Genomic DNA, 128,344 nt, shown 5'->3' on the forward strand with positions numbered 1-128,344 from the left:
GTGAAGGAATGGTACTTGAATTCAATGTTATGATCTGGATTACCTTGTTCTCTTTTTCTTCATCTTAATTGATATGGTGGTTAAAAGCCTGAGAATATTGATTGAGAAGTCTCACTTGTAGTTAAAAGCCACATAATTACAGGATTTGATCATTTCTGCTAACGACTATTCCAATGCAAGTGAGAAGTTTAGAATGTCATGATTTATTGCTCTTGGTGATGGTATTGCTTTTGGCTCTCAACAAGTAAAGGTTGCATTAGAGAAATCTGTCTGGTTACTTGTTTATATGATAGATAATTGAGAAAGGACCCTTGAGAGATTATATGGGACGCCCATTAATGACAGCAACAGATGATTCGAACCCCTGGTGGTCTGTTTTCAAGCAAGCCATTGCAGCAGCTGGAGGAAAACTTGCAAAGCCTGAAATATTGCGTTCAACTACTGATGCACGGTTCATGAGACAGTTGGGGATTCCCACTTTTGGATTCTCTCCAATGACAAATACCCCTGTTTTATCCCATGATCATAACGAGGTTTGTAAAGTTTGCAAATAAATTATTCTCTCATTTGTAGTTTCATACCATGCTTGGTACTTACATCCGTAATCATGTATTGCAGTTCTTGAAGGACACCATATTCTTGAAAGGAATTGAGGTTTATGAACATATAATTCATGCGTTGAGTTCGTTTGAGGAAGCTAATTCAATATAGATGTTCTCAGTTTGGACATGATTGGAGGACCAATGTATGGTATGCTGATTTTGATGCGGCGGGGTTGTCACGACCGGTAAGATATGCCATGTGCTTGCATCATTTTGCTATGTGTAGTGTAATCTTTCTTTGGTCATTTCTCTTAGTCTTATATAATGATCATCATTCACTTTGTTAATAAGAGCGCTTATCTATAAGATGAGCAACAGAGTTCGTTGTATACGGACCTATTAAAACCCATTGTACAGACTCTGATTGATAGTTGACCTACTATTCCATCATTTAAACCCGAATGTGATCTGAAATTGAGTTGTGAGAAGGTACTTCTGTGATAGCATTAGAATGTTGACTGTGGATGTGACATGCATCTGGTAACTGGCATTCAATACTGTTCATCAAAGAAGTTTCATCGATGATATATATGAAGGTCTTTTTTGTTATGCATCGTGGTAGCTCTTTTTTCCTTTTCTTTTTAATTCTTAAAATTTGGAAGGTTTTGGTACCCTTAATGTTTGCCAATGTGAATGTGTACAAGAAAACAGCTGATTCTTTCAGAATATTTCAGTCTAACGTATGCCCTGTTTTCATCTCATGCATTTGCTAACGTGATTTGAGTACCTAAATAAGGTGGAGTCAGAGGGAGGCAAATATGGGTGCAGATAAATGCAGTTTGGCACTCAAGGCTTGGACGCCCCACCTCCTGCCATTTCCCATATTTTGTATGTATCAGGATATAAGGGTGGGCTGGTGGCGATTCCTCCTCCCATTGCAAAAAAAGGAGGAGAAAAGAAAGTAGAGAAAAGAAAAGAAAAGACAAGAGGAAAGGGTGCTGCTAAATTCGCTACAAAATTTGTTGTTTCCACTACTTTCTAGAATGACTAGTACATTTTTCATGCCAGCTTTAATAAAGAGAGTAGCATATTAAGCTGCAATGAATTGGATACATTATCCTTTTACAAAATCAAGTAGTTGGAAAAACAAATTTGCTATTAAATTGAGCAGGAGGTCACTTTCTTTTCCAACCCGAACTTCCCACTTTGATAACTCATGGAAAAAAGAGGGAAATCAGTCACTGCATTTTAGCGGGAGATAACTTAGGAGGAGAATCATAGCATGTTGATTGTTGAAATAGCAAACCAAGTAACTGATAAATTGACGACAAGGGAACTGTATCTCTTTTACAATGCAATTCTGTAGAGTTTTCACCTCTTTCCTGTCCAGTGGGAAATCGTTAAAGAACAAGGGCAATCATCAGATTATATTAGGCGAACATGGAATTGTTTGCAATCTAGTCACGGGAATGGAGTCGAATCCGAGACCTGCCTCTAAAACTCTAAAATATAAATTACACCACGCAGCTAGCTTGATACTGTCATTAAGTTAACTTGGGAGCTAGAGGTTCGACGTTTCCACGATTTATGATTTGTTAGTCGGGATCGGGACTTGCATTGCATTTCCATGAGCCGAGCATGCAAAATTTGAAACCCAAGTGCCTTTACGCCCATGGATATCATCTATTTTTAATCTAAGAGTGTGCGACTCTGGATACATGAAAGAGTATTTGGAACAAAATTCCAACCTAACAACTGTAGAGCTAATTCGTACCTGGAAGAAATACGGTCTTGTTGAAATCTTAGCTTATCATGGCCAAAATCTATAAAATGCGGCCACTTTATGCCAAAACATTTTTAGTCCTCCAGAATCGTCCAAACATATAATGCAACATCCATTGAATATATATATAATTATAATAGTACTGTTGCACTATATATCTACATGTACGCGTCTCTCTTAAAGAGCTGGGTCAACAAGTTCACTCTACTCCCAAGATATATAATATATATTTGGCTAACAAAAATACTAGTACAACCATATATAAAGCATTACGTGAGCCATTACTAAGGGATATGGTGGTTGCCATTGATACCCTCACGAAACCTTTTCCTCGAAGCTTCACTTACCTACGAAAAAAAAACTATGGATTTGATTCTTTTCTTCTGAAACCTAACCCACATGGATCTTGCCTCTTCATCCTCCAGCTTTCTCCAATCTTTGAACAACCTTCATTGCACTTTCGCCCATACCCCTAATATCCCATTTCTTGCATGTTTCCTATATTTACTGGGAAGTGACAGTGGTCTAATATTGCCATCTGGATTTTGGCCTCTTCTGTGTTGGCCCTACTTCCTGCTGGCTCGATTCGCCACTTTTTATTACCGGACTACATCATTACATAAATATGCGAAGGTACGGAAAGTTATGGGTACGGTGCCAGTTAAGCAATCAACCCTACTTTCTATAAGATATATAATTGCAAGTGCATGTAATATGATGGATATTTGATACGATTGAAGAAGAAGCGTGTGTCTTCATTCATCATCCATTTGTAGTTTAGTCATCGGGTAGGGACTCGAGGCGGAATGCAAGTATAGATAGAGCTGCGTAAGAGAACAATGCATAAAATCTATATAGATTTTGTTACTGCCTTGATATACAAGGATCGTCATTTGCTTCATTTTCTTGGTGTGCTAGCAATCAAAGCTGAACTAGAGCTTGAGATGCACAGCCAAGGTAAATCGTGCTTGTAAAAAACTCTCGAGGTACTAGAGATAGTAAAGGTTACCGGCTCGGACAACACCCCGCGCATATATGTGAATTTCACTTCAATTTTTTCACCCCGCGCATATATGTGATTGTAAAAAACTCTCTTACCCAATTGTTAATCCTGAACCCCGTTAGCATATATGTGTGAATTTAACTTTAATTTTTTGTTTAAGCTTGTACACTTCAACAATTGAATTTTTTGATAGTAGATTGATTGATTTCTATATTTGTGTTGAAATTATTTGCTATGTCAATCCCCCATTTGTATTGACTAATAATTATATTAAATTTTTTTAAAAAAGACACAAATGCATTTGGATTGCTACAACAATCCACAACGCAAGAGTTAATGTTCCTTATACATGTAAGAATATATCAAACCTAGGTGTAGATATTTATGTTATGGTACTAAATTTTATTTTAATATGTTTTAGTCCCTAAACGTTGAGAAATGAAGAGAAAATCGCCCAAAAACAAAAGAGAGAGAATCTTCAATCAACCGCATCTCAACAACAAAAAATGACAATCTGTGTTGATGAGTTGGTCTTGAAGATTGGTATTTAATAAAGGTGGTTTGAATATCTAATCATGCCCAAACAATAGATTGGTTTTTAAGATTTTTTAGATTTTGGTTTTATTTTTTATTAAAAGACTGATTGAAGTATGTTTTGAGATTGTAAATGAAATTTTTTTATATTAAAGTAGATTGATGCCCTGATATTTGGTTTGTACTTGATTTTACGAATGCTTATTCTTCTTATCGTATTATTAAGTAAGAAATAGTTAAAAAAACAAAGTTTTTAAACTCAATGAAGTTCACAACCTGAATAACGGATTTGACAGGTTGAACCGCAGAGCCCGAATTGATCTAATATGTCACCATCTCAACATTAAAAAAAAGGATCATCTTGATATATTTTTTAAAGTCAAATTATGCTTTTTATTAGTTATTTGAGTCGACTTGAAACCTATTAAGTCAATTGGATCACATCAAAATAATTTTGCAAGGTTTAATTTCAAACCTAAACCATACAAGACGTCGAATCGGGTCAGGTCAGGAGATTATAAAATAGACGCAATGCATCGGTTTCAATAATAATATCAAATAATTTCTTATTATCTAAATTTTTTTTTTTACTTTCAAGATTTTTTTAATTCAAGCTGCGGCATAGCTAGCGAGCTAGGCCTACTTGTATCTCCTGTAAAATTCCATTGCCGGCTACTTAGTAACACTATATATACTACAAGTCACCAGGCTCTCATTTTGGTCAAATTTCTCTAGCTTTGACAACTATCCTTTTCCAAGTCCGAATGTGGTTAAGTAAAAATCAATAAACTACCGTAAGTAATTCCTCGATCTAAAGACTTTTCATATAGAAGTTTGTAGTTTTCACTGTTCAACCAGCTCATGCGACACTGTCTACCAAGTTTATGGCGCTGCCCAAAACATAAAGAAAAGCCGCCTTTGATGACATGCACATGGTTGGTGAACTAGCTCGTTTGAACCACAACCTCTAAAGTGGTATAAAAAGGTCAACCAAATTGAGCCATTGCCCATGATACTAAAGAAATTTCCTGCTGAACTTCCTTCAAACAAACAAAGTCCTTGTCATATTCCTTGATTTCTGACAAATTGAAAATAAACAAAAGAGGCGGAGTGTGGCCGGAACATGTTAATTATGTGTCATATTAAATATAGAGATGCCTTGTTTTTGTGATTTTTTGGCTTTATTTTAATGCGAGCTAAAAGGTTAATGCAGGAGATGTCGAGTACGGATTGACGACACTATTCTTTTCACACATGAATTATCATTGAAGAACTCGATTCTTCTTGTAGATTTAATAATATCCTATATAGAACGCGTATGAATGAATTTTGAGTAAATTTAGTACTGAAATACTCTGATTACTGTTTATCGAGAAGTTAAGAACAAGAAAGGATCTTTCTTATCAAATTATATTTACTTTACACCGGTCCCTTTAATATTTCGTCTCATTATTTCGCCAGATGACTTCCTACGACCTGTCCTGTCTTCGTAGAGATGCACTAGATTTCAAAATCCCGTAATAATTATGGTTGCATTTTGGTTATTTATATTAGGAAATATCGAAGGGAGTTGGAATACGCAAAAAGGAATGACTACATATATAAATCAGCTTAAAATGGATCGGTGGAATGAGGATAGAGATTTTAAGAGAATAATATAACATTATTTATCAAACTTCATTTAATAATCTAAATTTATAAGTTGAAATAATTCCTTAACACTATATTAAAAACATTGATTGTTAATTAATTAAATTTGCGACGATCAGGTTCGTTCTTACCTTTGCAATTGGAAGTCTAGCTACAAAGCCTTTTTAAATGGCATTCTCTGTAAAGATATCTTCATGGAAACACCATGCTGGGTTTATTGATGAGTGATATTTGAATCATATATGCAAACTCCACAGGTCTCTTTACCGTCTCGAGAAATCTCCTCATGCATGCATGGTTCTCTTGCCTCCATAAATTCTTTGTTGGTTTTGGTTTTGAGGGGTACAGAAAAGACAATGTCCGGATCTTTCTCCTTGTGGATGTTGATGACATGCTCATTATTAAGAGTAATATATCTTTTATGCATACAATCATCTCTGGTTTGAACTCACGATTCTCAATTAGGACTATTGTTTATTTCCTGATTCCTAAAACCTTTAACTATCATTTACTCGGTTCAATCAAAAGAGTAGCTACGGTTTTCACTATTGGAAAATTGGAAAAAAAAAACCTAATGAAAGATTCACAAAAAATATTACATTATTGTTTATTGAAAGAAAATTTTTGTCACTAATTTTTGATATAAATGGTGACGAGATAAAAAAAATTATGTCGGTAATTTCTGTTAATATTATTAACATGTCAAATTACAATAAAAATTTCACTGATAATCTTAAAATAATTTAAAACCCGACAATCCTATCTTCTCCCACATTAATTTCTTGTTCTTCTTCACTTTACAATCATACCAGCCCTCTCTCTCCATCAAGTAAGCAATTCCAGCAACCCTCCTCACAAATCTGGCTACCCAACCCGCACCTATCTTTTTCCAATAGCACCATTTTCCCTCCCTAGATTCATTTATTGTCAAGTTTCACTCCACCGAGTAAGCAAGCTCATCCATTTTTATTGTAACTTATATATGTTTTAAGTTAATTTATTGAAATTTATTTGTAGCATTTGTAACTTGCTTGTATATTTAAGTATTTTACTTATTTTATAATGATAATTTTGTTGTATTAATGTATGATTTGTATTTTTTGGTTTGTTTCGGATTTGTTAGAAATGAATTTAATTTGTCACTTGATGAAATTGAGTGTGTTTTTGTAACTTAAGTATGTTAGAATTGAAGAAATGATGGATAATCTAATGATTATTGATTATTTTTTGTAAATTTTATGGTTAAGATGAAAATTTAAGGGAAATTAATTTTGTGTGGAATTGATAATAATTAAAAGATATTAATTCAGGTTGAATAATTTTGACTTGAAAAAATAATGGATGATTAGTTGAATTCTAATTGTTTTATTTCAATTATACATTGAAGTGATAGTTATGGTTGTAATAGCATAGGTGATAGTGATGATAATTGTTATGGTAATGATGATATTGATAGTAGTTATGATATAAGAACTAGTGATAATGGTGGTGAGGTGCGACAATAATTAATGGTGGCGGTAATAAGATGGTGGTTATTATTTTAATTGCGAAGGTGTATGAAAGTTATGGTGAGAAGATAATAAAATGATGATTATATTAATAAAAAGATAATGATATATAAGAGTGGTTGTGTGGTCTAAAGTGGTGTGGTGATGATGGTTGTTTTTGTGATATAGATATTGATGGCTTGATGCTATTATTGATGCTAAGTGAAATATGTAAAGAAAGTACTGCATATTTATAAATGAAAAAAAATATAAATAATTATACATGTAATGAAAATATCATAAATTCAAATATGGTTTGGAAATTAATATAATATTAAATATGAAACCTTGTAAATAATTTCTATCCAAACCAATGAAATTCTAATTTTTTTTAATTTGTATAGCTTCAAATTAATTTTTTTTATATTGAGAAATTCAAATGGATTAAGAGTTATTGTATATTTTTTTTTATGAAAATTCTGTTTTTGGTGTTACACAAATACAAAAATGTTTTTAATATTTTTAGGATAAAAAAGTTTTTTTTTAATAGTATTTTGGTAATTGCCCCAAAAAATTGCCATGTATTTAGAGCCTGGAATGGCTTATCGCATCAAGTTGTGTTTGAAAGTTACATATTTTGCATGCATGGTGCATATAATTTGGAGAGGGAGAGGTCGATGACCAAAACCACCTTATCGGCTTATTCAATGCATAGTTATCTTATTCGATTCGGGGTAGAATTGACCTGGAATTGACCTAGCTAAGGAGTTGGATTTTTAGTTACATAGGTTGACTCGGGTTAACCCGAGTCAACCTAGAAAAATTTAAAAAAATTAAAGTTTTAAAATTTTATATGAAAAAATTAATAAACAATTCATGTAAATATAAACTATACATGTTATAAATAATGAAGTTTAAAAATTTATTTTAAAAAGTTATTTATTTCACATTGAAAAAATATTATATTAGTATGTTATCCTTTTAGGTTGAAGTATTTAAACCAAAAGGATTTTTTATCATACATTGAAAAAACATAACTTTTTTCTTGTGAACATATAATATATATACTAAAGGGTTTCAAATCCCACATTGAAAAAATAATTTTTTTCTTATGAATATAGAGTATATATACTAAAGGTTTTCAAATTTCATATTGAAAAAATAAAATATTCTTCTAATATTTATATAGTGAACTTTGAAAAGAGTTAATAATCAACTAAAAAATAAAAAAAAAGATATCTAGTTAGGAGAAAAAAAACTTTTGAAAAAAAAAGTCTCAACCAGGTTTTGTCGGGTCAACTGAATTTTACCGAATTTTTACTCATCCTAGTATTTTACCTTATTCGAACTAGTCTAACCACTAAATCAACTGAATCTTGGGTCAACCCACCGGGTCGATCCGGGTTTAATATTTATGATTCAAAGTGTGAAACTAACTTCAAATACTATGGCCTAGCATGGAAAAAGGGTAATTTGTCCCCAAAAAGGGCGTGCCCCGTGTATGTGTGCTGGCATTACCCTTTCCCTTAGAGAAAAAAAATTGATTTTGATTTTTCTGTGCCATATAAAATTGTATAAAATTATTTTCAGTTCAATGTGACAAGTTTATTTTAAAATGAAAGTTAATCTTAAATAATGTCTAAGATAATTTGAATACATCAATTTAATTGTATTTCCAAAAAAAAATTTATCGAATGGAAGTTAATCTTATCCAATCTAATTTGAAGGATATCGTTTATTATAGAAAAAAAAACTCATTGAATTTATTTAAAAAAATAAAACATATTAACTTGTATGCTTATAAAGTCAAGTGTTGCAGTCGTAAGCATGACCTAGGCGATAGCCATCAGGTAGTTTTGGAAGCACTTTTTTTTTTGTTTTTTGAGATAAGAGGGCAATTTGCAGGACGCGGTTTCAGAGCTTGCATTGCATGACAGAGGAGCGACAGCTGGGACTGATGTCTGAGACTCTGAGCCCTGAGGTACGATTGCTTTTTTAAATAATTTTTATTTTGAAATATATTAAAATAATAATTTTTTATTTTTAAATTTTATCTTTATACACACATTAAAATAATGTAAAAATATAAAAATTTTAATTTTAATAAAAAATCAAAATTTTCAAAAATATTTTTACACGCAAAAACACCGTTGCTTTGGTCAATGACTTCCCATTCGAAGTATCACAGTTGGACTGCGCGTGTTAATTAGCAGTATCATTTTCTGTTTATACCACAGCGAACCGCAAAAGCTGGAAGCATCAGTTGAAGATCCTGGAAGTTGCCTCTGAGACAGAATCCTATGTTTTGATATCACTGATCTATTTATACATACATGCATATATATTTTTCTTTTTAATGACCCGGCACCTGAATATCGATACAGAATGCTATGAGACAAGTACATATTTGCCCTTGAGTTTTTTTCTCTTTGATTTGTTGCAATCTTTTATTCTGATTCTTTTGGGGGTCAACTGGGCTAGGATCGCACGTAGGGGTGACTTGCCATGGAAGCCAGGAAAGAACTCGAGATCAAGGTTCAAGGGCTTTTACAAACTTTCCATGCTGGTTTCTGATTGGTGCATGTGGGTTGTAGGCTGCTCGATGCCTGGATTGATCGATGCCTTTTCTTCTCAAAGTTACCCTGTGGTTGTCGTTGGAAAAACTAGTCAATGCTGATCAAAATATAAAAAAATGTCATTTGCAAGTGAAAGGAGGTTACGTCTAGCCAAAAAAGTCGTGAAACAGTGATGATTTTCTGAAGAATTGCTTGTTAACTATTTTAGTCATAGGATAGCACGCCACCCTGCTAAAAGTAATTAGCCTAAGACCGTATATAATTAATCTTTGGATAGTGTTTAAGGCCATATCGGTTTAAACAAGTAAGCAATTTGGCTTCATAAGTAATTTGACCAATTCCATAACTATATATCTAGCTGTAATATTGATCTCTTCTCAAGATAAAATAAATAGATATATATATATATATATATGAAGTAATTAAATTCTTCTCTCTCTCTCTCTCTCTCTCTCTCTCTCTCTCTATATATATATATATATATATATATATATATATATATTAAAAAGACATCTGCCAATAATTAAATTTAGTCTTGCTAGCTATTTTCTGTGGGCACTCGATCGACATTTCTCTTCATTAATGTTTACTTTGTTTTTTTTACGCGTATACTCCATGATCTGGAGTGATTTTGACCACTGCTGGACAGACAAGTCATTTTCCGAGAAATCAATTTTCCATTTTTATAAGCTTGAAAATATCTGTCACCCATTTTGTATTCATGTATGGACATACTGTTCCTTCACTAGAGGGGTCTGCTATGCTTAGAAACTCGAACCTTCACGCCTACACCATCTATATATATAGACACTTTTGTCTCCACACTTTCATAGGAACAACAAGAAGAATAAAGATTACAACAAGTTGCCCAAAGAGTAAAACAGAAGACTCCTTCAAAATCTTTTTGTTCACCGAAGCATTCGTTCACCATCCTTCAACAAATTAACAGATCCATCCCAGCTTTTTATTGGTTCAGAGCCTTTGATCTTTTACGGCTGAAAAAACTATATTACTCTCCATCCAACAATGGTGAAGAACGAGCACAAGATCCAGTCAGAGACTTCAACGCCAATGCCAACATCTTCATCAGCATGCAAGAAGAAGAAATACAAGGGAGTTAGAATGAGAAGTTGGGGCTCATGGGTTTCTGAGATAAGGGCACCAAATCAAAAAACAAGAATATGGTTAGGCTCTTATTCAACTCCTGAAGCTGCTGCTAGAGCCTATGATGCTGCACTTTTATGTCTTAAGGGCTCTTCAGCCAATCTCAACTTTCCTATTACTTCCTCGCATTACATTCCTGACGCTGTGATGTCCCCCAAGTCCATTCAGAGAGTGGCTGCAGCTGCTGCTAATAGCTCTGAAGACAATCCCACCACCCCTCAAGTATCCTCACTTCCTCTTCCTTCCTCCTCCTCCTCGTCATCATCATCAATCCTATCATCCCCGTCAATGGTTTCCTCACCGTCCGATCAGCCAGATGATTATATGTCACTAATGGAATCGTTTGAGACCGACAATGAACCAATTCCAATGCTAGATTCTTGGTACAATTTTGATGGATTACAATCACCAAAGTATATTGATCAAATGTTCAATGGGGTCTCATTCAATCCACCGATGATCGATGATTTCTACGAAGGCGATATTCGTCTATGGAGCTTTTCTGAGTAGCCTAGTCCAAGATCAAGCCAACCATTATCATTCTTTTGTCCATTCATGATATTTAATTCATGTTCTTCTGTTGTTGCCTGAAGACATTACTGACAGTGACCTCAAGTTCATATATTAGTGTCTTGAGTTAGGAGAAAGAGACTCACATGGGGAAGTTAACATTTTTTTGAACCATCTCATGTGGATCTCTCTATATATTGAATCCATGTAATATTAATTATTCAAAGTGTGTTGTTAATTACATGCAATAATTGTTAATTTACTTTCATTTTACTGGTGGAATAAAAGGGGGGAGAATTTATTATTATTGATTTTTTGCATCCGAGTCTTATTATTGATTTTCCAATTAATCTCAATGAGATGCTATTACTAACAAAGAAATTACAGTTTCCTGCGCCTTCGGACAAAGTGAAACTCGAAAAGCCCTTTGGTGATGATGGAACTGTCAGAAGTGCCTATCTCAATGGGAACAATTAATGTACACGGGCGGGGTATGGAAACTTGAAACCATCTGCAAGAGTTCTTATTTTTGACTCGGTTGCCTTAAATGGTGATATTGTGAACTCTTACAGATTCAATACCAACATGTAAATCCAATAAAGATTTAGCTGTTGGTGTCATAATGTGCCATGTTCCTTTGTACCTGCAAATCACGTTAAACAATGGATCAATATTCTATGGCATCAGTTGTTATTTTATCTACCCAGAAAAATATCAAATTAAAGAACGGAGGAAGATCGAAGGAGGAAATAATACAATTCATTTTGATATATTGCTATTAGAAATACATTTTTTTTTAATATATTATTTTGATATATTTTCAATTAAAAAATACATTTAAAAAATAATAATATTAATCACACATTTAATGTATATACCATCAGAAAAATAGAAAAAAGCAAGATAACATGGAGGAGAATATATTCTGTCACGGTTTACCAATAGGAAATGAGATGGACATATTCTGTTAGCAATTTCTGATGGAAATGATGATAATTTTTTTGAAAAAAGTTAAATCCATTCACATTTCTAACATTTCAAATTACTAATAAAATTATCAATAAAAAATTTATTAATAATTTTTAAATAAATTAAAACCCGACTATCCTCTCTTTTTCTATATTTACTCTTCTTTTTTTATTGCAATTCAAACCTTAAACTAATATACTTCCCACCCACTTCAAAATTTCTAACGACCCCCCTGAAAAATTTGGCCACCCAACCCATTGCCAGCCCATGCAACCTCACTTTGTTGGTTCATTCTCATTCTCTATATTGCAATAATCTCAAGACTTCATTTTTATTTTATTTTTGATGACTCTTTTTCGGTAATCTGTGTAGGCTTTACTGAATCATCTAATTGTTGATTCTCCGAACTTCAAGCTTGTGATACAGCTTATAGTTTAAATTATGTTTTTTGATCTGGGCTTGTTGATTTGTTTTTATTTTTTGTGCGGGTTTGAGTTTGGTTTTCGGCATCTAGGTTTCCTTTAGTGTAAAGGGAATTTCAATTTTTGATATTTTTTATTAAATAATATGGGTATTTGAAAAAAACAAACTTTTATTTTGTGGGAAAGTGTTTAGGATTTTGGGTTTTGATGGGTTTTTGGATTTAGGGTGTTAGATTTTTATTTTATTTTATCATAGAAGTTTTGATTTTTATGTAAAGCTAAAAAAAATGCTTTCTCTCACTAAATTTCCATTTTTTTTTTTTACTCATAGTGTCATGTCTCGAACCCAAAACACAAAAAAAAACTACTTTTGCGTGACCACACTCCATACTTTATAAGAATGCAAGAGATCTTAAAATAATATTTTATTAAAAAAATATCTTGAATCATAACTTAACTAAACCCAATATAAATCATTTTATATTAAATAACCCAGCTTCAAAATAAAATCAAATATACTACAAGTCTAAAATTATAAACTGATAGATATTAAAGTCTAAGCATCAATTATAAATTTCTGAAGATCTGAATAAATAAATAAATAGAGAATGAGAGTCACGTTCTTATTCTTATTAAATAACCGTTTATCTCCGTAGTTATACAAGCATATAAAAACTTATTAATTAATACATATAACTTAAAATCAATTCATTTATTATATTAAAATATTAGTATCTTTAAAGATTCAAAAGTTCAAAAGCATTAATTAATTCAAACCAATTATTTGAACACAAATAAAAATTGTTTACTCGTAATTAAAGCTAAATTTAGAGTCAATGGACTACGTTCACTCTAATCACAGTAATGATGAGTCATATTTTACTCTATAATATGTTTCAAATTCTAAATAAATATATTTATAAGTATCAATGTATAACTCCCAAAGATTGAGTCCAAAACGTAAAGTTACTCTAACCATATTAACAATGGATCATATTTTTCTCTATAACTAGGCTTTAAATTCTAAATAAACATGTCTATAAATGTTAATTCATAACCCCCAAAAAATCGAGTCCAAAGCATAATTAATCAACTTCATATTCATATTCATATTCAATCAACAAAAGGGTTCACAAAAATAAAACATAGTCAAAACACTTTTACAATAATAAACATATTTCCACAAAAAAATTAACATTATTTACAAATTATTTATCATGTTTGATCCACCTAATTTACAAAACAATAAATTCTTTAATTAGGAAAACTCATTCAACACATAAATATATATTTTCTAACTCGAAATAACTAACTAAATAGATGAATAATTACTTATCTAATATGTAAATCCAGTACTAGCCTTAGAGATAACCAAGAACTCCTAATAACCTAACAATAACAATGACCATAAATTATATGCTTACTAATCTCTAATGTAATAGATAAGCTTGTTTCTAATTTCCATTTTAATCAAAGTTTAAATATATCACTAGCTTAAATGACCCTAAAATGCTCTTTAAAAATCACCCAACAGTAGAACCATGTTATTACAACCCCTTGTCTTACTTATAAAATATTTATTTTTTTAATAATTATGTAAAACATATGGAAAATACTATAGTCTAAAAATAATAACTTTATAAAATATGATTAGAAAAGGATGAGAATATTTTTATTTCAGGTAAAACAACATTATAAGAATTTAAAGCAAAGGTGTTGAAAATTATCAACTTAACTATTTTTAGAAAATAGTTTATTAAGTAAATAAATTAGTTCGCATGGCAATCATGTTCTTTATGAAACACTTTCCATGTATTCAAATTCTACATAAAAAACTAATTAATTTTAGTATATAGAAACATTTAAAACCGAAATATAAAAGTTATTCACTTTTCAAAATAAATTTTAGTTATTAACTACTAAATTTCAATAATTAAAAATAGCTTTTCATAAATTCATGAAAATTCTTAAAAAAGATATTAAAACACACTAAAAATCATTGGTAACATATTAAACAAAAACAACAAATTTTAAAATTTTTAAATATTGAAGGTGAATCACACTCTTTAATTAACATAGTGGGTTTCAAGATTTTTATGTTCTTATAAACCCATAAATTATAGATTCAAGTGACATGCATTCAACTATCATAACTTTTATTCCACAACTCAAACAAATATAACTTATCAAATCGAAGAACCCATGACATACTATAACTAAGTACCGGATTCTCTAACCATAAAACTCATCAAAAGGCTGGATTCCAATGGTTTAATGTTATCGACTCATTATCTTTTTTTTCAATTCTTTAATTTCATTATTATTTCATATTAATCTACCAAAAACATATAAAATCACTTCAAATGGCTTTATAGATGAATTTAAGACTCCATTAGTATAACATTCACTCTTTTAAAGTAATTAAAAATCAAATATCATAAAAACTTTAATTTCTAAACTTTTTTCAATAACCCTAATAAGTAATGTTTGAAAAAACTCAATTAAAAGGCAAAGATAGAGAACACACACCTTAAATTGATAGAAAAAAAAAATATATTTCAAGGTATTGTACATAGGATTCCTGTGTAGCTTGTATTTTACAGCAGATACCTATTATTCTTGTTTTAGTTCATGGTGAGAAGTACTCTTAGGCCTTAGCTTGATTTGAGACGAACATTTCACCAAAGGAGGGTTTTATTTCACTAGCTAATCGGGTAATTTACAGGAGTTCCCCTTTTCTTTTAATTAATTTTTTTTTAGTATTTTCCAGCAAAAGCAGTATTGCATTTTTCCTTTATTTTATTTCGGTCATGATGGGCTTCGCATGGTTCCTTGTGAATTCCTTTATCACAGAGAAGTTCTGCTGATAGAATAGGAAAGGATTTATATATTTTTTTATTGTTCTGATATTTTACGTTGAATATCAAATGAGAAAAACTTGAGCAAAATCCAACCAAAGATTAGTTGTTCTGGTTGCAATAATATCTTCTGGCTACGGTTTCATGTTCTTAATTAATTGTTTGCATGAAGTAGTTTCTGTTTGGTCTAGTACTTAGAATTCCAATGAGAGCACATCGTTGCAGGGCTGATTTGAACAAAAAATTGCTTAGCTTTGTATTATGGAGGTAAATTGAGAGAATTGTATTCCCTTTTAACGTATCAAATTAAAGCATCAAGTGGTGGTTTCCAGTCCATCGCTCAATGCCGATATGCCCATACAGGCATGCATGCATGCATGCATGACTGCAGAATCCGAGCTGCAATTAATTAGGCTTGAGTGCTTATTTAGATCAGTATCCGTTAAAAAACAAGCATTTATCTACTCCATTATTCTCTCTTTTTCAAGCATTTCAAATTAAAAAAAAAAAAAACCGAAAGCTGGAGCTCGATCCCGAGATTGTTCCAGGAAACTGAAGGTGTACGGCTTTTAATAAAATAATATTGTTTTAAAAGTTTGCAAAAAAAAAAAAAAAAACTTTGTTAAGTAACAAGTTAAAGATAAATAAAAAATAGTGATGGAAGTAGTGATAATTTTAAAAATAATAATATTAGTGATAATAATAATTATGATAAAGATATTTATAATACTATGAACCGTGATAAGGTAATAATAATATTTTATTATAATAATGATTATAATTGTGATAGTAACAGTATAATAATAATGATAATAATTAAAATAATAATAGTAATAATAATAATGGTATTAGTAATTAATAACAACAACAATAACAAAATAATAACAATAATGAAAATAATAATAATAGTAGTAGTGATGGTGGTGATAAAAATAATTATGGTAATGATAGTAATAATAGAAATAATTGTGGTAATAATAGTAGTAATAATCAAGAATCAAGATGACCTTGGAATTATGTGTTTTAGTATATTAATTATTTTTCTCTTCAATTTAACCACCAAACAAAAAAAAATTATATTTTCTTATAATTGTTTTTGTCCATTTTCCTCTTGAACAAGTGTTATTCCCTTTTATGTAATTAGTCCTTTAATTTTAATTTTTCATGTATTTTTTTTAATTGATCCTTATTATTTGAATTTCTTATTTTTTCTTATTCCTTTAAAAAAAAATTTACTGGTTCTTGATTTCACCTTTCAATCTAGATTTATGGTGTATTAATTTTTTCAATTTTTTCCTCATTCATTCATTTTTTTTCTTTTTGCTTGATTTATTTTTCTTTTTCAATTAAAGCTCTAATTAAAAAAAATAGTTGTGCTCTAATTTATTCATTTTAATCTTGATTTCACCCTCATTATTTTAATTATTTTAGATATTTTTTAGTAGTTATTTTTTCCCATTATATTTTTTCATGCTTATTGACCGGATCCAATTTTTTTATCATTTTTTATCCAATTCCATGCTCCCATTGTTTTTTCCCCCAAGGTATCGAGATAGGTTTTTTCTTAATTATTATTATTATTATTATTATTATTATTTTATCATCTAATTAAAATAAAAACAACTCATAAATCTTGGTTTTGTAACTCATATCATTAATTTCTCTTATACATTTAAAACTCATTTGTAACACCGGACATTGTTTTTCGTGAAAAAAAACACAAACTGTTTACATCACTTTAATATCATTTTTTTGCAAAAAATAAAATAAAGTATATAGACATGCCTGATGACGTGTTCTATTTTGCAACGGGTTAGGGCATGAAATCCCATCCTTAATTGTTTCTTCTGCAGTTTTAACGTTGTATTTGGTCTCTTCAAGGTGAGTTTGCATTGGGCCACGTTACTGACTTTGGATGCGTTCGTTCATCGTTCATCGCTCATCGCTGAGCTTTGAATATCGAATTGTTTGGCCATTTGGCGTGCCATGACTGGGCCTCTAACAGAATACGGTCCCACAGAAGCAGTATTGTTGTTGTCTAATTTGAGCACATGAACGAAACCACAACATGACAACTCCTTTGTTGCAAAACGACAACACATCATGTGATCCGCCAAAGCACCTGTCGATCGGATAAGTCACCGTATCCCCTGTTTATTGTCATTTACTGCCCACAGTTTGTTTCATACTAGAGGGTGATTGTCACGCATTATGCAATTCTGTTTTTGTTTTGAGTATCATATCATCTTGAATTTTGGAATAATATATGCAAATAATTTATTACATTTATCATCTAATGATCAAAATTCAGCTATTTTGACAAATAATCCAACATCGAGGTGCATTATTATGGAGCGTGGATGTTCTGCTACCCGCTGGCATATGTTGACGTTCTTCCTTGAATCTAAAATTGATAACTTTATAGAAGAATTCAATATAAGTCTTTGGTTTTGGTTTTATCCCAATCATTTTGTACCCCGTGATAATACATAAACACGTCAACATCTTTACAAAGCATACTTTTGTGTGGGGTTTTTCATAATATATTCCATGGGGATGACTGAGCCAATTACAATTGAGATAGTAAGGTATCATCCGAGTTTCATTTTTACATATTTATCATGATGTTTAAAATGTTTTTTTATGTATTTTGAATAAAAAAATAGATTGAGAATGAGTTTCTTGATAAAATAATAATAATAATAATAAAACCCACCTTTTTTTTTACAATCTCTAGTTACCGAATTATGCAAACAAACAAAGACGACGTGCCGTCAATTTATTTTTAATAAAAAAAATAAGGTGATCTCTTTGAGAAATAAAAAAATAAAAAAATAGAGACATGCTAGAAGCGTGGGCTAGGTTGGAAGGCGGTTTTTTTTATATCTTTTTTACTTTGTTATTTCATATTTGAGTAAAAAAATAAAATAAAAAAATCATTGAATCCAATTGAGTCTATGAGCCGAGTTGTGGGTTTGACGGATTAATCCACAACATCCAAGCTATGATTTTTTTTTATGCATTGTTTGCCCCTCAATTTAAAAAAATATAATTTCACAATTTCTTATCGATGATCTATTTTTTTATTTAACCCAAAATTAAAAAATATATACAATTTTACACCTTGTTGTCGATGATTTCTTTTTTTATCTTGGTCCCACGTGCCTATCATGTTTTTTTTTTCTAAGAAAAGTATTTCATACAAAAAAATTTCATGTACTTTATTGTATTATAATTAAATGAAAATTAATCACGGGATAAAAAAATTATTGAATCTGATGATGTGCAAGACTTGCTTTGGGAGTTTGCTTGTTTTTTTAATTAAGTGCTAATTTTTATCAATTTTATTCTTCAACATTAAGTTAATTCAGGATTGAATTTTTCAATTTTCTTTTCAAGAATATTCCTAAGAGTTTCACAAGTCAATCTAAGTTGACCCAAGTAGATTCAATGTATTTTCATCTTAATATTAGATAAAAATATCATTCAATATATAATTGATTTTAAATTTATTGTTAAATTATATTATTTTTTTTGTTAGAAAACACATTAACAATATCTATATTTTTTTATATTTAAAATTTTTTATTCTCTATCCTGTGATATAACGTGGGACAATAGGCTAGTTTAGTTCTAAATAATGTCAATAGTAACATTATTTAAAAAAAAAAAAAAGGAAAGAGAAGAAGATAACAACAAAAATACAAAAAGTTTACGAGCATTGGGTGTACGAGACTTACATGATGAACTCATCTCCCATGGATCCAATGTGTTACCCTTTGTAAGAAGCAGGCTCTAATCTATGTAGTGTAGCCCAGATCTCCTATGTTCAGGCTCTCAACTAGCCCAGTCGAAAACCAAGAAACTAGCTCTATCCAGCACTAATACCCTATTAAGTGGGCCACTAGTGGGTGTGATCTTGATTTAGGGCTAAACCCATAAACCAAAAGATGGACTCCAAGTTAGATTTGGACTTATCATGCTAACCCAGTGGAAACCTCATCTCCGTGAATCATAAAGTCAGACAGAGTATTTCCTTCTCTCGACTTACTATTCACGGACAATGGGCTTTACGAAGGACCAGTTGCTTGCTCGCTTGAAGGTTTGCCGTTTCCCTCTCCCTAGCTCTTCATTAATGTCAAAAACTTAATCTGGGTTATCTTTGTTTTGTCTCATTTTCCAATTTCTTGATCGCTTATTAGATTAACTAGTGATGAGTAGTATTGGATAATTTGGATTTAGCTTTCAGTAATTTTTTTTCGTGATTTTATGGTTGCACGATAAGAATTCTGTGAATTCGGAAAGGGTGATGATGCCTTATCAGAAACTTAGCAATTATTAAATTGCAAGATCACTACATTTGAATTGGGATTTAGCAATTTTATTGACTTTTAATTAAATTTCTAAAAGTGAGTTGTTTTATAACTTGAATTTGCACGCATTACTCGGTGATAGCTTATTTTAATGTTCCTGTTGTCATTTTTTCACCAATCGGGTGCTGGGTTCTTGTTAGGAGCTTCAAATTGATTTTTCGCAGTATGAACATCCTACTGTTTCGACTGTTGAAGCACAGGTAATTTTTTTTTTTCAGAAATAATATTTTATATTATGCTTGTCTACTGATGCAATAATATTTTGTTTTCGACCAGGAAAAATATGTCGGAGATAAGGGAGGTGGCCTCTGTAAAATTTTGTTCTTGAAGGTAAACTATACAGCATGTTTTTGAGTTGTTCATTTGATAATTGTTACAGTAGTACATCTCCGCTGTCTTTTGCATCTTTTCTCATCCATACCCCGGAAATTGTACATCCTTATACATGCAGACTAGAAAAGTCGGTATTATATTGTTTCCGCTTTGGTGGATACGAAAGTAGATATGAAAGGTAAGTTACCTTTCCTTTTCCGTTTAACCTCATGAATTCATAAAGCCTAAATGGGATCAAAGATAGCTTTGATATTCTATTTTTGTTCATTTCCTGGATATTGATGGGAGTTACTTATGCCTTTCAACTGTGCAGTGTTATCTCGGAGGCTTGGTTTGGGAAAAGGAGGTACAAGAATGGCTCCTGAAGAAGCACTGGGTGAGATACTTCAGGTATATGCCTGGACTGTGCTTGAGTCCCTCCCTTATCTTGTTTTTCCATTGTTATTTCCTTGTTACTGGCAGTTTTTTTTTTCTATCCTTGCTTGCACTTGTATTTGTAGCCTTGACTTCTTACAGCCTGGAATAGGATGCTAGACAAAATTCTGGAAATGTGAACGAGATTATGTTTCCTCTTTTAACTCTCCTTGGATCTGAGAGAAATTAAATTGTTTGTAGGAATAAACTAGACTCCTTAAGTTTGGCTATTCTTATCTGGTGTAATGTTCCCACTGCGGATACATATGAAGGCAATCACATCCATGATTGTGTTGCAGTGGTAATAATCTTATTAGATCAGGGTTAAATAAATGCCAGGTCTTATTCTATGAGCTAGTGATTCATTACATGCATGGCAATCTAACATTTCAACATGTTTATTTTGTCTGATTAAATCTGTTTGTGATCTAAAAGTTCAATGGTAATTCACTCTCTGATCTTGTGTTTTTTATTTTTCAAGTTTCCTTTGGGCTGTGTTACTCCATTTGCGTTTCCAAATGAGTCAGCACAGTGAGCATTAAATTTTATCTCTTTTGGCATTTATTTTTATCTTTTCTTCTCTCAAGTCTTTATTTGAACAAATTCGTGCTTGCATTTTTGCTACCTTGCAAAAATAATGTTTTTGTGAAATGTTTCAATTCACATTGACTCTGATATCTTATTGTTACTTATGATGCATATCATATGTAATTCTTCTCATTGCAATCATCTAAATTGCTACACAATCAGCACTATTATAAAACTGAAGTTAAGTCTTCCATTTAAATGTTCATCATCAGCCACACCTTATGAAAGCATTTCTTAATTGAAGATTATCAAGCAACCTGCTCGATGAGAGGGAAATATTATAGAATCTAGCTACAGGAGATTGGTGGGATGCATAAGGTGAAGGAATTGATGAAATATAGTGTTTTCTCAGATGCTGGATTATTTGTGGAAGAGATTCTAAATAAGACATCAGCTCTATTACTTTCAGAAGTAAGTGTAGTACAGTATGCTTCTTCAGTCCTAACCTAGTCATATTTCTGAGTAAGACTAGTGGAATTTTTCTACGCTGATCACAGAGGAAGCTGTCAAGAAGAATGGTAATCTAGGAACTGTGGTTGCTGACAATATTAGAAAGCAGCTTCATTCAGATTTGCAAAGCATTTCTGTGAGTATTGTCATTCCCACTATTTCACAAAAAAAGAAAAGAAAGGAAAGGAAAGGAAAAGAAACCTTGTAAGATCTTTGACTCATTCATTCATTTTTACCATCAAAGATAAGCTACCTCTACCATCAAAAGGCATTGCCTGCAAGATCTTTGACTCTTAAGCATGATCTCTTGCCTAAAAGATGGAACATGTGGCTGTGGATGCATATTTTCTACAACACCTATATTCATGAGAGGGCTATTTTATTTTATTTTAATTATTTTGCAGATGATGTTTAAGAACACAGCCTATACACAAGTGTTTCATGCTGGTTCTCAACGTGGTTTATAGCTTTCTCTTTGTATCCTTTTGCAACTAACAGGAACGAATGCCAGAGAAAATATGTACTGATCTTTGTTTGTCAAATAGGGACTTTGAGCATGTTGACAATGACAGAATACCTTGAGAAAATACCTCTTCATAAATTTCTTAGGTTACACAGTTCTAAATGTTTTCATGGAATTAATCGTGTGATTTGCATTTATACAGCTTATCACGGATATTTCAATGAAAAAGAGACAATTTATAATGCAAATGCATTTGACAACCACTTATGAAGCTGTGAATGAATTGGATTTTTGTCTGTTGTGCATGGGATCTGCCATTCTCAAGGACTCAACCTGAGTGCTTTACCATTAATCCAGAACTGCTTCTTTAGCGAAGAAAATAAATGAATAAATAAATAGCTTTGGTGGTTCCCTTATGTTCTTTGCAAATAAATAAAACATCACGCCTATACAACAAAGTGCATGCCAAATAATTTATTCTTCAATTTCTTTTCATTTTGCTCTTGAAATAATATATTTCGTCAACCAAACCAGAGACAACTGCGAAGCTTTTAGGCCATGTCTCATTGAAGTACAACAGTAGTCGCATAAAACGATATTTTATCCGCAGTATTAGCTTTGCCCTGCAACACAAAGTCATACCACCTGATTAGCAGATGTAGTATGCATGCACTAAATAGTAATACAGAATGATGCTCTGCGTATGAACTGTGCAGAACAATGGTGGTTCTAATAGGATATCTAGTTTCTTTCGGATAAAATGGAATTGATTGACAAGCTGTCAATGCTAAGCCAGAAAATGGCATACCTGTAACCTATCAGCTGTCCTGCACAATTTCTTCTCGAGTGTCCTTCCTTAATTGGTCCATACAATTACATTCCTAACAAACATATAACCATAACAAAGTCGATATAAATAGCTTTAGCAAGACCATCAACGTTTTATTGCTAAAGAATATTGCAAGAACACCATCGTGAATCAACTGCTGGAAAAAAAAAATATAAGAGAAGAATTCAGTATATAACAGGCAAATCACAACCAGTTTCTGATATATTTAACATCCATCAAATCTTGCTATTCAGAAATTCATCCTTGCTGCTAAATAGTATGATTTTCCGTCTTTTTGTCGCATGGAAATGTTTTCAGTTTCCAGACTTGTAAAATAAAACATGAGAGTTGAATTTCACTATCCCGAGCAGCTATCAAAGAGATAAATTAAGAAGTACCACGTACACCAAGGAATAATTTTGCACATCCAAATAAACGTGAAACCATTTACTCAAATATTAAATACATGATCTTGCTAAATATATATATAGGTTGAGAAATCAATTCTCACCTCCTTGAGAGGTACCGGCAACCTCTCCGTGAGGACTAATCCTCCCATACCTAGCGCGAAATGGCCATAAAGATGACAACTGCCTCCTCCACCTCGAGCACCTTCCCCTCCTACCCCCTCCATCCTCACACTCATCTTCATCTTGAGCACTACTTTCACTATTAACCGGCAACTCCTTTCGACAAACTGGACAGGAGTTGTGTAACCTTAACCATGGCACGATACATTCACTGTGGTATATGTGCTTACAAGGCAACTCCCTTGCCTCCCCTCCAACTTTAAACTCTTCCATGCAAACCGGACAATGAGAGTCATTCACCAAATGACTTGCCTCGATTTTTACAGTTGGTATGGTATCAATGGCGATTTCTGGAGCTGGTGGTGGCCCTTGGCGGTCATTTTGTGTCAATTGCTCAATCAACTCGTTTAGGCCTGACCCCACAAAAAAGTCCCTGGGATCAACCAGGGGACGAACTGGGTTTTCAGATTGCGAAAGGGGTTCAATTGGTTCACCAAGAGGATTCCTTGGCCTGTATTGGATCCATGTTCTTGGCCTGGATTGGATCCCAGGTTCGTGTTCCAAAATACCTCTCCCATCAAGACTCCAATCCCGAGACCTCCGTGGGCGGATTTCAGGGTCCAATGAATCCCAATTATCTCTCCCATCAAGCTCTAGCGACAGATTTCTACGCCTTCGAGGACGAATTTCAGTATCAAAAAAGTCAGGTCGATTCCGTCTACGAAACCAGGACCGACGAGGAGGTTCAGGTTCAGGTTCATCGAGACTATAATTGAATCTTCTGATTGGTGGGTCAAGCATGAGAGATAGTGCTTCAAGTAAGCGAGCTTCTGGTGAAGGATCAAAAGCAGTGAAATCAACAACCAGTATTGGTCTATTAATTCCAATCTCACAAAGGAACTGCCCTGAACAACGAGGGCAGATGATTTCTGATGGGTCCGTGGTGGCAATCCTGACCATTTGATGGCACTGGTAGCACCAGTATGGCTGGAAGTTTCCTGTGGTGCCATTGGTTCTTGTTCTGGGTGGGCTCAAAGACATAATTCTTTAGATAGAGAATCCAAACGGTTTTTGGTTTTGGTTGTTGTCGAGTTTGTATTTCTTTTCAAAATGACAATGCATTCGGTGAGATTTTTATTCAAAAGAGAGCATTTATAAGCAAATGTAGAAGTGACAAGGAAAGGATGGCTTTTTGGGGTTGCATAAAGCAATTCCTTCTTACTTGCAGTCTTTTCATTCCAAATCTCCACTGTTTCTTCTGCACAGAGGAAAGTATGAGTGAGGTTTGGTACAAGAAGAGAGCTCTGTTTCCTCCTGTTAATGGCAGGTTAAAAGGTTCCTGGCGGTTTTTCCAAAAATAAGAAAAGAGAAAATGGAGGGAAAGGTTAATGGCTAACTTTCCCAGGAAGGGAGGTTAGCATCTTTCTATTTATACAAAAAAAAAAAAAAAAAAAGAGGCCTCTGAGACTGATTTCATCGATTTTTCTATTATGTGTAGATCATGTAAATAATATACAACTATGCGCTCTAGATTTTTTAAAAATAAATAAAAAATAAAATAAGAACTATTAGAAAAAAATAAAAAAATACTAACAAATCTGAAAACAAAATATTCGATTGAGGAATGGATAAGCCTTTAGAAAAAACGGGATATTTTATTTGCTTTTCTCTTTTTTAATTTGTAAAATAATTCGTTTCTTTTTTATTTTGATTTGTCCCTACTTTTAAATGTAATATTTTGTTTTCAAATTTGTATTTCTTTTCTAATAGTTCTTATGTTTTTTATAATTTTTTATTATTATTTTCAGATTTTATTTTATTTTTCAAGAATTTCAACCTGTCCAAATTTATTGAAAAAACTAGTGAAATATTGACGACGGGATCATATTATGAAAATTTCTGGAGTAAAAGGATACAATCAATTCAAAAATGAATGCAGGGACAAAATATGCTACGATCAATCCTATGTTTTGTTGGTTGTTTCTTACTAATATTCTTCTTGCCAACTAAGATCACCTTTTATTTAGTTATTTAGTTGGATACACAAACACACATATAATTGTATATGTAACATTGTTTTGTAACACGTGATACACACACACACACACACACACACACACACACACACACATATATATATATATATATATATATATATATATGGGTGTCCGGATTAATTTGCGAGTACCTCGACTAATCCCACGAGTCCTGAAGTTAACGACCATATAAGCCTCCAGTGGCCATCATATTAGTAACCACAGGGTTCAAACTTGAGACCATAGTTGAATCAAACTTCTTGATCACAAACTTTTACCAATAGCACCAAATTCTTATTTAATTAGGAAATTATAATGGATATGTTAATTCAATTGGAGATTTGATGTTTATATATATATATATATATATATATATATATATATATAAAAAAAAAAAACTAAAACAATTAAAAAAATATAAAATCAGGATTTTGTTTGATATAAAGAAAATTAAGAAAATCCCCACTAGTATTAATCAAGAAAAATAATTCTAAAGTTTAAGTCTTTTTATACCCTTATTAAATTGTGAAATCAAATAGGATTTAATTTTTTGTTAGACTTTGAGTAAGAATTTATTTTCCTATGATTAATTTATTAAAAATCTTAATTTGAACAAAATTTCTAAATGACTTGCTATTTTGTATGATTTATTTATACAAGGGACACTGTCAACAACTCTTGATTTAAATGGTAAAGAGACGTGCAGCATTTTCTCTTCGATTACTTCTCTGATCCTACTCCTCTTGCTTTTTTTTTTTTTTAATTTAATGTGGGTGTTCGGGCCAGCTTGCGCACACCTCGACTAATTCCACGGACCCTGAAGTTAACGACCATGTAAGTTTCCAGTGGCTATCGTATGAGCAACCACAGGGCTCGAACCTGAGACCACAGAGGAAGCAAACTTCTTGATCCCAAGCTTTTATTGCTGGGTCACCATCTAAATGGTTATCTTGCTTTTTTTTTTTTTTTTTTTTAATATCCCTGACTTTGTATCATACCCGTCCATTCAATGTTAATCATTGCATGCCAATTTGATATTGCTTGCTCCGGTTTTCTTTTTATATCCACGGTAGAAGACACCCTTTTAGCGTTGTTTTAAATTAATAAAAAGGAAAGAAATGGAGTTTTGTGAAAAAAACAAGGGTGATCCAAGGTAATATCAATATTTAGATCCTTATGGGCCGACATTTCTTGTGGCCCGACATTTGGATCCTTATCAGATCTCAATGGGCCTTTTATTTAGGGGTGTTGTCATGTTAGGCCACATGGACACCCTGGATCCAATTTAATTGGGAGTATTTTGGATTTGTTGGCCCATCATGGCTTCTACAGACCCATATTGATAACCTTAATTTAACAGAATAATAAGCCATATGATGCACATGAATCCATATGAGAGATTGGATGGATGCAAGCTTTGTTTAGAGCTTGAATATCCCAGTAAGTTTTATGGCTCATCATGATTTTGAACCTATATCTCTCATTAGCTAACAGATGTTTGGCAAAGCTCTGCTTCTATTTTTATATGTTTTTTTTTAATATTTTTTATTTGAAAAAAAATATTAAATTGATATTTTTTTAGTTTTTAATAATGATTTTAATGTTAAAAATAAATAAAATCATTTTAATATATTTTCAAACAAAAAATTATTTTAAAAATCACTCTCCACAATAATTTCAAACACTCCTAAATAGCTTTGAGACATGAGACAGAATAAAGGATATAAATGTTTTATCATCAAAAAGTCAATGGTTAATAGTAGTGGTCAGGTGGACATAAGTAGATCGGACTTTTTTAAATTACCACTGTACAAGGCTTTCAAGGGTTACTTTCGCCATTCAAATCACGTTGGGTTTTATGATAACATATGGTTATTGCTTCGGATAGAAAAAATAAAGATAGATAAATGAGACAAGATAATATATATATATATATATATATATATATATGTTTGATAATAATATATAAAGTAAAGTGATTATTTTTATATTATATTTGATTATGGCAGGGAAGACATAATAAAATATAAAAAAATTTATTTTACATTTAATATATATTATTGTCAAACTTATATATTTTTAAAAAATAATTAGATATTTTTTAATTTTTACTTTAATTTATATTAAATGTTGAAATTAACAATATTATAATAACCTTAATTGTAAAACTATAACTGATTGGACTAGTTCGAGCTTAAGAAAAAATAGATGAAGAATTGACTTAACTTGACCTGGTCAAAAACCCAGGTCCATCCAAAATAAAACACTGGTAAAAAACCCATTAACTTAAACAAAAAACTAGTTAAGACAGGGTTGCTTTGATTTTTTTTAAAAAAATATTGGGTCAACCAGGTTGACCCTCTCGACACGTGACCTGAGGCTTGCTCTAGTCAATCTATAAGTCGAGTCTTAAATTATGATAATAATTATTTTTATTTTATATTAACCCGAGTTAACCCTTCTAACACGTGACCCAAGCTTTACCCCAAGTCGGTTTTTTAAACTATGACAACAATTATTTTTGTTCTTATGTTAACTCGGGTCAACGATTAACCCCACTTATAACTTGGTCTTGCTCGGGGTTAACCCTCAAAATTGAGTTTTAAAATTATAATAATAATCACTTTTATTTTTATGTTGACTTGAGTTAACCTGACCCATAACCCGGTCTTTGCCTCGAATTAACTATCGAGTTGAATTTTAAAACTATAATAATAATTATTTTTATCTTTCCATATTTTAGTTATATAATTTTAGAATTGATAGTTTTTTACAAGATATTTTAGAAATAAAAAATAATAAATATTATCTCTGAAGAGACATATTTCTTCTATATTATTTATTTTAAAAATACATAAATTTACTCCAAAATTATTTTTATATCTCTCTCGTAACTAAATACATTTATATCTTTCCTATCTTCATATTTTATATCTCATCACATCAAGTCATTAACCTTACAAATTGCAGAGAAGTGTTGCCAGTCAAGTTGAATACCTGTGAGTTAGTTTGGTGGGCAATTAGAAGAAGGGAAAAAACAATCTAATATGTGTCATATTCACAAGACAATCTTGTGAAAATAAGTATACTAACATTCGTGATTATTTAGTTATTAAAATTATAATATTATATAAAAAAAATATATCAACTAAAAAATTTAAATGGTTAATTGAAGTCTTATGAAATATTTTATATTTTGTTTTTCGGTTTTATTCTAGCAAGGTTCTAATTATGCGTGGAAACCAGCAAATAATGTTATTATCACAAATATTTCCTTTTTTTGTGTGCAATTGTTGTTGTTTTTTATTATGTTATTAATTGGTTTGTTATATATACACTCAAAGCTGAATTGCATGATTTTGCCAATGAGCTAGCCTTGTTAACATTGGTGCTTTGACGTTTCCTTTTTCAGGAGAATTCTTGGGTAATTAGAGCCCTATTTATATTTTTTAATAAAAGGCAAATTTGAAGAAATACTCTGTATTTCTTCAATTAATTAATTAGCTGTTCTATTTTTAGAATATATATTATCTGTATTTATATTAAAAAAAAACCGCGGTTACACTGAATTGAATCGTTTCCGACTCTGTGTTTCTTTAAGGCTTTCGAAGTAGATATATTTATAATAAAATGGAGAATATGCTATTATTTATTTTGAATTAATAATTAGATAGCGTAATAACTTCAGAGCTAGCAAATATTCACGGTTCGAAGTAAGATTTTTAAGATGTAAAAGCTTAACATTTTTTTTATTCAGTGGACTGGGGTGAAGGAGCCTTGGGAGGGGAAATCAAAGTCAACCAAGAAATCATTGTAAGAAAAGAAAAGGTCAATAAAGAAATTGGAATAGGTGACCAAACCCTAGCCGGTTACCAAAACAAGAAAGGAATGGTTGAAGGGGAAGAGGAGCTCATTTTCTGAACCATCGTAGCTTTAAATAGCATCAACCATTTTTATATATCAGTCAATCTGGACTTTCGTAGAATAATACACCATCTCGGTTGCCGCGGCATTTAAATGCTCGGCAACTGTTCGAGGGAAAGGAAGGATGCTTGAAAGTCAAATCGAGGCCTTTTGAAATAGACCGCCTGCGAGAGTTCAAAATGTTGCTAAATGCTCGACCCGTGCGTTTCAAGCAAGTCTTCACGAGGACTTATGAAGTGGCCTCTAAGTTCATGACCGTTTTCCTAATTTGTTACGTGTTTATAGACTTTATTTTTTCTGCTCAAGGAAAAAAAACATAAGTTTACCAGTTCTCTAGAAAGAGAAATTGTTAGGTGTGTCGCACCCCAACATTACACCTAAATGCTATCTTTCCTTGAGAAAAAACTTTTTTTTTAGAGGGGAGAAATATTTAAAATTTATGAAAAAAAAGTTGTTTATAAAAACCCCGGCCGGTCTTAAAAGTTTTAAAATAAAAAAAATAGTTATGTTAAGTTAAATATATTATCACTTTAAAATATTTCATTTAAGATAGGTTACATTGTTATTAAGATAAGAGACTATCTATACTAAATGAAATATATTATTTCTTTTACTTCTCTTTTCCAATATGTTTTCTCTCTACCCACGTTGGCTATTGTTTCTTTTTTTTTTTTTGTTCGACTTTCTCTTCAATTCACTTATTTATTTATAGCCTATAAATTTTGTTATTTTCTTTTATATCGCTTGGCCTCGAGTAATTTCATTTCATTTTGATCTCTGTTTTTTTTTTTTTTTTGCATTTTAGCTCTTTGTCCTTTTTGCTTTCCATTTGATTTTTGGTTCTCTTTTTTTTTATGGTTTTTTAAGAAACAATGTTAACATCAATTGAATAAAAAAAAAAGATCAGGAATTATGAAATTGACACAAATATATCAAAAACATATTTCTTTATAATATAGTTGAAAATTACAAAATTTATGTATGAATAGCTTAAATGCATTGAAAAACACTTTTTTTCCTTTTATTTTAAAAAGATAGTCAAATTTTGGGTTATGACAATGTGTATTTAATCTATCACCTCATTTATAAATTAAAACAGTAACTATATAACATATTAATGAATTTATATATATCATTCTAAGATGAAATACTTCAATTATCAATTAAAATATAACAGTATTAAAAAAATGTTATACCATGTATATAAGTAATGAAATAACAAAGAAAAAAAAGCAATTTCTGTCCATTTCCGCATTGACTCAGGTTCATTAAAAGCACTTTGCTATGTCATATTCAACTGAAGTATCCGGATCCACACAGGGGAAAAAAAACGATAACACATAGAAATATATTATATTTAACATGAAAACTTTTTGATTTTGCAGTTGTGTCTCGAAACTCAAATTTGGTGCTTAACTAAAATATTAAGCTTAATTTATAAAGAGAAAGAAAGAAACAAAAAGCTCACATAAAAAATGAGTAAATAAAATTAAAATATGGTTAAGACAATATTTATATGGTTGGTTTGTTTTTGCGCTTTAAAAATATTTTTGAAAATATTTAAAAATTTATTTATTTTATTTTAAATTAATATTTTTTTGATATTTTTAAATTATTTTAATGTGTTGATCTTAAAAATAATTTTTTAAAAATAAAAAATATTATTTATATATATTTTCAAACAAAAAATATTTTAAAAAATAACAACTACTGTATTTTCAAACACGCATCATCTTTTTAGAATTTGAATTAGCTTTTTTGAAAGGTAGGAATACTCTTTTAGAATTTGAATTAGCTTTTTGAAAGCTAGGACCAACGTTTGACGGGCCACTTCATTATTGAGAAAGACCACGCACATATATACATTGTTTTGATTGAATTGCAAGCAAAGATTGATAGAAAGTTTGGATTTGATTACACTTTTGCTATAGATATTGATATGTTCAGACATTGATCATTGCTTGTTAGCAGTCATGATATATGAGCAATTGTATCCTGCAGCAATAATAGCATGCATATGACCCAAATTGCCCAGATCATCCTCTGAGCGAAAGGGAATAATTAGGTTTTCAACTGGATTTACTTTAAATAAAGAAATAAACATAAAAAAATCCAAATGAAGATTGTTAGAGAATAATATAAATCATATCTTGGAACCTCACCTAACAGTTTAAGCTATTAGGTTGAGATGGTTCTTTGACATGGTATCAAAGCCTTAATGACTAAGCGGTCACGAGTTCGAATCTCATCATCCTGTTTATTAAGCATAAGGTAAAGTGAGTCTGTGCAAATTTTAAGCTCAAAGGGTCATCCCTATTTATTAAGCACAAGGTAAAGTGAGTCTGTCCAAATTTTAAGCTCAAAGGGCTTTCACTTGAGGGGGTGTATTAGAGAATAATATAAATCATATTTTGAAACCTTACCTTGAAACCTCACCTAACAGTTTAAGTCATTTGACAAAGATATTTTCATTACTTCTCATTAGTCATGGATTTGATATTCTTTTTTATTTATCTATTTTCTTACAATGGGCCTATAAAAACAGCCAATAAAATATGATTATTTACTCTGTACATTATAGAATTTTTCCTAGAAAACAAGAATGAAATGACGAGTATAGTTACAAGTTATGAAACAAATATTTTAAGCATTATCACCCCGAGCTTCGTACCAAGAAGGATTTCGATACCCTCAAAGCAAATATACTCGAGTTTACCGTAATCGATTGGCATCAAGCACATGAAAACAAGAACATGAGATAATAAACTTAATTAAAAAAAAAATGCAGGATGCGGAAAGCTTTTTTCAAAAGCTAAAATGGGTTAGTCTCGGCTCTTGAATTCTTTGTCACGGGGAGGGGACTGTCGATGGTACTTCTAGGTACGCAAGATCTTTACTGGGATTTTTCTGTTTGTCTTGTGTTGAAAGATTGTCTTTAAGAAAATATTTGAAGGTTAGAAATTTCAACATGCAGCTTAGTGTTCAACAAGCATTTAATGGGGGAATCCTCCAAGAAATTGACCAGATCAGTGGTTCAAATGATGGAGCAAAGACCAGAGCACCTATATTCAATTCATAATCTACCCAAATGGTCCGAGATTCAACGGTCCCACGGTAATCAAATACTAGCGGCAATTTTTAAACTTTTAAATTGCAAAAGCATGATTATTTTTGCATTTTATTTTATTTTTTTGAAAAATTTTAACTTTTTTTACTTTGAAATTAATTTGTTTTATATATTTTCATATTATTTTAATACATTTTCAAATAAAAAACATTTTAAAAAACAATTATTATCAAACTTTCCAGCCACCCACGTAACCTACCGATGATGCTACCCAAAATGAAAATTATTCTGGTAGGGACATGGTATATGTAAGACATTGCACAATGCAACAGGAATACTGTCTCTGTCTCTGTCTCTCTCAGCTGGGTGACTGTTAAAGAAACTAGAGTAGCATCCTGATAGGGGATGGAGGAGGCAAACTTCATTTCTTGCCACCTTATTACGCAAACCCACTAGGATCAGTCAAAACAGAGGAAGCAGAAACAGCAACACTCCTCACATAACCCCAGAAATAAATATAAGCAAACGCACTACTTTTGTGATGGCCTTTCTTTTATGAAATGCATGTGGAGTGGTTGGGTGTTCATTGCCATTGACGGGGGAGTTTGAATCTGAAGTAAGAACTGGCAGCTGGTGGCCAAAGTTGTAAAAATAAGATCCAAGAAAAAAAAAAAAAGAATCTGTATAGATTTGAAATTCAAACAAAAAGAAAAGGTTCTTTCTTAATTGCCTTTAAAAATTACATGGAACAGAGGTTGTGGATCCATCATGCATGAAAAGCAACCGTTTTCTTCTTCTTCTTCTTTTTTATGCCACGACAAAGAACCCCCCACATCATGTTCTTTTTACAATATTTTAAAAGTACGACAAAAAATAAATTATCCTAGCTACATGAACCAGGAAGGCACATGGCTTCTACGTACTAATCTATTGAAATACTAGATATTTGAACCGTGATCTGTAACAGGTAATATTTTTTTAAGGTAAAAAAATTTAAGTGAAAATTAAAAATATAAATGAAAAAATTAAAAGCCAAATGTAGATTAAAATATTTAATCTTGTAAGATGAGATATTTACCCGGATGTGTTTGTTAATTTTTTTTTAATAAAATAATATTTTATTCAAGCAGACGATAATAGAAATAAAAATACAAATTAAATTAAACAATAATAGAAAAATTTAAAGAAAAAACCATCCAAAAAAAGAATTAATTTAAAAAAAAATAGAAAAAAAGAGAGAGCAAAGATTAGATGCTATTTGTTCTAGCCCTATTTTGTCAAGCATGTGCGATTAAGCCTTTATTTTTTTTATTGCAACTAGGGTGGACGACATGTCGTCTGCCTTCAATTTTCTTGAAAAAAAAATTTAGACAATGCGTCATCTGATTTGATCAAATTTCAATCACTATGATGGCTAGAAAATCTTGGCTTAAGTTTTTTGATCCAAAAACCAGTTTTTCAACTTTTTTTTTTACCCCAAACACCTTTGGAACCGTTATAAAAACCAGAAAATCATCCCAAAAACCAAAATTAACTCGAAACCAAAAATCAACCTGAGCTCAGATCTTTTTCTTCTTCCATGAACTTTAAAGATATGAAAACCTGATATGAACTCTTCTCATCAAATGAAACTATTTGACATAAACCTCGATTGTTTTGGTAGTATAAATTGGTGTCAACGATATTTTTTTTTCCTACCACCGGAATCCAATAATCTCTCTCTCCTCTTCCAATCAGGGATTAAAACATAACAAAAATGAATTTTTGTATCAAAATTGAGGCACCGAAATCATATAATTTGCATTATTTTGATAGTTAAGATGATCAAAATGTATTTTTTCCGAAACTTCTAGAACACCATTAATGTTTGACATTGTTTTTCATTTTGGTTTCTATTTTTTCAATCTTATTATTGATTAAGAAATTAAAAGCAATAAATTTTTTATGAACAAAATAAATTATAAATAAATAAATAAAATTATTTATAGTGATTTGTCTGTGCATAAACAGTGCTCACATTTATAATAAATATCCCAGGCGTTATAATATGCACCATCTTGAGGCCTAATTAGTTTTGGGTCCAATCTTATCGCAAGCACTCATTATTTGTCATATATTGTTGAGACAGCATAATTGGTGTACTTGAATTTCCACTGAGCATTCAAGTAGAGCAAGTTATTTTCTGGGCACATATTGGTAGCTGTTAACTAAAGTAGGCAAGGTGTCGTGGTGCTTAGATCTTTTCACATCTCCTCATGTTACTCGAGCTGTGATCCTCTGTTATGGGCACAGAGAGAACGGATCAGTTTAAACATGATAGCATAATTAAAAAAGAGAACCCGCCCCTGAGTCTCTGCTGAATAGTGTGCTGCCGTCGATTATTTTTTAAAATAGTATTTTTATTTAGAGATATATTAAAATAAATCTGTTTTAAGATTTTATTTATATTAATACATTAAAATTATTTGAAAATATTAAAAAATATTAATATAATTATTTTTTAAGTCAAAAACGTTTTAAAAAAATAATAAAAAACAGAATCACTCTCGATCACGCCTTGTATCAAAACAGGCGGTTGTCTAAATTTCTTGGTGTGGTAAGACTATTAGATCAAGAGCAAAATGCAAGAAATGATATGAATGAATATTAAGGGAGATTTCTTAGCAACAGGAGTGCTGGATTTTAGGGTTAAATTAAAAATATATGTGATAAAAATGGTTTAAAATAATATTTTTAGAGAAGATTATAGTATAAATAGATTTATAAGTTGGTTAAAATTCTAATTTTTTGTCAAATCAAGATTTTAATATAAATCAAAAGGTGATCCTAAACAACATATTTATAAATAAAAAAATAAAAAATAATTTAAATCAATTTGTAAAATTACCATTATGATGTAATTGTTGTTGTTGTTTATGGTATGTAAGATCACCCCGTCAAGCAAGCAATCTCAAACAACTTGTAGATAGCGAAGGCAAGGGGAAAAAATACAGAGCCTCTTGAAAAGTGATCATAATTCCATTGATATACATGGAGTATGTACAAGTTACGGCGTGACAAAAGAAGGCTCAAACACTCTTCTCAACCTCCAATGAGCTTTTGTTCATCAGGGTGACATCTTCCAAGCGCTTAAAATTAGTAAATTTACATTTTCCACAAAAGCTTAAGGTCAAACATTAGTATCGCAAAATTTGCCATCCATCCGATTTTGAACAGCTTTGACAGCAGCAACTCTAGCTGCCGTTGCGGCCCTGTTTGCGGCATGAACTGCCCTGTTCACTAGTTCATCCACCCGGCGCAAGTGAATGGCATTTTCTGCTGTTCTTCTGGCAGACTGCAAGTTAAAGCAATCAACAAGCAAAAGTGTGTGAGAAGATTGAAACCTTGCTCATGACCTATATCATCAACAAGGAAGTTCAGAGGTCCAAATAAAATACCTGTACAGCTCGAAGGACTGGATCAGTTATAGGGGGGAGAGAGGTCCTGAGGTTACCAACATCCCATTCCCCACATCTAGTGTCGCCACCACGGAAGGTATACATGCCATAGCCTTGCTTCCGCCCTTCATGCCATGATCCCTCGTAGCAGTGGCCATTGGCAAAGTGATAAACACCAAAGCCGTGCATTTTGTCTCCAAAGTATTCTCCAGCATATCTATCTCCGTTTCTGCAACACAATCGATTCCTTCATCAATATTGAGCTCCTAGTGTGTATACCAATAAAAATAAATAAAACCATAATTTGCTTTGAAGAGTAGAATTTAAGAAACACACAATCACAACAAAAAAAGGAACAGGAAATCATAACAAATCCATGGAAAATGAAAACCTGTGAATCAGAAACAGCCAATTCAATTAAAATTTAATCCGTAGATATAGCTGATTACAAACCATAATCGGCCTGCACTCTGCTGTTCGTCAGATACAAGTCAAAATAGCCATAAATGGAATACTTGATATATCATAAATTTACTCCACACTCCAATTTCCACTGTTTCATTAAATCACGAACAGTTCTAAAATAGGAACCCCGCAACAATTCAACATCACATGCTTGAAAACAAACCACAAGAGAAAAGTCAAATACACGGCCACAAATTTAGGAAATAGAAAAACAGAAGTATAGTTCAATTCAAGAATTCACCTGAAAATTTACCAAATTTCCCATCTTTCAACCATAATTTTAAATCCAAGATACTTCTACTAAATTAATCATTGACAGCAAAAAACAGTAAGATCAGAAACCCAGCTTCACACTGAAAAATTGAAGCGGGGCTCAGAAAGATAGTAAATTAGATGGTAAACCCTACAAAACACCAATTTAAAAAAAAAACCCAACTTCAAGAACCAAAAGGCTTTTTAAAACAGTAACTCGAAGAAACAAAAACCTAAAACAAAATCCAGAAAGTATAAGCAAATAAATCAGAGGTCAAGAAATAAATCACCTGAAATGGTAAACACCAAGGCCATGTTTAACAGCACACTTGAATTCACCAACATAGCAACTCCCATCACCACAAGTCTGCACTCCAACACCATGACTCTGCCCATTGAACCATTCACCAGCATAAGAGTCCCCTGTATAAAACCTATAGACTCCATAACCATGCCTTAAACCCTGTCTATATTGCCCTCTATATCTACTCCCTCTAGCCCAACTCTCTATTCCATACCCATCATATCTTCCATCAACCCAATCACCTTCATATCTCCCATTCACAAAGAAATTATAAACCCCACTCCCATTACACTTCCCTTTATGAAACTCTCCTTCATAAAAATCCCCATTGCTATAAAATTCCACTCCTTCTCTTATAATCCTCTTCTCTAACTTCTTATCTTTATTGTTGTTGTTAACATTGGGGTCTCCAATAAACCATTGAACTTGCTTTGATTTGGTTCTTGAAGTACAAAGATTGAATCTTTTTGTGTTCACTTCCCATAATTGCTTGAAAACTATCATATTCTGGTTGATTAAGTTCTTGTTCTTGCTTGCAAAGAACAGCGTTACGGCAATGAAAATCAAAGCCAATAAAAGATTCTCTGATGTGGATACTTCTTCTCTTCTCAAGTAGAAGAAGAAAAAGAAGGAAAGAGAGAAAAAGGTGAAAAAAATGAGCGAAACCATAGTGAAAACTGCAGTGAACCGGGTCGAACCAGTTCTTCTTGGGGTTGAACCACACCGGTTCGGCTTTATTTTTTTCTGTTCTTCTAAATCATCTTCTAGTTTTTGCTGTTGTTGCTGCTGGGCTTTGATAACGTCCTCTTCGGCTACAGAAGTTAAGCTGTGAATGGATGATCGGATAGTGGGAGATGAACGGAGTGAAGACTGAGTTCTTGTAAGCTTCGTTTGGCTGCCTTTTTGAGCGTCCATTTCCTTGCTTGTTGGGATGGGTCCCTAGGAGGAGATCCAATCCAACCCACTAACCCCCACCGTCTGATGATTTTCTTACTGGGCCCTCCTGTACCGCGATATTCTTATTAATGTTGTGATTTTTGCCGCCGGCGACATATCTCAGACGGCGCACGATAAGCAGTGTCAGAGCGCGCACGTTAGCTAACACAAGCAGAGAAAATGAAACTTTGAAAAGCAAGGGCTCTTGGTTCTAACTTTTTAGAGAGGAAGAGAGAGAGCGTGTTATGATTTGGACCGGTATTTATGGTGTAATGGGGAGAAGGAGGGGATTATAATATGACCGGGATCTAACGGTTAATTATGGAGTTGAATTTTAGCCGTTTGATTTAATCAAAAGGACATCCGGCGTTGAGGGGGAGATATGATGTGGTCGTCGGATCTAGATTCGGCTCCTTTTTTTGGTTTGCTGTGGCAGGTCGGCACGTGTCATCACATGTTTTGAAAGGACATTCATCTTTTTCCATGTTTTGCAGTTTCAATGTTAAGTTGCTCCCTTGGTCTTATCACTGCTGATATGGCGATAATGTGGGTAACGGTGAGGATTTAGTTTGGACAGGGATCATGTCTTACAGCTTTCTAGGATTTATCCTTACCGTTGATGTGGCAATCTATCATGGAAGTCCATGGTCTGTTCGTGTTCTCATTTTTTTAGCTTTTGATGGGTTTTTCCTTGGTGTTATTAAACCTTGCGCATGGCAGGTCGATTTCGAACTGAATCGATCACAATTCTTAGCTTAAATCGGATTTGTTTTAGAAAAATAGAGCGGTTTAATTCAAATGTGATAGATTATTTAACAGCTTGCATTTATTTGATTTTTTTAAAATAATATTTTTTAATTATTTTTATAAAAAATAAAACAATATCATTTTAATTTAATCTTTAATCAAGTTTGTACGGGCTCGGAGTGTATTGAATTTTTTTTTAAAATATTTATTATTTAAAAATATATTAAAATAATAATATTTTTTTATTTTTTAAAATTTATATTTAATATCAACATATCATACAAAAATATTAAAAAATAATTAAAAATAAAAAAATAAAATTTTACAAAAACATGAACCACAGTGTCAAACTGAGTTAGGATTGATATGCGCCGTTGATATGTTAATCAGGTGAATCAAGATGGCGGTCTTGATTGATTTGGAGGCTGGGGCCATCTTGATGAGATGTCACGTGCGGAAGGTAATGCGTTTCTTTGCAGTAATAATCACACAGGGGCGGTGGAGGCAAGGATTGATGAGCAGACAGGCATTCGGAACAAGACATTGATTTATGAATTAATCATTTTGATTTAATTATTATTAAACCCCAATTTCGGTGCCTTTTTGTAGGAAAAACTATTTATGCACATTGGTTCTTTACTCTGTTCACCTTGATTTTTGCAAGGGTAATGTCATTAGAATACAAAGAAAACGAGGGAGTAGGCAGGTAAGACTATATATCTATGCAATGGAAAAGGCTAGTGGGGGAGGCAATTTTCGAGAGAAAAAAGCGGCCGTGGCCTTGGAAATTTCCATCGCCCGTACTCTCCTTTACATGGTGTGAGAAAATGTTCTTATTGCTATATTTATTTTTCATCAACGTCGCTTTATTAGTTTCTGAAGCAACTCCACTTTATTCTTTTCTGGGGGATTTAGGGGGTAATAATTCTTTGTTTGGGCACCTTTTGGTGAAGTCTTCGAGAGAGGTCATTGGGCGGTGTGAAAGGGTTGAATCGCTGAAGTTCCTAGTCATAGCTAACGTATCGTTTGAGCTTAAAAATCAGTCCTACGCGTCTGGCTTCATGGAGCCATTCAAGGAGGAATTGTGCAACCTAGAGCTCTCGCAGGAGTGCCATCTTTCTGCCATGGTGTTGCTGGTGGTCTGTGCTAAGCCTGCCAGCAGAAAAATCTTGGAGCCATAGTTTATTATTTCTCAAAAATACGCAACACAGCACACACCCAAAGTTACAGGGAAGAAAACTCTCAAATCTTGCAATATTAAGTCAAGGATGACCTACAAAACAACTTGCATAATCATAAACTATGAAGGGATCATAATCTTGCAATATTAATATGTATTGCATACTCCAGACAAGCAAAGAGCTAATTAAACAAGAAAGATTAATAATCACCAATAAATCAAAAATAATAAAAAAAAAACATAATCATAAATCTATATTCCTAAACGTAAATAACATGGGCCTGGTTTGAAGGTTGAATAATAAAAAAACCTGAGTATCATAATTCTTAAAAATGGCAATACATATTAATTTAGATATCAATTAAAAGAAAAAAAAATATTACAACTAATAAATGCATAACAAAAGAGGTGAGAAAAAAGAGAGTTAATTAATGACTCGATTTGTCCTTCCATAGCAATGTATTCTTTTTCAATTTATTATTATATCTATAATTGAGCTAAATATACCATCGCAAGCAAATTACTTTGAATATTGATTTTAGAGGGTTGGTCCGGATATTTTACATGAAGGATAAATTTGAAGCTTATCATGTATTTACGTATTAAATTAGTTTAAGGATAGATTAGAGAAATATCATGAATCTTATCATGCATGGTGGCAACATAAGAACGTGATGCCGGTGTCCTATTTGTTAAACAAATCCAAAGTGTCCAAATAAAATAATAAAATAAAAACAATTAAATTGGCAACAAACAACAAAATTAAATATTGTTCTTCGTGACATGACAGCACTACAATCAAGAAAATCTTTCAAAGTTACAGGGAAGGCGGTGTTTAATTGCGGTTAGATATTCGTGTTTTTTAATCTGAAATTTATTAAAATAATTTATATTTTTTTATTTTTAAAATTTATTTTTAATATTAGTATATTAAAATAATTCCTAAATTTTTTAAAAAATCAAATTTAATTAAAAAAAAACTTAAAACTCATCAAAGACATCTACATGCGCTCACATCAAGAGGTCTAAATGGTTTAAATTACTTAATAGGAATACCCTTCCTGTTACATGATAATAATAATAATTATTATAATAATAATTAAATTTGAATAAGATTCAGTGTATATATATATATATATATATATATCAAGTATACAATTACTAGACCAAGCCTAAATATGTTTATCATGCTACTTTTAAATCTTGTAAGACAGTTAGTGGAAAAGAAGAAGAAAATAATGCATAAAAAGCGATCTATTTCTTTGTTTTATTTTCCATCGCGGGCATAAGGATTACAATGGTATCCACTTTTATGCAAATCTATTTCTATATATCACGATAGAAACAGGTATGGGGGAATTTTATTTTTTTATAAAATTAAAGGTAAAGTTGATTATTTTCGGTTCGGTTCGGTTTTTATTAAAAAAAAAATAAGTAAACTAATTTTTTTAAAAAGAAAAACCGAAACCGGTTCAAACTGATCAGTTTCGGTTAGGTTCGGTTTTTTAGGATAAAAACCGGTTCAAACCGATTTGGCTCGGTTTTTTTTCCAGTTTGAGTTCGGTTTGGTTTTGTTGGTTTCAGGTTTATAAAATTTAAACCGAACCGGTCAGTTTTTTAAAAATTTTAATTGGTTTAATCGATTTTTTTTTACAGTTTGATTTTTTTAGTTATTTTTTTTTTAGTTTAATCAATTTTTTTATTTTTTTTTCACCCCTACTAAAGACAGATAAAAATACTCTATCTATTCAAATACGGAGACGGAAGGCATCCTTCATTGCATGGGCTTATATATTTATACTACAACAATAATAATAGTTTGTGTTGTTTTTCTAATATTTTGTTAATTAACTTTATTTGATACATATAAAATATTTTATTTTTTTATTTAATTTATGTATTTTATTTAATAAAAATAATCCTACAAAAAATCATGTTAGAAGTCCACCTCGGACAAGGAAAATTGCTATGAACCCCATTTTCATCCCGAAGAAATTTCATTTAGACTTCGACTAATGATTGTCATGGGACAACTTCTTTTTTTTTTTTCAGTGTGAAAAGAGATGTTAAGATAATACAGGTGTTTTTTTAAAAAAAATCCTTAAGATATGAGTTATTAACTTGATCAAGTTTAATAAGTTTGATCAGTATAATAACACAAATAAAAAATATAATGAAAATAAAAAAATTAATAACGACAAACGTTTTTGCTAAACTAGGATAACTCCGCAAAAATAAATTGAATAAAACTATGAAGTTCAATTACCAAACAACTTAATATTGAAGGACAAGGTGATTAGGATTATTTTTAAAATTAGTGAAAAATCAAATAAAAAATAAATAAAAAAATAACTAAACCCAATCTAAAATCAAATAAATAATGAAGGATAAAACTAAAAAATCACGAGCTTAAAAAAACAAGTGAATCTCTTAAACCTAGGTTAATTATCCAAACTCGCAATTCGTTAAATCTTAGATATGAGCTCAATAAAGAAATTCAATTCACAACCAACTTTATATTGAAAGATTGAATAGGAAAAAAAATAAATTTAAAATTTTATCAAAGTTAAAAAATAGTAATCAAAAGAATAAGGATTAAATCTGACAAAACAAATTCAATTTTAAAAACTATAACAAATAAAATAAATAACAATCAAAAGAATTAAGACCAAAACTAACACATGAAAAAATAAAAAATGATGAAATTGAAAAAAAAATTCAAATTCAATGAATAATTTCATACAAAACAAATAAAAACTAAAAGAATAAAGATCAAATTTAAAAGAGAAAACAATTAAAGGGTTACCATGAAATCTTGAAGGGCCAGGTGTGAAATTTGAAGTGGAGAGAAGAAAAAAAAAGTCACAAGCACAAAATCCAAGACCTAATGACCACACATGCCATTATAAAATGGAGGGACTGTCTAGACGATTAAGGACTTTGAACTTTTTTGATTTTTTTTTGCTTCAAATTAATTTTTTTGTATTTTTGAAATGTTTTGATGTGCTGATGTCAAAATTAAATTTAAAAAAATAAAAAAATTATTTTAATATTTTTTTGAGCGAAAAACATTTTGAAAAACAACTTTTATTAAACTCCTAAATGGATCCTAAAATGATATCGCATAAGCCAGCATATGGTCACCAGACAACCCTTCACACACCGCCAAAAAAAAAACATGAGGGGCATTCACAAGAAGACACGTGCAATATTTGACAATTTTTTTTATTAAACTTAATATTTGTTAAATTACCAAGCAGCAATTCAACATTACAAATATATCATAATGAAAAGATAAAAATGTCCTTTAACATTATCCTTTCTTTTTTTTAATTATAAGGGTAAATATGTCTTTATACCATGCTAAAAATATAAAAAAATATAAAAACTCCTCTTTGCAGGTTTAATACTTTTATGTTTTTAAGAATATTTGACTATGCAAAAACAATTGAAAAGACAAAAAAACATTCAGACAAAAATTATATATATTTTTGCTTTTAAGAGTGATAAAATTATTTTATGGTGCTAAAAATAAGTATATTAACCAATTGAAAAGACAATGAACAATGTTTCCTTTGAAAAAACTACCTCACCCTTCATCAGTTAGGCCATTATATTTTGTAAACAAGGACAAAAACATAAATACATTGTTACAATCCACATGCTTTGTTTCTTATGCCACAGTTTATACCTGACATCCTTTAGGTTTTTATATATATATATATATATATATATATATATATATATATATATATAAAATTCACCACTGAACACGACATACGCTAATAACGTTCTTGTGATATAGAATGCCTAATCAATGCTCGCTAACCCATTTCCTGTTTTCTTTTCTTTTCTTTTCGTTATGTATATGAAATCTCGGATTAGAAATTAAGAGCTCACTGAATATTCCATTGGTAACGTCTTCAAGGTACATTTATAATAATAATATTATCAAGCTTCCTTCTATAGGTACACTGAACATCGCTAGTTTCTGCGCTGTATCTTTGTTGGAGACAAGTAAAATTAGTTGTCAAAAATTGCAGGCACGACAATAGAAAAGATTCACATGGAGAGCGTTATAAAATCTGCTCGTCATTATGAATCTAAGTGAACGATCGATGCTTTTCGCCTTTTACATGAAGAGGTTATTTTATGTATATCAACCAGACAACTTTCCATGGTAGTTCACAGTCTAAAAAGCAGCCATACACGAGTGGAATATTTACCAGCCATTTCGTATTTCTTGGACTCTTGTAAACATTAGTGTTTGAATGGTATGTTTTTGGATTCTTCCCACAAAAGCTTGCCTACTCGAAACTGGACACTGTTCGTTCACCCATTGCTATCACCCCATCAGTGTTTTGATTTACTAACGTAATGTTTTCCCACTAGGTTCTAAGAATCGAAATGTTCTTGGGCTCTCTAAGTTACATGCGCACATGCTTTTGCCTTCTTCTTTTTTCTCTAGGCGGTAATTGCTTTGCTCTTAGCCTTTCTTTTTCTTTATCGTGTTATATCATTTGATCTTCTAGCTTGTGGCTGTATACCCTCTGTTAGAATATTGTTTGGTAAAGCCTGCAATGAGAGTGATATTTAATGTTCAGTATTCTGAAATGACACCAAAAATTCAATTCACAAGACTCTCAAGTCTCGATTTTTTCTGTAAGAAACAGTGCTTCCAGCAGTGTTACCTTAGCTTCAATTTACTATGGAAAATATGTTCCAGAGTCTAGGCACACCATCAATGATTCTGTTATGTAGCAAGTGAAGCACCCCAAGTAGCCACTGATCCAAACATCACTTGATGAACTGGACATTATCCTAACATGATTGAGAAGTTTAAGCTTCTAGAAGAAAAGAAATAATAGGATTTGGAGATGCATGTACCTGCAGATTTCATCAGACTTCAGTTCTTGTTTATAACAATGCTAATTAATCATGGGATGGATTTCATAAGTAGATTTTTTCCCATCTGAAATGCTGCACTGAAATCCACTATCTGGTAGCCCTCAGCAGTGTTTTTTGATTGCTCAATCACCATGCATAGATGCCATCTTTATCCAGCTTGATTCTAAATTCTTGCATCTAATTAGATGCATGAGGATTTGAACTAACCACTGATTTTGCTGCTCTAGCAAAGCAGCCATACCCCTTCTTCAGTCGAAATGATCTAAGCAGAGCACTAAATAAGCAGTCATGTCACAAACTTCACCAGTCTAGCCAAGCACATTTTAGGTTTTCCTAAGCTTTCAGTGGCGGGAAAAAAAAACATCTCTGTCTGAAGTATCACATGTCGAGATGCCTAGATCCGATTTTGCAAAAAAAATGTATTGCATAGAACAAATAAGTATCGCTACAAACGAGCAACAGACAATCAAGACAAAATGTATGCAGAATGAGTATATCAGTTTAAATAATAGGATCAAGAAAAACTCTTAAAATCTTGGTACAGCATATAGTAACCTAGAATGAAAAGGTAAACTAAACAAAACCGCTAGACAGCTTCAGCTCCAGCGGGGTGTGCTTGGTCAACTTCTTCCTTCTCCCCTGAAATCTCCTCTAAACATCTTCCTTTTGGCCCAGGAACCAAAAATGTTAACAGAAAGCCAAACACATTAATCACGCCGAGCACTATTAGTGCATTTTTCATCCCAATACCAGTTGGATACCCTGGATCAACCATGGACTTGCCCTGATTTTATGCTGCATACCAGAACCCAAAAGCCCCTATCATTGCGCCAGCCTTCCCAGCAACTGCTGATATTCCATGGCAAGTTGACCTGTATCTTTCAGGGAAAATCTCCGCTGGTTCTATAAATGTAGTGCTATTAGGCTCAAAATTTGCAAAAAAAAGGCGAGTCCATAAATGACTATGAAACCAATGTTGTTTTCTTTTAAAGTCCTGTGGTGACAAGGAATGGCCAGCACAAACATGAAAAGATTCATGAAGAAAAACCCAATCAGCTGAATTGTGAAACGACCAATATAATCAGTACGGACTGTGAAACAAAAATATCTGTTAAAAATAAAAAAAAATATATTATTTTAATGTATTTAGAGAGGCAAGTAATTTGCCCTAAAACGCCAAGCCTTTCAGCGTTGTGTGCCTAAGGTTACAAGAATTCCGTTTTCATAGGAAATCAATCATTTATCCAAAGTTCTCTAAAACCGCATACTGATACAAATTACACAAACATTAAACACAAGAATAAGAACCAATAATAAAATTGATAAATATCAAAAGATTCTGGGAGAAGATGCCTTCTATTATTCTAATAACCCTGACCTCCAACATGAATATGGATCATTGAAATATCAAAAGTTCAGAATACTATTCCCACACGAATGGGTTCATTTTCTCTTCAGCTTCTCCTTCATCCTATCAACTGCAGCCCTCAAAGTTCCTTCATCTTTGCAGAAGGTGAATCTCACCAAATTCTTTCCATCTTCCGGGTTCAAGTAAAATACACTTGTTGGAATTGCCACAACCCCGACTTCCTTGATCAGATACTCACAAAATGCAATATCATTTTCCAGGCCGAAAGGGGTGTGATCAACAACAACAAAGTAAGTACCACTTGATGGAAATACTTTGAAACCAACAGCCTTCAACCCCTCAACCAATATTTCCTTCTTTGCCATATAATCCCTCTTTAGCTCAACAAAGTAGGATTCTGGGGCTCTGAGAGCAACTGCAGCTGCCCACTGCATAGGAGTGGAGGTGGCGAAAGTAAGGAAAGAGTGTGCCTGTCGCACTCCCCATGTCAAGTGAGGAGGTGCTATTGCCCAGCCAATCTTCCAGCCTGTCAAGGAGAATGTCTTCCCTAAGGAATTCAAAGTCACAGTCCGTTCATACATTCCTGGAAGAGAGGCCATTGATATATGATCCAATTCAAAAGCCAATTTATCATAAACTTCATCAGTGAAAACCAGCACATCATTCTCAATGCAAAGCGATGCAATAGTACTAAGCTCCTCCCTAGAAAACATCTTTCCAGTTGGGTTATGTGGAGTGTTGATGAGAACTGCACGAGTATCCTGTGTGATTGCTGATTTAAGCTCATCTATGGGAACAGCAAAATCTGGTGGGTGCAATGTGATACATTTTATTTTTGCACCGGCCATTGATAATGTGGCTTCATATGAATCATAGAAAGGAGCAAAGAGGATTACTTCATCGCCAGGATTTATCAAGCCTAGCATAGTTGCAGCTATAGCTTCGGTGCACCCAGATGTAACAGTAATTTCTTTCTCAGGGTCAACCACAAGCCCGGTATCTTTCTTGAATCGCTCAGCAATGGCAGAGCTGAAATCTGGAACCCCATATCCACGAGCATATTGATTCTTCCCATCTTTAATAGCTTGGATGGCTGCTTCTTTGACAAACTCAGGACCATCAAAATTGGGAAAGCCTTGGCCCAGATTTATCGCTCCATGTTTGATGGCAAGTGAACTCATCTGTGTGAATATTGTGGTTTTGAACTTCTCCAGACGCTTTGCAACCTGCTAAGGAGGCCAAAATATTAGAAGGAAAACAGGGACTCCAAAAACAAAGATTCCATTTCCAAGGCATGTCATTGATTAATTTGATATGGAACTATTCATCAAGACATGACAGAACGAAAGTATTGCTTCATATAGTGGATTGACTTAAGCTGAAGGAATCCATCGTGCTTGACCAAATATTCATGGGGTTCGAGAAAAATCAAGCAGTACATTTCATGCCATGTATTACCACTATACAAGTTGTGATCGAGTTTTCAAGGAAGCCCGGTGAACAACCAGAGTGTTTTCATTAGTTTACCACAATACTAACTCTATTTCAGCTCCGACCAAAACAATTAACTCCAGCATATCACATTCAGGCTTACATTATAAACAACAAAACCAGAGACTCAAGACTTCTCACCAACTTTGCTTTGGGAATCAAGAGCACGACAAATCTAATTGTCAAAGCTTTCCAACAATAGCAACCCACTAATTGCCCTAGCTAAAAAGTTCTCTTTTTTTATGCTCCTCAAACATTAACCATTACCCAGGCAAATCATTTGATTGGAAAATGAAGCTAAAAAAAATTAACAAAATAATCTTCACAGAGATACAAAATTGGACAATGGATCGACAGATCACAAAATGGTTTTGGTCCTGGTTCTGAGGAATTAAGCAAAACCACAACGAAAATAGAGTTGATCACAAAAAAAAAAAGGAACAAAACCCATACGAAGAATATGCTATGCGCGCATGAATTAGCTAAGAAAATATTAATAAAAAAAGAGGAATCGGATTACTTGTAACGGCTGTTGGGTCTTCTGGGTTGACTCGTTTTGAGTGGAAACTGCATCTTTGAGGGAAGGTGAGGAGGCCATGAGAGAAGGGTAAGAAGAGATTCCTCTCCTTGTAGAGCTAATAGCGGCAATACTTTTGTCAGGTAGAAGCAATTGCTTTGAAAATGAAAAGGTGAAGAATGTTGAGGGTTTAAAGCTCAGTGGCGTGAGCACCTCACAAGGCGTCCAGATACATTGACTCCGCATCACTACACAACATCAAAAACTCCAGTACCGTCAAAGGGGCTGCTACCTCTGACCAAGGATTTTTTGGGCAAGGTACTGTTATACCAAAAAACCACTAAGATGCAGTATTTATTTATAAATAAAAGGTGGCTTAACCCATGCCATTACTGCCGCTTTGAAACGGCATAGTGCAGTATTTCGTCAAGAGACATGTCAAATCCCATCCATGCTTACTAAATACAAAATAATATTGTTTGACATTGTAATATTCAGTTCGAAATACTGCTGAATTACGCATGCATTTTCATGTCGATCGCAATGTTTTTCATAATAACTAATTAAATCGATATTTTAATGATAACCTATATCATTCACGTATGACTGCACAGTCCTTACTTCTTTCCCAGATAGATGAAAATTATGCTTGGTTTTAAATTTTGGCAAGGATGTGATTACTTGAGAATGTGTTCTAACAATGTTTTGAAAAATCTTGAAATTTGTTTTTTAAGTTTTTTTTGGATTGATTTGATAGGTTGATATTAAAAATAAATCTTAAAAATAAAAAAATATTATTTTAATATATTTTAAAATAAAAAACTTTAAAAAATCATTTTATAAATCATTTTTTTTATTTTTTAAATTTACAGCTTTGTGAAAGAAAAAACATCCGGGTTTACCTGAGCATGGAAGTCCAGGAACTCAGGAGGATTGCCTAAAGTTGTCAGGCCTCTGGAATCTGGGTGTGGCCCAATTAGGAATTATGTGGGCCTCAATGAAAAGGCCAGCTTAGTTTCAGACTAGCGAGCCATCTTTGAAACATTTTGGGTCCAGTCTTTCTAAATTAGTAAATTATACTCCTGCTACTTCACTACTTAACGCCTAACGTAGGGTTGTCTTCTATTCTCACCTTTCCAGTTTGCAACTGATTAACTGCAAATTAATCTCCCTGTTTGGTCGTGCTCCTACAGAAAATAAGGAACAGATTCCACGGTTCATGAAAAAATGATTCCCTGTCTTGAAATCTTTAAAGGTATGGTTGAAGATTTTTTATTAAAAAAAATATTAATTTTTTTAGTATTTTTTTATTATTTTGATGCGATGATATCAAAAATCTAAAAAAATATTAATTTATTTCCAAACAAAAATTTATTTAAAAAAAGCATCTCATCGCAAGCATCTCTTACTAGTAGCTCATTTAGAATATTAAGGATTGAATTAAATTGTTTAAAGACTTAAAATTGAATTCAATTATCATCATGTTTGGATTAAACAAATGAGATAAAGAAATGGAATTCAATTCGTTAAAAAGTCGACGATTACAAATCCCACCACCTCAAGAGCTGGGAATTGCTACAGTAATATGAACTTTATCACCCCATTAAACCATAGGATAAAAATAAAGTGAAATCCATCATGATTCCTACTACAATAACTGGGTATTGATTGCTGGAGCACTTTCATGCTTTTTTTTTTTTTTTTTTTAAATGCAACTTTAGCATCAGCTTCTGAATTCTTACGGGGCTATTGCCTGGCGTGTGGGCATTTTTCATTCTGCCCCTCCTTATCTTTTCTTTTCTTGAGAGGGCTTTTCTTGCACCGCCACTTTGCTCTGTTGCCCTTTGCTCTGTTGCCAGCCTCTGCTACCTCCATTACCACCACAATGTCGTCACGGCTAACAATAGGAGCAGATCCTGGATAATTTGAATCCGGATATGGAATTTAGGGTTTTTGGTTTGTGAATTTGATTCTTTTTATTTAGTTAAAAAAAGATAATTTATTACTGATCAGTTGGGGCTTTGGATTTCTGATCTCAGGTTTGGGGTTTTTTATTATTGGTTTTTGAATTTGGGAAATTAAATATTGAAAATGCTTTAGTATTTTAAACTGTTTATCGTGTACTTTGGCAATTTCGAGTCGTGATTTCTGATGTGGATTCATCATGCTTGTTATACCTAATCCGGATTTAACTTGAAAATTAGCTTGAATTTTTTTATCAAAATAATATCATTTTATTAACTTTTAAAAAATTCTTTTACATTGATTTTTTAAATTTTATTTTTTAGTTCAAATTAAAATCTAGTTTAAATTACAAGATGCTCGAACCAATTCACCAAATCAATTGGTTTTAATAATAGTAAAAATAATGGTGTGAATTTTTCATCAGGTGGAAAAGAAAGAAGATAATGTTTGTAAATGATTTAGAGCTTATATGATATTTTAGTAATTGTTTTTTTTTAAAGTATTTTTTTTTAATATATTGAAATGATATTTTTTAAAAAAAATTAACATTAATATATTAAAATATTTTAAACACATTAAGAAAATATTAATTTGAAACAAAAAAAATTATTTTTTTAAAAAAATAAAACAAGTCTAAACATGTGGAAGTCTTTAGGGGTGTTCCATAAAAAAAACAAGCAATTTAGTTTGCAAATTGAGTGAACAAATTGTTAGTGAGGATCCAGAAAAGATGAAGAGTTAGGTCTGGAGGATACATTGAAGATCACATTTTTTGAGCTGGCATGAAGCGTTTGGTATTGCGTCACAGATATTGTTTGTTAAAAAAATTAATTTTTTATTTATATTTTTTATTTTTTTTAAAAAATATCTTAATATATTTTTCAATAAAATACACTTTAAAAATTAATCAATATCACAGTACCACACTACACTAATCTGGAGGGTCGTTGTGATTTTTCAATTTTCAAAGGTACGTGGAGCGGAAAAAAATCATGAGTGATGATCTTGCGTTCAGTTCTCTTTATAATATCAAGCAAGCATCCCAACAGAATGAAAATTGGATACCTCTTCCTCACCTCACATGCTTCGCCCAATTGCTCTCTTTCAATATTTTGAAAAGCATCAACTTGATGCAAATTGGATATATAAACAAGAGCATTGCCTTCATTAATTAAATTTTGATGAGCAACAACGTTCATAGGTTGTTTGTGAATTGTGGGTGGCACATTCCAACGGATCTTTCAAGGTTATTTTTGTATTTTAAAAATATTTTTAAAAATAAATTTTTTTAATTAATTTTTTTTCAGTGTTTTCATATTACTTTAATATACTGATATCAAAAATAATTTTACAAAAACATATTATATTCATGTATTTCTAAAAAAAATTACTTTAAAAATTAACTATTACCATAATTTCAAGCAAGTTAAAAAATAAAATAAAAATACTATGCCAACCACCAACATCCCCTCAGTCCAGGACATAACTGGGGAACACTGTAAGAATGTGGAATTAAAGATTAAAGATGCTCCTGTGTGTCAGCCGGGGAACTCCATTTTGCTGTGTTGTTTTTTTATTATTATTCAGGAGCATGTATGTGTTATTCTAGTTTTGATTTTATATTAGTCTTTATTTTTAATATATTAATCCTCTACTTTTAAAATTGTTTTTGTTTAATTCTCTTCATTAAAGACAATGCCAAATCTTTCCATAATCTGTACCACATGGTTGATACATGTATTAATCATAAACACACATGTCAACTTGTGCTAGGTCACGTGGTATAACAATTTGAAGGATTTTATTCCCGTCTTCACGGAAATATGATTGCATAGAGAAAATCTTTAGAAAATAACAATTTGAAGGATTTTATTCCCGTCGTTTTGGAAATATGATTATATGGAGAAAATCTTAAAAATAAAAAGTTGATATCAATACAAATATTAGCTTCCGATTTATTTATTTTTTAAATGAAGATGATATACTTCGGTATTATTTGAACTATGTATCAAATGTAAGTATTTATACGTATTCTATCACATTTTGCATCGGTAATCAAGATATCAGCAGCCAGGACTTCCATGTGTTTGGTTTTGGTAACGGGGTTACATAATATCTATATAAAAATATTTTTGAATTAAAAATATATTTAAATAATATTAAAAGAAAAGCTAAAAAGTTATTACAAAAAAATAAAAATAAAAAAATAGTAATAATTACACGAAGTATTAAAATAATAAATAAACCAAGCATAAAGAAAAAAATTAAGAAAAACTTTTTTCTAAAAACAACCCTAAAAATTATAGTTTTGTCATCGCTACAGTACCTGATATAGTAAAAATATTGGAAAAATCTACAAGTATGTTATGTGTATAATACAAGATCATGTTTTTTAGTATATGTACTAGATAGGTGGCTCGCGTTACGCCGTGGACCTGTCTTTTTTTTCATTGTAGAAAAAATATCAAGACGATGTAAATATTTTTAAAAAATTATGAGATTCTGGTCATTGACTTAAATGAGTTTAATAAACTCTGTTAATTTAATAATATGGTTAAAAAATAAGATATTGACAACAAATAAAGCGGAAAAAACAACAACAATTCAATGCAGAGGATGAACGCTTATCAATATTATAAAAATATATCTTTACAATATTCTTCAACACATCTCAATGATCATATTTGCTAAAAAATTAAAAATTAAATGAAAACGGGATAATTACATTGAAAGAAAAATAAAAAAACATGAATGTTAATTCTCAACAAATAAAATGATGAATGACAAAATCGAAAAGAAAAAAATTTAAAAAAACAAAATTGAAATTGACTTGGGTCTATCGAAGCCAATACATGAGTGAATTCTTAAAAATACATCATTCGAATGAATCAAACATAATATTTTTTTATCATCTGGCTTGTGCGAATATCAAACCAAATCTATAACTTAAACATAGGACTAAGATAACCATGTGGAAAGCAGACTAAATAAAATTATAAAACTTGATTCTCAAATCAACTTAATATTGAAGGGTGAAATAAAAAATAAAAAAAAAACAGTGAAAAGAAATTCAAGTTAAACTTGGTGAACCCACCATATCCATCACTCGGATATGATATCAGGATAATTATATAAAAAAAAAATGAAAAAAACAAATATTAATTTTTAATAAACCTAGTGATTACAGATGAAATTAAAAAAAAAAAAATTGAAACCAACTCGAACTAATTTTTAGAAGCCGTGATACAAATTATGAGGTTGGATTGAAATACAAAAGACGAATCTAAAAAAGTAATAATATCGAATTCGCAACCGACCAAAATAATTATTGACGAAATTTAATAAACCAAGCCAACAAAAAAAAAGAAGAAAAGGGGAGGGATGACAAAGAAAAATAATATTATGTGCTGAGGGGTGATGTAAGACGTGGCTTCACTTGGTTTCTTGATCGAATCTCAAATGTTGTTTATCAGTCAAAAGGTCGGCCCGCAGTAAAGAAGCATCCACTATTGGTGGTCACGTCCATGGTCCTGCATGGACGGCCACTTGAGAGAAGAAGGGTATCTTTACTATTTACACGAGTGTACTACCGTACTTTTGAAAATATTTTTTATCTTAAATTTATTAAAATAATATTTGTTATATCAATGTATAAAAAATTAAAATATAAAAAAATTAATTATTATATAACATATCAAACCAATTTTAAAATATAAAAAAATATATTTTAAAACTAAAAAAATATATATTTTTTAAAATACAATTACACCAGAAAGTTAAACATAAGCGAAAGGTCAAAATGGTAGACATTACCAATAGTTGCAGCAAAAATGATCTATCACGAATTTACGTGGGAAAAAGAAACATGATGCTATTATATATATATATATATATATATATATATATATATATATATATATATATATATGTGCTGGACGAATAGCTTTACTTAGATCTATCGTGCAGACATGGGAATAAACTGTGTCTCGAATTGTTTTACAGTATACGAGGCTTAAAAATAAGGTGAGTTGTTATCGAACTAATTATTATAAAAATGATTTCAATGTTAGTAGAAAAAGGAGTCATGAATAATTAAATTATTACTAATGACTGATGATAATGAAATAAAGAATTGCTTGACTTGAATTTTAAGACAAAAAAGAGATAAAAAAATAAATAAATTGTTTTGGAGGTTAAAATTTCCTGCATGTCAAATTTACCTTTCAAAAAAGTGGGTTTGCGAGGTAATGAATTGGATCAAAACTACCCTCTTAAAAATTTACCTTGCCAAAATTATACTTGACTAACTTAAATTTTATAGAAATAAATTTTACACCTCATAAAATTAAAATTACATTATATGGATGAAAAAGAATTGGATCAAAGTGATTATACCCATTTTCAGCTCACATTGAGGGGCAAGAGAAAAATGGGATATCAATATGACTTAAATCCGTAATATTCAGGTAATTGATATCCAAAAATCAATGAATCTAATATGGGATTCAAGTCCTTATTCTTTTTATTTTATTTTATTTTTATTTTTTTTGTAGAAATTTTTTTTGTTTTTAATTTTATCATTTAATCTTAATTTACTAAATATTATATTTTTCAATTTGATCCTTATTTTTTTAATTTTCAATTTCTTTCCTTAGCTATTTTGTAAAAAAATTATTAATTTTTAATTTAATCACTCAATCCAAATTAATGGTATCATGTTTCCAATTAAATCGTCATTGTTTTGATTTTTTTTCTTGGTCATTTTGTAAAAATTATTAGTCTTTTTAATTTTATCCTTCAATCAAAATTATATTTTTATTTTTATGTCAATTTTGATCATCTTTCTTTTTATTTTTCTGGATCCTTTTGCTAAATTCATTTTTAATTTCACCGTTCAATCAAATATAAAATTTATTTTTTTATTTTAGTTTTGATCCTTATTATTTTAATGGTTAATTTTTTAATCATTTTGTATAATTAATTTTTTTTTTCAATTTCATCATTCAATATTTGATTGGTTAGGAATTGAACTTCATAAATTTTTCAGATATGATAATTCGGGTCTAATGACCTAGGTAACAAGTTTAAAAAGTTAGCGCGGGTTTTTTTAAATGGTTTTATATTTTTATTTTATTTTTTATAGGGTTATTATAATCTCATTATCTAATCCACGACTTTAGCGGGATATCTCAGGTTGGCTTGGCCCTGATTACCAGAGTTACAAGTTTGTCATGCTAACTCGGTTTGATAATAAGTAGTTTTTTTTATGTAATTTTATTATACTATTTTGTTCTTTTGTATCTAATGGTTTGTAAATTGAAATATATTGTTTGTCTCATTTTAAGAAAAAATATTTTTTTCTCACATTATTCTAATCACTTTTATTTTTAAAATTGATCCATCAATTGTTGTTTTTTATATTTCTTTGATCTAATTAAAATAAAGTAAGCTTATTCAAATAGTCAGGTTTATAATCAAGTTACACCTTTTTTTTCTAAACATTATTTGTACCTAAAAAAATTGTTTGGCCCTGTGGCGAAGCATGTGCAGCGTAAACACTAATATAAGAAGAACATTAGCTCAAGAATTAAGCTAATCCTAAGAAAAAAGAACTATTTTTGAGAGATTAATGATTATAATTGGAAATAAAATTTAAACTTGAGGTTATAACTCATTTTACTTCACAGGAACACTTCAATCTAGTAGTCAGGTCTATGCTCACGTTACACTTTTTTTTTTCTAAACACATCTCCAATATCTAAATATTATTTTTTACTAAAAACATTATTTGGCCTCATGGCGAAGTACGGGCAGCGTAAACACTAATACGAGAAGAACATTAGCTCAAGAATTAAGCTAATCCCAGAAAGAAAAAACTATTTTTGAGAGATTAATGATTATAATTGGAAATAAAATTCAAACTTGAGGTTATAACTCATTTTACTTCCCAGGAACACTTCAACCACAAAAAGCTAGGTTGCTGGAACGACGTGGGTCTGTTTTTAATATATAATTAAACATTTCGCCGATGAGGGATTTATCCGCTTATATATGGAACTCAGTAGCCCTCTTCGCGTGTCCCTTACCCATATCAAGCATAACTCCCTCTCAGATGAGAACATCAATAATTTGAGCGTACGTAATGCCATCAAACTTATGACCTAACTCTCTAACTCAATCATACAGAGTGGAGGAAAGAACGAGAGTGCAGAACCTGCTCAACCATTAAAAGAAAACAATAGTAGCGCAATGAAATCACAATTGTTGCTTGTCTCAAATGAACCTAGCTTCGCTGCCATTTGCATAGCTTAATACATGTAGATCCATCTTTTTATATAAAAACCTCAAATTTATCATTCTTTACTAACACGGGATTCTCCAAGAACACATGAAACTCATCAAATATGTAGCTAATTGCCGATCTTAAGTGAGAGGTTTGAACCTGAGGTTTTCTAGGGGGGAAGGGATGAAGGACTGCTTTTGCAATTAAATTATTAGAATAGCTCAAAGCAAGCTGCTCATCACCGTCGAGGGACCAACTGGTGGTGATGAAAGCACCGGCATTAATTATATTTAAACATTCATAATCGAAGTCAAAGCGCCATACAATTGGTCCAATCTTTAATTATAAGCAGATATTCAAAGGGATAGCCATTAAAATTAATGCAGCCCAGTTCTTCTTCTTCTTTTTATCATATAAATATTATATAGCGTTTTTCAACTTTGTTATTAAAAAATTGGTTAGAGATGAGATTCACCCGTATGTACCCAGTAAGAGATGAGATTCATTGTCTATTCTATCATAAGGACCCCGAGATTCCATTCTTTAAAATATTTTTTTACGTGCAGTAGTGCTGAATGCTGATGCAGTCCATGTTCTTATGTTCACTTAGCCTATTAATTAATTTCCCTGGCTGGAGTTGGAAAATCTGACCTTATCAATATGATCCGACCGTGACACAAAAACACACCTCCGTCTGTTAAGAAATTTTAGGTCAGACTTTGAGTGCTTGCCTACGTAAACTAAACGCAATTAATGTCTCCATGCTATCTGTGTTTCATATGTTTTAGTACCACATTTTATGTACAGTCCAGGAAACTAGGACATGTTAGGCAATTCCTACCCTGTTCCTTTTGTTTTTGCAGTTGAAAAGTGACTTTGTAAAATTCAAAAATCTTGGTTTTTTAATTTTGTTTTCATGTAATTTTTTTTTTAATTCCTCCCTATTTTTTTTAATTTTTCTGCTTTTATCATGTCATTGGGTCATATCTAATAATTATACTATTAGGTTGGTGTTTTATTCGTTAGTTATTTCTAATAGGTTTTTTCAATTTTACCCTTTAATATTAAATTGATTGATAAATAAACTACATGATTTTTTTATAAGATTATTACTGTTTCAAATAAGTTTTTATTTTTAAGTTGGTGTTTAATTTTTTTACCTTATACTTTTATCATATAATTAAAAAAATATTTTATAAAAAATAAATTAGTAAACTCAATGAAGTATGTGACACGGTTCGCTAGGGAACTGAGATCAATACAATATGTTATTGTCTCAGTAGTTTTTATTAAAAAAATCATCATCTTGAAATTTTATCAAAAGTTAAGTTATATTTTTACCAATTATCAAGATTACATTTGAATCCATGAAATCAATCAATTTAATTCAGATTAATTTCTACTTAATTTAATTTATAACTCAAGTAAAACAAATAATTAATATTTTCAAAATTAACACATTAAATAAATTTAAATAAAACAGTTAAAAAATTCGTAGAGCTTTTTCTCAGTACTCTTTCAAATTCAATTTCGCTGAGAAGGTACAAAAAAAGAAACCGGAAATCGGGGAGCAAAAGAGCAAATAACAAAAAGAAAAAAGAAAGAAATTTACAAATCAGGGTCAGAAGGAGAGGTCCAAATAGAGGCTGATAGTAAACGTCTAGATTTCCAACCAAGGACGAGCCTGTTGCTAGCCAATTCCTCCACCCTGTACCCATCATTAAAAACTCCCAGCAAAAGCTTTGCTTGACAATTATTGGCAAAGCTTACTTTAACTGGCTGAAACCCCCGCGCAGCCAACCACTCCCACCATGGGCAAACCTCTTCTCCACGTGCCCTATAGATCCGAGCCAATGACCCGGAAATCCTGGGCCCCAAAATCACTCTTTCAACTAAAGCCCGAGCCCGACCCTGCATCGGAAAACCCGCCTCCATCGAATCATAAAAGGCAGAGTAGTGGTGCAATGAGTCCATGAACCGACCCACAAACCCTCCATCCCCAATGGGCCCCACCTCCTCCTCCACCATGGTTATTAATCTCGGGTTCAATGTCTTGGCTCCGGATAAAAACGAAGCAACAGAATCGGGTGCCCGGTAACTAAAATGAGGAAGGTGTAACATACAATTCATAACCAATGCCTCCCCTTTAACTAACTTCAAAGCAGATGGTCTAAATGTTTCATCGGAGTCTAACCTGCACTGATGGAAAGAAAAGGGTTGACCGATTGATGCAGCAAAGGCCACTAAACGACGTCCCGTTTCTTGGACGGTCCCAATAGACCTCCGACTACTGCCACCCCTTGACATGGCTGTGATCTTAAGGTGTGGGGTTGGTGGGCCATCCTTCCTGGAGACTAAAGCTTGCATCAAAGAAGCCCATTGGATCCCTTCCATGATATCATAATCCACAATATGAATCCTCCTATCTTCAGCTACAGCTTCCAAAATTGCCTGATTGGCAGTGAAATGCCCAAACTTGACATAAGGCGACATGTCTTGCAATAGCTGAAAGGCTGCAAGAGCATCATTTTGATGGCGATGTTGTTGAGGATCGTCGCGATGGTGATGATGATAAGGCCCATTGTTGGTTACCGAATGATGTTTATTGCTGTGAATACCACCAGTGCCTTCTAGTAAACCTTGCAAGGCATCAGTGAAATAAGCAGCTAATCTTTCCATGTTGGTTCCATCATTTGGGGACACCAACTCCTTGAGCCGAACCAATATCACCCGAGCCAGATCACTGTTCTTGTTTAGACCAGTAAGTGCCTCGGCCGCAGCTATCAATAGATGAACTAACCGCAAACCCTTGAAATCGTTGCTGCAGCTTGTTTCTTCATCGACAAACACAGTGTCACTTGTGGACATGGAGTTGCTCGTGTCTGGTGTCAAGCGACTACTTTGATTCATTAATGCTCCATCATCCATCATGGAATCGATGAGGTCTTGAAAGTCATCGTGGGGGCCAGATAAGGCCTCCCAGTCGACCATTGGAGACCAGTCGTTCCAATTGCAGGCATGGTCATGGTCATTTTCGGTGGAAATGGTGGGGGTTGTGGTGGCTGTGGTGGTTGTGCTGCTATAGCCGGAAAAGTCGAGCTCAAATTTGGTTCCATCTATAGCCATGGCCATGGTTGAGCTGAACTAACGAGTAATTGTGTATCAACTATCAACTTGGGGTGTTAATTTTAAAAGGGGTTTTAGATAGGAGAAAGAGCTGAAACAAGAGACAGTGAGGGTTGTCTTTAAAGCTTTAATTAAGATCATCGACCATTTATTGGGCTGTTGATTCTATGCTAGTTTGGTTTTATATACAGATTTCTGGGGTCTTATCAGGCAGTACTGTTCAATAATGAAAGTGGAACTTTGCACTGATGCCCTTGAATTATACGATATTCATCCTTAATGGCTCGATGGATTTTCTTTTTTCTTTTTATTTTTATTTTGCAACAACACTAATTAATTGTTCCTGTGGGTCACTCGTGATTAGTTGCGTCTCGAAATATGAAATCATGACTTCCATACGAGTAAATTAACTAGGACTTATTTATTTTGACAACCTAGAATTTTTTTATCATTTCTTGGGCGAAAACTTGTGCCACACACGAGGAAGAAAATAAAAAACACTTCTTTGAAGTTTGCTTCTGCAAGGTGACTAATAAATTTTTTATCGGTATATTTTTATTAAAAAATATTAGATTAAAAAAATATAAATTTTTGAGTAAATAAATATGTTCCAAAAAAGATATATAGGGTCTGGCATGTTGGGCTTGGTAATATGCCAAGCTCTGGTAACACTAGATCTAGCAGCGCGGTTAGACTTGGTAGTGTGTCAAGCTTCGGACATGCTGGATCTAGTAATGGCTAGACCTAGGAGATGGTTAGATAAAACACCATCAATTCTATAGATTTTTATATAAAATCATAGATGAATTATTTCTCAACAAATATGCTTAATTAAACAAGTATATGTTCCACCAAGACCTTAAAACGTGTTCAAGTCTTTTATGATCAGCCATAACAATATTTTTTATATGGATAAAATGAGTGTAATAAAGTTCATAATGCAACTCAAAATATCATAAAGATTAAGTTACACTTCAACCCCTTTTCTTCATAAAATGACAAAACTCATGGGTTTATAATTCATCATGAGACCTTCAAAACAAAGATTTACAATTTCTTATATCTTAAGATAAAAATACTTAAATTTCAAAGCATTAATAAACCTAAAACTAAAAAACAAACATTTTTATTCCTGGAATTTAAGGCCCTTTTAAATTATTTAATATATTTTTTATAAAGATACTAACTTTATCATCAGAGAATTTTTTAGTTCCTTTGATTGGGACTGTTTTTGCAGGTATTTAGAATTTCTACTATAAGCATGCAGTTTCTTAGATTAAAAAGAAAAAGTCCAAGCACATGAACATATTAATTAACCACTATTTCAAATACTTAATAACTTTTTGTTTATATATCTTGAATTTATGGAATTTTTTTTTTTTGCATGTACATGTAACATTAATAAGTGGGTTCTAGAGTTATTTTCTAGGTTGTTATCATTTTTTTTTTCTTACCTTTTAAAATGTTCCAAACTTGAAAAAACTTCAATTTTGGACCAATATTATCTAGACTAGGTAATAGATATGCACAATCTTATTTTTAAGTTGCTCGAGGCAACGATCTCTAATCGCATTCAAAACCAAGCAACTTGTCCAAACAAATGGGACAGGCAAGTTGATGTAAACTGTAAATGGACAGACGGTTAAAAGTGAGATGAATGAAGAAAATCATGTAAGCATATTAATAATGGAACAGATGAGGGGTATGAGAGCAAAATCTCCGCTCTTAGCGGCCTACCCTCAAATGACAGAGACTGACCCGTATATACTTAGCGTAGAAATCATCAAAATGAAAGCTCAGGTTTTAACCTCATACACATACACGTAATCCAGGCCCCAGAGTGGCAGTTACGATTCAGTTTGCCCTAAAGACACTTCGAGTTTGACGAGGCACTCTTCTGGGACCACGTCATCATTTGGCCATGTCATTATTTGCCGGCTCAACCCGTTATGTTCATCACTCCCTCAAGTTTGTTTTATTTGCCATGAGAAAGAAACTAAACCATCTGGTGTTTTTAGTGTGGTTAAAAATAGCGTGCATTCTCTTGTAATTTACTGTAGATTGTAGTAGTTTTTTTTTTTTTTGGTTTTTTTTTTATCCTCGAGTTGCAAAATTAGTGGTCATTTGCTTGTAATCTGTTAAAGAAGAGATGAGATTAAAAGACTTGAGATTAAAGTAAAAAAAAAAAAAAAACAGGAAAAATGGGTGGTGTTTTGAAAGTTAGCGTGAAAAGTTGGGTTTGGTTTTTTGTACTTTCTAATTAAAACTTTTTAATTCATTTTGTTTTTGGTAATTCATTTTTGATCTAATATTTTATTTTTTAATTTCTAAATTAAAAAAAAATTATCGTATTTCGATTGAAAAGAGAGAAAAACATTGGTTAATACCGATTCCAATCATAAAAATAATTAATTTTGGTGTCAGTAAATTTCATTCGATAAAATAAATTACGATGAAGGTGTTGTTTGGACTTAATCTTGCAAGAGATGATAAGTATGATCTCAATAAGTTTTTTGGGTTTAAACTTTTTTTTTTTACCTTTAAATCTTTTTTTTTCTAATTTAAGCTAGTATACTGGTTTATTTAGGCGTTTAAAGTGTTTTTGGACCAAAAAGTCAAAGGTTTGACTTTTTTGATCATCTAAGATGATTGATGTTAAGCCAAAAACGATGCATCCTTTACCATTTTAGACGACACGTCATATGATAATTTTTTTTTAAAAAAATTAAAAGATGGGCAAATGCCTCATTGTCTGTTTAAATAAGAAAAAAATGGGTCAGGTACAACTTTATTGGTTTAAATATGAGATTGGAAGCTTATTAGTCTATATATTATATGTTCACAGTAAGAAAGTTGCGTTTTTTCAATGTAAGATAAAAAATCATTTTGGTTTAAATACTTAAACTTAAAAGGAGAAAATAATATCTTTTCAATGTGGGATAAAAAATCTTTTGAAATAATATTTTAAAGTTCATTTATTTACAACATGTATAAACTATATCTACATGAATTGTTTCTTAAATTTTTAATATGGAAAATCAAAACCTCAATATTTTTTTTAAAAAATTCCTAGGTTTATTGGCTCAACAGGTCGAGTTTGATAACTATGATATTAAGTTGGTGTTCTATTCGTTGATTGTTTTTAACAGTTTTTTCTTGACTTTATCCTTCAATATTGAATTTGTTGGGGAATAAATGACATGATTTATTTTTTTGCTTTCTAGAGGGTTATCACTGTCTCAAAAAAGTTTTTATTTTTAGGTTGGTGCTCAATTTTATTACCATATATATATTTTTATAAAAAAACAAATTAGTAAACTCAATAATGGAGTTCATGACACGGTTCGTTAGAGGACTAAGATTGATCCAATATATCATTGTCCCAATAATTTTTGTTAAAAAAGTTATTATCTTAAAATTTTATCAAAAGTTAAGTCATGTTTTTACCAATTATCTAAAATGCACTTGGATCTATGAAATCAATCGATTTAATTTGGGTCAATTCCTGTAAAAATTAGTTTGAAATTTGAGTTAGATAAATAGTTAAATTGTAAAATTAATCAATTAAATCAGGTTGAATAAAACAGTTAAAAAATTCTTCACACCTTAATCTCTTTTTATATTTTAAAAAAACTGTCTGACCTCCAGAACATGATACTGATTCAATAAACCAGTATATATATATATATATAAGGACCAATATCTTTTCCTATCCCATGATTATGCATTACGCTGTACTTGCTAATCATGCTCCACCATTTGGAGTGTCTTATTTTCCAATATAAAGAGTGATTGATATAATAAAAGGACCGTATACTTTCTTTTCCTTTTGAACTGACGATCTATACGCTAATAAATTATTAATTCCTGCAATTCCGATATAAAAAATAAATTTTAAAAAATAAAAAAATATTATTTTAATATATTTTCAAACAAAAAATATTTTTTTAAAAATCACTAATATAATATCAAACATATCTATAATAAAAGCTCGAAAACTCTTTAACATGGTCAAGGGATGTTACCAGCTAGTCTATATCCGAGGATAACAATAAAAAGGGATATTAATGCCTTAACTTCACAGTTTGGTTTCGTTGTATTTCGGCACTGTATATTTATATATATATATCGATTATGGCCCTGAACAGTGACATCTCCAGGGCTAGCATTGTTTCGGTTATTATTTTATCTTTTTTCTTCTCCATTTTTTCTTTTTCTTTTCCACTGGCAACCTGCCGTCCTTAATATTGTTGAACAGGTAAAGCTTCGGGTGAAGGTTGACAAAATGTTTACATGTCATCGAAGACATAATGTAAATTTGGATTATAAAATAGTAAAATTACAAGTAAACTTTCTTAGTTGATTATGTATTAATAATTCTGGTCAAATAATAAATATTACAAGCAGGATAATATAATTAAAAAAAATTAAAATAAACAATAAAAAAAATTAAAATATCTTAAAATATATAAAAAATTAAACCGACAAGAAAACACAGAACTAGTGGATCGGTTATTCATATAAAATCAAGAAAACTACTCATCTTATTCTTGTTATAAACTCGGTTTTATTTTATTGATTTTGAAAGAATTAAGTTTAATTTTACTAATTTTTAAGTTTCGTAGTTATACATGTGTGCAGCAATAATTAAGATCTGCGAGAGGTTCATTTTTGCATGTACGTTAAAGTTAGGAGGCATGTAGAGGCAAAACATAAGCCAGAAGCACTTGGCTTTGGAGTCTAGCAACATATAGAAGTTGATAGTGAAAGTACTAACACTGCATACCTTTCCTTCTTCTTAAGATACAAAGAAACATTTGCACTTCATCATAACTTCAACCATTTAGCTGCATTTGCAGAACTTAACAACAGTTGATCAATCCCACCTATATTTTTTGTTTATATATAATATTCATACAGTTTCTTCGAGCCCAACAGTACTCTACATGTAATTGTCTAACAAGCTTCCACGTGGAGCGATAGTTTCGAGTCTTCCTGTCTCTTTATTAGGGGGCTCAAGCAGGTTTTATGTTGTTCGTTAGAGACGTCATGCCATTAATCAAAAGTTTGAGTAACAGTGGAAAAATAAAGAAAAGAAGAACGCGTAATTTAAATCAGGAGGCTGGTCCATCACTGGAGTAAGAGAGGAAAACAGTGATAAAGTAGTAGAAAACTCGAGATAAGGCTGTGATGGCTGCACAATTGTCTTATTAAAAGAGAATCAACCCATATTCTATGTCTAATTGATTTTTAAGAAATACGAGCTTTTGCGGGGTACCGTAGGCATCAGCGGGGGAGTTTTCTATGGCGCTAAGAGAGTGACTTTATTGCTAAAATACTAGCAAATTGGAAGATTTTAATTATAGATTGGAGATCAGACGGGAAGGTTGCTGATAGGGTTTTGTCTTCTTTCCTTCGCACGATGGTAATTTTTCTTCTTCAAAGTTGAGGGCGTACTGCTGATTGCATAATAATTTGGTTTAACAGTTCTTTTCCTAGTTCAGATCCAAAAAAGTTGCTGTTAGAGGAAATGTTGGTCAATTTAACTGGTTAGGCCAATTATTGAAGGAGTGTACAGTGTCATAAGCTAAAAAATAGTTGTTCCAAAGGGACAAAAACAAATAATAATAAGAAGAAGCACACGTTGTAATCAAAACCACAGAAAATCGTATAGGAGCACCGATTGCAAATTAATCTTGCGGTCCTTGGCTCAGTTAAAATTGCAGAAGTAGCTGATGATCAGCAACTGAATTTGCATGTTGATTGTCTTCATGATCATCTAAATTCAGGTTTGTGTTTCCTTGTGAATAATAACAGTAGTAATGATTGTTACAAGTTGAATTTTATTGATGTTCGATGGATTAAATTTAATAATGATAATAATTACTAATATTAAGGTAAACAAGCAATGACAAAAAAAGCTGACGTATGCATTCAGTTGCAAATCATTAGCAAGTAATGACAAAAAAACTGATGTGTGGATTCACAAGCCAAACTAGATTTTTATTTATGTACTAATTTTTTTTTTGTTTTTTGTTTTTATATTAAAACTAGCCAAAATAATTTGTAAGTTTAATAAACTTGCGATCAAGTTCATGGTGCTTGCAAAATATAATTTTTTTTTGATATTCTTAAAAAAAATTGTAAAACCATGTAAAATAATTTTTTTCATTCATATGTTTTTATATTAAAAATGCAAACATGATTTTTTTTAGAAATTTGGACACATGTAGTTTAAATCATAATTGTATTTTTGTTTTTTAAAGAAGGATTTTTTTTGTTGTTTTTATATTTAATTTTTCACAAATATTTATTTTTTTTAATACAAGAAGCGCTTTATGTATAAATTTACAATCTATGAAAAGTTAAAAAATAACATGGAGAACCCAAAATTATTGCATTATGGTTCTTCAAAACTTGAAAAATAATTAGAATTAAATTATGGCGTGTTCGGGAAAACACAAAAAAGAAAAAGAAAATAGAGGTTGTGAAAAATAGGTTAGGAACATACTATTATTTAAAAAACAAATACTTGAAATTTACCAAATATGCTATTAGTTAAAAATATATTTTTTCTTCCATAAATTTTATTCTTGTCAACATGATCTTAAACCTTAAAAGGTTCTGCCCAGCCACATGGAGTGGGCTTTATAGCCAACAAGACCCCTGCTAAGACCTAAGCTCAAACCAAATTAAATACGCAAATCTTTAATATCAGCCCAAACTTCCTATTTTAAACCAAATAGGCCCGATCGATAAACAAATACTAAATGGCTTCTTTTGTTTTTGGAAGATCAAAATGAAGAAACAAAGAACTTGCCTCCAGACCCGATATACACGCCATATCATCTTAGCACGAGTAAAAGCAGAAACCAAGAATATCCACCATCTAAACCACGACTCCTCTCATAAGCATGCTAGTCTAATAATAATAATAAAAAAAAGCAAACTAGACGCCATATCATCTTAGCACGAGTAAAAGTCTTAGAATTTGACTGATGAAATATGACATTGAACTTAAATTAATTACTTTAACAGTCTTGAAATAATAACACCTCTAAAGGTTCATAAAATTGAACAAGTACTTTATATCGATCCCACTATATTAGTGTCAAATAGAAATTCAAAATCATCAATCTAAATCCGCTCATCGTGTACATATAGTATCAAGAAAGGGAAACAAGAAACACATGCAGTTTCCTTGCTGTTATGGTTGGCAAGTTGCTGGTGTATGTCAAGCACCAAACTTAGACTTGGTTTCGGTTGATATCAACCAGTACTTGCTAGTTTTTACTTCTGGTTTTAATGGTCAAAATGCCCCCCTACAAATTATTGTGTACCGAAATGAGATCCCTTTTCAATCATCCACTCTGTTTCAGAAAATTTCTTTCTCGCAATTAATTGGATCGATATTTATCTTACAATCAACACTGAAATTATAACCCTGGGATCTTTCTACAAAGAGACAACGATAATGGGGTCACTATATATATATATATATATATATATATATATATATATATAAGACATGTATGGAGCAACTGTATTGCCCCATTTCTTTATGTGCAATTGGTATGGCTGCTCGCTTAGATCACGTGTACCCAATGAAGGAAATCAGACTCCCTAGGTGATTTCCATCGTAGCATTCGTAATGATATGAAGATAATGACTTACAAAAAGAAAATCGTTGACATAATAGGCACGAAAACACTTGAGCATGAGATTTATAAAAACAAATCAATCTCCACAATCATAGAGTATGGTCATCATCCACAAGACAGAGATAAATGATTTTTAGGAAATCTCCATCATAACATGCATGCCATAAAAGTTTTTATGCATGTGCCATTCTGAATTGTCTGAGCATACAAAGAAGAGATATAAAAAGCTTTTCTTTCTCCAGATTCATCACTGGGCCGTTTTAGCTCCACCCTAGAAGGATAATGAACATATTAATTAATGCAGTGCTCACCCCTTATTCATCAAATCTTTTGTCTGAACCAGGCAGGCAAAACAAAGGGAGTCGATGACACCTAAAGACTTGATAGCACAGTCAGAATGTGATCTTTCTCCTATGAAGTGTAACAGTGCCTTTTGCCACTATCCATGTCAACAATAAAAGCCGAATTTGCAGCACAAAACCGTTTTAAATCATTGCAAAGTTCTTGGTTAGTGATAGTTTAGCACATGCTGAGTTATTGACATCGCTATTTTTCAAAAGATCAGACAAGTAGAAAAAAGGCTTGTGCGTATTACTAGTCTCTATGGAGCAAGAATTCAAGAAATAAAAGAATCACATCACAAATTTGCAACTAAGGAAGTAGAGATAATTCAACTCAATCAATCAACCTTGCATCTTTATTCGAATGAAAATTCTACATCGTATCCAAAGAAAGCAAAAAATAGGAACCTGAAAAAAGAAATATGATAAATCTCACTTTGCCAAGTAAATTCAGATGAGTTGTAGACAGTTAGACATTCTGACTGCCATTAAATGGTCCTCCCTTTTGGTTTAGAGAAACATGGATGGCCCTGGCTGCTGCTACAGCTGAGTCTCCTCTCCTAACAATTTTCTCCAGCCCTTCAACTTTCTCAGACAGCAACCCAACATTCGAGTTTGTCGATTGAACCAATTTGTTTGCAGTTTCTAGGGAAGTGCATAACTGAAATAATAGCCGGAAAAAAGAAAAGAAAAAAGAAAATCTTATTTTAATCCTGTAATATTTATTGGTATCAAACCATTCAAATTCTATTAAATAATAAACTGCGCTAGAAATCACTCAAAATATATCCTTAATTAATATACGATCAACTTTCGAACCTTAAGAGTAAGAGCAGTCCATGAGTGATCAGTTCCGTCAAGTGCTTGATTCAAGCGGTCATACTCTTCCTGTACAAAAAAAATAAAATAAAAATGTTAATAAATTAATTTTTACGTAACCCTAGCTTCCGTGTTATGTGTATGGGAATTTAGGAGAGAGAAGAACCTGGAAGAGTTTGGTGAGGTCTAAGGATTGAAGGCTGTTATTTTTGGAATCAGAAACTGATGATGGAGGAGACCACCGATCAGCTGCTGCTGCGGAGACAACATCTTCTTCTTCTTCCTCCTTTTCTGCAAGATCGTTTAATAAATCTCCTATGCATAGCAGTGGCCCTCCTACTCCTTTCATCTCTCCGATTCAACGCTCTCTCTCTCTCTCTCTGGATTCCTTTTCTTTCCTTTTCTTTTTCATCCCCTGAGTTTTTCAGTTTCATACATTTTACCTCAGAAGAATCACGCCGTTTCAACTTTATCCACAGACTTTACTTATTTCGAAAAACCGGGTAATATGTGAGCCGGGTAATTGAAGCGGGTGGACCGGTTATCACTTAAACCACGGAGACGAGTGCAGCACATAATTGATACTGCACAGAAAGAAGCAGGGCCCTCTAAACCTATTTTCTCACAGATTCATCATCTTCTGGAACGGTGAAAATCTTATCAGGTAGTTTTGGAATCATTATTAATTTTTATGGGTATCCATTAATTTTTAACAAATTTATTTTCTTCTCTTTTATGTCTTTATTGGAATTTGATAGCTTGTAGGGTTTATCACATCACCCCCATGATTTCTTCATTTTAATCAAATCAATTTTCTCAACAGAGAGAAGAACAATGGCAGCAGGGCAAGAGAATGTTAAGCACCTTGAGGAGTGCTCGGTTGCCAAGTTAGTTTCATCTTCATTTTTACTTTCGATTTGTAAATGTTTCTTTTATCGTTGATTTGATGAAATTGAAGACTTGAAAAGATTTTGACTTTCTGGGCTGATCGCTTTGGTTTCAGTTAGTTGAAAGTTTCCCTTAAGTTAGTGAGTTATACTCTCATGTGACTGCTGCTAGTTAGAGGAGTTTGCGAATATGCATTTCCTTTTGATTTAGGCACAGTTTGATCTTTATTAGAAGGGAGAAAACTGAAGATTGGACATTTGTTTGTCACACTGCTATCCTAGCCATATCTAGTATTGTACTCATGAACAGATTTGTGTCTGGTTTCTGATTTGGTCTTGGTCTTTGACTTCGATTGAGAACACCAAGTTTTATGTCTTAGTTTCATTCTAGAAGGCCATGTCCCTCAAACAACACTTACACATGAAAAATATTTATGCAAATAATATGTGCGCGTAAATTTTCTTCTCCTTCTTTATTCATTTACCTGTTGTTCCGAACAAAACTATGATGATAACTACTGAATGATCTATATCTGCAGCGCACTAGGTACATGGGTTTTCTCAGTTGCAGGAGCTTTGCTTGCGATTCCAGTTGGGATAAAACGAAAATCATTTGGACCCCTTGTGTTCTTTGGTACAACAGGTACAATGCTTGATATTATAATGGGGATTACTCAATGTGAAAGAGAACACGCAGAACGCCAGGCAAAGCTACTAGAAGCCCAGAATTCTGCTGGGGATGCATCATTTACAGTAACAGGATCTGAGTCTTGATCTCGAGCTCACACAGTCGTGTACCTCATGGTTCAACTTGCTTGCCATCAGAACCTAATGCTCACACAGATGGTGGATTGGCTTCTCCTTTTTGTTACTTTGTGGTGATTCTGTATTCTGCTTCTTACAGTCCTGTTTTTCACTTTAAAATAGTTGATAAGGATGTAACTTCATATTTTGATCAGCCAAGAAGACTTCATTTTTTATAAAAAGAAGGTTTTTCAAGAAGCCTTTTCATTGCTCTAAAAAGAATTCATTGGTTTGTTTGTTTACGAGAATGGTTTGTGAAGTTGAAACCTTTCGAAGTCATTTGAGCACATCTGACTCATTGTTGTCAAAGTCACAAGTTGATTGGTAAAATCAATGATTTTATGAGTTAATATGTATTTAATATGCAAAATCAAACTAAAAACTCGAAAATCAGTAAAATCGAACTTGTTTTGTGCAAAATCAATAAAATCGGTAAACTAGGTCTGATTTTACGAGTTTTACTAAATTTGTAATATGAACCAAGTCAGGTCCGAATTTGGTCTTAAAATGTCTAATGACTAGTTTTGCGAGAACGGGTATATCTCTCAAACCATATATCGAATTGAGTTGAAATTTCACAGGGAAATACTAAACACATGAAAATATATTGTGGTAAATCTTCAGGTTAAATGAAGTTCAGGAACATGTTATTTCATATGGTCAAAGTTACTAGACAAATCTTGTCAAATCTTTCAAACTAGACCTTCGTGTATTGTTTGGGACATATATGAAGCTACATGTGAAATTTTATTGCGATTCAAGTTAGGCTGAAAACTAAACATCTCAAACTTTCCAACTATGTATGGTAGACCTAGTAATTTATTTAGACGAGAAAGAACTACATGTTTGAAATCAGGACTAAAATTTGTCAAGAACATGCGAAAATTGAAGATTTGGGATACATTGAGGAATTTTAGCATAAAAACTTTGTTTGATTATCATATTTTATTTATTTATTTAATATTGAATAATTATATTGAATTTGGGTTTCATATTATCTATCTATCTCATTTTATTTAAATCACTTATTGATTATAACGTTGTTGACTCCTTTTATCTTATTTTATTGTAATTTAATTTCTTGGCTGAAATTATCAATATTGGATGAATAAGAAATCCTTATAAGAAAAGGATTTTGGAGAATTAATGAATCCTTACCACACTTGAAAATTATGTTGCAGCTCATTAATGATTCTTGTAGAATTAGAAAATTCTCAAAACAAACTGTCATATTTTTATAGAAAAAGGATCCTTGTCAAATAGAAAGTCAACAAGTCAAAAGAAAGTAAATAACAAAATCCGTACAACATGTTCTGACCTGTATCGCAAAGCCTCTCCGAACTTTGATTGACATGAAATTTTACCCCAACATAGAATAATATTCTGGGAAACTCTAGGTACATTTTCAACCCGATCTAATAGTCGGATTAAGAATTATGATTATTACCGTAAAATTAGATATTAGACACAATTACGCTAGAATCTTGATTTTTTTATTCAACCCTTTCTTGGATCGAATGAGTGTCATATCATGGATTGCTTTAACCATTGCCTCTATCACAGGGTATTTAGAGAAACATAACAATAGACTTCATTGAAGGCTTGCCAAGTTCATGGGGAAAGAATGTTATATTAGTCATTGTGGTCAGGTTCACTAAATATGAACATTTCTTTGTTATAGCTCGTCATTTTATTGCTCAAGAAATTGCTCAATTATTCTTAGATCATGTTTATAAGTTCCATGGGTTATCTGTAACCATTTTTACTGACACCGACAAAATTCTCACTGGTATATTCTGGAAGGGGTTGTTCAAGCTATTGGGAGTCCAACTACTATTGAGTTCATCTTACTATTCTCGGACAGATGGAGAGATTAAGAGAGTTAATCGATGTTTAAAAACGCATCTCAGGTGTATGATAATACACAGTTCAAGCAAGTGGCATGATTGGTTGTTTCAGGCTCAATGGTGGTACGATTTTAGTTTCCATTCAGCTATTAAAATGACTCCATTTCAGGCACTTATGGTTGTCCTCCTCCTTACAGAGAAGTAGATCCACATGAAACTACCTCAGTAGCAGCAGTTGAGGAAGTGGTTCAACAAAGGGCAGGCTTGGATCAATGGTTACAATTGCAATTAGAAAGGGAACAAAATAGAATGAAATAAATGGTTGATAAAGGCATAACTGAGAGAGAATTCCAAGTGGAAGATTTGGTATATGTGAAGTCCCGGCCTTGTAAACAATTGAATACAGCACTCAATAAGAATATCAAGTTAAATCCTTGTTTTTATGGACCTTATAAAACAATACAAAGGGTGGGGCCGTGGCTTATAAGCTGCAATTACCAGAAAGGGCTTCCATTCACCTTGTATTTCATTCATAATTGCTTAAATGAAGGTGGGAAATAATGCAGTCACTTCAGTACTTTCATTGGAAAATGATGGAGGCAGAGTACTCAGGGTCAAGCTTGTATCAATCTTCGATAGAAATCTAATGAAAAAGGGCAATCATGCAGTGGTAATGGTACTTATAAGTGGTTAGATCTATTAAAAGAAGATGCCACTCGGGAAGAGCAAGAGAAGTTTTTTAAGCAATTTCCAGAATTCAATGTCGATTCTTGAGGACAAGAATCGTTTAAAGAAAGAAGTATTGTTATGAACCAGAAGTTTAATCAAGGATTAGCAGCAGCAAGTGAGGAATGATGGCAGAAATACCATGTAAAGAATATAACAGATGTGAGTTAGTTAGTTACTATGGTAGTTAAGGGATAAAAAGGGCATGTGATGGAAGTTAATTAGACAAATGTTAGTTGGAGTAGTTAGTAGGTTACATTCATTGTATAGAAGCCACTGTCTTAGAGACTTGGAAAGCAAGCAATAATAATTGAAGCTTGCAGACAATCTGTTATTCTCTCTTAAATTCTTTCTTACTTTCTCAATATATAAGAAAGATATTTATCAATCATCTAGTAAGTAATTAGTGGTAAGAATTTGAAACTAAGATATTTACTCCCTCTATAGTTTTAGGTTCAAGTCCTATGGTTGCTAATATGATAACCACCGGAGACTTACATGATTGTTAATTTCAGGGCTAGTGAAATTAGTCGAAGTGCGCGTAATCTGGCCCGGACACCCACGTTAAAAAAAAAATCCTTAGCACGGAATAATCAATCGATTGGTTTCCTCGTCTTCATTATGGTTGTGTACATAAAGACTTTTGGCATGCACTCGAATTCATTTAGGGCTTCTGAAAGAGTATTTTCATTTTTAATCTTTTCAGGGAAAATAACATATTTGTCTCTAAACTATCATATCTGCTCTAATTGAGTCCGTCGCCCACCGATTTTGATCAATCCATACCCCTGTCATCATCAATAGCTAAATAAATGAACAAGTTATAGGGTCATTATTTATAGCACAGAGATTCGATATAAACTTGTTTTTCACCAATCAGCACCAAGATTTTATGCGAAAAGCTCAAAATTTGAATGGAAGAATGACCTTATGCCTCCCGGGTTTATCATGTGCCTGTTTAAGGAATGATCAACCATAGATCACATCAACAGGTTAGTTAATTGATTGAAATCTAGATAGGTAGGAAACTCAATTTGATCCAGCTTGAATATTTGTGATATTTGTTTATCATGTTCATTCTTCACTCACAAAAATAGTTAGGATAGTCAAGATTGCTGCTTTTACTCATTACCCACATGAGATTTTGCATTCCCCAAAAGCAAAATTACATATAGGACTCAAATGAAACTGCCATATATATTAACAGCATGTTTGAAAGCCAAAACGGCCATTTTATTCACAAGTAAAAATATTGTCATTTCCCAGTCCAACATACTGCATTTTGTTATTATAAAAGCTAGGAACCAGCTACCCAAGATAAAAGGTAATGGGATGCATTGGTCCACATTACAATAACTGAGAAGAAAGCATGAGATTGGCTCCAAAGCACCAGACATGAGCCACAAAATATGCCCGATGGAACTGGCCTACAAAAACAAGGGCCAATTCCGCTATGAAGCAGCTTTTGTTAAAAACAGCCACCTTAGCTAAACTCCCACAGAACGGAGCCCGCTATTATCTACACCTTCTACTATATGCCTTAGCATCGAAGGTTTTTTTAAAAACACATTAAATATCAGTGATTCTTAAAAAACCACGGATTTTCCTTTTTTAAGAAAAAAATCTAAAACTATACACTAGAGTTCTTATCTACAGAAGAGCTCTTGTGATCCCTTATAAAGCTCAGCTACCTTCAATTCTGTAGGTTCATTGAGTTGAGAAACTTTATCCAACACACAAATTGCCAGCTCATGTGATGCAGTTTAGGTAAAATATGAGCTCATGAATAGACGCACCCCAATATCAGGGGGCCCATCATCCCCGCCAATTGCATGAAGGGCAACAGGGATTGTTGAGAGAAGACGCACTGTGAGAGGGAAAACCGAAGGATCAATTTCAGATTTCAAAATGGCATCGGAATGCTGGCTTGCACTACATCCCTTGGTACTCTCCATGTCAGGTTCCAAGTTATGATCATAAGGATTTATGACCCATGCAACCTCACCAAGCGCCTTGTAATACCCCGAGCCTGCTCTCCTAACTGAGCGTTTGGAGGCGCATATATTTAGCACCAGTGTCGATGTGGCTTCAAGCCATTCCACTGTCAGGCCTTCAACTTCATCATAATATATACGCCGTTCAATCTGAAAGCATGTGTGGTTGCATATGAGACCGTTATGCAATCTAGCAAGAACTATGGATAATATATAGGTATAGATATACTCACAGCTAGTTTGTTGATATAAATGGACATAAACCTTGGACCAAGACCCAAAACTCTGGCATCAGACAATAAAACCTGCAGGGCAGAAAGGGAGCAAATGGATTCCCGATCATACATATAAACAAACATGCTATAATCAAGTGAATCTGGAGCATATTAACCATTATATGGCCAATCACAAAAAAAAAACTACCTCAACCTAAAATTTGTTTCATCAATTTTATTGTCCTATTCAGCGTTATGCATGAAGCTTGAACAAATTGGACGATTTAAAGAAACAGAATGCTAAAGCACATATTAAAGGATGGTAAGGCACTGAACATTAAGAGGTCCCAATGGAGAAAACATACCTCCTTCCTCTTCACCGAAACCCACATGTACAGCTTATCACAGGCATCCTTGACATGCCTGCTAGCCAGCTTTCTCTCATTACAATAAGCTGCAACATGTGAAAGTAACTCTGGGCAAGGAATTCTATGCTTTAATGCTGCAGCTGATAATGCTTCCTTGCCTTCGGCGGATTCTGCAACATCTTTGCAAAAACAAATACCAGTGAAACATCTTGTCCCTTCTTCCCCTGGCCTCGCTTTAAGAGACATTCTTCTATCCATCATATACAATTGCTCCGCTTCTATTGCTGCAGCCAGTGTTCGATGGACAACAATATCAGGATATCGGCGCAGTGGTGAAGTGAAATGTGTGTAGAGAGGAACAGCCAGTGCATAATGACCCCAATCATTCATATTATCTTTCAAATCACCACTACAAAAGTAGGTCGCCAACTGCATTGGCCTTGAAGCATAGTTGATAAGAATATTAAATAGCTCAGGGTCATCCTTGAGCTTTTCCTTGATGCGCTCTAAGGATTGTTGGAAGTTACCAGAAGAAGTGTCCAATTCTAAACCATGCTTGCAACAAAAAGCTTCAAACTCCCTGAGTTTCCGCATATTAGGTTCAGGGTGCCTCCGCAGTAATGCACTATCTGGAAAAGCTCTAGATATGATTTCAGCAGCAGTGAAGTTCGCCAAAAGCATAAACTCCTCAACAATAAAATTAGAGTCCTTTCGTTCACAAAGACTGCTGTCATATGGAATTCCATATTCATCAAACAAGAAAACAATTTTAGAACTTTCAAGCCGTAGAGCCCCATTATCAAACCTCTTTTCCCTTAAGGTCTTTGAAATTTCATGAAGACATACAACAGATCCAATTACATCTGCCCATTCAAAATGACCATGCAACTGTGGAAGGCTATCTCCAAAGGTGTTGCAAGTCTCTGTATCAATCATCCCATCAACAATGCCCTGGGCGTGTTCATATGAAAGCTTGCAGCAAGATTGTATCACAGTGCGGTCAATCCAACGATCCACAACATTCCCAGAACTGTTGAAGTCCCAGAAGATAGAGAATGCAAGCCTATCAACTCCAGGGTTAAGAGAACCTAAATTCTCTGAAAGCAATGGAGGCAACATTGGTATTTTGCGCCGCAACATATAAACACTGGTAGATCGAAATTGAGCTTCCATGTCTAAGGCTGTGTCAGGTAAAACAAAATATGACACGTCTGCAATGTGGACACCCACTCTGACAAGGCCATTGGGTAACTTTTGAACTGAGAGAGCATCATCTAAATCAGTAGCACTAGAAGGGTCGATGGTAAATATGCACAAATTCCTAATATCTTTTCTATTTTCTATTTCATCTTTTGGCACCTCCCAGGTATTGCTTGGAAGACAGGATAGTGATTCAGGAGAAAATTTAGAGCAACAAATTGCATTTTCATGTAAAATAGCATTGATCTGTGACTCCATTTCACTGCCCCGTCCAAAAATACATGAGACATGGGCTTCTGGAAAGGGACTTTTGTCACTCCAATTATCGATCTGTGCAGCTACCAACTCCATTTCAACTGTTGCATCTTCATTCTCCAACCTTTTCTTGATGCAGTCAGGTAAAACGCTCACAAGGACCATCAGTTTTGGGAATCTAGGATCAGTGGGCATCATCTCGATGTATTCACGGTTTGAAATTGATAGCGAGCTCTTATTCTTTTTTGCATTTTGTCTACAGCCTTCCCTGTAATAAAACCATTGCTTAACATTGAGAAAACCAACAATAACGTCTCGACGAGGAGATTTTTCAACGATAGCAACAACTCTACCAGTTGGTCTTTTTGATGGGTATAAACTAAGCATGGCACAAATCCTCCCCACACTATTTGAAACTTCATCCTGCCCAGTAGAAGGAACAGCGAGTGAAGACTCTGAAGCTGACTGGTGATACCCATTAACATAATTATCATGAACAACTTCACCAGCACAAGCAGTCTCATCATAATGAATCCCCTTCTGAGGAACCAACGAGTTACCAAAATCAGCACACTCCAAATCCAAGTTCATTTTACTTTTACCTTTGCAGCCACCACCAACTTTTCCATTGGCTTCAAGATGTAAATTGCTATCTTCTGCTGTGGGATTGTTTGATGGTACATTTGACCCTTTCATTTTGGTCCAGAATGACAAAGGATCTACCTCGATGACCACAACATCACCATCCATCTATACAGAAAAAAAAGTTATTTCAATCAATACCAAAAAAATTATCATGTTCCCATATGTTATCATCAATTCTTTTAGCCGTATTGGAAAGGTAGATCATGCATCATGTTAGAAATGCAAGTCCTGGTCATTTTCTAACTACTCGGTGAGAAAGTACCGACCAACAAATAGAATTGAAAAAAAATTTTGGAGAGGCCCAAACTTACAGCCCTGTTCTGTGCAGCAATTCCACTGATAAGAACATCTGTAGGTACTCCCTCAATTTTGCAGTATGCCTACCAATAGAAAATGATATATGCAAATAGCTAAGAATAAAAATTTTATAGGGAGCATTGAAAGAACACTTGGAACCAATAGAATCAAATGGAGCATATAAAACAAACCTCGAGTCTATTGTGAGCATTTACACGAAATAAGACTTTAAATACATCTCCTTTCTGCCAAGAATTTAAGATAGAAAACACATGTGAGTCAACAAAAATTAACGAGAGCTGCTATAGTAGCGATATTATTGCACTAAATAAGAAGCTAACCTCTAATGCCTCGTTAACAGTCTCCGTGGACCAGTATGGAGCAAAGATTTTACTCTGAGCTTGGCCCTCAAACTGGTGAAAAGGAAGCAATTTTCCATGGGGGCCTCCACCGACAATTGGTTCAGTGCATGACTTAGCAAGCATTGATCCATCAAGATCAGATAGCACTAGGTCTTCTTGTTGTTCGTTTACATGCATAGTTGGCATAGAACTATAGGCGATCCTTGACACTGTGGTTGGTCCATGCTCACTGAGGACATGCAAATCTAATTCCAGCTGCTTCGAAGATGAGCAACCCATAGATGATGTATAACACCTTGTTTTGCCACCATTTCCAACAGACACTGATGATTCGCCGCGTAGATCATTTTGTGAACTGAAAGCTGATCTCATGAAAAAATGAATAGAAAAACCATAACATCAAGATTGTTCTGACAAATACCAGAATTATTAATGTCAAGGTTTAATACCGACTCCAAGATCAAGCAGTTAACTCTGCTAGCGTACTCCATGGTTGCCAGAGGATTATTTACTTTTTACCACATCTAATGACAACATTATTTACCTAAACGAGGAAGCTAATCGATCCTGTTTTACAAAAATTGACCATTGCTCTGTTTTCCAGAATTCTTTCCTCGCGAAAAATCTGACAAGAGCAAGAATACAAAAAGAAAGACAACAAAAAATTCCAAAACACGAATCTCTCTTCTTCTTCTTTTACCGTTATTAAATAAAAAATCTTAGAGCAGCTAACTGTACTTTCCTCAACAACCTAAGAAGAAAATAAAAGAAAGAAAACACGATTAATAATTATAAGCGAAGAATACCTGGATTGGGAGAGTTCTGTTTGGATCGGCGATTAGATCGGCGCTTATTCTTCTTCTTCTCCTTCTCCCTGTCACCACTATCCTCAGACCTCACAACCACCATCACTGGCGATTGCTCACTCGAACTTTTCATAATTCCTCAGAGGAAAAACAATTAAACAGTAACAACAAAAGAAACGAATTGAGAAAAAAAGGAAAAAGAAATCAATCAAAAATAATGAAGTGATAGATAAAGAAAACCCTAAAGCTGAGGCACCTTCCGATTGTTAAAAAAATTACGGAAGAACCGATAATAATGGGACATAAAAAAGAAAAGAAGAGGGAAAAACAAAAGAATAAAAGAGAAACAACAACAACAAAGAAAGGGAAAGAGAGATGATAGGGTTTATGAAGACGTGAAAGTGGGAAGTTAGAAAGGGAAAGGGACGTTATGATTGGTCGGCTAAGACAAATGGCGCCGACAATTGATTCCTTTGTCTACTCTCCCCTAGGCCCTGACCCCAGCCAGCCCAGCCTCTTCGCTTTCCTTTTACTTTTTCCTTTTCTTTTGCTCTCTCTTTGCTTCCCTTTCTCTTTCTCTTTTTTTATGATTATGATTTTTTTTCTTTAGTGGGAGGTTTTGTGCTCTGTGGGAAGGATGGATGGATCATGTGCCACGTTTCAGTGTTGGATTGGTGAGTGCTAAACTGCGCCGTGGAGGTGAGGGGGTATAGAATTTGAAATTTCGGGGTTTGTGTGCGTGGATTGGCTGGTATTTATGGTCGTATGGACGGTGGTAAAGAAGACTGGAGGAGTTTTATAATCTATAGTGGTACCACGGGGTGTTTACAGTAATGATAAAAGTTTTTTAAAAAACATATATATTAAAATAATTTTTTATTTTTAAAATTTTATTTTAATATCAATATATCAAAATAATCTAAAAATATTTAAAAATTTCAATTAAAAACAGCAAATTAGGCGAAGTCGTACCTTTTGAGTGGAAATTTTCCTACATCTAACCTAATTTGAATGGGTTGGCGTCAAAGTCATGTGATGGATGTGGATATTTCAAGGGAGAGCAAAACCAACCATATTCTCTCTCCTCGTTATTTCAAGTGATTTTCTTTTTTTCCTCTCAAATTTAAAAATTAAAATGTAAAAAAAATAAAATTTAATATTAAAATTAAAATTTAAGAAATATGCAGATTGTAGAGGAAGAAAAAGAAATAAGAGGGTGAAAAATAACTTTTCTACCTTTAAAATGGTTATAGTTTTCTTTTTATTTTACACTTTGATCCAATTTTTTTTTTTAATTTTATCTATTCTTAATAAATTTTGACAAATTAATTATTAATCTGAGCATAAAAAAAATACAACTGGAATAAAAAAAAAATAATTGTTATTTTAAAACTTGAACTTACCAGAAAGGGTAATTTGAGACTCGATCAATCAGTTTGGATTAATTTAAATTGAAAAAAAATAAAAAAACTTAGTTAACTCGGCGACAACTAGACTATCAACTCATTGACTCTTTTTATTTTTGCAAAACAATATCATTTTGATTTTTTAAAAATATTTTGAGTTCAATCCTCTTAACTTGTGATTTTGGTATAGTTCATCCTTCTATTAACATAAAATGTTTAATTAGGTTCCTTTATCAAATAATGTCTCATTATATCCTTGTAAAATAAAAAATTTTATTTAATCACCACCCTCCCCCTGCTAACGCCATTAAAATTTCAGGGTTGATCAATGAAATCGTAACACGTGGAAAAAAATCAAGTCCATGTTTATTCATGGTTTAACCATTAAGTTTTAACAACGTTGATAGACAACAAGTTATTATTAAACAAAAACTTCATTATGAAATTATTAAATAAAATATTATATTAATAAGGAGATTTAATAAAACATTTTCTACTAATAAAATTACAAATTATATGGAAAGCTCATTGAAGACGTGTCTCAGTGCCTGGCTTCTTGTGGATTTGTCATTGGAAGTGAAAACGCTCCTAGTGAGCCCCGGAACAGGACAAAGAACTCTGCATACTTCAGCCCAAGAAGTAAAAAGTAAATCCATGTTTGATATTTGACATAACCGACAGGCCTTCCCAACATTGTCTAGTTATCAAGTTGCCCTGAATGATGTTTTATTTTAGCGTTTTTTTTTCTGTAAATATTTCTTTACTCTTTTAGTCTTTTCAGGGGTGTTTGAAATTATGGTTTATAATTGTTTTTTAAAATAATTTTTATTTAAAAATATATTAAAATAATATTTTTTATTTTAAAAAATTATTTTTGATATCAACACATCAAAATGATCTAAAAACATCAAAAAATATTAATTTAAAACAAAACAAAATATAACAAATTTTTAATTTTTTCAAAAATAATTTTAAAATACAAAAACAAAAAGGAACTTACTAGATAATTCCCCACACTTCACCGTGGTTTTTCTCACTTAAAAAGAAAAGGAAAAAACACCTTGATTACTAAATTAAAAAAGACTAAAACATTTCACTGTTGATTGTTAAAATGCTAACCGGCAATAACTTTCAGTACATGTTTATAATAATTTGGCGCTCTCTCAGCTGAATCCCGTGACAGCCACCAGCTGCAGATTTTCACTTGCTACATTGTTCCCTCAACTCAATGTTGAATTAATGGGTAAAAAATAATTTATGAGCTTTTCCTTCATTAACTCAAATGATAAGGACACAAGAAAGTTAATTAGAGATAACAAATAATTAATTCATGAATAAGAACACGTGATTTGAAGTCATGTAAACAATATTAAATTCCATGTTGATCATAAGGCCTTCAAACAACATAAACTTGGATGAGTTTCGTAGACAACAAATATAGTGGTCACCACGTTGTCGGAATCTTTGTAATTATTTACAAAAAAAAAATCCAAATAGTTAAAAGTAAATCTTATATATTAGATAATCGGGTTTTTTTAGTTAAGCAATTTGATTTATTTTTTAAATTAAAATAACTAATGACTGATAATTTGATATGAAAAGTTAAGGTAGATGGTAGCTTGATATGAAAAATTATATACTTGTAAAAGGTTTCTTTTGATAAATGCGAAAACTCTCATATGCTTAAATTAGTAACTTTATAGAGAAAGAAAGTAGAATGATATTTTTAAAAAATATGTTCTAAAAATATTTATACTAAAAATATTAAGAATAAAAAAATCGTGAATCTTGAACTTGGTGGATTCATGAGATATTTATAGCACATGAGTCTTGTTTTTTTTATGGAAATGAGGGGTTGAAAATGTTAAAGTAATTGAGATCAAATACAAAAAGGAGGCTACAATTCTGAATAATCTGTTTATTATGAATGCATTGTGTTAACCTAAATACAAATAAAGTATATATAGGTCAAACTGAAAGTACTATTCTACCCTTAATAAATAAGACTACATAAATATTATTTAACATCTCCCCTCAAACTCACGATGCGGCAGCTACAAGCATCGAGAGTTTGCCAACCAGAAAACGAAAACGAGAGATGGAATGCGCCTTGGTAAAGAAATCTGCAATCTGCAAGGAAGAAGGAACAAAAGGCAAAGCAATGGTGCCATGTTTGAGATGATGACGAGTAAGATGACAATCGATCTCAATGTGCTTAGTGCGCTCATGAAAAACCGAGTTATGAGCAATCTGAATAGAACTCTGGTTGTCACAATACATAGGAGTAGGATGAGAAAAGGAAATTCCCATATCAGCAAGTAACCAACATAGCCAAACAATCTCTTTGGTAGTAGATGCCATGGCACGATATTCTGCTTCGGTGGATGATTGAGAAACAATAGATTGTTTCTTGCTCTTCCAAGAAATAAGAGAATCACCTAAAAAGATACAGAACCCGGTAACAGACTTGCGATCTGTGGGATCACTACCATGATCAGCATCAGAGTATGCACGCAACTCCAAGGAAGAGGTGGATGAAAGTAACAGACTTTGAAAAACTGTACCCCGAAGATATCGCAAAATACGAAGAACAGCTGCCCAGTGAACAGTAGTAGGAGAAGCAACAAACTGACTAACAACATGAACAGCATATGCAATATCTGGACGAGTAATTGTGAGATATACCAAACTCCCAACAATAGTACGGTATAAAGTAGGATCTATCAAAGGTAAACCATCAGAAGAAGAGTACCTCGCGTTGACCTCAATAGGAGTATCTACAGTCTTGTTATCAGTAAGTCTAGCTCGCTCAAGAATATCTGTAACATATTTTGACTGAGAAAGAAGGTAACCTCTAGGTGAGTATGCTACCTCAATACCTAGGAAATATCGAAGATAACCCAAATCCTTCATTTCAAATCGTCTAGCCAACTCTGTCTTCAAAACTGAAATACCATCAATATCATCACCAGTAATAATCATGTCATCAACATATAAAGACAGAATGATACGACCTGCATCAGTGCACTTCATAAAAAGAGCAGAATCATGACTGCTAGAAACAAAGCCAAGAGACGAGATCACAATAGAGAATTTCTCAAACCAAGCACGAGGTGCTTGTTTGAGACCATATAATGCTTTCTTAAGCTTACAAACATATCCAGAGTCATGTGAAATACCAGGAGGGGGTGCCATATAAACTTCTTCTTGAAGATCTCCATTCAAGAATGCATTTTTAACATCAAGCTGAGAAATATGCCACTGACGAATCGAAGCTACGGCAATAAGAGTACGAATAGTAGTCATTTTGGCAACCGGGGCAAATGTCTCCTCATAGTCCATACCATACTGTTGAGAGTATCCTTTTGCAACCAGCCTAGCTTTGTATCGCTCAATAGACCCATCAGAATTAGTCTTGATCTTATACACCCAACGACAACCAACAACACTCTTACCAGGAGGTAGAGGAACCAGATCCCAAGTATCTGTCTTATGCAAAGCAGAAAGTTCCTCATCCATAGCTTGCTGCCAAAGCGGATCAAGAATTGCCTCTTTATAGGAAGAGGGCTCAAAGAGACAATGAATAGAAGCTAAAAAGGAAGTAAATGATGAAGAATAACAAGAATAAGCAAAATCTGGTAGTTTTGTGGACTTACGAATGCGGATGGACTGACGTGGAGGTGGATCCACAATCTCAGATGAAGCTTGAGGGGCTGTAGATGAGAATGGAGCTTCATATGTGCTAGAGAGTAAAGTACCAGTACCTGCAGAGTTATGAGTACAAATTGATCGAACATAGGGAGAGGTATCATTACCAGAATCCTCAGAAAAAGGATCTATATGAATAAGATCAGATTTTGTCAGGCTATGAGTAGTGGATGGAATAGAAAAGAAAGGTATATGCTCAAGGAAGACAACATGACGAGACACATAAAGTTTCTGAGTTATTGGATCAAAACAACGATACCCCTTTTTACCTTCACCATAACCCAGAAAGACACAAATAGCGGATCGAGAGGATAGCTTATTGCGTTCTACATGAGGACGAAGAACAAAACAAGTACAACCAAAGACTCTAAATGAGGAATAATCAGGGACATGCCCATATAGCTTTTCAAAAGGAGATAGACCCGAACTATGAGAAGATGGAATTGTATTAATCAAACTTACAGCAGTAAGAACAGCTTCTCCCCAAAATTCACTAGGAACAAAAGCAGACAACAAGAGAGAACGAGCAGTTTCAACAATATGCCTATGTTTTCTTTCAGCTACACCATTTTGTTCAGGAGTATCTGTACATGAAGTTTGGTGGATGGTTCCATCTAAGGCAAGCATTTGACAAAATTTATTAGAGGTGTATTCCCCACCCAAATCACACCTAAAGCATTTGATCACAGTAGAATGTTGAGTTTTGATAAGAGCTCGAAAAGCTGCATATATCTCAAAGAATTCAGAACGATGTTTCATTAAATAAACCCAACAATAACGAGTATGATCATCAATAAAAGAGACATAATATCGAGACCCTCCTTTTGTGGAAACAGGAGAAGGTCCCCATACATCAGAATGAATCAAATCAAATGGTGAAGATGAAACAGAAATACTTCGATTAAAAGGTAAAGCAGAAAATTTTGCCAGTTTACATCCACTACAATCAGAAATGTCACAAGTTTTCAAATTTCCTAAAGCTCCTGTGGATGCTAAAAATCTCAAACGAGAAGACGAAACATGACCTAGACGGGAATGCCATAAATAAAAACTAGAAGATGAAAGACTCAAACGAAAGGAAGACAAATCAGCAGTAGCAGCAGCAGCAGCAACAACTGGCACTTTTAACTCATCTAAAATATATAGCCCATTCTCCCTACGGCCTGTCCCAATCAGCTTCTGAGACTGCAGATCCTGTACACAACAAAAAGAACCAGAAAACATGACTAAATAATCACCAGAATCACATATTTGACCAACAGACGCAAGATTCAATTTGAGTTTTGGAATAAGATAAACATTAGGGAGAGACAAGTGAGGTGTGACAACAGAACCAACACCTGCTAAGGGCATAGGAGTGCCATCAGCAGTCATAACAGGAATGGAGGACAAAGGGGACACTGAGGTAAAAGATGAGGAATCTGGAGACATATGATGTGAAGCACCAGAATCCAAGACCCATTCAGAGTGTGACATACCTGAGGAACTATGAGGCAACTGACCTATGGAAGAAGCGGACATTGCTTGTGGCTGCAAGGAGAGAAACTTCTGAAATTGCTCAGCTAAAGTATTAGGATCGGTAATAGAGCCTGGGGAAGCTACTGCTGCAGTATTGTGGTGTGGTGGTTTATAACCCTGAGGTGATCGATGAGCATTAGATTGTGACTGACTGCCAGACTTCCAAGCTTGATTCTGCTGTCTCAACTTAGGACACTGAGCCTTCCAATGACCTTTCTGCTTACAGAAACTGCACTCATCGAAGCCAACCCTTGTGTAAGGTTTGTTCTGATGATTAGAGAATGGCTTAGAAGGTACTGCTAGTACAGAAGGATTCGAAGCAGAAAGAATTCCCTTTTCAGAATAAGACTGAAGACGTATTTCTTCAGCCAATAACTCACTGACAACAGAGTCAACAGAGGGCAGTGGAGAACGATGCAGAATTGAACCTCTAAGTCCTTCGAAATCACTGCGAAGTGCTGTTAAAAATTGTACCAATCGTTGCTGCTCTCTACGTTCAATATAAGCACCACATGCTTTTAATTCTGCCGATTCTGTAAGAGCCAATTGATCCCAAAGATCTGTCATGGCAGAATAGAACTCCTGAATACTCATATTCTTCTGGTGAAGAGCTCGTATGTCATTCTCTAACTGATACTGTTTTGCAAAATTTGATTGCGTGAATAACCGTTGCAGATGATCCCAAACCTCCTTTGCTGTCTCATACTTTGCCAACTGTGTACCTATAGAATGCTCAACAGAATTGTTGATCCAAGTAATGATCTTTGCATTGTTTGCTTCCCATGTATCTATCGAGACAGTATCTCCTTCTTCAGTATTCTTAGGTACCACATAAGTTCCACTAACATATCCCCACATCTTCTTACCCTTAAGAAAATTTCTCATTACATAGCTCCAATACGAATAGTTCTTCCCATCCAACCTCACACTCACAGACTGAAGCGAATCATCTCTTTCAGTAGCCATAATCAACAATCACAAAGAACCAGAATGCAAAAGCAGCGGAAAACAAAATACCAAATTGCAGAAACTGAACAGAGATTGCAGAAACTAAACAAATATCTTCTCAAACTTATACGATTACTCCAAAACACAAAACAAATTTGCAGAAACTGAACGGAATTACCAAATTGCAAAAGCTGAAGGGAAGACGAAATACCAAAATAATTGCAGAAACTGACGAAATACCAAATTTTGCAGAAGCGGAAGACAAAATCTCACTCCAAATTTTGCAGCTTATATACTAAGTAGCTGCTCGTAAATGGAGCATCACAGCGAGTTGCGAAATCCTGGATGGCTCTCAAACAAGAACCCAAGAACTCCCTTCCTCGCCTCTTACAAGCACAGAAAAGCCCACCTCCATCTCGCTATTTTATTTTATGATATACGCTAAAAATGTACTTGAAATGAGTAACAACTACAAACATTATTGGTAAGCAAAATTGAGAGTTTCCTCGACAAAAGCAAGCGTCTCAAGTTCAATGTCCGGAAGACCCATCACCCCATCCATAGGTGAACTGATTGGCTCAATGTTTTCACACATAGAAAAACCTTCTCCATTAATGAAACCATCAGAAAACTGCCCAACACCATGCCCAATTTGAGACTGTTGATCAAAACCAAGCAACTCTTGACTAACTGATGGTGATGACGTTCGCTCTTCCCATAAATCCGAAATGCATTGCACTTCTTCGGAGCTATCTCCAATCATTCTACACTGCTTTCTTCTTTGATTGAACTTTCTGTATTACACTCTGTGACCACCATTTCCAAATTGCTTTCAAGTCCATGACCAGGTGAGGTCATATGGTAGAGACATCAAGCACAGACAATGGAGATGGATATTGAGAACAAAAGCCATCGAATTCTTCAGACACTACCTTTGCATCAACATGCAAATTATTAGCTAAAGAATACTTACCATGTTAGCAGGCATAAATAGGTTTTGTTAAAAAAAAAAAAAAATTAATCGTCTACCAAGACTCAATTGTATAAAAATTATTATAGATGATTCTCGGATTATTTTATTTTCATGTGTAAGATTTTTTATTTTTGATTATGTTTTCAATAATTGCACATTTATTTATTTTTATGCTGGAAAAAAGTTTACCATCTAGTTGATGTTATGACAGGTAAAGCTGGGTGGTGGTGGGGATGCAGTGTAGCCAAAACACCTTAACAGCTAGAAGTGAAAGGAGAACAAATGACGATAAAGAAAGAAAGATGGAGGAGTTCGATGCTGAGCCCAAAAGTCGATGGTAATTGTGGTGGCGCAACCTCAGCACGGAGCTTGCGAGATATGCTGGTAGTAGATGGTGGGTATTCAATTGATGAAATCTTAATTAACGAGAGATTTGATGGTTAGACTGGAAAAATGAGCATATGATTTACTGCAATTTCGATTTTTATTATTAGTAATGGGCAGATAGGCAATTACCAGTTTGTGGGTTATTTCACAAGTATACCTGGCTCGATAAATAAAGATATATTAAAATAAAAAAATAATATTTTTTTATTTTAAAAAATAATTTTTAATATCAATATATTAAAATATCTAAAAATATTAATTTAAAATAAAATAAAATAATTTTTAAATTTTTTTTAAAAACACAAAAACAAAATTTACCTGAAAATAATTAATTGTTGAAGCAAACCTTCCTTTTCTTTATCTCAACACCCAGGGACATCACATTCCAATAATTGAAAGCAAAGTCAAATCAACATTTATACGGTGGAAGTGACAGTGCATGTTTGAAAAACTTCCCGAGTATGATCCAACCGTCTTGTTAGGCGACTGATTCAGAATTGATATTTTGGCATCTTTTGTTGATGTAGTACAACCACGCTTTTAATTTTTAAAAATTAATTTTTAAAGCATCGAGCATTGTGCCCAGCGACAGACACAAGTTTTTCTTGTTTCTGTCATCTGCATTTAAGTTTAGCATGAACGTCTGGAATTCGTAATTCCCGTGGTGTCTTGTTGGTCTTCCAGAGTGTTTAGTGAATTTGAAAATTAGTTGTAGTATGTATAAGCTGATTCGAACACCTCAAATTAAAAAAAAAAATTAATTTTTAAAATTATTTTAATTTACCAATATTAAAAATATTTTTTAAAAAAAATATTATTTTCATATATTTATAAATAAAAAAAACTTGTAAGACATTAGAAAAAAAAAATTAAATAGCTAAAATTATTTTCATAAAAAGATTATAGCACCAGCCTTTAAAATGGCTCTACTTGGTTTTACACAGCCCAGGCATATTGTCGGTAAAAAGTTTGTCATCGTGTGTGGTCATGGGGATTTCCCTTTTTATTGTCTTTCACACAGCACACAAGAAAGAAGTCAAAACCGTGGTATTGGTAGCTAAGCTCTCCCAAGCTGGTGCGCAGATGGTGGCCTGCAAATCGAGTGAATAGATTAGGTTGGTGCCGCCCGGATTTGATGGGATTCGCAGCCTTTCTGAGCAGTGATCCTGAGAGCCGCTGATAATTGCATCATGCGAAGAGTGGAGACAGCGAGTAATTCTTTGATTTTTATATTACCCGGTAGCAACCTGCTCGTCCAGCTGGGGTGGGTTGGCCTTGGGCATTTCCCGACCAGTGCAGGTCGTTTTGAAAGAAAAAAAAGAAGCGAAGGCGTTACTCGCCATCTACCTACTTCTCTCTTGACGCTTGACTCCACGTACTAACATTTAGATACAACTTAGCCTTGTTTGTTTGCTAAAAAATAATTTTTTTAGAAAGTGAATTTTAAAAAAGTTAATTCTAGAAAAGTATTTTTTAATGTTTGATAGTGTAATGAAAAATAAGTTGGAAAACACTTTCCAATGTTTGGTTATGTCATGGAAAATGAGCTGGAAAATAACTTATTAATGTTTTATTTTTCTCAAGTTTATTAAAATAATGAGGAACAAATCTTACAAATTAAAAAGTTGAATGAGAATGAAATTGAAAAAAAATATAATTTCATAAATTATCTCAAATAAAATAAATAATAATCAAAATAATAGAGATCAAATCTAAAAAAATAAAAAAATAAAAGGTGAATAAATTAAAATAATAATAATAAATATTTCATAAATTATTTCAAATAAAATAAGTAACAATAAAAAAAATGAGGTCCAAATTTGATGGATAAAAAATTTCCATAAAAAAATGATAAGAAAAAAGCAAATAGCAATTATAAAAATAAAGACCAAAATTAATATAAAAATTAAATTTTAAGAGATGGAATTGAAAAATAAATATTCAAAACAAATTATATATAGCAATCAAAAGTTTGAGGATCAAATTTGATATAATCAACAAATAATGATATTTCTAAATTTTTCACAACTTCCGGAAAGTGTTTTCCGCCTAAATTTTCCAGGAAAACACTTTCCTGAAAACCAAGCCAAATTTTCCTTTAACTGGAAAGTGTTTTCCGTTGACCAACTTTTCTAATGGCAAACAAACACATGAAAGTTTGGAAAGTGGTTTCCCGGAAACCACTTTCCGGAAAACAAACACAGCCAAAAGGGAAAATATTTTTCTGGAAACCAAACCAAATTTTTCTTTGACTGGAAAGTGTTTTTCGTTGACCGGAAAGTATTTTCGTTGACCGGAAAGTGTTTTCCGTTGACCAACTTTCCTAATAGCAAACAAATACATGAAAGTTTAGAAAGTGATTTCCAAGAAAATGAATTCCAGGAAACAAACATGGCCTTAATAAGTATCGTATTTTGTGAAAAAGCGATAAAATAATACTAATAAAATAATTTTAAATTTGGGTGTGTTAAGATATCGATAAAATACTTTTTAGCATTCAATTTTTTTTTAAGACTGGTTCAAATATAATTCTAAGTTTTATGGGTTAAAAAAATAATCATTTGACTAAATAAAACTTTATTCCAGTAATTTACTAATGATTTGCAATTGTTTACTTTTAATAATATTAATTGATGAAATAGCATATAGAGGTAGATGATGATGTTTTAATCTACTTCTCATAAAATACTTTTTAGCGTTCGATTTTTTTTTTTTAATACTGCTTCAAATATAATTCTAGGTTTTATGAGTTAAAAAATTAATCATTTGACTAAATAAAACTTTATTTCAATAACTATCGTTAAATTATGAAATAGCATATAGGTGTAGATGATGATGAATACCCCTCGCAAATCATTATTTTATTTTTAAAAAAGTTATATATAAGGTTTGATAGAGATTAAATTTTATAATTTATTTTAAATTATTTTTTATGAGGTTATCCTAATATTATGATCCGGGTCACGTATTTGGTTGTTTAACACAGTTAACTTGGATTTTTTAACATGTTTTTTAAATGATTTTTTTTAATTTGATCATTTAACATTTTGTTGATTGAGAGTTACACTTTATTTGTTTCAGTTTGTTTTCTATGAGTTTATTCTGATATTATATTCGGGTCGCAGGTTTGGTGGGTTAACTTGGTCGACTCGGGTTATTTTTTTTTATTTTTTTCTGATTTCATCCTTCAACATTAAGTTAACTAGAAATTGGACTTCATAATTTGTTTTAATATGCTTTCTATAAAGTTATCCCGATCTTATGACCTAAGTCATAGGTTTAGAAAGTTAACCCAAGTTAACTTTTGTTGTTTTTTTGTGTTTTTTTTTTTCAACTTCATCTTTCAATATTGAGTTTATTGAGAATTTAAATTTATAATTTGTTTTGACGTGGTTATCACTGCTTCATGATCTAACTCATGGATTTGTCAGGTTAATCTGAGTTGAAGCAAGTTTTTTTTTGTTGATTTTTTTTTAATTTTATCTTTCAATATTGAGTTGATTGGAATTTAAGCTTTATAATTTGTTTCAATTTATTCTGCATGAGATTATTCTAGTTTCATTACTCGGGTTATGAATTTAGCATATTATCTTGAGCTTACTCAGGTCCATCCAATGTATTGTCATTTTAGTATTACAAAAAAGTTGTTAACTTGAATCTTTTTCGTCGAATTATATTTATATCAGTCATTTAACTCTTGTTTTTACACTTGTCAAATTAATCAAATTATATTAAAACAATCTTCATATATATATATATATTTTTTCTAATAAAAACATGTTAATAATATCTAAATATATTTTTTTATATTTGTAAAATATTTGATCCGACCGTAACCCAGCACAGGTCAATGATCTAATGGTATTCTATGTTTTTAAGAATTACCGTATCTCTATATCGAAGTCGTGCTATGTCCGTATCCTCGTAGATTACCGTCTATACACGTATTGAATCAACAAAGAGATAACTATAAAAATAAGGACATGAACCTCGTGGCTAAATTTAAAGCACTGAGATTTGATACGTTGTATACATGTGACGTGTCCGTGTTTTCTTAAAGTACTGGTATTATTTTAATCTTTTGAAGATCTGGCAATTCAGTGCCGCTGTCTCACAGGGATATTCAAGTCCAGTATTCCGGGCTCTTGATTCTTTGTACCTTCTTCACCTAATCAACTGTACTGTTCTGTCTATATTTTTTATAGTCAAATATAAACAACAACATGCATATTTGAAAATTTATAAGGAGGGACTAGTATGCGTGCTCAACCTTTGCTGCGAAGATATATATATAAAAAAATTTAAACTTAAAAAAAATATTTATGTCATGAAAAAGTTTTTAGTATTGTTATTAAATTAAAAAATTAGTTCGGTTCTAAAAAAGATTTTTCATCAAGAAAAATTTTAATTGCAAAATTAAGGGTTGATATGTGTATTTAATAAAATCAATCGAGAATTATATATATCAATAAAAAATAACAAATATGTTAATTTAAATAAAAAATAAATTAAAAAACTGAGATCAAAATTAAAATAGTTGATCTTATCTAGCAGTGTAACTCTTCAAATTATTTTATTTAATTATAGAATAATATTTTTTTTCTTTGCAAGCCATTTCAAACAAGTACAAAACATATTTTGCTAAAGTCTAAAATTATTTTTCTTATTAATATATCTTTTATTTATTTAGTGAAAGCATGTTTTTTTTATTGGAATCGTTGTTTTATTAAAAAAAAAGTCATGATTGTTAAAGTAGGTTAAAAAAAAATATCAAAATAGTATGTTTATATTTTTTATGTGATTGAAAACTAAAAAACTTATAAATGTGATAGAATTATTTCCAAAAAACATTTAAAAATTTCAACAAAAAAAAATCTAATCAAATTTTCATGAGCAATTTTCATCACCATCATCATATTAATTGAAAATAGTGTTAAAATTCAAATAAAAACTTATAATATTATTTAAGAACCATGTCGAATTTCAAGAGTAAGTGAATTAACATGTTAAATTTTTTTGAGTGCAAAAAAAAGAGAAGAAAAGGGCCAAGCATGCGAGGGTTTGGAAGTCAGGTGACGCATCCCGTATTTACCCAATCCCCCGCAATCAAAGTGACCTGAAATTTGGTAGAAAATTGAATTGCATATTCTGGACCAAACAACCCATTTCAACTAATTTTTCACATGAAAACACTTGTGAAACACTCTACAAACCTTAATAAATCCATTTGTGCCTATAAAGTAGCAAAAAATCGATTAAAAAATAAAAAATTAATTTGAGACAAAAAAATTTTACACCCCAATCTATTTTTTTCAGTAAAATGTAAAAAATCACCACCTTTAAACTCTCATCGTATAGAATATTTTGACATAAAATTTGATCATTTTGGTTACTAGAATCACGCTACTTTCTCTTTCTACCCCATTTAATTTTTTGGACGATTGAGATCCACGGGTTCATCGAATTATGATAGGCAACCATTGATCAAGTCCTGCCCCACTAAAATCATCTAAATAACATGTTTATTTCAGATTTTTTCTTCTTCTAAATTCTAATTGCAGGTTTTTCTTGGGTTGGCGCCATTGAATAGAGGAAAGGAAAAAAAAGAAGCAAAAACGCCATCTTTTAGGTTGGCGCCAAAACAAGGAGATTGCTATAACGATATTACCTACCCATGGGGATTCCAAAGCACCATCTCAGGGTCTCACTCACTCGCTTAGAACAAACGGACGGCTTCCATTTTCACCAAAACCACTGTTTCTTCCACGAAAATCTCCCCGTTCCCTCTTAAAACTTGAAACCCACTTCCCTCTTTTAATCCTCCACTCTTGTTCTTCTCTCATCATCATAAACCCCCATCTCACTCTATCTCCCGCCACAACGGAGTCAACTATCTCCCCTCTCAAATCCAAAACATCATCACTGCCCACATTAACCACACACTTGTTCTCTTCGCTTTCTCTTTTACGCTTTTTGTCTGCTTCCGTCTCTTCTTTAATGTTTTTTTACTCAATTCCCTACCAGCTGCGTCAATCTCATAACTTCCTCTGTAGAATCTGAAGCCAAAACCAACCATTTATTGCGAGCAATTGTCGCGTATGAGCATTAGAGATCCTTTTCGCATCGTGGGATGGATCCATTCGGGAGTTTTCGTGTGGTGCTGTCTCTCTCGGCTCTTGGAGGCTCCATTGCGCAACAGGTAAAAAGAAGTAAGGTATGTTTTTAATTTTTTTTGTTTGCTTTCCAATACACACCATGTGTTTGATGTTTTGTTTTTTATTTTTTTGTCTTAGGGCAATTTAGACTTTCTATAATTGTCTATTAATTTATTTACAAAGGGAAATAAGAAATATTGGTGACAATATAACTATGTCAAGCCATCAAGGAATGACGGCCTTTATTAATTTTCATGTTCTTGATAATGGCTTGGCTTGTGCCTGTTCATACTTGAACGTCAATAATGCTATATACTATTTAATTTTAAATGAAGACATGCTTCTGTCATGGTGTGCATGAAATGTTTATATAATTATAGAGGGGTGGTCTGTGGCTATTCTTTTTAAATGAAAGGTTGGCGTGGAATAAAAGAGGCGGGATGATGGTTGTCAGCATGTTGTTTGAGAAAACAAGATTGTTTAAACAAATGGTTCTTAAATTCATGAATCACCAATTGTCCTGCAACTATAATAAAAGCCCCTCAGGTTTGACCAGAATGAAATTTTTTAAATCTGAACATCTCAGCTGATGCTATCACCAAGTAAACGCATACCCTCTCCACCTTCGTCACAAATCAGGCAGCATTTAGCTGGTGTTGAGAGAGAGAAGTCAACGGAGAACCAAGAAGCTGGATAGGAAAAAAGAAATGGAGAAATTCTGGCAGACCAATTCCAAATCCACCAAAACCTCTGTCATCAAACGGCTTAGTTTTCTCTTGTCTGTTCATCATTCAACCAATCCACCATATGGGAACCTTGTTGTTATTCTTGTCCACCAGTTTTTTGTTCCATGTTCTTGTATCTGGTGTTACTTACACTGAATTAATCTTTCCGAATTTCACTGCTTCAAGCTTTAAATTTGTTGACAACGCAGGGGCTTTCCTGTTCTCACGTAATGGAACATTCAAAGTTGCTATCTTCAACCCTGGAGTACAAAAGGCCCACTATTACTTGTGTGTTATGCATGCAGTGTCTGGCACCGTCATCTGGTCTGCTAATCGTGATGGTCCTATCTCAAGTTCTGGTAAAATGACTCTCACAGCGATTGGAATTACCGTTGCCGAGCAAGACGGTAATGACAAATGGTCAACTCCACCACTAAGATCATCAGTAAATGCACTGCAGCTAACTGAGATGGGCAATCTTGTTTTACTTGACCAGTTTAATCATTCTCTTTGGGAGAGCTTCCACTATCCAACAGACACGATTGTCATGGGACAGCACTTACTTGAGGACACAATTCTATCCAGTGCTGTATCAGATGATGACTTGTCAACCGGTGATTACAAGCTGACTGTCAGTGATTCAGATGTCTTGCTGCAATGGTATGGGCAGACATACTGGAAATTATCTATGGATGCCCGAGCTTACAGGAACTCTAATTATATAAATGAATATATGGAAATTAATGGAACAGGTCTCTTTCTCTTTGGTCGTAATGGATCAGCAGTTGTGACACAGGTGACCTTGCCTCCATCCAAGTTCCGAATTGCTCAGTTGGATGCTTCTGGCCAGTTCATGATCAGTAGTTTTCTGGGTACTGACAGGAAACAGGAATTTGTAGGGCCAATTGATGGTTGTCGAATTCCATTTGTTTGTGGCAGAATTGGACTGTGTACTGGCACTACATCCAATGGCCCAATTTGTTCATGCCCCCAAGGTTTCCTAAGAGGCTCACAAAATTCGAGCGGCTGCGCGCCAAGTGATGGTTATTCTTTGCCATTGGCTTGCAATTCAGCCAAGAATGTTTCTCAGTTGAATTCATCTGATGTTTCTTATCTGAGGCTTGGCTATGGTATGAGTTACTTCTCTATTGATTTCTCTGAGCCTATAGAATATGGTGTGAATTTGTCAGTCTGTCAAGATGTCTGCACTACTGACTGTTCTTGTTTGGGAATTTATTATCAAAATTCTTCTGGATCTTGCTATGCATTTGAAAATGAATTAGGTTCCATTATAGCAAGTACTACAGATGATGAGGATCATTTGGGCTACATTAAGACTTTAGGTGGAAATGATTCACCTTCCAACAATGGGTCTACTAATCAAAGACAAGACTTCCCTTTATTTGCTCTGGTGCTGTTACCTTTTACTGGGTTCTTCATCATAGTTGTTTTCGGTTTCCTCTGGTGGAGAAAACAGAGTTTTTTGAAGATTAAAGAGACAAAACTAGGCCATGCAAACTCGATTTCTTCAGGAGATCTGGACGCCTTCTACATCCCTGGCTTACCACAACGGTTTGACTATGAAGAGCTCGAGGTAGCTACTGATAATTTTAAGACCAAGATAGGGTCTGGTGGGTTCGGTGTTGTATACAAGGGTACGCTGCCTGATAAATCAGCTGTAGCAGTAAAGAAGATAACCAATTTAGGAGTCCAAGGGAAAAAAGATTTTTGCACTGAAATTGCAGTAATCGGAAATATACACCACGTCAACCTGGTGAAACTGAGAGGATTTTGTGCCCAAGGGAGACAGCGCCTTTTAGTTTATGAGTATATGAATCGTGGCTCACTAGACAGGACCCTCTTTGGCAGTGGGCCTGTCTTGGAATGGCAAGAGAGGTTTGAGATAGCGCTCGGAACTGCACGTGGGCTTGCATACTTGCATTCTGGGTGTGAACAAAAAATCATTCATTGTGATGTCAAGCCAGAGAATATTCTTTTGCATGACTGTTTTCAGGCAAAGATATCTGATTTTGGCCTCTCAAAGCTTCTAGGCCCTGAACAATCTAGTTTATTTACAACAATGAGGGGTACCCGTGGCTATCTTGCACCTGAATGGTTAACTAATTCTGCAATCTCAGAAAAAACTGACGTTTACAGTTTTGGAATGGTACTGCTTGAACTTGTAAGTGGAAGAAAAAATTGCAGCATGGATGCCAGTAACAGTGGTTGTGGCCAATCGATTTCATCATCTGGATCTGGATTTGTTTATTTCCCACTATTTGCATTGGAGATGCATGAGCAAGGGAATTACTTGGAGCTTGCTGACCCAAGGCTAGAGGGACGGGTAACAAGTGAAGAAGCGGAGAGATTAGTACGTGTTGCTCTATGTTGTGTTCAAGAGGAGCCATTATTGAGGCCTACAATGGTTAGTGTTGTTGGAATGCTGGAAAGCAGCACTCCTTTAAGCCAGCCAAGAATAAAATCTCTTAATTTCTTGCGCTTTTATGGACGTAGATTCACTGAGGCTTCCATGATTGGGGAGGAAAATGAACAGAGTGACATTATCTTGTATCCAGAAGCAAATACAAGTGCTACAAGCACAACAAATGGCTCACATGCTTGTTTCTCCTACATCTCTTCACAGCAGATCTCAGGCCCAAGATAGTGTAAATGGATGAGATACATGTTGCTCATGTATAGATATTTTGAATGAATGGAAACCACGCAATGTATTTGGTTTAGAGTTTCAATTGTTCATAGCATTTCCTCTAGATTGAAGCTATGTCCTCGTACTTGTTGCTAAGCTCAAAATGAGTTGAACGAGTGGGTAGTCTGTCTTTGTATTATGTTCTTCAACTTTAATTTATTATTTTTCTGCTACACATTTTCTGATGAAGGGTTGAGTTATGAATCGACCAGTTCCCTCTCTCTATACATTCTCTGCTGCTTCATGTCTTGCAATATGTTCCTGTCCTGGGGATCTTTGCAGTGACTTATTTTGGGCAGTTCTCATTTTGTTCTGTTGCTTGCACGAAGTTCACAAGGTACAGTTATAATTTATTTTTATGTGGTCATGGATTTTCTGATATTTTTCTTGCTGCTTATCTTGTGGTTTTAAGATGTTTCAGAATTAACTAGGTGATCTTATAGGAGTTCAATGTTTGGAATGGCAAATCTCCAGTTACATTTGTGCCATGAAGATTAACGCTGATATATGTAACCGTTAGTGTTCAATATCTACTGAGATTGTAATGTTGTGCTCACATAAATGAACTTCATTTATTTAGAGTTTTGAGTAGAGAAAGAATGAAGAAACTGATGCTACTCTCCCTTACTCTGAAATAAAAAATCTGGATTTTTCTTCTGTAAGAGTAAGAGATAATGTTGTTCTTAGTAATGCACAGTGTTGATTGTAACATTGAGAGGTGCCCATGAATCAGCTCTGAAATATTGGTATGGATCTTCTTGGTTTTTTAGTTCACGAGTTGATCTTTACGATGACAACTGACGCTAGAAACTTTTTGATCTACCACCAGTTTGTTTGTCAGTTCCAGATATTCATTTTGCCAAATGCCAACGTTGATTGTGTCAATGACAGCTTGTAAAGAACAGTTTCCTGAAAAAACGAAAGTGCTTTCCCTAGAAAATTTATTGAGATGGTTTTGGCTCTAGCCTTGGAGAGGAGAACGTCAAACAGAGAATATTAAGCTCCCATTTGAGTAAGTTTGAGTTTACGTCTCATTTTGTGCAGGTGTTTTACGGTTTTCCTTTCAGTTCTAGTGCACTTCTTATCTTGTGTGCGAGAATGTCAAACACTTTATAGTATTATAACCCTCTATATGTGTATAATTCTGGTTCTTCCTTCATTTTTTCTCTGTTTAATTGAATGTTTTTGCTGTCAAACTAGCATCTAACAGTTAAAGAAGGTCTCAATTTGAGGTGTGAAAGAATGGAATTCCTTCGAAGTATTTAAGTCGCAGCATGACAGTTTAGTCTTCAGGGATCCTTATTAGGGAACGCCTACAAATTTTTTTGTGTGGATATTTACTCCTATCCTGACAACGTGTGAAAGTGTAACAGAAGGTGTGGTATATTACAGAATCAGTTTTGGGGAAAATTAGCCTCTTTCGAGTTTGGTAGAGTCTGCTATGCCTTCTGGGGCTACACCTGTCCCATAAGTTTGATCACCACTTAGGGATCACAGCAGCTGACTCAATAACCTGATATATAATTTCTTCTTGTACCTGGCACTCTATCTAGTGGACTTTACATTTTGTAAAAAAAATGCATTCTCACCATGTCTGAGAGGGAGGACCTTCCAAACTAGTGCTTGGAGAGGATGGTGAAAGTTGGCTATCTTGATATCAATAAAGCCCTTCGAACTGCAGAACAATCTATTCATTTAATGCTTGACTGACCGGAAGTGTCAGATGGGTTCTTACGCCTATTCTTATTCATGTGTGCTCATCCTTTATTGACTATCCTATTATAGAGTTATGGTTATCCCGTTACTTGGTAGATATGTATTGCGATCCTTTTTAGAGATCCAACTGGATTATACCACCTTATACAACGTTAGTTAGCCATTTTAGAAAGAAATCCTCCTCTATATTTTCTCTGAGTCATCACATCTTTTGACATCTAATTCATTTTAGATTATGCCAGGAACTGCGAAGGGAATGGGTGCTTGTAGATGAAGAGAAGGAAAAAGGTGCAGAGAAGCATAGAAATCTCCTCTCCTGTTCATCTCTGTAGGGTCTGTTACGTGCAACAACTATACTTCGTTAATTAAAAATGGTCAATATGTCTTACTTCACCTTCTTGTTATTTTATGAATCACTTATGCACAGACACACTGTAATCTGTAGATTGTTCCGATCATCCTTTTCCTATGCCAACAGCCAGGTTTACTCATTTTTAACTGCTGCTGGGATTTTCAAGGAGTTCTAAAATGTTCATTTTCATCCGAGCACTTTAACAATTGTTACTTCAATGCTGAACAGAAACATAATAATTGTTTTTTAGCGTTGGCTTGTGTTCTCCCCGCGAACATGGAAGGATTACCCGTGGATTTTAGAAATATACTCTGAAACCATTTTCATCTTTTTAGTAATGCAGGGACGATTGCTATATGATAGTTGACTCTGCTCGCACCTCTTCTCCTTGTGTTAGAAAATCGCTCACTCTGCAATAACACTGAAAGCACACACTGTAATTGGTGAGGCAAAAAGCAGGTTGAGGGGATGAGGAATCATGATGAGCTCCATATTTTTGCTTAAAAAAGAAGATCTAAAGCTCCATCCATTCGGCATCTAAACGTTCACCACAACTGGCAGCGGGGACAGTCTTGGACCCTCTTTTCCCCTTTTAATTAGTTTCTTGGAAGTCTACAGAACAATCAGGAAACCACTGGTTGAACAGGAACAGCCAACACCAGATTGTAAAGAAACTCGGCGTAGAGAGCAGAGCCTAAATGACGGGGGATATTAATCGATACATCATGCCTAAAGAGGATGCCCCGATGCCTTGCTGAGAGGAGAAATAGATTAGATAATAATAATAATGTTGACTACGAAGAAAAATGAACTTATACATGGAAGAAAAACGTTAGCTGATTGCTCTGTCTATTAAATGGGGGTGATGCTATTTCCGCTTCAGCAATTTCAAATCCTACTCTATACTTACTTTTTTCATCTTATGTTTTAATGGATTCTGTAAGATGTTGAAAGTCATAAATGAGTCCATTCACCAAAGTTGAATTTTTTTTTTTTGAGAAAGATTGTTAAATATTCTAAAAGATGACACAAAGTAAACCATTGATTTACATTAAAAGATGTGAATGATCTGTTTCTCCAGCGTAAGTTGTGGATCTAGATAGCCATCGAGGGTTCATTACCTCGTTTGGAATCGACCAAGAGTGCATCAGCAGGTATTTGACAGCGATCCAATTGCCATCTTTCCATCCATGCCTGAAGGCCTGGAACTTCATTTGGGACAGTATGGTGAGGGAAGACATGTCAATATGAGGTTCAACTTCCAGGGCTGGTTCAGGTTGTGCGCATGGAGGATACATATTTCCAGTCCTTTTGACAGCAACTTCAATACCTCGTCTGCAATTCTCAATTTCCTCTTTTATTTTCTTCTGTGAATAAACAATATTGGCATGCAGGGGAGCTATAATTTCTGGAATTAATGGAGGGGCCATTATGAAAAAGCATCAGGATAAACTAGAAATCCATAAAGATAATAATAAAAAAAAACCTGAGGATGCGAAATATGTATTTCTATAAAATAAGTCTTAACTACTTGAGAGAGTATTATGGAAAGAAATTAAAAATTAGATTCAAATGTAAAGTTTTAAAAGCTTATGGGTGACATTATCCCCCTTTCATTTATGTACCCGTGATGGCATGTGACCTTGAAGGCAGAGGTTCCTAATTAGGTTGTCCAGGTGCGCATCATCCCCGTAGATATCGTGAGGACATTCACGGACACTTCATGAAATAAGATAAGAAAGAAGAAAAAAATACTGGGGCTTCTTTTTTCTTCTGTATTTTATATTTTTAAATTGTTTTGGTATCATAATATTAAAAATAAATTTTTTAAAATAAAAAAAATATTATTTTAATATATTTTCAAGTAAAAAATATTTTAAAAACAACCACAAGCATATTCTTAAACACTATTTTTATCCTTTTGTTTTAGAGTCAGGAGATATTCTTCATCAGAATTAAATTTATTTATTTAATTAATTAAATAAATTACTTATAAGAATTTCATTTCGCCTCCAAATGACTGACATGAAGTTTTAGTTTGTCAAGAATTAATATTTTGGCATGTTTGGAAGTGTGTTTGTAGTTGTTTTTCAAAGTATTTTTCGTGTTGAAATGCATCAAAATGATGTTTTTTTATTTTTTAAAAATTATTTTTGAGATCAACGCATCAAAAAGATCCAAAACATATATAAAAAAAATTAATTTTTAGTAAATTTTTTTTTAAAAAAACACAGGTACAAACGCTCACTTAATTATCGAATCAAAAAATTAATGGTTCAGATTCTTCAGAAGGTTGAGAGTTTCTAAAAAGAAAAGAAAAAAAAAACACTGAATGCAGAAAAGATTTTTATATAGTTCTTCCCAGAATATTTATCTAACTGACGAATTTTTATTGGAGATTTTATAAAAAAATGAAACAGGAAGATGACTTCAGCTAACATGAAGGAAACATGCATGACTTTCTACTGTAGGGTAATTTTTATTTGAACAATAATTAATTTGAAACCAATTTTTATTTAATTTTTGAATGACTAAAATAAATATTTACGAGAAATCAATCTATTCAAATCTTGAAAGAAAAGGTGTAATTCCCGAGTCAAAATTCCTCGTGTTCGTTTTCTAGCTTGACAAAAGCTTGGTTTTTTTTTACCAGTGGCACAAGAATTTTAAAAATTTAAATTAAAAGAAGTATTTCTTGAATAAAAAATCTCTTACCTTATTAATTTTTTTTTATGAAAAAATATATATTTTTAATAAAATATGATTCAGAATCTAAAAAGAAGATTACACAAATGTTTTAAGGTCTCGTTTATTTGAAGGAAAGTAGTTTTCTTTTGGAAAGTAAATTCTAGGAAAATAAATTATTTTTTAATGTTTGGTAGTGTCATGAAAAATAAGTTGGAAGACACTTTTCAATGTTTGGTTATATTATGAAAAATAAATTGAAAAATAACTTATTAATGTTTTATTTTTTTTAAGTTTATTAAAATAATAAGGAACAAATCTTACAAATTAAAAGGTTGAATGATAATGGAATTGAAAGAAAATTTAATTTCATAAATTATCTCAAATAAAATAAATAATAATCAAAATAATAGAGATCAAATCTAACAGATAAAAAAAATTAAAAGATGATGAAATTAAAATAATAATAATTACAATTTCATAAATTATTTTAAATAAAATAAGTAACAATCAAAAGAATGAGAACCAAATTTGATAGATAAAAAATTTCAATTAAAAAAATGATAAGAGAAAAGTAAATAACAATCATAAAATATGGACCAAAGTTAATATAAAAATAAATTAAATCAAATTTTAAGGGATGAAATTGAAAAACAAATATTCAAACAAAATATATAGTAATCAAAAGTTTGAGAACCAAATTTGACATAATTAGTAAATAATATGATATTTTTAAATTTTTCACAACTTCTGAAAAATGTTTTCCATCCAAAATAAAAGGAAAACACTTTTCTAAAAATTAAGTCAAATTTTTCTTTAATAAAAAAGTATTTTTTATTGATTGAAAAATATTTTTTATTGATTGAAAAATATTTTTCATTGATAAATTTTTTTAATAATAAATAAACTTAAAAAAAATTAATAAGTAATTTTCTAAACCATATTTTAAGAAACAAACGCAATAAATGGAGAAGCTTTTCCTTAATTGCATGTTAGGAAATTGGGAACGAGCTGGGCCATGGCAACATTGTCTTAGGCCTAAAATCACAAGGTCAAGTATCGGGCCCAAAATTGCATGTTTATTTTCCTCCTATATCATTTCTAGCCAATCAAAATCAACCGAACACGTAATAAAAATAAGGTATGTTACCGTTCGAAACACGCCAAAAACCCCCATCCATATATATTAATATGAGCGCAGAAAACACAACGGCTGAGCTCTCTCCATAAACAAGGAAAGAAAGTCAAAATTATCGAAGAAAACTCGAGAAGAAGAGACCTTGGAATCAACCCTCACCCAATGGCATACGTTGAACGAGGTAAGCGCTCTCAGTCTTTATCGCGATTTTCGTCCATCTACGATATTGTAAATCCTTTTTTAGTCTTTAAGATTTCAGGGTTTTATCTATCCAGTTCTAATTGTGAATTCATCAATATTGATAGCGGAGTTTTTGGTTTGTGATTTTTGTTAGATTGATTCATTTTGGGAATTAGGGTTCTTCTTTTTGAAGTCAACTCTTAGATTGACTTGGTGAAGGATTAATTGTGCCTAAAATAATGAATTAATGCATCACAGATTGACATAAATCATGCTTTGAGATTCTTTAATTAGATTATCTGTTCTGCTGTTGTTAATGTCATTAATGGCGCGGAGCTTGATCACCGTTAGAAGGTCATGCCATAATCTGGTGTTTGGGCTTATAAGATACACCAGCTTATGGTCCTTCACGAGTTAGGCAGGAGTTTAAACCATCTTAAGGTGGAAGGTAATACATGTTTCAGTGAAATTGATGGGATAATAAACCCAAGGAAGATGATGCCATCAGTGTTTTCTCCTGCACTCGCAATCTGTTTGCTGATATCATTAATTCTTGATCGCTAAACATTTAGTTTCTTATTTTTCTGGGGACTGTTTCTAGCTTTCTTTGATGCTGGAAACTTTTAAGTGAACGTCATTCTGCCTTTCTGTTATTAGTTTCATTGTTGATTGTCTTCTTTTTAAGCATAGTGTATCATTTGGAAGTTGATGATGTCCTGGGCTCTCTATTCACTTTTCCCTCATGTTTCTTGTATGTTGTTGTTTGGCGTATATCATTTGTGAAAATTGGATAATGAAATTAATTGCTTGTAAAATGGACTTTAACCATGTGGCCTGTAATGCAACTGGGTGGCATCATTAAGTGAAATAGTGATACCAAGATAAAGCTGTGGCTGACTCATTGCATGGTTGATGTGGGCAATATATACATTTCTTAATTTTGGTGTGAATTTTAAAGGAAGAAAAAAACATGTTGAGGATTGAATATGTTGAACCTTTTCCTCCTCCTTGATTATTTTCAGCAATGTGGTTGTGTCCTTGTTGTCAGGTGTATTGAAATCCAAGCGATCCATATGGCGACTGAGAACAATCACTGATTTCTTCTGGGCTATTGTGAATCTCATAGGCGTGTTCTTTTCTACTATGTTCTCGGTAATTCAGTGATTTTCCCTTGTTGCTTTGTCCTAACAAGTCTGTTTTGGTACTTGTCTTCTACCTCTAGATACTTATCTTCTCAATTCCTTTTATTTCTTAGATGGAAAAGACAGATGCTTACAGAAAAGGATCTGGTTCTAGCAAGAAATGGGATGGTGGCCCAGGAGGTCCTGGGAGTGGACCATATGGTGGTGGCCCACGTGGCCCACCCCGTGGACTGGACAATGTTAGAGGGATTGACCATAGTGAGTTTATTTTGCTTGTTTATTTATTTTTGGATATTCATGTGTTCGTTTTTCAACCCTTTGCTGAACACAATTTTGATATCCTTAACTTCCAGGTTCCTTGCCTGCCTGTGGCTCCTGCTGTGGCTAAAGTGTTGAGGTACCAGTAGTTCATTTGCAGTTGGAAATATATTGTAATTTGTGTTAACAGAACTTCTAAGAACGTTTTTATATATTGTAATTCTTGAATGTTACAGTTGTTACTGCGTGAGCTTTTTGCGAACAATTTGTAAGAAGCTATTGTGATATTTCAGAGTCTCTAAATATGAAGCAGTAACTTTGTTCTTCGGAGTCCACCATCCTTCTTGCACAGAGCAGATGATGGTCTCCGTTATCTACCAAATCTTCTTCCAATGGTCATGAATGGTTTAGCCCTTTCTGTTCATCCAAACCCCGCGCCGGCATGTAAGGTAGAATCGGGACTGTGGTTTTGAGTTTGAATTTGAAAATACAGAATTAGCTTATGGCGACTTTTCATAAATAAAAGCAATCAATTCAGAACTACATGAACAATTTAGGAAGAAAAATCTACTGTGGCCCGGAAATGCATCTTAATTTACGAGGGAAAACGTAGCATGTCCTGGGAACGCTTTCATTTTTTAACGAGAGTAACAGATGGTTTTTCGTTGTTTGTGACGAGAGGCTTTAATTTCATGCACAAGAGCCCTTCTGTATTTATTTTTTCTGGTACCCATCCGTTTCACCATTTTAGTTGCTCATCGTTCACATCATCCTTTAATAACTCCGTTAAATTAAAAAAAAAAAATTATATATTTTTTTTGTTTTTAGGTCGTTTCTAAAAAATAATTTTTAAAAATTTAAAAAATATTATTTTAATATATTATTAAACAAAAATTACTTTAAACTATAACCATTAACACCTAAAATGGTGAAATAGACGGGTAACCAGAAAAAATAAATACATATAGTAATAATGTCACTTAGTAGTTCCGTGTACGTAACTCTCGCGTGGAGTTCAATTTTCATTTTCAGAAATTCTATCCTCCTCCGAAGAAATCATGTGAGTTGCTTCTCAATTACTTCATGCTGCTATCTTGTTTGAAATCGATGTCACTTAACTTCATGATTTCGACAATGGTGCACATGAAATAGCATATGATTGTAGATAATATTCGGCAATTTTAAAACCAGATGCGACACCCTTGCCAAGAGAACTTCGTAATAATAAAATCCATCTCTCTCCTCCGCCGCCCCTTCATCTATAGCCTTGCCAAAAAAAGTTACTACCAAAGACATTTTTTTCTCTATAGATTTGTTCCGGGTAGTTGCATCTATTTCATGTTTTAATAAACAGTAAAATAAAAAAACAACCAAGTTAAAAAAATAGAAAATTGTCGGGGCAGGAGAGTTTGTCTTTTTCTTTTTTTATACAGTTAATTACAAATATCCTCTTGGAGCCATATAAATTAAATCATGGAATCAAGGTTCTAGGATATTAGGATTTTTTTGTTATAATTTTTTTTTTTGTTAATTGTTGATTTGATCAAGGGTAATAATATCGTTTAACATTTAATTAATATTTTTAATTCAAAAAATTATTACATGCTAGCAAGTGGGAGGCGACATGAGTTATATAATTAAATAAAAAATTATTAAATGGAGTTTATGATCTAAGTTGCAGGTTTGACGTGTTAATTTTAGTTAACTCAAGTTGATTTAATATGTCATCATTTTAATATTTTTTTTAAAAAAGTTATCTTGAAAATATTTTTAAAGTTAAATCATGTTTTTGTCATTCATTATAGTTTTTTTAATTCGTAAAGTCGATCAGATTATAACAAAAAAAAATTTATATAATTTAATTTAAAATTTAAATTGAAAGGTTTTAAGTTAGATATGCTAAATTGAATTAATAATATATTATGAGAGAATTTTTAGATCTATTTGTTTGCATTAAAAAATTTTATTCCCGCCGCAGCGCATCTCTCGGAACCACTTGCTTTTGATATAATAGATTTCACACCTGGAGATTTAATTAATTAGTCTGCAAGAAAAAATAGCATTACAAAGAGTAATACAACTAAAATTAAAATAAAAAAAAATACTAATACTGCCTTGCATTGGCGAAGATATAGCAAACAATATTAATGACAAAATTGATACGTGGCAAACCCTAATGAGGCCTGTTCCAGTGACATGATCAGCATGAACAGGGGTACTGTTCTCGATATGATTGATCATCACTGAGTATGTACTAATTTATTGCTTGATTTCATTTAACTTAAAATATACAGATTTTCAAAAGTCAAAGTTGTAGATCACAATTTAAAAAACCCAGTTTGAGAATCCTCAATTTAGCATATCAATGGCTAAAATCAGCGCTAGTAAAAGCAAAATAACTGAAGCGAGCATAACAGAAACGGAACCGTAACAAAAATAGAAACAGAACCAACTCTAGAGTTTCCAAAATAGAAGCAAGATAATTGAAAGGGTAAAGCAATAATCACCTGAATTACAAAATTTAAAAGCTAGGGCACGACTTTAAGAAGTGAAGACTTCTTGTTCGTGTTCGTTTTTTGAAGAGGGAAGCAAAAGACAAGAGATGAAAAGGCCGCCAGAATGACTATATCTACCTCCTCCATGTTTTGGTTGTGAGATACCTTTCTTGGATATTTGAACTGATACGCTTCATCAAATGGCGGTCCTGAATCTCTCATTGGTTGCCATTAAGAAAAAAAATTAATTGGTGGATTTTCTTTTAAGAGAACGATAGGTGGATTGGTGATCTAGTTCTACAAGTCTAAAGTCAAAATGAGGCAATGGGGAAAGAGCAAATTGAATCCTTTGGACAATCAACGAGCCTATGAAATATGGTTGCCCTACGAACTAGGCTTTTTTCCCGTAATAATAATTAATGGTTAAAAACTCGTATAAGAAACCGAGGGAGAACCTATGAAATATGCATGTATAGCTCGGAGAGAAGGAGCTAGCCTTGAAATCTCTTTAACCATTTTTATTAGAAAGATAATAGATGGAGGCAGAAAGAGTACAAAACATTGCATCTACATTCGAAGATACAATCCCGGAAGCGTTTATCAGATCTGAGCATGAGCAACCTGCAATCACCACCGTTCATGGGGTCAACCTTGATGTCCCCGTCATCGATGTAAGCGACCCGGATGAGGAAAAGATCACCCGTTTGATCGCTGATGCTAGCCGGGAGTGGGGCATGTTCCAAATTGTGAACCATGGCATACCGAGTGAGGTCATAAGCAAGCTTCAGAGTGTGGGTAGAGCCTTTTTTGAGCTCCCACAAGTAGAGAAGGAACTCTATGCCAAGCCACCAGGGGCTAAGTCTATTGAAGGATATGGAACCTTTCTTCAAAAAGAAGTGGAGGGCAAGAAAGGTTGGGTTGATCATTTATTCCACAGGATATGGCCTCCTCCAGCCATTAATTACCGGTTCTGGCCAAAAAATCCACCTCTATACAGGTTTGAAGCATTTTGTTAATCTCTCTTAGAATATTTTTTCTTAATTTCGTTCACCATTTTATTTATTTTTTAGAATAATTACATTTCACCATTTTTTCCAAAGTCGGTAACGTCCAAAATCGAAAGGGTTTAAAAATGAGAAAGCAGCCTACCATAATAAAGTCTAACTATTCATGGAATGAGAAGAAAATTTGCAAAGATAAGATAGTCCTTTATTTATTTATTTTAAGAATTGCAACAGTAAGTTTATTTTGATTAACGAATTGTCTCAATTTGTTTCGACGTTGTGTTAGTTTTCTCTCGTCTTCAAAAATTGTTTTAGCATTAATTGGCATATCGACGTGACGGCATCTTTCTCTGCATGTGAAGAATTTTAAGAGACATTTTAGGATTATATATATATATATAATCTAGTTTTTGTTCTTGAATGTAAGGAGGAGGATTAATGCATTCACGTGATATTCAATGTAATTAGATTTCTGTGCAAGTTCATTTAAAACTAACAATTTTGATTCTAAACAAAGGAGGAAGTTGGTGCTGGCATGCAAGAATGTCAATAGAAACATAGCAATGTTAATTTGTTTCGGGGGTCATGTTTTCGTTGCAGGGAAGCCAACGAGGAATACGTAAAGTATCTGCACGGGGTTGTAGACAAACTCTTCAAGAGTCTGTCGTTAGACTTAGGGCTTGAAGAGCATGAGCTCAAAGAAGCTGTGGGCGGAGATGAGATGACATACCTTCTCAAAATAAACTACTATCCACCTTGCCCACGTCCTGATCTAGCTCTTGGGGTGGTGGCTCACACTGACATGTGCTCCATAACAATTCTTCTTCCCAATGATATTCAGGGCCTCCAGGCCTGCAGAGATGGACAGTGGTATTGTGTCAAGTACATACCAAATGCATTAGTCATCCACATCGGCGACCAGATTAAGGTGCCTAGCTCTCTCTCCAAACTAAATGTTCTGAGTGCTTGCTAATTACTATCTGATAACAAATCCTTGTCTTTTTACAGATTTTGAGCAATGGGAAGTATAAGAGTGTGTTCCACAGAACCACAGTAACCAAAGATAAGACAAGAATGTCATGGCCTGTGTTCTTGGAGCCTCCACCTGACCTCGCTGTAGGGCCTCATCCCAAGCTCGTTAATGAAAAGAATCCCCCCAAGTACAAGACCAAGAAGTATGGTGATTATTGCTATTGTAAGCTCAACAAGATTCCACAATAGGTGAAGTCAGGAGGAGGATACGAGTGTACTTTTCTAAATTTCTTGTGTTCGCGTAATTGTGTTGCAAGGAGAATCAACCCCTTTAATGACTTCAACAGAAGATTGCTTTTAACATGCGAACATAATATGAAATCTGCCGAATATTTTTACTGTGTCATAAATTTAATGCCGATCTTTAATGAGAGAGGTTATTATATATGTAATAGAGGCAATCAACCTCTCTTTGTTTTGTATTAGTTTAGATAGCTTTCATTTTGAATGTGTAACTATTCACTTTCATTTTGAATTTATAACAACTCCCTTTCAAAACTTAGCTTAGCTGCATTAGTTTTTAATTTCTTCTAACTTGGTCTATATACACCTTGATATCAATGAATAAACAGTGGCCTTTATTTCATCTTTTCTCCTTCCTTTTTTTTTTTCTCATCACGAGCTGGGCAATTAAGATTTCTCATCTTTTAACTTGGAACTTATCATGTTACTGATATTATTTTTTTGACTTTGATCATCTTAGCTGGCAACATACCATTTTCCATCTTTTTAACTTTTTTCAAATTTATTTTGGGTCTAAAACTTTATTTCTCTTATTTTTCGATCTCTAGTTTGAGGTATGAGAGAGAAAGTTACCGGGTTCTGATTATAAAAAAAATATAATTTATTAATTTATTAATTTTTAATTGAGCAATGCAATTTGTTTCATCATTTGATATTTGTAGGTTTGTCATGATTTCAAATAAATACCCTGATATTTAATTTCTGGATTTTACGAACGTCTATTTTTATTATCATATTATTAAATAAAAAGTTATCGAACCAAATTAAATTCATGACTCGGGTCATGTCTTCGATTGATTAATTTCGATTAATTAGAAATTAAATTTTATAATTTATTTCAATTTGCTTTTTATGAAGTTTTTTAGGTCCAAACAAACGTCCTAACATTGAGTTTGTGCATGATTTTATGAGTATTTTTTATTATATGATTGAATAAAAAATAGTCGTAAAGAAATTTAAACATAATAGAGTTTATAATTCAGATCGCAGTTTTAATAAATTAGGCTACAAAACCTAGATCGATCTAATAGTTCATCATCTCAATATTTTTAAAAAAATTATATCACTTTAAAATTTATGTTAAACTCAGGCCATGTTTTTGCTTGTCTTCCAGCTTTTTGAACTTGCTAAATTAATTGTGATGTCTAAGACAACTTTACAACGGTTTGATGTAGAACACAGAATAGGCAAAGAAGACGGGTGAGGTTTCAGTATAGGAGGCCATGGTATAGCATGGGCTACGAAGCTCGTTCCATATATTCTCCTACTGCTCTCATCAAATTATGAAATGATTAAAAGAAACCGCTTTAGCATGTTGACGGGCCTTGTGTCATCGGACATAGATTTTGCTTTCGGTTCATTTTTTCCCATCATTTTGTTGCAAACAATTGCCATACCCTGGATCTCAAAAACTCTAAATAAATTTTAAAGAACCCCATGTTCATCAAGAAGTTATGGGAAATATATAAATATTTTTTATATACATTACGAATATATTTGTGACTCAATATGGTGTAGAACTTCGCTAACCAGCAGGATTTTTAGCTTTGGAAGAGCACTTCTCTTGTGCCTCTTTGCGATGCTCGAAGGACGAAATCTCCGATCCGACAAGAAAAGGTAGTGCTTTTGGTCACGACACCTGTTTAGAAAATCTCCCTGTTTATAGGTTGTCCGGCGGTTCCTTTCATGTTTTAAAAATATTTTTTAAAAATATTATTTTTATTTTTAAATTAATATTTTTTTAGTGTTTTCAAATATTTTGATACGCTGATATTAAAAATAATTTTTAAAAAATAAAAAAAATTATTTTAATATTTTTTAAAATAAAAAACATTTTAAAAAGCAACCACAACTCCTCTCTCAAATACCCTGTACACGATCTTCATTAAGCAAGAGTCAAATTTCTGCATCATGTCAAAATTAACATACAGTAAAACAACAACCAAAAAAAAGAAGGGTATGTTCGGGAGTGGCGTTGCAGTTACTTTTCAAAGTGCTTTTCATTCTGAAATGCATCAAAATGATATTTTTTTTTTATTTTTTTAAAATTATTTTTAAGAAAACGATCGAAAACATTAAAAATATTAATTTTTAACCCAAAAAAAAACCTGACATGCTATTTGTATCCCCTGGTCCAAACAGGTACAGAGTATATTAGGATCCCCAAGCCAAATGAGACAGCTATTGTCATCAGGGCATATGCATAAGCTCTCCAGTTTTTCTGGCTTTCTTCCATGGCGTTGTACTCGGCAATGAAAGTGGAGACAGTACTTAAACAACCCAAAAATCCTAACTGTATGCCTGTTGAAATAGTCTCACAGGTTTTGGTATGCACCTGTTTAGCACATGCAAGCAGTAGAGGAAACTAAGTTATAACACATGCAAGCAGGAGGGGAAACTAAGTTTGGTTGGGAGAGCAATAAAATCATACCGCTTTCTTCACAGTAGACAATGCTGCCATGATACAAGCTGCAGAAACATTTGCAATAAGGGTTCCAAATGGAACCCATTTCAGAGAACCCGCCTTCCCCAACCCACGACCATTGAGCCGTGCTAAGAACCACCTGATCCACACCCCTGGGGGTGCAACTATGCAAGCCAGCCATAGCTGAGCCCCACCACTGTCGTGGTTATACTCCTTCTTGAGCATTGCCCAGCTCACGCTCCATAAAAGGCCTAGTATTACCACCAATACCACCAGGACTCCCAAATGATGATAGCAGTTGTCCACCCTCCAACCGGCTAAATCTGAACTTCTGTTTGACCTCTCGAGAAATGACTTGAAACATTTCGCCGTACCAACACCCAATTTTATGGCGTATGCTGCAAGGAATAACCCTGCAAAGATACACAAGGAGAAATTACCCTTTTACCTTTTCATGGTCGGGCACAGTCAAGGTTTGTCTGCCATTAAAATTTTAACAGGCACATACAAGAGCAATAGTTGAGTTTCTATATGCCGCTTAACCTACAACCTTCATATTATATTAATCTGCAAGTGCCACATTACCTATGAGAAAGCCAACAAAAGAAAACACCCAATGGCCATCAACACTGAGATCAAGCATTTTCTGATTCCAACCACTAAAAGTTGTGAGACTTCCTAAGTAACCAGTGGTTAATCCAATAGCCAAATGATCAGACACTCTGGATATATCTCCTTTGAAAACAACACCCCACCATCCCATCAAGAACGACCCCACCTAGAAGAGCACATATTACTGATAAGTTAATAAACTTCGTTTTTCAAAGTTGAAAGAACAAAGTCCTCCAAGTATTAGTGAAACATTATAATTTATTAATCCATGCAACTTGAAAGTGACAGACAAGTTGTGGTATTCTTACACGATATTTTCAGTTTATTGAAAAGCCGGGGACAGACTGAGTGCCAGTTACCACAAGAACAAGCTCTAATTCTGGATCATTTTAATGCAGTGGAGTTTCACCACAGAAACCCCAAAATTCAAATTACATGACAGTTGAATCTATCAAACACTAGTAACTCTACTTTTCCAAACAATATCAAGAACCTCTTAGATTCAATTAATCCAGTAATATGGGAATACCAGGGTCGTATTTAGAATGGGAATCATCCTGTTGAAGTTCCATGATGAGCAATGAGTAATGACATTTTTATACCACAACAAAATCAACCAGTTATATTTTGTTAATCTTATTTCGGGAAACTCTTGATCCAACCAAATCGAAACCTCATGAATCCTATTGAAACCAAAGTACGCATTACAAGGAACCAATTGAATGAAAAGCCGCCTAAAAGCTACGAAGATATTCTTTGGCAAAAGATGTTGCTTTTTGTTCAAAACAAGCTAGATAGCTTATGAATAGAATGATCTCTACTTTAAACATAAAAATGATGAGATGCAAGATCTGTGTGTGTATCTAAGTGAGTGAGTGTGAGAGAGAGACCATATTGGAAGGTAGGTCAAGATATAGCGGGTAGTTGTCGCTTGTCACCCCAGCAACACCAGGGCCAAAGAGTTTCTGTAGTTTGTACCTCGTTAAAACCTGCAAATTATGCCATGCCCGAACATTAGTTTTTTTTTCATATTAATCCGCATGCAACCCTTAAAGTGCCCCCTCCCCCAACTATGACCAAATTTTCTTTTTGGTTGTGCATTCCTATCTGGCACAATAACTAATGTACACATCAATCACCAAAAAACAAGGCAAATGGAAGAAATGGAAGCAACATGATAATCGATTTGAAAGAGAAACTAAATGCAACATTGCTTTATAGGTTATGGGGCTGCTGCAACGTTTTTCTTATAGAACCAATTCAGGATGATGGAATTATGTATTAAACGTTAGAATTGATCCAGATTATTTATGGAACAACCGAAATCAGATTAGACCTCTTCTGCAAACTCGACAAATAGAGTAGAGCAATATGGTCCTTGCGTGCAAGAGTGTTAGTAACTAATGGAAGAGCATGACTGCTGGATGCCTTTTTCAAGGAATAGATTACACTCTGTTGTTAGGTTAGCAAAGATACAGCAGATGTAAAAATCACTCGCCTCAACTACTCCTCTTCCGACCAATATAGACTGTTTTAAGTAAATGAAATTAGCAAAAGCATAAGAAAGGTATTATAAAGTTTTCTTACTATCAATTTACGGAATCAAAATCCTTTTTTGGGTTATCTGCAAAGAAAGGTATAATAAAGTTTTCATAGATGCATCACAAATTTCATCCAGCTAGTTTCCAAAGCAACACTTCCTAGGATTAAACATCCTCCTAGAAAGATACCCACTCCTTATAGTGATGACTAAAGAGCACCACTTTCCAAACCACTTATGTCAAGCAAAGAACATGTTCTATTGTTCATGATCTAGCTTACTGTATAACAATTTCCATGAGGCTATATGACTTCAATTTCAGATTCTATTCTTTTCAAGTGGTCACGTGAGTATTGAAAACTCTAAGTGATGGTAATAATGGAGTTAGTTATGGAAGAAATTTCATTAGCCTCCATAAAAATACTATTTGCCTTCTAAAATTTTAGGGGGTCAGTGTTTCTAGCACCGGAATGCTAGCGGGGACTGCAGAAGCAAGTATTCATGACAAAACTGCTCCAAAAAATCCAACAAAGGTGACAAATAAGAAAACAGGGGAAAAGCACCAGAATCCAACTTTACAGGAAAATAAAATAAAATTGTTGAAGTGAGGTAACCTTTTCTAGTGCCATTTTAAAGTTTCATAAAGTAAAAAGAAAAGGTTATGCATATTACCCCAAGAATTCCAAAAACTGCCAGATACACAAGACAGGACATATACTCGAGTAATGGTGGCAACGCAAATGCTTTCTCTTTGTCCTGGATTTAGTAGCAAGAAACAGAATTATCAGATAAACAAACATGGACAGGTACTGAAAGTTTGATCTTATATCATTTGACAACAGTCGTTAAAGATAGAAACCCTATTCATGAGGCAATAAACCAAACAAATCCTGTCAACAATAACGAAATTCATGCAAATGATCAAATGAATTCTCACTTCTTGTTTTTCCTTGGAGCAGACCAACACATCAATCGATATAGGAGATATGATTTCTTCTGGCAAAAGTGACATTGGGGATCTTGTATTCAAAGCTGTGGAATCATGCTGTGCAGAGCCCTCTGAAATGGGAACCGACATACCATTTTCTAATCCCTTGTCCGATAACCTGATGCTGCCACTTTCACTGTGCCTCTTGCTGTGCAGAGCCCTGTCACCAATATCACCTGTCTCTGACACATTTTCACTTTCAATATCATCATCTACCTGGAAGGATAAGCTGCGTGGTAAACTTAAAGAGCATCGACTCACTGGAGAGCCCACACTGCTTGTCTGACAAAATGAGCCACTCAGATCGGGTTCCGCCTCATTAGTTTCATGATCCATGACTCCAACTCCAGGTTGCAAGAATTCGTTCCTCGTACAATAGCTACAAGATTAGCATGAACAACGTTGCGACCACATATTGATACTAAAACCAAGAGATACGACAAGGATGTGATGTAAAGGCTGACATAGAAGAGGTTGATGAGATTGGCAATTGTTTATAAAAAAATAATTGCAATGATACCAAAATAAAAATATAATAAGCAAGGTCAGAAAGGAGGATACGAGTTTATAAACAAATTAAGAAATCCGTTTTAGTCACGGGGCAAAGCTAATCTCACGACCAGCATTACCACATTGGCTGTCTATCACCTTCTCAACCATGAAGATTTCTACATTCCATCAAAATAGTAAGGTTGACCATAAAAGCAGTGCATTTTTTTCCGATACAACTTTTTACAAGTTGCTTATTTGATTTGAACTTTTTAAGCTGACCCTAGTTCATCTTAAAGGGATTGGTTCCTGTGAAAAAATTACTCAACTACAGTAACAGTTTAATAAGAGCAAGGGTGCTGGGAGTATGGTTGAGGTAGTTTTTTAAAGTGTTTTTCACTCATAAATATATTAAAATAATATTTTTTTATTTAAAAAAATTATTTTTAACATCGGCATATCAAAATAATCTGAAAACATAAAAAAAATTAATTTAAAACAATAAATAATTAAAAACAATAAAATTCTTTCAAAAATACTTTTAAAACATAAAAATAAACAATAACAAACATGTGCAACTACCACATATTCAAATGATAGCATCAACAATCTAAATTGATAGGATTTGTTTATATAAAATTAGCATAGTAAACATAAAAATTTAACAGAATAATATCATTTTAAAAAAAAATGAGTGAAATAGCACAATTTAACCATGTTGTGCTTTAAAAGCGCGACATTGTCAAAATCTAATATTCTGTCTTAACTAATCAACCGGTTGGATCTAGTTATATTAACTAGTCGACCGTTTCACACAAAAATCATAATTTTATAAAAAAATTTCTCAAAGTATGTTTTATAAGTCAAAATATACATCTTTGTCCAACTTGTAGGCTAAAAAATAAACTCTAATTAAAATCTCAAAAAGTTATTATTCACATATTAGTATGTGATTTTGAGCAGTCGGGTGTGAATCTACTATATATAAATGAGAATTTACTTTAAATAGATTATGTGGGTGGTCTAACATATATATTTATAGACCAGTGAAACAAGTTTAGGCTCAAGAAAAGATTTGATCGCGCCAAACCATAATAATAGCTTTAAAATGCCATAACTTTTGATCCGATCTTTGGATTGTGATTAAATTTTTACAGGATTTTCCGCAGGTAATTTTCCCTATAGTAGTCACAGTGTCGCTATGCGAACCGTCGATTATTTAGATATCAAAAATCTAGTCGAGGAACCCCGGTTTTGACAATTTTGATATTTTTCTTGTTATTTTTTAAGTCGGTCAACCGGCTTGACTAATCATTATAGATCTGTCGACCGATTGAGCTAGAAATAGCACAGTTTCACCATGTCGTACTTCATAAATGTAATATTTACTAAATAATATTATTATGAAGTATGACAATTATCTTGTTGTGTTTAAAAAGAACTGTATTATTTCGTCAAAAAATTTTGCTTCTATATTAATTCGTCAATTTTTTTTAATTTTGTATGATAATTGCGAAATTTAATCAAATTTATCTTCCATTAGTATCAACATTATAGCTAAACGATAAAACTACCTGTATTTTCTAAGTCCTAAAAAAACAAAGAGGGGATTGTCACTATCAGAATCAGCCACATGGGCTTCAATAATTTATATATTTATTTTGGCATAAGCTTCAATAATTTAATGGATTGTTCTGTTTATTTATAAAGATACTAATAGAATACTTGCGCAACCCCGCTCTGATTTGACTCTGCTCAAGTTCTAAGTTCTAACAGCAAATGAAATTGCTAATAATTCATCTTAAAAGTGCAGCTTGCTTTAAATGGCCTTTTTTGACGTTAAAGTAAACTGCAGCTGATAGAGAAATACTCGTCATCTGAGCACACCTAAGCGTAGCCACCCGAAAAAGCAATTGTTAAATCAAATCACGAGAGAGAAAGCTAACTTTATTAGAAGATTCAATCCAAATAGAATAGCAAGGAAAAATCACCATGATACAGAAAAAAATGGAAAACTGATTTATAATAAGAGCAGTCACAGAATTGGTGTGGAAATTGCCATAATAAAATGTGTAAGAGAACCAGATGGGGAATCTCGAGAAGAGTCACCTTGATCTGGAGATGAGACGGATCACAGCTGAGAAAACAGATGTCCTTCCGGATCCGGGGTTTCTTGGTTTTACCAAGTATTTAATTTAATTCGAGCACAGAAGACTTGATCGAATGAGGATTCCCTGGTGACCGCAAAAACAAACTGTAAGCGCTCTGTTCATGCAAGGATCATGAGACGAGACCTGGTGGCAAAAAGAAAAGGGAACAAGAAGAAGAAAACGATAGTTATGGAGGGTTAGACGGTGCAACGGCTATCGCCGTTAATTTTTGCGGTGGTTTTATACACAAACACGGCCCCCGGCTGGCGATGTTAATGACTATTTACGATCTGGTTTCTAGAACATATATATTGGTTATTAATTAAAAAAAATAAGTCATGCGGTAATTTTATTGTTGAAGTTGCATTGTTGACTCTCTCTTTGATCATGAGTGTGAAATGGTTAATTTTTTTCTAAATTTTTAATTTAATGTTTGATTTTTTATTTTGTAGAATTAAACCATTTTAAGTGCAAATCAGAACTTAATTGCTTATATTTTTTTGGAAAAAAAGTTAGATTGAAAGATAAATAATGAAAGTGAAAATTACATGCAAAATAAAAGATGACTTTGAATTTTATTTGAAAAAATCTTTTGTTTTCCTTTTATGTTTTTAGCTGAATGGTAATTGATCCTTTTAGTTGTCAGAAATTCAATTTAATATTAAATTTTATTTTTTTTATTTTTTAATGTTTTTTTATAAAATGAGAGAGGGTCATTGGATTTTGATATAGAAAGAAAAACACTCAATTAACAATAATTCTTGCCACCAAAATAGTCGATGTCAATGTCAATAAATTTCTTTTAATGATGAAAGTTTTACCTATGTGTTTTTTTTCCTTCTCCTTGCTCGATGAGGCAAATCTGACTGCAATAATATTTTCAGGTTCGGGTTGATTTGAGCTATGTTTTAGGTTTTTGAGGTTATTAATAGGTTTATCAAGATATTTAGGGTATTTTTTAAGTATTTTTGGATCAAAATGGATTAAAATAGGTTTTTGGCAAGAAAAACTCGAGGCCTCGTTTTTTAGCAATCTCTGGTTGTTGGATTATACAGATTACAGACAACACATTGTCTGCTATCTTTTTTCAAACAAAAAATAAGACAAAGACCTTTAAGAAATTTTTTAAAAATTAAAGTCAAGCCAAAGTGCGCAAGCTAGGTTGGAAGGCCTACATGCTTAAGCTATTTGTTTTTAATGTCCATGCATGTTGGGTCATCAAGTCCACTTGTTTAAGTTTTTTTATGTTTTTTTTTAATTTTATATTTTATATTTGCTTTAAAAAATTAATAAAAGATATTGAATTCAATTGAGTTCATGAGTTAAGTCACATGTTTAATAAATTAATTCGCAAACATCTGAGGTATCTCAGAATAATCTACTTTTATTATCTTGTCTCCATTTCCCTACCAAGAATTGTTTCCTTTCAAAAAAATTACGTTAAGTTGTAATTTGTTATGAGATCTAACTAGTGCTGGTATTGTATTGACTTATCACATGTTTGGAAGTTTTTAAATTGGATTTAATTTAGAGGATTAAGTTAATTTTTGTTTTTAGGTTTTTTAAAAGATGTTGATTTCATACAAAAATGTAAAAGTAAACAAGAAGAAAAATATTTTTTAAAAAATTAATATTAAAACAATATTTAAAAAATATCCAGCTCTTTATGATTAAATAAAGAAAACACCGATGATAATCACATGCCCGTTTTGCGACTTCAGAAGGAGATCCATATGACCCTGTAGATAGCAGCTGATATAAAATGTTTATCAATCATTAATTAATTAGTCATTGATAAATAAAATAACAACAAACCAAAATCAATATTTACAAAATTCTTAATAACAGAGCAGAATTATGGATAATTTTTTAATCCTAAATAATAATACTATAGATTGTTATTATTGTTATTCGCTGGAATTTCCGAAACCCCAATTCTAGTATTGTATTGAAAAACAATTATTGAAGATTTGAGAATTGAAAAAAAGAAGAAGAAATTAGTGGTGTCAAAAAGATGAAGATGGCAATAATAAGATTGTGATAATAATAATTTTTTAAAATATTTTTTATTTTTAAAATTTTATTTTTAATATTATCACATTAAAATAATTTTAAAATATAAACAAAAATTTAAAAAAAAATGAAATTTGACTGCTACGTTGTTTCTAAATCTAAGAGAAAGAGTCTATCAACCGACGACCATCTCCGTTTAAATTACTCTACTCGATTCAATTCAAAGCTCATGGTCTCCAATATAGGCCCAATAGAAGGCATTCGATGCGGGCTTCCTCGAAGTTTTCATTCGACTCGCTTGTATCAAAATTTATGAATATGCCCCGAAGACAAGCTTCACTTACGGGGCTGAACTTGATAATAATATTGAGTCTGGAAAAACGAGGAGGAGGACATGCTTCCTCAAAGGAACAAAATAAGTTAATATGCTTGATAATTGAATGGAAGTTCAATTGCCCAAGAACTTGCATATAATCTCTGCAGGCACCAAGTGTAAACTCACTTGTAAATTGTAAATCTTGATTATGGCTGTCTTTCTTGTCACCAACAAGGAATGTCATGATGCTCAGCTAGTTATTCATTGAATTCCTGCGATGAGATTTGCAGGCCATCCTCTGGGGATCAAATTTTTCCCATTGCTGGAGATATCGCTCTTCCCAGCTGGTGTAAGATGATCATCATGCTTTGTAGTCTGCCCTTGTTCATCATATCTGTCTGTCTCTTTCACATCCCCAGCATGATCTGTTGATGATGCTGCATTTCCATCTGACAACCTCCAAAATGAAACATCTTGTTAGTTAAAACCAAGAATTCATGAATCAAAGCCATATTAACTGATAACAATGAGATATAAAAATGTAGAGACCCCCCCCCCCCCCCCAACTCTCCAGCTTCCCATTCTCTCTCCTTGGTTTCCCTTTCTCTCAGCTCCACGCACTCCCAAAGGAAACATTATCCAATATTAATAGCTTACTTATAATCTTTACACATCTCGCCAACATATGACCGTCCTTCACATATTTTTCTTTTTTATAAAACAAATAGCACTTAGGAAAGAGCTTACTTTAGTCAAATACTAATTAAAGGATATTTAATATATGAACACCCAACATTTATTTTTATTGTTAAATGAAAGGAGCCTTTAACACGGAGAGCTTGTCAGCCTTCAAGCAACTCACCATACAAGGTCAATGCACCAATATAGAATTCAAAGATCAAGTGTCAAATATATATTACTTAATTTGTTACACTAAACCAATTCAGCTAGAAGAATTGTTAAGCAATTTATATAATTCTGTCTTTTATTTTATTATATGCATAGGCAAAGCTAAAAAAATTAAATATTTTTCATACAAGAAAAGTGGCCAAAAACTATTCTTTAATTTGTTTTCATTATTTCGTGGCAATGACTTGACGTATATAATAAGAGGCTATTTTTGATGGTTGGCCAATCAGGCACAAACGGATAGAAAGAAAAGCCCCCACTTGGCCACATATGAGTGGTCAAAACTGGATTGGATAAAACACTAAACCCTTATCAACCGTTTGTACATGCCAATCGAATACCCTCCAGATCATCCGACCTCCCAACAACTGGGTCCTGCTTTACAGACTCATAAAACCCCAAACTCTGACACTCGTTAACACACAGCACACGCCATACTACATGCACTAACGCAAACATTCAGCCACTGACAAGCTCAAACCAAGTTGACAGCCTTCTAGGTTCTTCTGGAAGCTCATTTCCATGGCAGAGACCAAGAGATCCACTGGCACTGTCAAGTGGTTCAGCGCACAGAAAGGTTTTGGCTTCATTGCTCCCGATGACGGCGGAGAGGATCTGTTCGTCCACCAGACGTCGATCCAATCCGACGGCTTTCGTACCCTCTCCGACGGACAGCCCGTGGAGTTCTCTGTCGGTTCAGGAGAAGACGGCCGCGCCAAGGCCGCTGATGTCGTGGGAGCCTCCAGATCTCGCCGTCCTCCTCGTGGAGGCCGCGGTGGAGGTGGCGGGAGAGGGTACTACAGCGGAAGGGGACGAGGCGGTGGTTATGAGAGAGGCGGCCACTCAAGGGGTAGGGGATATGGCGGCGGCGGAAGTAGCGGTGGTGCTTGTTTTAATTGTGGACGGTACGGTCATTTAGCAAGGGATTGTTATGAAGGTGGCGATGATGGTGGGAGATACGGTGGCGGTGGAGGCAGGAGATATTCTGGTGGAGGTGGAGGTGGAGGTGGAGGATGCTATAATTGTGGAGAGGAAGGGCATTTTGCGAGAGACTGTCCTAATGCTGGTAACAAGTGAGAGAATATGTCGGTGGTTTCAGTCAATGATCACACGACTGTGGTGTTTTTCAGTAATTCTTTTGTGGGTTGTTGCTTTTCCAAGGTTTAGTGATTGCTTCTTCATCTCCCCCCCCCCCCCCCCCCCCTATTTTTTAAGGATGCAAATCAGCATAGAAGATGGAACAGAATTGCTTCCTGTTCTATTCATTGGGTGTTTTTTTATATATATATTTACTTGGTAATGTTGGTAATTGTTTGCGTAAGATAAAGGTTCTTTTTTTATCGGTTATGTTTAACATGCAATTGATCACATTTTATCGGTTAATTTTAACCCTAATTTAAAGCTGGATAAATATTATTGGGGCGTGAATGTGATAGCCACTGTTTGAAAGTGATGGCATGCTTCTTTTTTTTTGGATCTCTCGGTTGTGGATCAGATAGCAGTATTTATCTTAATAGTCATAAGTATTTGGTGAACGGATGACTATGCATATACTTTATTTTATGGCTAGAATTCATGCACAATCTTATCCAAAATTTGGTAGCCTATGAAAGGTTGAAATTGTATTTTCTAAGATTGGAGTTCTCCCGGGGCTAGACCAGCCACTCCCTGAAGGGTATCGTGTGTGTGGTCTTAATATCCCGCATCTCCTGTTTGGCTCCATGATATATCCGCAGTTTTGTTGTCTATGGTCTTTATCATTCACAAACTTGTACGAGAGATTATTGAAAACAAAGAGAAAGAATAATGTCAGATGAATGTCTGCAATGATTACAATAGAAGGGTATAATGTTGAGAGGATTATGTATTCTTTTTTAACTGTAACATGCTGTCTCAAACACAGAATGATGCTTGCAATCTATTATTGCATGCAGCTGATAAAAGTTTACTAGTTCCTTGAAATTCATTCGAGTGCCAGCTGGTTTCAAGGAAGGCCCAACTTCACATTTTTCCAATTTGTGAAAGCCAATTCTCTTGTATTCCGGGCAATTATTTAGAAGCCTCCGCTACTGACATGATGGTGTTTTTCAGACTACAAGGATTTTGACGTGTGAGAAAGACATCATCACCTGAGTATCAAAATTAGCTCCTGAAATCGTGTCTGATTTGTCCAAAAAAAGTGTCAATATACATCCCATGTTTCTTTGCCCTCTTGTTTGTTTACGTTGATATAAGAGTGTTTTGAGTTCTGATGAAATGTGAAACTTCAGGATGCTGTTTCTTTGAATGGAGACACATATAAGGATTGACTTCATGAGCAGCTTGGCTCAATGTTTTGATGTGGTTTTAATTAATTATAGATCTGTAACGGGCGTGGTGAAAACTTGTTTCTCTTATCATCTATTCCCAACCCCTTTTAGGTTTTTTAGGAGGAATCTTGGTTAATAATTAGCAACTTAGCATACAGGCCTGTTTTGGTTTTCTTCGAAGAAATCCCCGAGTTAGTAGCATACAGGTGTGTGTTAGTAGCTTGCCTGTGTCATTTCTGCTCCATATGAGAAAAGAAACGAAATTGAGAATTGCTTGTTTTTCTTTATCCTTTTCTTTTTACTCAAATATGTGAGTTGAGAATGGCTGGTTCATCTAGCTGGCCTTTTACCTTGGAGTTAACCATAAATTTGTGACAAACTATGATACTTGTCCCAGCTGAGCCCGTCATCTATTGAGGGTTGATTCAATTAATTAATCCCATTGTTATTAGATTTGATGGTGCAAAATTGATGCTTTCTAAAACATTAATTTTGGCGTCATCAATAAAGATCTTTCGACGCTGAAATTGTAGATCATATTGTTGTTAAGAGGGCATGTGGTTGTATTTTTCAGCTCGCATATATTTTTCAGAGTCTCCGATGTTGTGTTGAAATGGGGAAGGCTCGCGGGTGTCGTGTTTGTAGATGATAGGAATTAATTGAGTAAAATCTCAATACATGGGGGCCTCAATTGAGACTTTTGGTAGGTGGGAGAACTCAATCAGCTTGACTAGCTTTGTACCTTGCAGTTGCTTTGATTTTGGATATGGCTGCCAGCATGCTCTCTTCCTCAAGTGGATTTAATGCTCTATAAGAACGGAGGGCTATGTGAGAAGTCTTTGTTGTTGCAAATTGGAACATGAAGAACAATGCCCAGTTACGGCCACAAATTCAAGCCGCATTGGATAGATTTTCCATAGTACTTTCCTTGCTCCCTCTCTCTGCTATATCTTTTGACCTTTATTCTTGGGGTGGATTCTACGCTTGTGGGAGACTGGGGTTCCTTGGTTAATTGGTGTTACAGTTTAATGGCCAATATTATTCAGTAAATATAATTGCAAAAAACAAAAACAAAAACAAAAAGCTTTGACAGGGACAAGTCCTGAAGAACCATTACGAAAGTCGCGCTTTTAGAAGTGGGCAGCCATAAAATATCAGGAGAAACTTCCATGAACCCCAGTGGTTTTGACCAACAGAGCCATCCATGAGCTCAGCTTTTTTTTGAACCTCTTTTACCGCAGGGGGGGTCATTATAAAAGCCACGTGGGTGGCTTTCGCGAGCCGCTGTACTCAGTCTTGAGGAATTTCGAGGGAATTTCGCGTCACTTCTTTACTACTGGTCAGCTAGTGATATGGTACCATGTACATGCAAACGCACAGAAAAATACCAGAATGAATAACTCTACAGCCTCTTCATAAAAACTCAACTGCGTGAAATCCCCCAAAACAGGCATAGAAGTAGTTCCCATTTTCCAGTGTCCTGGATATCTTTCTGCCTATGACCTAATGTGGCAATAAATGCTTGCCACGGCTATTAACACCTAGTAAGCTAGGTCATATTGCCCAGATAATTTTGGTTAGATTCGAGACTTCACTTAATTTTGAAAATAGGAACTTATTACCTCATAAAATCTGATACCAACATGAAACGTCAAATATGCATGGGTCTATGCATGGTCTGGATACATGCTCGAGACAATCAAGAGAGTCCAACTACTTGGCGATGCAAGTTGATTCACATCACATGAGGTGTGTCAGATTGTCAGAGGTGACGATGGAGGACCCACACCCGTGCACCTTATCTACACTATAGACTTGATTTAGACGATCCCTGATCAAGATTTGATTCTTGCTCTACAAGCTTACAATATGCATGCATACAATAAAGTTTGATTTACTTGATACTTATTATATTGTTGTTGTCTAGTAGATGATGTTGTTTTTCTCTTTTCATCGCTGCTTCATGTAACAGTCATCGCATTTGTCAAGCTGGCAAGTTCCTGCTAACTCTTCAACATTACGATTCATGTATATGTTTTCATTGTTCATCATGGTATAACGAATGAGAGGCTGCTCTATCCTTTCTCCTATATATAATTTGAATCAAGTCAAACTCTCTCATTGCTTCTGTACGTACTTCTTACCTTTCAGATCATAGAATATGATGAGAATTGAGATCTATATATATTTATAACTGCAGTGTCCTAATCTTGTATGTTCTCAGTTTTAGTAGTGAAACATATTAATGCAAAGCAATTAAATATTCAAAATGTTTTGCGATGTTTCTTTATAGCCTGCTATACTTTTTTCACATTTGTACGAATTAGAAGCTACACTATGCTATTGCCTCGCTGATTTGATCTTTGAGGGGAAGAAAGAAAAAAGGAAAAGGAACACCGATCTTCACGACCACTCCATGAGGATTAGGGTCCCCGCTGATCCAGGAAAGCCGCGGTTGCTGGTCAAAAGCAATCTTGGTAAATAGCCAAATTCATTGATGTTGGAGAAAGAAAGAAGAAAAATAATTCAAACATTCCACGACAATGACCTGACATTCCTTGTCTTGGAGAGTTCTTAAAAAATGTGATGGTCTCCTACTGATCAGTGATTGATCATGTATATCTTTTGGTCAAGAACTAACCTACAACTAGTAGTTTTTATGGACAAACCGGGCAATTAGCATGGAAAAATCAAAAGAAATGGTGAGTTCAAACATGCAAAAAGCTTTGTCGAAAATAGCATATCTTTCATGTCGTGGTTTATGACATTAATTAAATTGGTCTGAGAATTCATTTAAATTTCATGACATGTAAGTTATTGTAATTTTAAAACATAATATGTTTATAATATAGATATTTTGAAAGACAATAATCATATCATTATATATTTAGTAAATATTGTATTTTGAAAATGCGATAAAGTAAAAATTTGTTATTTCATCAAAAAAAAAAATAGTATTTTTATGTCAAAACTTTTAAATTAGTGTTATAATTTTTTTTGAAAAAAAATCAGTTCTTAGTGGCTAGTGCATTTTCGATCGAATGACAGTTCCCACATCCAATTATTTGCTTTCTTATTTGTGCAGTGCAGTACTGCCTCTTTCCACACTCCCTTGCCATGCACACCATCGCTTCTTCGGAAGTAGTGTCTTTTCCACGAGATGGTTTTGGATAAGGTTTTGAAAGTGGAATATTTGCTTTTGAGTTGTAGAGTACGTGTCCACTGTCCAGTAGTAATCGGTAATAGTATTGATTGCTTTTTGGAGCTTTTCTCCATGCTGTGATCATTTTCTATTTGTCAGATTCAAAGTCAATGTAGCCTTAAAGGTAGATGGTCGTTATAAGCCCACCAATTCCACCGGCCCATACTCTTTTCTAGATGCTTGTGACCCACAAAACCACAAGGCCTTTTACTTTTAAGAATCGTCCAAAAGAATACTGAATTAAAAAATATATATATATTATAAATTGAAATCGAATGATATAAATTAAAATGAATTAAAATTTCATGAAGGAGTCAATAATAAAAATTAAAAATTAAAAGAACAAGAACCGAAGTTGAATTCTCCTTAAATCACATCACAATTCTGAATTTTTACATGGTCATCGTAAATTTCAAGCGAAGAAAAAAGAAAAGAGAAGGGTAAATAAAGTTTTGTCGGCAACAACTGTGTCACCACCAATCACACTTGTCATTGTAAAAAGAGAGAGGATATTGCTGCCCTTCTAATGACACAATGAAAGAGGGTTTTGGCAATAAAAAAGCGTTGCATATATCACTTGAAAGACACGAGCGCCTCCTACACGTTAGCGCGTGCATTGCATGCTCCAAGTAATATTTAATGTTTATTAAAAAAACTATAATAAAAAAAAAAAACCTTTAAGTGAAAGGACTAAAAAAACCCTCATCACAAGATTTAAATTTTTGCAACAAAGTATAAAATTATCATTTTATTATAGTTTAAAAGGATAGAAGACAGAAGCCCTTACATTGCCAACTTTAAAAAATCTATCTTTAACGACAATGTAATCATTCACGGTGCTTAAAATTTCAGAAAAGACACATTTATTTTTAATTAATTTTTTAATAATTAATGAGTTGTATGAAAAGATTTTAATAACTTCAATAATCGTTTGAGGATTTTTTTTTTTTTTAGAAAAGCAAAATCATCTCACACCGTTTCAGTGAACGGCGCACGTAAATCTATATAAACAGTATTTTTCCAATCATAATTAGCTTCGGTTAATTAATACCGAATTTTCTTGCTGTCGCCGATAATTTATGTTACACTCAGCTACTCCAACCAATCACAAAGCGAATGCATTTCCAAGTCGTTTTGTTCATTTCATTTGTCCTCTAGGAAGAGTACAGACAGACCACATTGGACTATGTCTGCTTTCAATTTTAGCCATGTAAGAGGACCTCAGAATGTGAGAGGCACATCAAATGATCAGTAACCAAACCTTATATTTATCAGGATAGACCACTGTGATCCACCATTTCTGGGTTAGAAGCTTGGAGTTCGTTAAGCATCTTTATCTGAATAGTTATAAAATGGAAATGGATCGATTGAAAGGAATAAATGGACTTATAAAATAAATAACAAGAAACTTCAACAAAATTGCCATCTTCATCTTCTCTAATATGAAGAATCAATAAGAAATTCAAACCCAATCCAGCAAAAGTGAAATCTAACACCCACAACCCCTTCCTGTTGCAGATTGCAAAACGAATTAACCCAATCGAATTGCAAAACGCAGCAACACCACCCTCAACCTCCACAACGCAGAACCTGTAATCGTTGATGGTCGAATGAAACGCAAACCACGGACGAATTCATAGCCAAGTCAATTACAACACAGATTTCTAATTGTGGGAGGATATTTTAGTTGTCAAAGAATCTGCGTAATCTTGCCATTTTTAATTATTAATTTGACGACAAGCTGAGAGTTTTCTGGGGATGCGGGGGGACTAAAAAGATAAAAAGGCTATTTTCTTCAATAGGGAAAAAGACGAGGAAAATGTTGGATTTGGGGTTCTTCAAATGTCTTAGATTTTTTTCAAGTTGGTAGAGGGCGTGTTGCTTGGTTAAAGGAGAAGGAATACAAA

The 128,344-nt window shown here is 33.2% G+C and overlaps 15 protein-coding genes across 47 annotated transcripts in view; 8 read left to right on the forward strand and 7 right to left on the reverse strand.

Moving 5' to 3' along the window:
• The window catches only part of LOC7463166 (uncharacterized), a 10,208-nt gene extending 8,565 nt beyond the window's left edge, over positions 1 to 1,643 (forward strand). For 2 of the 3 annotated variants that reach the window (XM_052450364.1, XM_002300960.4), the window contains 2 exons: positions 294 to 533; positions 619 to 1,030. In XM_052450364.1, the coding sequence (XP_052306324.1) occupies positions 294 to 533; positions 619 to 711 (333 nt within the window). In that variant the 3' untranslated portion in view covers positions 712 to 1,030. Of the gene's footprint in view, positions 1 to 293; positions 534 to 618; positions 1,031 to 1,338 lie in introns of those variants that run through there. The other variant, XR_002980101.2, reaches the window with a different exon arrangement.
• Positions 1,644 to 10,381: 8,738 nt separating this feature from the next.
• LOC18096217 (ethylene-responsive transcription factor ERF014) lies at positions 10,382 to 11,556 on the forward strand. Its single transcript, XM_006386314.3, has one exon. It carries the CDS (start codon positions 10,602 to 10,604, stop codon positions 11,247 to 11,249), a length of 648 nt encoding a protein of 215 aa, XP_006386376.2. The 5' UTR covers positions 10,382 to 10,601; the 3' UTR covers positions 11,250 to 11,556.
• A 7,949-nt stretch (positions 11,557 to 19,505) lies between these two features.
• LOC18096218 (uncharacterized) lies at positions 19,506 to 22,402 on the forward strand. Of its 22 annotated transcripts, XR_008058389.1 has the most exons (7): positions 19,506 to 19,600; positions 20,148 to 20,201; positions 20,323 to 20,382; positions 20,518 to 20,594; positions 21,451 to 21,617; positions 21,704 to 21,792; positions 22,061 to 22,402. XR_008058389.1 is itself a non-coding variant. In XM_024594536.2 (6 exons), exons 1-6 carry the CDS (start codon positions 19,562 to 19,564, stop codon positions 21,446 to 21,448), a joined length of 360 nt encoding a protein of 119 aa, XP_024450304.2. In that variant the 5' UTR covers positions 19,512 to 19,561; the 3' UTR covers positions 21,449 to 22,402. The 22 variants fall into 22 exon arrangements, 8 of the variants coding, with proteins under 8 accessions (XP_052306139.1, XP_024450304.2, XP_024450305.2 ...); XR_008058386.1 differs by adding an exon at positions 20,820 to 20,919 and having other exon boundaries at positions 21,451 to 22,402; XR_008058387.1 differs by having other exon boundaries at positions 21,451 to 21,792.
• Positions 22,403 to 22,459: 57 nt separating this feature from the next.
• Positions 22,460 to 24,874, reverse strand: LOC7495101 (E3 ubiquitin-protein ligase RING1). 3 transcript variants are annotated; one of them, XM_024594533.2, is made up of 3 exons: positions 23,460 to 24,874; positions 22,928 to 23,105; positions 22,460 to 22,742 (listed from the first exon to the last, which is right to left on the reverse strand). In XM_024594533.2, exons 1-2 carry the CDS (start codon positions 24,517 to 24,519, stop codon positions 23,068 to 23,070), a joined length of 1,098 nt encoding a protein of 365 aa, XP_024450301.1. In that variant the 5' UTR covers positions 24,520 to 24,874; the 3' UTR covers positions 22,460 to 22,742; positions 22,928 to 23,067. The 3 variants fall into 3 exon arrangements, with proteins under 3 accessions (XP_024450301.1, XP_024450302.1, XP_024450303.1); XM_024594534.2 differs by having other exon boundaries at positions 22,928 to 23,102; positions 23,460 to 24,873; XM_024594535.2 differs by having other exon boundaries at positions 22,928 to 23,000; positions 23,460 to 24,871.
• Positions 24,875 to 35,504: 10,630 nt separating this feature from the next.
• LOC7463167 (uncharacterized) lies at positions 35,505 to 38,151 on the reverse strand. Its single transcript, XM_024594363.2, has 3 exons — positions 36,950 to 38,151; positions 35,943 to 36,171; positions 35,505 to 35,839 (listed from the first exon to the last, which is right to left on the reverse strand). The coding sequence occupies exons 1-3, from the start codon at positions 37,876 to 37,878 to the stop codon at positions 35,675 to 35,677; spliced, it is 1,323 nt and encodes a 440-aa protein (XP_024450131.2). The 5' UTR covers positions 37,879 to 38,151; the 3' UTR covers positions 35,505 to 35,674.
• Positions 38,152 to 45,848: 7,697 nt separating this feature from the next.
• LOC7463169 (uncharacterized) lies at positions 45,849 to 48,502 on the reverse strand. 2 transcript variants are annotated; one of them, XM_024596034.2, is made up of 2 exons: positions 48,115 to 48,502; positions 45,849 to 47,332 (listed from the first exon to the last, which is right to left on the reverse strand). In XM_024596034.2, the coding sequence occupies exons 1-2, from the start codon at positions 48,355 to 48,357 to the stop codon at positions 46,178 to 46,180; spliced, it is 1,398 nt and encodes a 465-aa protein (XP_024451802.1). In that variant the 5' UTR covers positions 48,358 to 48,502; the 3' UTR covers positions 45,849 to 46,177. The 2 variants fall into 2 exon arrangements, with proteins under 2 accessions (XP_024451802.1, XP_002302248.2); XM_002302212.4 differs by having other exon boundaries at positions 45,849 to 47,329; positions 48,115 to 48,495.
• A 9,340-nt stretch (positions 48,503 to 57,842) lies between these two features.
• Positions 57,843 to 59,661, reverse strand: LOC7463170 (protein NODULATION SIGNALING PATHWAY 2). The gene has a single exon (XM_002302213.4). It carries the CDS (start codon positions 59,489 to 59,491, stop codon positions 57,968 to 57,970), a length of 1,524 nt encoding a protein of 507 aa, XP_002302249.1. The 5' UTR covers positions 59,492 to 59,661; the 3' UTR covers positions 57,843 to 57,967.
• An 8,154-nt stretch (positions 59,662 to 67,815) lies between these two features.
• LOC7463171 (uncharacterized) lies at positions 67,816 to 68,761 on the reverse strand. The gene is made up of 3 exons (XM_002302214.4): positions 68,473 to 68,761; positions 68,307 to 68,375; positions 67,816 to 68,148 (listed from the first exon to the last, which is right to left on the reverse strand). The coding sequence occupies exons 1-3, from the start codon at positions 68,653 to 68,655 to the stop codon at positions 67,957 to 67,959; spliced, it is 444 nt and encodes a 147-aa protein (XP_002302250.1). The 5' UTR covers positions 68,656 to 68,761; the 3' UTR covers positions 67,816 to 67,956.
• Position 68,762: 1 nt separating this feature from the next.
• Positions 68,763 to 70,219, forward strand: LOC7463172 (uncharacterized). The gene is made up of 3 exons (XM_002300963.4): positions 68,763 to 68,970; positions 69,130 to 69,193; positions 69,733 to 70,219. The coding sequence occupies exons 2-3, from the start codon at positions 69,141 to 69,143 to the stop codon at positions 69,965 to 69,967; spliced, it is 288 nt and encodes a 95-aa protein (XP_002300999.1). The 5' UTR covers positions 68,763 to 68,970; positions 69,130 to 69,140; the 3' UTR covers positions 69,968 to 70,219.
• A 3,562-nt stretch (positions 70,220 to 73,781) lies between these two features.
• Positions 73,782 to 79,229, reverse strand: LOC7495102 (DIS3-like exonuclease 2). Of its 2 annotated transcripts, none has more exons than XM_006386316.3 (7): positions 78,713 to 79,229; positions 77,886 to 78,268; positions 77,736 to 77,789; positions 77,559 to 77,627; positions 75,145 to 77,352; positions 74,798 to 74,869; positions 73,782 to 74,714 (listed from the first exon to the last, which is right to left on the reverse strand). In XM_006386316.3, exons 1-7 carry the CDS (start codon positions 78,843 to 78,845, stop codon positions 74,334 to 74,336), a joined length of 3,300 nt encoding a protein of 1,099 aa, XP_006386378.1. In that variant the 5' UTR covers positions 78,846 to 79,229; the 3' UTR covers positions 73,782 to 74,333. The 2 variants fall into 2 exon arrangements, with proteins under 2 accessions (XP_006386378.1, XP_024450438.1); XM_024594670.2 differs by lacking the exon at positions 78,713 to 79,229 and adding an exon at positions 78,451 to 78,690.
• Positions 79,230 to 93,019: 13,790 nt separating this feature from the next.
• On the forward strand, positions 93,020 to 97,412 carry LOC7463173 (G-type lectin S-receptor-like serine/threonine-protein kinase At5g35370). Of its 3 annotated transcripts, none has more exons than XM_024594051.2 (2): positions 93,020 to 93,861; positions 94,742 to 97,412. In XM_024594051.2, exons 1-2 carry the CDS (start codon positions 93,783 to 93,785, stop codon positions 97,195 to 97,197), a joined length of 2,535 nt encoding a protein of 844 aa, XP_024449819.2. In that variant the 5' UTR covers positions 93,020 to 93,782; the 3' UTR covers positions 97,198 to 97,412. The 3 variants fall into 3 exon arrangements, with proteins under 3 accessions (XP_024449819.2, XP_024449820.1, XP_024449821.1); XM_024594052.2 differs by having other exon boundaries at positions 93,026 to 93,866; XM_024594053.2 differs by having other exon boundaries at positions 93,026 to 93,851.
• Positions 97,413 to 103,143: 5,731 nt separating this feature from the next.
• On the forward strand, positions 103,144 to 105,092 carry LOC7495104 (uncharacterized). 3 transcript variants are annotated; one of them, XM_024594734.2, is made up of 5 exons: positions 103,144 to 103,311; positions 104,359 to 104,462; positions 104,566 to 104,710; positions 104,806 to 104,849; positions 105,004 to 105,092. In XM_024594734.2, exons 1-4 carry the CDS (start codon positions 103,293 to 103,295, stop codon positions 104,838 to 104,840), a joined length of 303 nt encoding a protein of 100 aa, XP_024450502.1. In that variant the 5' UTR covers positions 103,144 to 103,292; the 3' UTR covers positions 104,841 to 104,849; positions 105,004 to 105,092. The 3 variants fall into 3 exon arrangements, with proteins under 3 accessions (XP_024450502.1, XP_052306140.1, XP_024450501.1); XM_052450180.1 differs by having other exon boundaries at positions 104,947 to 105,045; XM_024594733.2 differs by having other exon boundaries at positions 104,806 to 105,045.
• A 2,544-nt stretch (positions 105,093 to 107,636) lies between these two features.
• On the forward strand, positions 107,637 to 109,739 carry LOC7495105 (flavonol synthase/flavanone 3-hydroxylase). Its single transcript, XM_002300967.3, has 3 exons — positions 107,637 to 108,202; positions 108,810 to 109,137; positions 109,218 to 109,739. The coding sequence occupies exons 1-3, from the start codon at positions 107,742 to 107,744 to the stop codon at positions 109,428 to 109,430; spliced, it is 1,002 nt and encodes a 333-aa protein (XP_002301003.1). The 5' UTR covers positions 107,637 to 107,741; the 3' UTR covers positions 109,431 to 109,739.
• A 1,141-nt stretch (positions 109,740 to 110,880) lies between these two features.
• On the reverse strand, positions 110,881 to 115,719 carry LOC7495106 (fluoride export protein 1). Of its 2 annotated transcripts, XM_024595104.2 has the most exons (7): positions 114,999 to 115,719; positions 114,734 to 114,817; positions 113,412 to 113,510; positions 112,495 to 112,687; positions 111,916 to 112,322; positions 111,598 to 111,819; positions 110,881 to 111,123 (listed from the first exon to the last, which is right to left on the reverse strand). In XM_024595104.2, exons 1-6 carry the CDS (start codon positions 115,383 to 115,385, stop codon positions 111,601 to 111,603), a joined length of 1,389 nt encoding a protein of 462 aa, XP_024450872.2. In that variant the 5' UTR covers positions 115,386 to 115,719; the 3' UTR covers positions 110,881 to 111,123; positions 111,598 to 111,600. The 2 variants fall into 2 exon arrangements, with proteins under 2 accessions (XP_024450872.2, XP_002302252.2); XM_002302216.3 differs by lacking the exon at positions 110,881 to 111,123 and having other exon boundaries at positions 111,343 to 111,819.
• A 5,346-nt stretch (positions 115,720 to 121,065) lies between these two features.
• Positions 121,066 to 122,273, forward strand: LOC7463174 (glycine-rich protein 2). The gene has a single exon (XM_002300968.4). The coding sequence runs from the start codon at positions 121,449 to 121,451 to the stop codon at positions 122,001 to 122,003; it is 555 nt and encodes a 184-aa protein (XP_002301004.1). The 5' UTR covers positions 121,066 to 121,448; the 3' UTR covers positions 122,004 to 122,273.
• Positions 122,274 to 128,344: the final 6,071 nt, after the last annotated feature.

The sequence above is a fragment of the Populus trichocarpa genome, chromosome 2, assembly GCF_000002775.5.
Source record: "Populus trichocarpa isolate Nisqually-1 chromosome 2, P.trichocarpa_v4.1, whole genome shotgun sequence".
NCBI lineage: Eukaryota > Viridiplantae > Streptophyta > Magnoliopsida > Malpighiales > Salicaceae > Populus > Populus trichocarpa.

Coding starts and splice junctions, on each gene's coding strand:
- LOC18096217 (XM_006386314.3), top strand. CDS start 10,602: ATGGTGAAGAACGAGCACAAGATCCAGTCAGAGACTTCAACGCCAATG.
- LOC18096218 (XM_052450178.1), top strand. CDS start 19,562: ATGGGCTTTACGAAGGACCAGTTGCTTGCTCGCTTGAAG. Junction 20,202..20,517: donor GTAAAATTTTGTTCTTGAAG/GTAAACTATACA, acceptor TCAACTGTGCAG/TGTTATCTCGGAGGCTTGGT. Junction 20,920..22,060: donor TCCATGATTGTGTTGCAGTG/GTAATAATCTTA, acceptor ATTATTTTGCAG/ATGATGTTTAAGAACACAGC.
- LOC7495101 (XM_024594533.2), bottom strand. CDS start 24,519: ATGTCTTTGAGCCCACCCAGAACAAGAACCAATGGCACCACAGGAAAC. Junction 23,106..23,459: donor TGCCGGTACCTCTCAAGGAG/GTGAGAATTGAT, acceptor TTTTTTTTCCAG/CAGTTGATTCACGATGGTGT.
- LOC7463167 (XM_024594363.2), bottom strand. CDS start 37,878: ATGGACGCTCAAAAAGGCAGCCAAACGAAGCTTACAAGAACTCAGTCT. Junction 36,172..36,949: donor CTTGGTGTTTACCATTTCAG/GTGATTTATTTC, acceptor ATTGTGTTGCAG/AAACGGAGATAGATATGCTG. Junction 35,840..35,942: donor CAGTCCTTCGAGCTGTACAG/GTATTTTATTTG, acceptor TTTAACTTGCAG/TCTGCCAGAAGAACAGCAGA.
- LOC7463169 (XM_024596034.2), bottom strand. CDS start 48,357: ATGCGGAGTCAATGTATCTGGACGCCTTGTGAGGTGCTCACGCCACTG. Junction 47,333..48,114: donor AGACCCAACAGCCGTTACAA/GTAATCCGATTC, acceptor TGGCCTCCTTAG/CAGGTTGCAAAGCGTCTGGA.
- LOC7463170 (XM_002302213.4), bottom strand. CDS start 59,491: ATGGCCATGGCTATAGATGGAACCAAATTTGAGCTCGACTTTTCCGGC.
- LOC7463171 (XM_002302214.4), bottom strand. CDS start 68,655: ATGAAAGGAGTAGGAGGGCCACTGCTATGCATAGGAGATTTATTAAAC. Junction 68,376..68,472: donor ACCTCACCAAACTCTTCCAG/GTTCTTCTCTCT, acceptor TTTTTTGTACAG/GAAGAGTATGACCGCTTGAA. Junction 68,149..68,306: donor GGACTGCTCTTACTCTTAAG/GTTCGAAAGTTG, acceptor CTATTATTTCAG/TTATGCACTTCCCTAGAAAC.
- LOC7463172 (XM_002300963.4), top strand. CDS start 69,141: ATGGCAGCAGGGCAAGAGAATGTTAAGCACCTTGAGGAGTGCTCGGTT. Junction 69,194..69,732: donor GAGGAGTGCTCGGTTGCCAA/GTTAGTTTCATC, acceptor CTATATCTGCAG/CGCACTAGGTACATGGGTTT.
- LOC7495102 (XM_006386316.3), bottom strand. CDS start 78,845: ATGAAAAGTTCGAGTGAGCAATCGCCAGTGATGGTGGTTGTGAGGTCT. Junction 78,269..78,712: donor ACAGAACTCTCCCAATCCAG/GTATTCTTCGCT, acceptor TCATGAGATCAG/CTTTCAGTTCACAAAATGAT. Junction 74,715..74,797: donor TTTATATCAACAAACTAGCT/GTGAGTATATCT, acceptor ACATGCTTTCAG/ATTGAACGGCGTATATATTA.
- LOC7463173 (XM_024594051.2), top strand. CDS start 93,783: ATGGATCCATTCGGGAGTTTTCGTGTGGTGCTGTCTCTCTCGGCTCTT. Junction 93,862..94,741: donor TGCGCAACAGGTAAAAAGAA/GTAAGGTATGTT, acceptor TTGACAACGCAG/GGGCTTTCCTGTTCTCACGT.
- LOC7495104 (XM_024594734.2), top strand. Junction 104,463..104,565: donor TCTTTTCTACTATGTTCTCG/GTAATTCAGTGA, acceptor TTTATTTCTTAG/ATGGAAAAGACAGATGCTTA. Junction 104,711..104,805: donor TGTTAGAGGGATTGACCATA/GTGAGTTTATTT, acceptor CTTAACTTCCAG/GTTCCTTGCCTGCCTGTGGC.
- LOC7495105 (XM_002300967.3), top strand. CDS start 107,742: ATGGAGGCAGAAAGAGTACAAAACATTGCATCTACATTCGAAGATACA. Junction 108,203..108,809: donor AAAAATCCACCTCTATACAG/GTTTGAAGCATT, acceptor TTTTCGTTGCAG/GGAAGCCAACGAGGAATACG. Junction 109,138..109,217: donor ACATCGGCGACCAGATTAAG/GTGCCTAGCTCT, acceptor GTCTTTTTACAG/ATTTTGAGCAATGGGAAGTA.
- LOC7495106 (XM_024595104.2), bottom strand. CDS start 115,385: ATGGATCATGAAACTAATGAGGCGGAACCCGATCTGAGTGGCTCATTT. Junction 114,818..114,998: donor GCTCCAAGGAAAAACAAGAA/GTGAGAATTCAT, acceptor TACTAAATCCAG/GACAAAGAGAAAGCATTTGC. Junction 111,820..111,915: donor TGTCTACTGTGAAGAAAGCG/GTATGATTTTAT, acceptor TGTGCTAAACAG/GTGCATACCAAAACCTGTGA.
- LOC7463174 (XM_002300968.4), top strand. CDS start 121,449: ATGGCAGAGACCAAGAGATCCACTGGCACTGTCAAGTGGTTCAGCGCA.